The sequence below is a fragment of the Pristiophorus japonicus genome, chromosome 2 (assembly GCF_044704955.1).
Source record: "Pristiophorus japonicus isolate sPriJap1 chromosome 2, sPriJap1.hap1, whole genome shotgun sequence".
NCBI classification, from domain to species: Eukaryota; Metazoa; Chordata; class Chondrichthyes; family Pristiophoridae; genus Pristiophorus; species Pristiophorus japonicus.
In genome coordinates this window covers 369,241,497-369,385,122 of record NC_091978.1, presented here as the reverse complement: position 1 = coordinate 369,385,122, position 143,626 = coordinate 369,241,497, and the positions used below count along the sequence as shown (strand labels likewise).

Sequence of the window (143,626 nt, the reverse complement as noted above, 5' to 3'; positions counted from 1 at the left end):
AAACTTTATTCGCACCCAAAGTAACCCGCGCTTATATACCAGTGACCGCGCACGCGCGCGTACAGCCCGATGACCTCCGACAGTGGCGGCCCCTGGTGTCTGGTGACCCCAAGCATAAATACATAACAATGTGGAAACATAAAAAGAAATACTTGCATTTCATATAGCACATTCATCATCATCACAGGCAATCCCTCGCAGTCGAGGATGACTTGCTTCCACTCTAAAAGTGAGTTCTCAGGTGACTGAACAGATCAATAAGGGAATTACTGTCTCTGTCACAGGTGGGACAGACAGTGGGGAGTCTGGTTTGCCGCACGCTCCTTCCGCTGCCTGCGCTTGATTTCTGCATGCTCTTGGCGACGAGACTCGAGGTGCTCAGCGCCCTCCCGGATGCTCTTCCTCCACTTAGGGCGGTCTTTGGGCCAGGGACTCCCAGGTATCGGTGGGGATATTGCATTTTATCAGGGAGGCTTTGAGGGTGTCCTTGTAACGTTTCCTCTGCCCACCTGGGGCTCGCTTGCCGTGTAGGAGTTCCGAATAGATTACAACACTTTACACATTGCAACAGTGACGATACTCCAAAAGTACTTAATTGGCTGTAAAGCGCTTTGGGACATCTAGTGGTCATGAAAGGTGCTATATAAATGCAAGTCTTTCTTTTTTTTAATAGCACCTTTCACGACCACCGGACATCTCAAAGCACCTTACAGCCAATGAAGTACGTTTGGAGTGTAGTCACTGTTGTAATGTGGGAAACACGGCAGCCAATTTGCGCACAGCAAGCTCCCACAAACAGCAATGTGATAAACTGTTTTTAGTGATGTTCATTGAGGGATAAATATTGGCTAGGACACCAGGAATAACTCCCCTGCTCTTCTTCCAAATAGTGTCCACGGGACCTTTAACGTCCATCCGAGAAGCAAGTTGAAGGCCTCTGTTTAACGTCTCATCCGAAAGACAGCACCTCCGACAGTGCAGCGCTCCCTCAGCACTGCCCCTCCGACAGTTCAGCACTCCCTTAGTGCTGCCCCTCCGACAGTGCAGCGCTCCCTCAGTACTGCCCCTCCGACAGTGCAGCGCTCCCTCAGTACTACCCCTCCGACAGTGCAGCGCTCCCTCAGTACTACCCCTCCGACAGTGCAGCGCTCCCTCAGTACTGCCCCTCCGACAGTGCAGCGCTCCCTCAGTACTACCCCTCCGACAGTTCAGCACTCCCTTAGTGCTGCCCCTCCGACAGTGCAGCGCTCCCTCAGTACTACCCCTCCGACAGTGCAGCGCTCCCTCAGTACTGCCCCTCCGACAGTGCAGCGCTCCCTCAGTACTGCCCCTCCGACAGTGCAGCGCTCCCTCAGTACTGCCCCTCCGACAGTGCAGCACTCCCTCAGTACTGCCCCTCCGACAGTGCAGCGCTCCCTCAGTACTGCCCCGCTGATGGTGCAGCGCTCCCTCAGCACTGGAGTGTCAGTCTGGATTTTTGTGCTCAAGTCCCTGGAGTGGGACTTGAACCCACAACCTTCTGACTCAAAGGCAAGGGTGCTACCCACTGAGCCACAGCTGACACCTCCCATGCAACATTCCAGCTGGGCTGGTGGGGGTGGAGGGGGTGGTGGGGTGGGAGGAGGAGGAGGAGCAGTTGTTGGAGTTAAAACCAGGGCCGTTGTTTCTTGGTGGAGTGGTATTGGGCAGGGACTAAGGAAAGTACTGGAGTACAGTAAATGATGGCCGCAAGCAGCAGACAAGATGGGCTCAAAGTGGGCGGCCTAACCGATTGCCGGGTTCACCGGGGGAACATCTTCTTGGATTGTTGTGGGGGGGCAGGGCTTTAGCATGATACTTGTCCACCTCATTCTCCGCATCTTACTGCCCCAGATGATCAGTTCTACCACGGAAAATGCAAGTCAAATCATTCGGAAAATATAGCGAGGAGAGGAGGGGAGGGGAGGGGAGAGGAAGGGTAGAACGAGGCAGGGGTATAAGAGAATGTTAAAAACAGTATCAGAAATACAAACATGGTGAATTGAGAGTAATTTGTCAAAGGAGATTAAGCAACAACTCAACAGCTTGCATTTATATAGCGCCTATACCGTAGTGAAACCTCCGAAGGTGCTTCACAGGAGTGTTAGGAGATAAAAAAATTTGACACCGAGCCGCATAAGTAGAAATTAGCGCAGGTGACCAAACACTTGGTCAAAGAGGTGGATTTTAAGGAGCACAGACATCTCGGGGGCTTGTAGGGCTGGAGGAGATTACAGATATAGGGAGGGGGGAGGCCATAGAGGGATTTCTAAACAAGGAGGAGAGTTTTTAAATCGAGGCGTTGCTTAATCTCAAAGCGCTTTACAGCCAATTAATTACATTTTGAAGTCTAGTCACTGTTGTAATGTGGGAAACGGGCAGCCAACTTGCGCACAGCAAGCTCCCACAGACAGCCATGTGATAATTATTGTGTTCCTAACACAGATGAGACTGCACACAGGGAGGTTAAAGTAACAGTGACCTCAGTCTTTAATAAGCCACTCCAGAGTGAGGAACAGACCTTAGGAGCCGGCTTATATACAGTGCTCCCAAGGGATGCTGGGATCCCTTGGGACTTCAGGGGATGAGCTCCCTGGTGGGGAACATGGGAGTGCATGCTTTACAGATACACAACATCACTCCTCACCCAAAGTCAAAGTGAAAACTATTTACAAGGTGAGGCGGTCGGGAGCCTTTCTTTCCCTGGTGGACCGCCTCGGTACAAATATCTGTTCTGGTGTGTTGGCTGTGCCCTCGCTGGGCTGGCGAGTTGTTGGCCCTGCAGGGCTGCAGGGTGAGCCTGGCCTTGCTGGGCTGTTGGGAGTGATAGGTTCGATTTCCTGGTCCGGCGTGGTGTCGTTGATCCTTTGGGTGCGTGTTGTGGGCTTGAAAAAGGTGGTGTCTGCTGTGGGTTGTTCAGGGCAGTCTGTGAACCGCAGCCTCGTTTGGTCCAGGTGCTTTCTGCAAATTTGTCCATTGTCTAGTTTGACTACAAACACCCTACTCCCTTCTTTAGCTATCACTGTGCCCACGAGCCACTTGGGACCATGTCCATAGTTTAGCACATACACAGGGTCATTCAGATCAATTTCCCGTGACCATTGTTTACATTTTGTTGCTGCTGCCTGCTCTCTACCTGATCATGCAGGTTGGGGTGAACCAGCGAGAGTCTGGTTTTAAGTGTCCTTTTCATGAGTAGCTCAGCCGGGGGCACCCCTGTGAGCAAGTGGGGTCTCGTGCGGTAGCTGAGCAGTACTCGGGACAGGCGGGTTTGGAGTGAGCCTTCTGTGACTCGTTTAAGGCTCTGTTTGATGGTTTGTACTGCCCGCTCTGCCTGCCCATTGGAGGCTGGTTTAAACGGGGCCGAGGTGACATGTTTGATCCCATTGCGGGTCATGACTTCTTTAAATTCAGCACTGGTGAAACATGGCCCGTTGTCACTGACCAGTATGTCAGGCAGGCCATGGGTGGCAAACATGGCCCTCAGGCTTTCAATAGTGGCGATTCTTCCCGACATTATTTCACATTCAATCCATTTTGAAAAAGCATCCACCACCACCAGTAACATTTTACTGAGAAACGGGCCCGCATAGTCAACATGGATCCTCGACCATGGTCTGGAGGGCCAGGACCACAAACTTAGTGGTGCCTCTCTGGGCGCATTGCTCAACTGAGCACATACGCTGCATTGCCGTACACCGGACTCCAAGTCAGAGTCGATACCAGGCCACTAATGTGGGATCTGGCTATCGCTTTCATCATTACTATATCCGGGTGTGTGCTGTAGAGATCCGAGATGAACGTCTCCCTGCCCTTTTTGGGTAGCACTACGCGGTTGCCCCACAACAGGCAGTCTGCCTGAATGGACAGCTCGTCCTTTCGCCACTGGAACAGCTTGATTGGCTCTTGCATTTCAACGGGGATACTGGTCCTGCTCCCATGCAGTACACAGTTTTTTACTAGGGACAGCAGAGGATCTTGGCTGGTCCAAGTCCTAATCTGGCGGGCTGTGACAGGTGATTCATCATTTTCAAACGCTTCCATGACCATCAACAAGTCTGCGGGCTGCGCCACCATCAACAAGTTTGCAGGCTGTGCCATTTCCACCCCCGTGGTGGGCAATGGTAGCCGACTGAGAGCATCCGCACAGTTCTCGGTGCCTGGCCTGTTGCAGATGGTATAGTTATATGCTGATAGCGCGAGTGCCCACCTTTGTATGCGGGCTGAGGTATTAGTATTTATCCCCTTGTTTTCAGCAAACAGGGATGTGAGGGGCTTGTGATCGGTTTCCAGCTCAAATTTGAGGCCAAACAGGTACTGATGCATTTTCTTTACCCTGAACACACACGCTAATGCCTCTTTCTCAATCATGCTGTAGGCCCTCTCGGCCTTAGACAAGCTCCTGGAAGCATAGGCGTCAGGTTGCAACTTCCCCACAACGTTAGCTTGTTGTAATACACACCCGGCTCCGTACGACGACGTGTCACATGCTAGCACAAGTCTTTTACACGGGTTATACAATACAAGCAGCTTGTTGAAGCATGAAATGTTTCTGGCTTTCTCAAAAGCAATTACTTGTTTTTTCCCCATACCCAGTTCTCATCTTTGCGCAATAACATATGTAGGGCCTCTAAAAGGGTGCTTAACCCTGGTAGGAAGTTACAAAATAGTTGAGGAGTCCCAGGAACGACCGCAGTTCCGTGACGTTCTGTGGCCTGGGCATGTTCCTGATAGCCTCTGTCTTGGCATCTGTGGGCCGAATGCCATCCGCCGCGATCTTTCTCCCCAACAACTCCACTTCTGTTGCCATGAAGACGCATTTCGACCTCTTCAGCCGCAGCCCTACGCGATCCAGTCGCTGGAGGACCTCCTCCAGGTTTTGTAGGTGCTCGGCAGTGTCCCGACCCGTGACCAATATGTCGTCCTGAAAGATCACCGTGTGTGGTACCGACTTGAGTAGGCTCTCCATGTTTCTCTGGAAGATCGCTGCAGCCGACCGAATTCCAAACGGGCATCTGTTGTAGATGAACAGTCCCTTGTGCATGTTGATGCAGGTGAGACCCTTCGAAGACTCCTCCAGCTCCTGTGTCATGTAGGCTGAAGTCAGGTCGAGCTTGGTGAAAGTCTTGCCTCCTGCCAGCGTCGCAAATAGGTCGTCTGCCTTAGGTAGCGGGTATTGATCCTGTAGCGAGAAACGATTAATAGTTACTTTGTAATCGCAGCAAATCCTGACCGTGCCATCACTTTTGAGTACTGGAACAATCGGGCTGGCCCACTCGCTGAATTCCACTGGGGAGATGATACCCTCGCGTTGCAGCCTGTCCAGCTCGATTTCCACTCTCTCCCTCATCATGTGAGGTACCGCTCGCGCCTTGTAGTGAATGGGTCGTGCCTCTGGGACCAAGTGGATCCGCACCTTCGCCCTGGAAAAGTTTCCAATGCCTGGCTCAAAAAGGGAAGGAAATTTGTTAAGAACCTGGGTACATGAGGCCTCATCGACATGTGATAGCGCTCGGATGTCATCCCAGTTCCAGCTGATTTTTCCCAGCCAGCTCCTCCCAAGCAGTGTGGGGCCATCGCCCGGGACAATCCAGAGTGGCAGTTCGTGCACCGTGCCCTCGTAGGTGACCTTGACCATGGCGCTGCCCAGGACAGTGATAAGCTCTTTGGTGTACGTTCTCAGTTTCGTGTGGATGGGGCTCAGGGCTGGTCTGAATGCTTTGTTGCACCACAGTCTCTCAAACATCTTATTACTCATGGTGGATTGGCTAGCGCCAGTGTCCAGTTCAATTTTACGTTTAGCATTATAGGTGGACATTTCGTTGAAAGTGTGTGCACCCCGTGTACTTCAGCATCTGCCTCCTCTCTCTGAGGCTCGAAATTGCTTTGATCCACCTCTGCCATGTGGTGGTTAGCAGGTTTTGCAGAGCTTGCAGCTCGTTTGAAAGCTCGTTGGAGGTGCCCCATTGTTCCACAGCTCTTGCAAACATACCCTTTGAAGCGGCATAAATAGGCTGAATGGAAGCCTCCACAACGCCAACAAGGTGTGAATTGCCTTGCATTCATCCTTTGTTGGGGACTCTGAGTCATCTGGGTCACCTGAGGCCTGCTGGCAGTTGCAGACTCGTGGGGTCTGCCCTGTACATTTCTGCTCGCAAACATAGTTCCAGTTAATTTATGAACATTGCTAGCACTTGTGTGCTGAGAGATTTGTTTGGTGTTATCACTAGTGGACATAAACGCCTGTGCTATCACAATGGCCTTACTGAGGGTCGGTGTCTCTACAGTCAAAAGTTTTCGTAGGATGGTCTCGTGGCCAATGCCCAGTACAAAAAAGTCTCTGAGCATCTGCTCCAGGTAGCCATCAAACTCACATTGTCCTGCAAGTCGCCTTAGCTCGGCGACGTAGCTCGCCACTTCCTGACCTTCAGATCGCTGGCACATGTAGAACCGATACCTCGCCATCAGCACGCTCTCCCTCGGGTTAAGATGCTCCCGAACCAGTGTACACAGCTCCTCATGCGACTTATCTGTGGGTTTCACCGGGGCCAGAAGATTCTTCATGAGGCTGTAGGTCGGTGCCCTGCAGACCATGAGGAGGACCGCTCTCCTTTTTGCAGCGCTTCCTTCTCCATCCAGCTCGTTGGCTACAAAGTACTGGTCTAGCCGTTCGGCATAGGCTTCCCAGTCCTCACCCTCCGAGAACTTCTCCAGGATGCCGACAGTTTGCTGCATCTTTGCGTTGGATTCGTATTCTCGTCGCCAGTTATTGTGTTCCTAACACAGATGAGACTGCACACAGGGAGGTTAAAGTAACAGTGACCTCAGTCTTTAATAAGACACTCCAGAGTGAGGAACAGGCCTTAGGGGCTGGCTTATATACAGTGCTCCCAAGGGATGCTGGGATCCCTTGGGACTTCAGGGGATGAGCTCCCTGGTGGCGGAACATGGGAGTGCATGCTTTACAGATACACAACAATAATGACCAGCTAATCTGTTTTTGTTTTGTTGATTGAGGGATAAATATTGGCCCCAGGACACCGGGCATAAATCCCCTGCTCTTCTTTGAAAGAGTGCCTGCAGGATCTTTAATGTCCACCCGAGAGGGAAGACAGGGGCCACGGTTTAACGTCTCATCCGAAAGACGGCACCTCTGACAGTGTAGCGCTCCCTCAGCCTGGATTTACGTGCTCAAGTCCCTGGAGTGGGACTGGAACCCACAACCTTCTGACTCAGAGTCAAGTGTGCGACCCGCTGAGTCACAGCTGACACCTCCCATGCACAATTCCAGTTGGGCTGTTCTGCCTGCGGGAAAAGATTTCAAATATCAGTGTGACTAGAAAGGCATCAAGAGACACTCACCCGAGTGAGAGTTGCACTGCACTGCCTGTGGAAAGAACTTTAACCAGTTACACAGTCTGAAAAAACATTGCACCATTCACAGCGCGGAGAAACTGTAAACGTGTTGTGTGCGTGGGCGAGGCTTCAATTGATCGTCTAACCATGGAGAGTCACAAGGATACCCACACCACGGAGAAACCGTGGGAATGTGGTGACTGTGGGAAGGGATTTAGTTCCCCGTCCATGCTGGAAATTCATCGACGCAGTCACACTGGGGAGAGGCCGTTCACATGCTCTGCGTGTGGGAAGCGATTCACTTGTTCATCCAACCTGCTGACACACAAGCGAGTTCACACTGGGGAGAGGCCGTTCACCTGCTCTGAGTGTGAGAAACGATTCACTCAATCATCCCAACTGCTGAGACACCAGCGAGTTCACACTGGGGAGAGACCGTTCACCTGCTCAGAGTGTGGGAAGGGATTCACTCGGTCATCCCACCTGCTGAGACACCAGTGAGTTCACAAGTGACTTCAGGGTTTGGAATCTGCTGTTATTGCTGCTGTTAATCACATCCCGACCAAACCATGTTCATTATGACCGTTGGGGTTTGTTTCTGCTGATGTTAATAACCCTATAACTGGGCTGGTGTTTAATATTGTAAATATATTGCTGATTGTGTTCCATTTAAGAAATGCTGTGTGTTATCTTTCCCCTTAATTTAGCGACTCTCAACAGAAATTCAGTTTGCAATAAAATTATGAACTTTTACTTTAATCCTAAATTGATCTTTGGTACAAAATCTACAAAAGTGTGTGAAAGTTTCCACTGAATAAAATCTCCAGCTGGACTTGTGAGGGGGGAGGGGAAGGTGCAGTTGTTGGCGTTAAAATTGGGGCCATTGTTTCTTGGGGGAGTGCTATTGGAAAGGCCCTAAAGCATTTCACAGGAGGATTATGAGACAAAAAATTTGCCACTGAACCACATAAGTAGAAATTAGCGCAGGTGATCAAAAGCTTGGTCAAAGAGAGAGGTTTTAAGGAGCGTCTTAAAGGAGGAAAGAGAGGCGGAGAGGTTTAGGGAGGGAGTTCCAGAGCTTGGGGCCCAGGCAGCTGAAGGCACGGCCACCGATGGTTGAGCAATTATAATCAGGGATGCTCAAGAGGGCAGAATTAGAGGAGCGCGTTGGGGGGGGGGGGGGGGGGTTGTGGGACTGGAGGAGATTACAGAGACAGGGAGGAGTGAGGGCCATGGAGGGATTTGTAAACAAGAATGAGAATTTTGAAATCAGTACCAATAAAAAATGCAAATGAGTGAATTCTTTCCTGAACTTGTTTACCCTGAAGGAAAATATTGACTCCACTGTCCAATTATTGTGGAACAGCAGGTATCGTAGATTCACCCTTCTGGAACGAGGAAGGAGGAGGTGCTTGATGAGGGTTGTAGCCCAGGGCCTCACTCTTCACTTTGCCATCCTCGTCTGCTGTCCGGACACGCAATGACGCACCATCTTGCCGTCCGGAGGAGGCGGGAGGCCCCCCATTATTTATTGGGGACTTGGCCTGGAGGGTGGTGCATGGTGCAGTCCCGTGCAATAGGTTTTTAAGTCATTTCACGGACTCCCAGGCCGCCTGTAATTTCTGCGGTCTGGAGGAGTCCCTGTTCCACGTGTATGTCAAATGTGCGAGGTTGCAGCCCCTCTTCCATTATTTGAAGGGGCTGCTCCTCGATTTCTGGTTGCACTTCAGTCCCACACTCCTGATCTTTGCAGAGAGGAGCGGGCAGGTCAGAAGGCCTCCTCGTAGGACTGCTCCTGGGCATGGCCAAGGGGGCCATTAATTGGTCCAGGCAGCGGGCGGTCAAGGGGGTCGTACAGCCCGACTGCCTGCCTCTCTTCCTTTACATCCGAGCCAGGGTATCCCTGGAGATGGAGCACGCGGTGTCCACCGGTACGCTCGCGGCCTTTCGTGAGAGGTGGGCACCGGAGGGACTGGAGTGCATCATCACCCCCAGGAACCAAATTTTAATTTGATCCATTTAATGTTTAAAGTTTAATTTGTTAATCTGTCGGTTTTAGTGCCCCTTGATTTATGTTTCAACCAAAAATAGTTGTAGCCCAGAGCCAGACAGCATAGAGTTTGGGCATACAACTCTGGTTGGACTTATTCCTGGAGGTTCATCACATGACCTCCATTCGCCCCGCCCCCGCACTCCCGCCATAGGTCTCCCGACAGGTCCATCCTCGCGGAGCCCCGTCTCCCCACGACCGATTGGACGATGAACAGACTCTTCATTCCCCGATTGGATGATTCTTCACTCTCAGTCAAGCAGTCCTTCCTTCCCCCAGCTCCAATATTTTTTAATAACTAGTAAATAAAAATTTTCAAATAAATTTAAAACAAAAAACAATTTTTTTTTATTGCACTGATGATTTTTCTCCCGGGTTCTTGCTTGCGGCAGTGGCCAGGAGATTAGTCTTTGATTCCTGGAGACACCGGGGTAATCCTGGAGTGGTTGGACAAAAAAGCGATAAGAGCATCCCTAGAGTGCTGAAGGAGACTAGAGAGGACACCTGTAGGGTATTCAGAAGGTTGTGGGTTCAAGTCCCACTCCAGGAACTTGAGCACATAAAAAATCTAGGCTGACACTCCAGTGCAGTGCTGAGGGAGTGCTGCACTGTCAGAGGCGTCATCTTTTTTCAGATGAGATGTTAAACACGAGGCCCTGTCTTCTCTCTCAGGTGGATGCAAAAGATCCCACGGCACTATTTCGAAGAAGAACAGGGGAGTTATCCCCGGTGTCCTGGCAAATATTTATCCCTCACTCAACATCACTAAAACAGGTTGGCAAATTGTAACTAGTGTTGTGCCACAGGGATCAGCGCTGGGGCCTCAACTATTTACAATCTATATGAATGATTTGGATGAAGGGACCAAGAGTAATGTAGCCAAATTTGCTGATGATGCAAAGATAGGTGGGAAAGCAAGTTGTGAGGAGGACGCAAAGAATCTGCAAAGGGAAATAGATAGGTTAAGTGAGTGGGCAAACATTTGACAGATGGAGTATAATGTGAGAAAAAATAGAAAAGCAAATTATAATTTAAATGGAGAAAAATTGTAAAGTGCTGCAGTACAGAGGGACCTGGGGGTCCTTGTGCATGAAACACAAAAAGTTAGTATGCAGATACAGCAAGAAATCAGGAAGGCAAATGGAATGTTGGCCTTTATTACAAGGGGGATAGAGTATAAAAGCAGAGAAGTCCTGCTACAAATGTACAGGGTATTGGTGAGGCCACACCTGGAGTACTGTGTACAGTTTTGGTCTCCGTATTTAAGGAATATATTGGCTGTAAAGCGCTTTGATATGTCCGGTGGTCTTGCAAGGCGCTATATAAATGCAAGACTTGCATTGGAGGCTGTTCAGAGAAGAATCACTAGGTTGATTCCGGAGGTGAGGGAGTTGTCTTATGAAGAAAGGTTAAGTAGGTTGGGCCTATACTCATTGGAGTTTAGAAGAATGAGAGGTGATCTTATTGAAATGTATAAGATTATGAGGGGGCTCGACAAGGTGGATGCAGAGAGGATGTTTCCACTGATAGGGGAGACTAGAACTAGAGGGCATAATCTTAGAATAAGGGGTCGCCATTTAAAACGGAAATGATGAGGAATTTCTTCTCTCAGAGGTTCGTGAATCTTTGGAATTCTCTGCCCCAGAGAGCTGTGGAAGCTGAGTCATTGAATATATTTAAGATGGAGATAGTCAGATTTTTGAAAGACAAAAGTGTCAAGGGTTGTGGGGAGCGGGCAGGGAAGTGGAGCTGAGTCCATGATCAGATCAGCCATGATTTTATTAAATGGCGGAGCAGGCTCCAGGGACCAAATGGCCTACTCCTGTTTCTATTTCTTATGTTCTTATTACAACAGTGACTACACTTCAAAAGTACTTCATTGGCTGTAAAGCACTTTGATACGTCCGGTGGTTGAGAAAGGCACTATAGAAATGCAAGTCTTGCTTTCTTTTATTGGCTGCAGTAATGAAAGACTCAGTTGGTAATGGAAAGGCATTGCAGAATTGGAAGCAAGCAAAAGCTATGCCTTGAGTAAAAAGGGACCAAATCTGACCCCAATAACGATGGCCCAGGGTCAAGACCAGGCAAAATAATGGAGACTCTGTTAAGGAGAAAGTTGAAAGACTAGCTGTACAGTCATGACTAAATATGTAACAGTAGGCATTGATTTAAATGGGGTAGGTCGTGTTTGGCAAACTTCCTCAACTTCTTTGAGGAAGTTGCAAATAAAATCTCCACAATAATAGTTTATCTGGACTTGCTGAAGATGCATAAGACCATAAGATATAGGAGCAGGACCATTTGGTACAATAACTTGTATTTATATGGTGCCTTTAAAGTAGCAAATCGTCCCAAGACGCTTCACAGGAGCGATTATCAAACAAAATTTGACACCGAGCCACATAAAGAGATATTGGAGCAAATGACCAAAAGCTTGGTCAAAGTTTTAAGCAGCGCCTTAAAGGAGGAGAGAGAGAGAGAGAGAGAGAGAGAGACGGAGAGGTTTAGGGAGGGAATCCCAGAGGGGCCATTTAACCCCTTGAGCCTGCTCCAACATTCAATAAGATCATGGCTGATCTGATCATGGACTCAGCTCCACTTCCCCACCCACTGCCCATAACCCTTTATTCCCTTATTGTTCAAAAATCTGTCTATCTCTGCCTTAAATATATTTAATGACCCAGCCTTCACAGCTCTCTGGGGCAGAGAATTCCACAGATTTACAACCCTCTGAGAGAAGAAATTCCTCCTCATCTCAGTTTTAAATGGGCGGCCCCTTATTCTGAGACTATGTCCCCTCGTTTTAGTTTCCCCTATGAGTGGAAATATCCTCTCTGCATACATCTTGTCAAACCCTCTCATTATCTTATGTTTTTGATAAGATTACCTCTCATTCTTCTGAACTCCAATGAGTATAGACCCAACCTACTCAACTTATCTTCATAAGTCAACCCCCTCATCTCCGGAATCAACCTTCTGTGAACAGCTTCCAATGCAAGAATATCCTTCTGTAAATATGACATAACGAATGAGACATGCAGCCCGTGTCCTAACTCGCACCAAGTCCCGCTCACCCATCGCCCCCTGTGCTCACTGCTCTGTGTCCTAACTCGCACCGAGTCCCGCTCACCCATCACTCCCTGTGCTCACTGACCCCGTGTCCTAACTCGCACCGAGCCCCCCCCCCAACACCCCCTGTGCTCGCTGACCTACATTGGATCCCGGATAAACAACACCTCCATTTTAAAATTCCCATCCTTGTTTTCAAATCCCTCAATGACCTCGCCCCTCCCTATCTCTGTAATCTCCTCCAGCCTCTCTGCGCTCCTCCAATTCTGGCCTGCCACGCATCCCCGATTTTAATCGCTCCACCATCGGTGACCGTGCCCTCAGCTGCCGAGGCCCCAAGCTCTGGAATTCCCTCCCTAAACCTCTCTGCCTCGCTCCCTCTCGCTCCTCCTTTAAGGCGCTCCTTAAAGCTTTGACCAAGCTTTTGGTCATTTGCCCAAATATCTCCTCATGTGGCTCGGTGTCTAAGTTTGTTTAATAATCGCTCCTGTGAAGCGTCTTGGGACAATTTATTACTTTAAAGGCGCTATATGAATGTAAGTTGTGGTTGTTGAAATAAAACTAAAATCTGTAGGAATCCAGATAAAATCTGGGACCAGGAAACAGAGATTCATGAGAGACACAGTGCCAGGCTGAGAAGAGACGTTGAATGGCATGTGTTAAAGAGCAGGGCTTGCTTGGACTCAGTCTACATAAACACCCGGGGGCAAGTTAAAAGTGCATTAGTCCATTTCTGTATATGGCTTCTCTTCCTGCCCCCACATCGTTACCTAGGTGTCCTCCAAGAATCTATGCTTGGCCCACTCCTATTTCTCATCTACATGTTGCCCCTTGGCGACATCATCCAAAAACACAGCGTCAGTTTCCACATGTATGCTGATGTCACCCAGCTCCACACCACTTCTCTAGACTCCCTCCTCTGTCTCTCAATTGTCAGACTGCTTGTTCAACATCCAGTTATGGATGAGCAGAAATATTCTCCAATTTGAATATTGGGAAGACCGAAGCCATTGTTTTCGGTCCCTGCCACAAACTCCGTTCCCCAGCCACCGACTCCATCCCTCTCCCCAACTTCTGTCTGAGACTGAACCACACTGTTCGCAAATTTGGTGTCATATTTGACCCTGAAATGAGCTTTCGACCACATATCCGCAGTATAACTAATTCCGCCTATTTCCATCTCCGTAACATCGCCCGTCTCCGCCCCTGCCTCAGCTCATCTGCTGCTGAAGCCCTCATCCGTGCCTTTGTTACCTCTAGACTTGACTATTCCAACGCACTCCTGGTTGGCCTCCCACATTCTACCCTACATAAACTAGAGGTGATCCAAAACTCTGCTGCCCGTGTCCTAACTCACACCAGGTCCCACTTACCCATCACCCCCTGTGCTCGCTGATCTACATTAGCTTCCGGTTAAGCAACACCTCCATTTCAAAATTCTCATCCTTGTTTTCAAATCCCTCCATGGCCTCGCCCCTCCCTATCTCTGTAATCTCCTCCAGCCCCGCAACCCTCCGAGATGTCTGCGCTCCTCTAATTCTGCCCTCTTGAGCATCCCTGATTATAATCGCTCCACCATCGGTGGCCGTGCCTTCTGTTGCCTGGGCCCCAAGCTCTGGAACTCCCTCCTTAAACCTCTCCGCCTCTCTAGCTCTCTCTCCTCCTTTAAGACGCTCCTTAAAACTGACCTCTTTGACCAAGCTTTTTGGTCACCTGCCTTGATTTCTCCTTATGCGACTCGGTGTCAATTTTTTTGTCTTATAACACTCTTGTGAAGCGCCTTGGGAAGTTTCACTACGTTAAAGGCGCTGTATAAATACAAGTTGTTGTTGTTGTTGAGTTACTTATAATTTGTTCTTTTAAACTCTGAATGGCAATGATTTCAATATTCAACGTTTTCTGAGTAACTGCTCCTGTGAGGAGGAGAAAAGTTTTGTTTTTTTAGAAAATTAGCAGCCAAGCCAATGTGTGACAGCCTTTTTATATAATAAATAAAATTACTAAATTTCTAGAAAACGTATTTTATTCGCAGCTGTAAGGGAGATACATGTAATTTGCCTGGGATTATTCGTGTACGGGAAGTGAGCATCGCTGGCAAGGCCAGCATTTATTTCCCATCCCTAATTGTTCTTCTCGACCCGCTACAGTCCATGTGGTGATACTTCTTTGTAGTGGTTTGATACAACTGATTGTCTCGCTGGGCCATTTCAGAGGGCAGTTTAAGAGTCAACCACATTGCTGTGGGTCTGAAGTCACATAGAAACATAGAAACTAGGTGCAGGAGTAGGCCATTCGGCCCTTTGAGCCTGCACCACCATTCAATGAGTTCATGGCTGATCATTCACCTCAGTACCCCATTCCTGCTTTCTCTCCATACCCCTTGATCCCTTTAGCCGTAAGGGCCATATCTAACTCCCTTTTGAATATATCTAACAAACTGGCATCAACAATTCTCTGCGGTAGAGAATTCCACAGGTTAACCACTCTCTGAGTGAAGAAGTTTCTCCTCATCTCAGTTCCAAATGGCTTACCCCATATCGCCCAGACCGGGTAAGGGCGGCAGATTTCCTTCCCTAAAGGACATTCGTGAAGTCGATGGGTTTTTACAACAATCTGGTAGTTTCATGGCCATCATTACTGATACTAACTTTTTTTAAATTTCAGATTTATTTAATTAACTGAATTTGACTTTTCCCAAGCTTGCCAGCAGAGATTTCTTCCAATCTGGCATTTTATCCAGTGCAGGGAATCTGTGGCATCTGTGAGCAGCTAAAGCAGCAAGGAGGCTCTTCAACCGATCAGATTGAAGAATCTTCACTGAGACATGCAGACTACAAAGCAGGAAGTAATAAACAGGAAATCATTGTTCAGGAAGCAAAACAAAGATTGGGACAATCAGATGGGATTAAGGGAAAGCAAGCAAAGGGAAATTCTGCAACATTAATTTTCTTCTGTTTTCACAAAGGCTATCGAGGAGGAGTGTGATATTCTGGATGAAATAAATGTAGTGAGAGAAGAAATATTAAGGGTTTAGTAGCTTTGAAAGTAGATAAGTCCCCAGGCCTGGATGGAATGCATCCCAGGCTGTTGAGCGAAGTAAAAGAGGAAATAGCAGAGGCCTTGACCATCATTTTCCAGTCCTCTTTGGATCTGGGCATGTTGTAGAAGGATTGGAAGACTGCTAGTGTAGTGCCCTTATTTAAAAGGGAGAAAGGGATAGGCCGAGTAATTACAGGCCTGTCAGCCTAACCTCAGTGGTGGGAAAATTATTGGAAAAAATCCAGAAAGACAGGATAAATCTACATTTGGAAAGGCAAGGATTAATTAGGGACAGTCAGCATGGATTTGTTAAGGGAAGATCGTGCTTGACTAACCTGATTGAATTTTTTGAGGAGGTAACCAAGAGTGTTGATGAGGGTAATGCATACGATGTAGTATATATGGACTTTAGCAAAGCTTTTGATAAGGTCCCATATGGTAGGTTGGTCATGAAGGATAAAGCCCATGGGATCCAAGACAAACTGGCAAGTTGGATCCAAAATTGGCTTGGAGGTAGGAAGCAAAGGGTAATGATTGATGGATGTTTTTGTGACTGGAAGGATGTTTCCAGTGGGATTCCGCAGTGCTCAGTATTGGCTCCCTTGCTTTTTGTGGTATATATCAATGATTTAGATTTGAATATAGGGAGTATGATTAAGAAGTTAGCAGACGACACTAAAATTGGCTGTGTGGTTGATAATGAAGAGGAAAGACCTGACCAGTAGATTGATACCCTCCTGCAGCCCATGGAATTTAAATTCAGAGAAGTGTGAGGTGATGCACTTTGAGAGGGCTAATAAAAAAAGGGTGTACAGCATAAGTGGTAGGCCACTTATAGTGGCTATCAAGGGAAATCAGGGAGAGTATTAAAGCCAAGGAAGTGGCATACAAATTGGCCAGAAATAGCAGCGAACCTGGGGACTAGGAGAAATTTAGAACTCAGCAGAGGAGGACAAAGGGTTTGATTAGGGCAGGGAAAATGGAGTATGAGAAGAAGCTTGCAGGGAACATTAAGACGGATTGCAAAAGTTTCTATAGATATGTAAAGAGAAAAAGGTTAGTAAAGACAAATGTAGGTCCCCTGCAGTCAGAATCAGGGGAAGTCATAACGGGGAACAAAGAAATGGCGGACCAATTGAACAAGTACTTTGGTTCGGTATTCACGAAGGAGGACACGAACAACCTTCCGGTTATAAAAGGGGTCGGGGGGTCTAGTAAGGAGGAGGAACTGAGGGAAATCCTTATTAGCCGGGAAATTGTGTTGGGGAAATTGATGGGATTGAAGGCCGATAAATCCCCAGGGCCTGATGGACTGCATCCCAGAGTACTTAAGGAGGTGGCCTTGGAAATAGTGGATGCGTTGACAGTCATTTTCCAACATTCCATTGACTCTGGATCAGTTCCTATGGAGTGGAGGGTAGCCAATGTAACCCCACTTTTTAAAAAAGGAGGGAGAGAGAAAACAGGGAATTATAGACCGGTCAGCCTGACATCGGTAGTGGGTAAAATGATGGAATCAATTATTAAGGATGTCATAGCAGTGCATTTGGAAAGAGGTGACATGATAGGTCCAAGTCAGCATGGATTTGTGAAAGGGAAATCATGCTTGACAAATCTTCTGGAATTTTTTGAGGATGTTTCCAGTAGAGTGGATAAGGGAGAACCAGTTGATGTGGTATATTTGGACTTTCAGAAGGCGTTCGACAAGGTCCCACACAAGAGATTGATGTGCAAAGTTAGAGCACATGGGATTGGGGGTAGTGTACTGACATGGATTGAGAACTGGTTGTCAGACAGGAAGCAAAGAGTAGGAGTAAATGGGTACTTTTCAGAATGGCAGGCAGTGACTAGTGGGGTACCGCAAGGTTCTGTGCTGGGGCCCCAGCTGTTTACACTGTACATTAATGATTTAGATGAGGGGATTAAATGTAGTATCTCCAAATTTGCGGATGACACTAAGTTGGGTGGCAGTGTGAGCTGCGAGGAGGATGCTGTGAGGCTGCAGAGCGACTTGGATAGGTTAAGTGAGTGGGCAAATGCATGGCAGATGAAGTATAATGTGGATAAATGTGAGGTTATCCACTTTGGTGGTAAAAACAGAGAGACAGACTATTATCTGAATGGTGACAGATTAGGAAAAGGGGAGGTGCAAAGAGACCTGGGTGTCATGGTACATCAGTCATTGAAGGTTGGCATGCAGGTGCAGCAGGCGGTTAAGAAAGCAAATGGCATGTTGGCCTTCATAGCAAGGGGATTTGAGTACAGGGGCAGGGAGGTGTTGCTACAGTTGTACAGGGCATTGGTGAGTATTGTGTACAGTTTTGGTCTCCTAACCTGAGGAAGGACATTCTTGCTATTGAGGGAGTGCAGCGAAGGTTCACCAGACTGATTCCCGGGATGGCGGGACTGACCTATCAAGAAAGACTGGATCAACTGGGCTTGTATTCACTGGAGTTCAGAAGAATGAGAGGGGACCTCATAGAAACATTTAAAATTCTGACGGGGTTAGACAGGTTAGATGCAGGAAGAATGTTCCCAATGTTGGTGAAGTCCAGAACCAGAGGTCACAGTCTAAGGATAAGGGGTAAGCCATTTAGGACCGAGATGCGGAGGAACTTCTTCACCCAGAGAGTGGTGAACCTGTGGAATTCTCTACCACAGAAAGTTGTTGAGGCCAATTCACTAAATATATTCAAAAAGGAGTTAGATGAGGTCCTTACTACTAGGGGGATCAAGGGGTATGGCGAGAAAGCAGGAATGGGGTACTGAAGTTGAATGTTCAGCCATGAACTCATTGAATGGCGGTGCAGGCTAGAAGGGCCAAATGGCCTACTCCTGCACCTATTTTCTATGTTTCTATGTAACAAAGGGACCTTGGAGTGCTTGTCAACAGATCCCTGAAAGTAGCAGGCCAGGTGGATAAGGTGGTTAAGAAGGCTTACGGAATACTTGCCTTTATTGGCCGGGGCATAGAATATAAGAGCAGGGAGGTTATGCTTAAATTGTATAATACTTTGGTTCGGCCACAGCTGGAGTACTGCGTGCAGTTCTGGTCACCGTATTATAGGAAGGACATGATTGCACTAGTGAGGGTGCAGAGGAGATTTACTAGGATGCTGTCTGGAATGGAGAATCTTAGTTATGAGGACAGATTGGATAGGCTGGTTTTGATCTCATTGGAACAGAGGAGGTTGAGAGGACACCTCATTGAGATGCACAAAATATTGAGGGGCCTGGACATAGTGGATAGTAAGGGCCTATTTCCATTGGTGGAAGGATCTATTACGAGGGGGCATAGTTTTAAGGTGGTTTAGAGGGGATTTGAGGGGGGGCTTCTTTACGCAGAGGGTTGTGGGGATCTGGAACTCGCTGCCTGGAAGAGTGGTGGATGCAGAAACCCTCACAACTTTTAAGAGATGGTTGGATGGGCACTTGAAGTGCAGTAACCTGCAGGGTTGCAGACCTAGAGCTAGTAATTGGGATTAGACTGGATGGCCTTTTGTTGGACTGCGCAGATATAATGGTAAGTACTGCAGGTAATCGAATATGGTCAGGGTGATCTCCTGGACTAGTTTCGATCACCTGGATGGGTCGGAGAGAAATTTTCTCAGATTTTTTCTCCCAAAATTGGCCTGGGTTTTTAATCTGGTTTTTGCCTCTCCCAGGAGATCACATGGCTCCGGTTGGGGTGGAGTGTAGAATGTTTCAGTATAAGGGTTGTCGCAGTTGTGTGGGGCGGACTGGTTGGGCTGGGTGCTGTTTGCCTTTCCGTCATTGTTCATAGGTTTATATGTAACCTTTAGGGCTGCTGACCGAGGGTCGTGCGGCTCTTTGTCGGCCGGCGCAGGACACGATGGGCCGAAGTGGCCTCCTTCTGCGCTGTAAATTTCTATGTTTCTGACGTAATGAGACACCACACTTGCAAAATTAATTTTTCAGGGCCAGAGAGATTGTTCAGCAATAGTTATCACTTATTACGCTGTTGAAATCACAATTGCTCCTGAATGCATTAGCCCTAACACTTGCAGCCATTTTCAGTGCGGGACAAGTGGGTAATTACCCTAAGTTCACGCTATTACAGTGATTTTGGGGCCGAGCCTGTTGCTGAGGGCTGCAACTGTGCCCTCTGTGGAGGCGCTGGTTATCTCTGACAGCAACTTTGGCATTTCCGTATATAACTGTGCATGTGCGGACGCCAGAAGTTGCTGTCAGATTAACCCCTAATTACATCAGGTGCTGATGATCTCGCCAAATTTATTTAAGCTAAATCCAACCCATTATATAACTATTTCCGACTTGGGGAGATTTCTATTCCTTAAATATACCGGGGGCCAAGTTGATGGTACAGAATTTAATTTTCAAATATAATTTGCAACTTTGAAATTGTATTTCTTAGTTATTGAATTACTTCTGATTTGTAACGATTTAATTATTTAAACTGAGGGTCTTGACAGCTGAAGGCACGGGCAACAATGGTAGAGCGATTAAAGTTGTGGATGCTCAAGAGGCCCGAATCGGAGGAGCGCAGATACCTCGGAGGGTTGTAGGGATGGAGGAGATTAAAGAGATAGTGAGAGGGCAAAGCCAGTGAGCGACTTGAAAACACAATGAGAATTTTGAAATCGATGCGTTGCTTAACCAGGATCCAATGTAGGTCAGCGAGCTCAGGGGGTGATGGGTGAGTGGGACTGGGTGCGAGTTAGGACACGGGGCAGTGAGCACAGGGGGTGATGGGTGAGCGGGACTCGGTGCGAGTTAGGACACGGGACACAGGGGGTGATGGGTGAGTGGGACTCGGTGCGAGTTAGGACACGGGCAACGAGCACAGGGGGTGATGGGTGAGCGGGAGTCAGTGCGAATTAGGACACGGGGCAGCGAGCACAGGGGGTGATGGGTGAGCGGGACTCGGTGCGAGTTAGGACACGGGCAGCCGAGTTTTGGGTGAGCTCAAGCCGGCCAGGACTGTGTTGGAATAGTCAAGTCTAGAGGTAACAAAGGCATGGGTGAGGGTTTCAGCAGCAGTTGACCAGGAGCTAATTGCCATTATGGTGCCAGGTTAAAAGCTCATCATCATCATCATAGGCAGTTCCTCGGAATCGAGGAAGACTTGCTTCCACTCTTAAAATGAATTCTCAGGTGGCTGAACAGTCCAATATGGGAATTACAGTCTCTGTCACAGGTGAGACAGATAGTCGTTGAGGGAAGGGGTGGGTAATCTGGTTTGCCACACGGTCCTTCCGCTGCCAGCGCTTGATTTCTGCATGCGCTCGATGACGAGACTCGAGGTGCTCAGCGCCCTCCCGGATGCACTTCCTCCACTTAGGGCGGTCTTTGGCCAGGGACTCCCAGGTGTCGGTGGGAATGTTGCTTTTTATCAGGGAGGCTTTGAGGGTGTCCTTGTAAAGTTTCCTCTGCCCACCTGGGGATCGTTTGCCGTGAGGGAGATCCGAGTAGAGCGCTTGCTTTGAGAGTCTTGTGTCTGGCATGCGAACAATGTGGCTTGCCTAGCGGAGCTGATTGAGTGTGGTCTGTGCTTCAATGCTGGGGTTGTTGGCCTGGTCGAGGACGCTAACGTTGGTGCGTCTGTCCTCCCAGGGGATTTGTAGGATCTTGCGGAGACATCGTTGGTGGTATTTCTCCAGCGATTTAGGTTAAAAGCTACGATCATAATGACAGTAGACGATACTACCCTTGACTCCTGAACTCTGAACTCTTGGTGGCGGTTAAGTGACCCGTTCAGCTCCAGGAAGTGTCAATGGCTTCGGGTGAATGAGCAACTGGAAGAGGCTAATCGGACCCTCGATGGAAGAATTGCTGTCATAAGTCGGGTGGGCTAATTCTTGAGTAAGCGAACATTGTCATCAACCTCCAAACCATGATGTAACTGCAGTACAGAACAAGGCAATGAAAGAGACTGATTTAAGATAATTAACAAAAGAACCAGAGAGGTGATGAGGAGAATTTTTTCCAATAATTTTCAAAATGGAATTGGATGAATGCTTGACGAGGAAACATTTGCCGGGCTATGGGGAAAGAGCAGGAGCGGGTGGGACTAATTGGATCGCTCTGTCAAAGAGCCGACACAGGCCCGATGGGCCGAATGGCTCATTCTGTGCTGTAAGACTATGTAGTTCAATGATAAGAGCGATCGTGGACAATCCAAAGCAGAGCCCTGGGGTTCAAGCCTTAGAGAGATGGGGAGGCCAATCACAGGAGCTCCCACCATAGTCGACCGATGATACGATCATAGGAACAGGAGGGGGCCATCCAGCCCCTTGCCCCTGTTCCACATTCAATTAGATGGTGGTTGATCTGTATCTTAGCTCCATCTACCCACCTTGGCTCCCTCGCCCTGAATACCCTTACCCAACACAAATCCATCAGTCTCAGGTGAAATGTTCAATTGACTCCCCCCGGCATCAACAGCTTTATGGGGGAGAGTTCCAGATTCCCACCATCCTGTGTGTGAAGAAGTGTTTCCTGACATCACTGCTGAAGATGATCAATTGCCATTAACTGCACGTTGAACTTAAGAAAATCAGACTTTTTAATTTATTTTATTTGATAAATACAATACAAATTAAGTAAAAATTTACCAATACTGAGAATGAGTTTATAACTAACTTCAAATAGGCATGGTTGATGTCTTTAAAAATAGCCCGTGTTTTTAAAATCTTATCCAATGCACCCACAAAATAAAGGAAATATAAGCACTGGGTGTTGATGTGCCTGAAAATACACAGTTCATATTCCGTCATTCTATCCAAAGCACAATATAATTTATAAACAACGCTCAAGAAGCTCGACACCATCCAGGACAAAGCAGCCACTTGATCAGCCCCCCATCCCCCACCTTCAACATTCACTCCCTCCACCACCTTCAACACTCACTCCCTCCACCACCGGCGCACCGTGGCTGCAGTGTGCACCATCTACAAGATGCACTGCAGCAACTCGCCAAGGCTTCTTCAGCAGCACCTCCCAAACCCACGACCTCTACCACCTAGAAGGACAAGGGCAGCAGGCGCATGGGAACATCACCACCTCCACGTTCCCCTCCCAGTCTCACACTATCCTGACTTGGAAATATATCGGCCGTTCCTTCATTGTCGCTGGGTCACAATCCTGGAACTCCCTCCCTATCAGTCTCAGGTGGGAGCACCTTCACCACACGGACTGCAGTGGTTCAAGAAGGCGACTCACCACCACCTTCTCAAGGGGCAATTAGGGATGGGTAAAAAATGCCGGCCTTGCCAGCGACGCCCACAGCAACTCATTTTAAAAAACTCACGCCCACTAGAATTCACTGCAGAAATAAAACACACACATAAATGTGTCTTAAATACGGAGCATTGCGGCATCACATGAGTTGTTGCAGCTTCAGATCTTATGCTATTATCATCTTTATCATCATCAGCTTAAATGCTGGCCAACCATTAGTACCACATCACAAATATGAATATATTGGTGGCCAGTTGACTAAAAGAGGTGCTAGGAAGAGGTTTAGCAGCTCTGTGCAAACACAGATAGATATACATTAATGATTTGGACAAAGGAATTGAATGTAATATCTCCAAGTTTCCAGATGACACTAAGCTGGGTGGCAGTGTGAGCTGTGAGGAGGATGCTAAGAAGCTGCAAGGTGACTTGGACAGGTTAGGTGAGTGAGAAAATGCATGGCAGATACAGTATAATGTGGATAAATGTGAGTTTATCCACTTTGGTGGCAAAAACAGGAAGGCAGAATATTATCTGAATGGTGACAGATTAGGAAAAGGGGAGGTGCAACGAGACCTGGGTGTCATGGTACATCAGTCATTGAAAGTTGGCATGCAGATACAGCAGGCGGTGAAGAAGGCAAATGGTATGTTGGCCTTCATAGCTAGGGGATTTGAGTATAGGAGCAGGGAGGTCTTACTGCAGTTGTACAGGGCCTTAGTGAGGCCTCACCTGGAATATTGTGTTCAGTTTTGGTCTCCTAATCTGAGGAAGGACATTCTTGCTATTGAGGGAGTGCAGCGAAGGTTCACTAGACTGATTCCCAGGATGGCAGGACTGACATATGAAGAAAGACTGATCGACTAGGCTTATATTCACTGGAATTTAGAAGAATGCGAGGGGATCTCATAGAAACATATAAGTTTCTGACGGGATTGGACAGGTTAGATGCAGGAAGAATGTCCCCGATGTTGGGGAAGTCCAGAACCAGGGGACATAGTCTTAGGATAAGAGGTAAGCCATTTAGGACCGAGATGAAGAGAAACTTCTTCACTCAGAGGATTGTGAACCTGTGGAATTCTCTACCACAGAAAGTTGAGGCCAGTTCGTTAGATATATTCAAAAGGGAGTTAGATGTGGCCCTTATGGATAAAGGGATCAAGGGGTATGGAGAGAAAGCAGGAATGGGGTACTGAAGTTGAATGATCAGCCATGATCATATTGAATGGTGGTGCAGGCTCAAAGGGCCAAATGGCCCTTTTCTATGTTTCTATATTTCTATGTGTCCCCTGTATATTAATTACCAATAAGGACAATGTTACATAAGAACATAAGAAATAGGAGCAGGAGTCGGCCATTTGCCCCTCGAGCCTGCTCCGCCATTCAATAAGATCATCTCCACTTCCCCGCCCGCTCCCCATAACCCTTGACTCCCTTATCGTTCAGAAATCTGTCTATCTCCACCTTAAATATATTCAATGACCCAGCCTCCACAGCTCTCCGGGTGAGAGAATTCCAAAGATTCACCACCGTCTGAGAGAAAAATTCCTCCGGTTTTAAATGGGTGACTCCTCATTCTGAAACATTGCCCCCCTAGTTCTAGACCCCCCCACGAGGGGGAACACGCTCTCAGCATCTACAGCTACACGTCGGACGATGGAGATAGAGTAAAGGAGCGGCTCCTGAATTGCGCCATTAGGCAATGCCGAAGCCTTTGCAGCATCCGATTGCCCGAAGGAACCTCTCTCTCAGAATCTCGCCGCTGCTGTACTGGGGCAGGTCCAGGGTCCAGCTACAAGTGTGGGCCACTGGGAAGTAGAGGTCGGGATCCTCCCACATCTCACGACGGATGGTGATGCTGAGGCTCCCCATGCCCCCGACCGGAACCCGCTCACATCCTGTCAGGAAGGCTAGTGACCATAAACAGGCAGAGGTTAGCACTCCAATAATGGGAGAGTCACACGCAATTGTCCAAAATACTGTGTGACCCGCAAACATAGAATTATACGGCACAGAAACAGGCCATTCGGCCCAACTGCTCCATGCCGGTGTTTATGCTCCACACCAGCCTCCTCCCATCATAGAACATAAGAAATAGGAGCAGGAGTAGGCATACTGCCCCTCGAGCCTGCTCCGCCATTCAATACGATCATGGCTGATCCGATCATGGACTCAACTCCACTTCCCAGCTTGTTCCCCATAACCCCCGACTCCCCTATAGTTCAAGAATCTGTCTATCTCCGCCTTAAATATACTCAATGACCAGGTTCAGTCGGATTCAGTTGAATTTATAATGGGAACAAAGAAATGGCATACCAACTGAACAAATACTTTGGTTCGGTCTTCACGAAGACAGTGCGTCCAGTGAGAAGGGGGAACTGAAAGATATCCTTATTAGGCGGGAAATTTTGTTAGGGAAATTGATGGGATTGATTGCCAATAAATCCCCGGGGCCTGATAGTCTGCATCCCAGAGTACTTAAGGAAGTGGCTCTCGAAATAGTGGATGCATTGGTGATCATTTTCCAACAGTCTATCAACTCTGGATCAGTTCCTATGGACTGGAGGGTAGCTTATGTAACACCACTTTTTAAAAAAGGAGGGAGAGAGAAAAGGGGTAATTATAGACCAGTTAGCCTGACATCAGTAGTGGGGAAAATGTTGGAATCAATCATTAAGGATGAAATAGCAGCGCATTTGGATAGCAGTGACAGGATCGGACCAAGTCAGCATGGATTTATGAAAGGGAAATCATGCTTGACGAATCTTCTGGAATTTTTTGAGGATGTAACTAGCAGAGTGGACAAGGGTCAACCAGTGGATGTGGTGTATTTGGACTTTCAAAAGGCTTTTGACAAGGTCCCGCACAAGAGATTGGTGTGCAAAATCAAAGTGCATGGTACTGGAGGTAATGTACTGGCGTGGATCGAGAACTGGTTGGCAGACAAGCAGAGAGTCGGGATAAACGGGTCCTTTTAAGAATGGCAGGCAGTGACTAGTGGAGTGCCGCAGGGCTCAGTGCTAGGACCCCAGCTCTTTACAATATACATTAACGATTTAGATGAAGGAACTGAGTGTAATATCTCCAAGTTTGCGGATGACACTAAACTGGGTGGCGGTGTGAGCTGTGAGGAGGACGCTAAGAGGCTGCAGGGTGACTTGGACAGGTTAGGTGAGTGGGCAAATGCATGGCAGATGCAGTATAATGTGGATAATGTGAGGTTATTCACTTTGGGGGCAAAAACACGAAGGCAGAATATTATCTAAATGGCGGCAGATTAGGAAAAGGGGAGGTGCAACGAGACCTGGGTGTCATGGTTCATCAGTCATTGAAAGTTGGCATGCAGGTACAGCAGGCGGTGAAGAAGGCAAATGGTATGTTGGCCTTCATAGCTAGGGGATTTGAGTACAGGAGCAGGGAGGTCTTACTGCAGTTGTACAGGGCCTTAGTGAGGCCTCACCTGGAATATTGTGTTCAGTTTTGGTCTCCTAATCTGAGGAAGGACGTTCTTGCTATTGAGGGAATGCAGCGAAGGTTCACCAGACTAATTTCCGGGATGGCTGGACTGACATATGAGGAGAGACTGGATCGACAGGGCCTGTATTCACTGGAATTTAGAAGGATGAGAGGGGATTTCATAGAAACATATAAAATTCTGACGTGACTGGACAGGTTAGATGCAGGAAGAATGTTCCTGATGTTGGGGAAGTCCAGAACCAGGAGACATAATCTAAGGATAAGGGGTAAGCTATTTAGGACTGAGATGAGGAGAAACTTCTTCACTCGGAGAGTTGTAAACCTGTGGAATTCCCTACCGCAGAGAGTTGAGGCCAGTTCATTGGATATATTCAAGAGGGAGTTAGATATGGCCCTTACGGCTAAAGGGATCAAGGGGTATGGAGAGAGGCCTTTGATGGGAAGTCACCACAAGAGATGGCGAGGTCGGAGGGCTGGCCAAATGTGTAGGTCATGTGAGAGGGCCGAGATTACGTGAGGATGAGTGGAACGGGAACTCAGGAACAGAAAGGAGTTTAGTTACTGATTGAACTCACTGAGGACGAGGAGTTACGGTGCAGGGATGGGAGAAGGGAAACGATCTTGGTGAGGGAGGCAGTGAGGGCGGAGATGCTGTGAGAGGTGGGGAGGGATGGTCGATGCTCACAGTAGGGGTTGAAAGTTGCATTTATATAGCCCCTTTCACCACCTCAGGATGTCCCAAAGCACTTCACAACCGACGAAGTACTTTATGAAGTGCAGTCATTGTTGTAATGTGGGAAACGCAGCGGCCACATTTGCGCACAGCAAGCTCCCACAAACAGAAATGTGATAATGACCAGATGTTGGTGCAGGGATCAATTACCCATCAGGTAAATACCTTCACAGCACTGCCTGTGGGTCAGGAGGATCAGGAGTATTACCTCCAGGCCCAGCAAGCTTACCCTGTAACCCCCTCCCCCCCCGCCCTCAACCCGTGATCTGAACGGCCCCCTCCTAATGTATTACCACTCCCCCATTTTCTACCCCCCCCCCCCACTGACGCCCTCTCAAGGTCTAACCTGCCCACTCAATCACCTACCTCCTCAATCACCTACCCCCTCCCTCACTGACACCTCCCTCACTGACCCCCTCCCTCACTGACCCCCTCCTTCACCGACCTCTCCCTCACCGACCCCCTCCCTCACTGACCCCTCCCTCACAGACCTTCTTCCTCACAGACCTTCTCCCTCACCGACCCCTCCTTCACTGACCCTTCCCTCACTGACCCCCTCCCTCACTGACCCCTCCCTCACCGACCCCTTCCCTCACTGACCTCCTCCCTCACCGACCCCTCCCTCACTGACCCCTTCCCTCACAGACCTTCTCCCTCACCGACCCCTCCTTCACTGACCCTTCCCTCACTGACCCCCTCCCTCACTGACCCCTCCCTCACTGACCCCTTCCCTCACTGACCCCTCCCTCACTGACCCTTCCCTCACTGACCCCCTCCCTCACTGACCCCTCCCTCACTGACCCCTTCCCTCACTGACCTCCTCCCTCACCGACCCCTCCCTCACTGACCCCTCCCAAAGCTATAATGCCCGACTACAACCTGCAATCTGGCTGGCTACTAAAATCAATGACGGCAGTTCCTGTGAGAAACTTTCCCGGCCGCTAAACCTCCCCCACCCCGCCCCCAACCCCCCTCCCCCGCCCTAGCCCCCCCGACCTCCCCCACCCCCCCCCCCCCCGCCCTGCCCCCCCCCCGCCTGCTCCCCACTCCCACCCCCCCCCGCCCTACCCCCCCCCGACCTCCCCCACCCCCTCCCCCCCCCGGGGCCTGTGTAACTCGGTGTCACAGCCTGACCACTCACCAAGAAAATGCTTCTTCTCGTCCTCGGTCAGCTCGTGGAACATCTCCCAGAAAGTGACGATGTTTTGGTCAGCCTTGGTGTACCCTTGGTACTTTGTGTGCTGTCAGAGAGTGCGGACAAGAGCAGGCATTAATGGAAGGGTCGCTCTACACAAAACACATTTTCATAAAATTGTTTCTAAAGCACCGTTATTTAGCACTGAAAGCACTGAAAGAAAATGTGTCTGGAGGTTTCTTTTTTATTCATACATGGGATGTGGGCGTCGCTGGCAAGGCCGGCATTTATTGCCCATCCCTAACTGCCCCTTGAGAAGGTGGTGGTGAGCCACCTTCTTGAACCGCTGCAGTCCGTGTGGTGAAGGTGCTCCCACAGTGCTGTTAGGGAGGGAGTTCCAGGATTGTGACCCAGCGACGATGAAGGAACGGCCGATATATTTCCAAGTCAGGATGGTGTGTGACTGGGAGGGGAACGTGGAGGTGGTGGTGTTCCCATGCGCCTGCTGCCCTTGTCCTTCTAGGGGGTAGAGGTCACAGGTTTGGGAGGTGCTGCCGAAGAGACCTAGATGAATTTTACACCGTATGAGGTGTCAATAACCTTTAACGTAGGGAAGCATCCCCAGGTGTTTTACAGGAGCATTGTTAGACTAAAATCTGACACCAAGCCATATAAGGAATATTAGGGCAGGTGACCAAAAGCTGGTCAGAGAGGTAGGTTTTAAGCATTGCATTAGAGGAGAGAGAGGCGGAGAGCTTTAGGGAGAAAGATCAGGCCCTTAGCAGCTGAAGGCATGGCCGCCAATGGCGGAGCGATGAAAATTGCGGGTTGCGCACGACACCAGTATTGGTGGACCGCAGAGATCTCAGAGAGCTCTCCCATTGTTAAAGGCGGTTTCCAGCGAGTTAAAATCGAGCCCGTTGTTGCTTGTTGCGCCAATCAACAACAACAACTTGTATTTATATAGCGCCTTTAACATAGTAAAACATCCCAAGGCGCTTCACAGGAGTATTATGAGATAAAAATTTGACACGGAGACGCAAAAGTAGAAATTATGGCAGGTAACCAAAAGCTTGGTCAAAGAGGCAGGTTTTGGGGAGCGTCTTGAAGGAGGAAAGAGAGGTAGAGAGACGGAGAGGTTTAGGGAGGGAGTTCCAGAGCTTGGGGCCCAGGCAGCTGAAGGTCATGGCCACCGATGGTTGAATAATTATAATCAGGGATGCTCAAGAGGGCAGAATTAGAGGAGCGCAGAGATCTCGGAGGGTTGTGGGGCTGGAGGAGATTACAGAGATAGGGAGGGGCGAGGCCATGGAGGGATTTGAAAATAAGGATGAGAATTTTGAAATTGAAGGGTTAATTAACCGGAAGTCAATGTAGGTCAGTGAGCACAGGGGGTGATAGGTGAACGGGACTTGGTGCGAGTTAGAACACGGGGCAGTGAGCAGAGGGGGTGATGGGTGAGTGGGACTTGGTGCCAGTTAGAACACGGGGCAGCGAGCAGAGGGGGTGATGGGTGAGTGGGACTTGGTGCCAGTTAGGCCACGGGGCAGCCGAGTTTTGGATCACCTCTAGTTTACGTAGGGTGGAAGATGGGAGGCCAGCCAGGAGTGCGTTGAAATAGTCAAGTCTGGAGGTAACAAAGGCATGGATGAGGGTTTCAGCAGCGGATGAGCTGAGGCAGGGGCGGAGACGGGCGATGTTACGGAGGAGGAAATAGGCGGTGTTAGTTATGCCGCGGAGATCGCACCGACGTGAGGCGGCCGGTGACCGGAGCGACAGCGGCTTACTTCCTCCAGCAGCTGCCAGTCGTATTTGGTGTTTCCGTGGATGGCGGCCATCAGCTCGACGGGCAGGAACACATCGACTACTGGCAACGGGACAGCCCAGCGAAATCCTTCCGAAAAGGCCTTGAAATGTTTCTGCACCGAGGTGTTAAACACGTAGTCCACGTAGGCATCGACAAACTGCCGTCTGCAACAGAGAAACGCAAACAGGGCGTTGAGTAGAGTGGACATTGTCATGGGAACCCATCGATAGGTTGTGTGGGGGTGGTCCAAACACTAGGGGCATCAATATAAGATCGTCACTGTAAAGTCCTGTCCCCTCAGTACAGATTCACACGAGGCATGTAGTGAAGTCAAGGTCACTCTGGACCTGCACCTTTATTTCACAGCTCCGGAATGCTGCACTTGCCTGAGACCTGTCCTTATATACCTGTCTCTTGCAAGTGCACCCCTGGTGGTAAGGTATGCTGCATGTATCTTATATTATTATATATAACTGTATCCTAACATGCTATACATGACTGTAATAAGATATGACCTGTAACCACCAGCATACCTTACCACCAGGGGTGCACTTGCAAGAGACAGGTATATAAGGACAGGTCTCAGGCAAGTGCAGCATTCCAGAGCTGTGAAATAAAGGTTCAGGTCCAGAGTGACCTTGACTTCACTACATGCCTCGTGTGAATCTGTACTGAGGGGACAGGACTTTACAGTGGCGACGGGTTACGGGATTACAGAATCCACAGAATGGCGAACAATGGATCAGATGAAAAGTACAATGCGGGAGACAATTGGGAATATTTTATAGAAAGGCTCCAGCAAAGCTTTGTAACCAAAGACTGGTTAGGCGACGATAAGGCAGACAAGAGAAGAGCCCATCTCTTGACCAGCTGTGGCTTGAAAACATACGCTTTAATGAAGGATCTGTTGGCACCCGAGAAACCAGCAAGCAAGTCGTTTGAAGAATTGAGCACACTGGTAAGAGACCACCTGAAGCCAGCGAGCAGCCTACACATGGCCAGACACAGGTTCTACAACTACAGACGCTGTGTGGGCCAGAGCATACCCAACTTCATGGCGGAACTTCGGAGGTTGGCTAGTTTATGTGAGTTCTCCGATGAACTGAGGAGAGAAATGCTGAGAGACTTTCTCATTGAAGGAATAGGCCACGCAGGCGTATTCCGAAAGCTCATAGAGACCAAGAACCTGACCTTAGAGGCAGCAGCACTGGTTGCATAGACATTCTTGGTAGGGGAAGAAGAAACGAGGTTGATTTACAATGCAGGTATGACAACTAACTAAATATCGGAACAAGAAGTTCACAGCACTAAACAAGCTGCTACCCCCACGCACAGACAAAACCGGGAGAACAGTCTCTCAACAGCAGGCAGAAGCCATCAAGGGCCACAGGAACGGCCGTTCACACCTCATCAACCCACAATGCGAGCAATCAACTACAAACTGAGAGAAGCTCAAGAGAGATCAGCCAGACGCAGCTCATTCTTTGGGAACACTTTGAACAATGGAACCGGTCTGTGCTGGAGATGTGGGGGTGGGCACTCATCAAGGGGATGTCGATTTCAGCAGGCTGTTTGCAGAAATTGTGAATATACAGGGCATTTGGCCCACATGTGCAAAAAAATGGCAACTCGGCTGGTATACGAATCGGATGGGTCGGAAAACGGACCAGAAGATGGTGGGGTCAGTACCCAGGACACTGATGTACAGCGGGTCAACACAATCAATGGCCGCTGCTCCTACAACAGGACGCCTCCTATAATGATGAGGGTCCTACTCAAAGGGATATCTGTCAACATGGAGCTGGATACGGGAGCGAGTCAATCTCTCATGGGCGCTCAACAATTTGAACAACTGTGGCCGCATAAAAGAAACAGACCAAAACTCACAAGGGTCGACACCAAACTAAGGACCTATACCAAAGAAATCGTACCAGTCCTCGACAATGCCATGCTCTCTGTCACACACAAAGGGACAGTGAACCGACTTCCCCTGTGGATTGTCCCCGGAGACCCCCCAGCACTGCTGGGGAGAAGCTGGCTGGCAAAACTAAACTGGAAATGGGATGATGTCCATGACATGTCATTAGAGGAATGGACCTCCTGCTCAACAGTTATAAAGCGATTTGAACATCTCTTTCAGCCAGGTGTGGGCACTTCCAAAGGGGCTAAAGTCAAAATCTACATCACACAGGATGCTAGACCGGTCCATCACAAGGCCAGAGTTGTACCCTATGTGATGAGGGAAAAGATTGAACACGAACTAGACAGGCTTCTACGGGAAGGCATTATATCACCTGTGGAATTTAGCGACTGGGCAAGTCCCATTGGATCCGTACGAATCTGTGGGGACTACAAATCTACCATAAACAGAGTCTCCCTCCAGGACCAGTACCCGCTGCCCAGAGCAGAGGACTTATTTGCCACATTGGCTGGAGGTAAACTTTTCTCAAAATTAGACCTCACATCTGTGTATATGATGCAAGAATTGACCGAGGAATCCAAGCTACTCACCACCATCAACACACATCGAGGCCTTTTCATGTACAATCGATGCCCATTCGGCATCAGGTCGGCAGCTGCCATATTCCAGCGCAACATGGAGAGTCTGCTCAAGTCCATCTTGGGGACGGTTGTATTTCAAGATGACATACTTATCACGGGCAGGGACACCGACTCCCATCTCCGTAATTTGGAGGAAGTACTAAAGCGGTTGGATCGCGTAGGCCTACGAGTCAAGAAATCCAAGTTCCTGTTTCTCGCACCGAGGTTGAATTTTTGGGCAGAAGGATTGCCGCTGATGGAATCCGCCCAACAGAGTCCAAAACAGAAGCAATTCGCCTGGCACCCAGGCCCCGGAATGTCTCAGAACTGCGCGCCTTTCTCGGGCTCCTCAATTACTTTGGGAACTTTATGCAGAACTTAAGCACGCTGCTGGAGCCTCTCCATGTGCTACTCAGGAAGGGGTGCGATTGGTTTTGGGGGGACGCCCAGGAACGCGCCTTCAATAAGGCACGCAACCTTCTGTGTTCCAACAGTGTTTTGACTTTCTTTGACCAAGGCAAAAAGCTAGTTCTCACATGCGATGCGTCAGCGTATGGGGTTGGGTGCGTTTTGCAACATGTCAATAGTGCGGGCAAATTACAACCCATAGCTTATGCCTCCAGGTCACTTTCGCGGGCGGAGCGTGGGTACGGAATGGTAGAGAAGGAGGCGCTCGCGTGCGTGTACGGTGTCAAAAAGATGCACCAATACCTTTTCGGGGCCAAGTTCGCGTTAGAAACTGACCACAAGCCCCTCACGTCCCTCCTATCCGAGAGCAAGGCAATAAACGCCAATGCCTCGGCGCGAATTCAACGGTGGGCACTCATGCTGGCGTCCTACGACTATACCATAAGGCACAGACCAGGCACAGACAACTGTGCCGACGCGCTCAGCAGGCTACCCCTGGCGACCATGGAAGGGTCTGATGCACAGGACTGTGAGATAGTCATGGCAATCAATGCCTTTGAGTCCACAGGTTCGCCCATGACGGCTCGCTAAATCAGAGCCTGGACGGCCAGCGACCCCACGTTATCCTTAGTAAAAGATGTGTCCTAACCAGTGACTGGGCAGAGGCTCGCAATGCCTGCCCTGAGGAATTAAAACCCTTTCACAGGCACATGCATGAGCTGTCACTACAAGCAGACTACCTGATGTGGGGCAGCCGAGTAGTCATGCCTCTGCGAGGCAGAGAGGCATTTGTCTGGGAGCTCCACCGCGAGCACCCGGGGATTGTTCTCATGAAGGCCATAGCCAGATCCCACGTCTGGTGGCCTGATATTGATGCGGCCTTGGAGCTCTGTGACCGTAGGTGTACCATTTGTGCCCAACTCAGCTATGCCCCCAGGGAGGCTCCACTGAGCCCCTGGCCCTGGCCTACCAAACCGTGGTCGCGGGTGCACGTAGACTATGCGGGCCCATTCATGTGCAAAATGTTCCTTGTAGTTGTAGATGCATTTTCAAAGTGGATCGAATGCACCATTTTAAACTCCAGCACAACCTCCACCACTGTGGAGAGCCTCGCAACCATGTTTGCAACGCACGGAATTCCTGACATATTGGTCAGTGACAATGGTCCGTGCTTCACCAGCGCAGAATTCCAAGACTTTATAATTGACCACGGCATAAATCACGTCAAGACGGCACTGTTCAAGCCGGCCTCCAACGGCCAGGCGGAGAGAGCAGTGCAAATCATTAAACAAGGCATGCTTAAAATCCAAGGTCCCACACTGCAGGGTCGCCTGTCGCGACTGCTGCTGGCATACAGATCTCGTCCGCACTCATTGACTGGGATCCCCCCCGCGCAACTGTTGATGAAAAGGACTTTAAAAACAAGGCTCTCATTAATCCTCCCAGACATGCACGAAATCGTTGAGGCAAAGCGCCGTAAGCTGACTGAGTACCATGACAGAAATTCGAGGGGAAGATGGAATGAGATAGGGGACAAAGTGTTTGTACTAAACTATGGCAGGGGTCCCAAATGGCTTGCAGGGACAGTAACGGGCAAGGAAGGAAACAGGCTATTGGTAGTACAAATGGACAATGGCCAAACCTGCTGGAGGCATGTAGGCCAAGTCAAAAGCAGATTTACCAACAACACTGCGGAACCAGAGGCAGACTACAATGTGAAACTCGCACCACACCTGGTGGACAGACAGAGGGAACAACCTGAGGAAAGGGCAATCCCAAAATAAATCCAATGGGGAATTCAGGAGAAACCTCTTCACCCAGAGAGAGTGTGGAACTCGCTGCCACAGGGAGGGGTTGAGGCGAATAGTATCGATGCATTTAAGGGGAAGCTGGATAAACACATGGGGGAGAAAGGAATAGAAGGATGTGGTGATGGGGTGAGATGGAGAGGGGTGGGAGGGGGCTAGTGTGGAGCATAAACCCCGGCACGGAGCGGTTGGGCATAAACCCCGGCACGGAACGGTTGGGCCCAATGGTCTGTTTCTGTGCTGTAGACGATGTGACTCGATGTAAAATGTCAGGCCCAGAAACAAGCCTGAGAACAACAAAAAACAGGTGTAATGTACGCACCTGTGAGTATGCTCACAGGATTGTAGAGCTGTTGCGTTGTGAGTGGCTTAGCCAGTCACATGATGTTCATACGACTCAATAAAACCCCAGCCAGTTGGGTTCGGGGGATCCACGATGGGGCAGGTGGTTGTGAACCTGGTGGGTGAACTGGTAATGTGTAGTGTGATTGTTAAACCTTTGTTAATGAACCAACTAGTTCTTAATAGCAATGTGTTGCGACGAATGCTTAAGCAAAGGACCCATGAAGCAAATACATTACACCAGGTAAGTTTAATGGCCGCATGTAGTGGCAGGGCACGTGCCAGCCAGAATGGAGATGATTGGGTAATTGCCCCATCAATCATTACTGTCAGTGACTGGGATTGATTCTTACACACGTTGGGCTGGAAATAGCGGTGGGAGGCTTTCCGCGGGCCAACGCCTCCGAGCAGCAGAGAACTCCGCACCTACCTGGTGCCTCTGGACCTTCAGGCTCTTGCGCTCCTGGGCCTGCGGGCATGTGCCTGCGTAAAGGCTCACGTATCCCGGGGATGCAGGCAGGTCTCGAGCGTCCCTGGGATCACATGGGCCGGCCCAACCAATCACGTGACTGGCTAAGCCACTCACACTTCAACAGCTCTACAACTATTTTGGTATAAAGACAGCACCTCCAACAGCGCAGCACTCCCTCAACACAGCACTGGAGTGTCAGCCTAGATTTTGGTTCCAAGTCTCGGGTGTGGGAGTGTACATTGCACCTGTTCTACATCGATTCCCATTATGCTGGTGGGAATCCATTTACGTATGTAATCCCGAAGAGCATAATAGGAATCCTCCCAAAAATATACTTACACTGTACTTAAATAAAAATAAATCCTCACATCTTGAAAATGAATGAAAATACCATTTAATTAAACATGTAGAAAAAAATTTACATTTTTAAACGGGGCAAAAATAACCGCAACTGATTTTAAATGTAAGGGAATGTTTAAATCATTAAAAAATATATATTAAAACATTTATTTAAACCCTTACGCAGTAATAAAAGAAGGCCCTATGCCTGCGGGGTTGGTGGGTATTCGCTGGGCAGTAGTTGGGTAAATCTCTCCGCTCTACGCCAGCGAATGGCAAGCAGGAACTTGACAGATCGCAAGTTCCGGATTTTCGCGCATGCGCATCGCACGCGGAAAGCCGGAACTGGCGGGAAAAATCCGGGCCATTACTTTGCAGTGTGTAACTATGCACCACTCACTGCACGTTGTGGAGAAATAATCCTGCTATTATCGGGAGGCTTTGCTCCAGTTTGGTTCATGAGCTCTGTTTGCTGTAGTTCGTAGAGGCTCCGTTTAAATAGATTCTGTTGCTGTTTGCTGAGTAAATAGCCTCTTTGGGACATCCTGAGGTTCAGAAAGGCGCTATATAAATGCGCCTTTATATAGCGCAGCTGTCTAGAGGTCCCGCGCACATCTCTCAACAGGTTTTCAATGGAAAAACCGCGCATGAACAGAAGACCATAAGAATTAGGACCAGGAGCAGGCCACACGGCCCCTCGAGCCTGCTCCACCATTTAATAAGATCATGGTTAATCTTCCACCTCAACTCCACTTTCCCGCCGATTCCCATATACCTTGATTTCCCCTAGAGTCGAAAAATCTGTCGATCTCTGCCTTGAATATACTCAACGACTGAGCATCCACAGCCCTCTAGGGTAGAGAATTCCAAAGATTCACCACCCTCTGAGTGAAGAAATTTCTCCTCATCTCGGTCCTAAATGGCCGACCCCTTATTCTGAGACTGTGACCCCCCTGGTTCTAGACTCCCCAGCCCGGGGGAAACATCCTCCCTGCATCTACCCTGTCAATCCCCCTCAGAATCTGGTATGTTTCAATGAGATTACCTCTCATTCTTCTAAACTCCAGTGAATAAAGGCCCAATCTACTCAATCTCTCCTCATAGGACAACTCTCTCATCCCCAGGGATCAATCTAGTGAACCTTTGTTGCACCGTCTCTAAGGCAAGTAGATCCTTCCTTAGCTTAGGAGACCAAAACTGTGCGTGGTACTCCAGGTGTGGTCTCACCAAGGCCCTGTACAATTTCAGCAAGACTTCCTTACTCTTGTACTCCAACCCTCGAGCAATAAAGGCCCACATGCCGTTTGCCTTCCTAATTGCTTGCTGTACCTGCATGCTAACTCTCTGTGTTTCCTGTACTGAGACACCCCAAACCTCTGTGAACACCAACACGCGCGGAGATCTGAATAGGCCGCAAAGCCCCATAAAGGGGCCATGCACCCGGAATACAATTGGAGGGAACGTTGAATGCAAGTAAAGGGAGGAGTTACCGGTTATGTTTTTGTACAGGAATGTTTTTACCATTCGGAATAAGTTCGTGTTCAACTATTGATCCGTCGTCCATTTCCCTCCCGACCTGAAAGAGACCATCCAAAGGAAGCAAATGAAAAGTCGGAAATAGAATTTATTCTGTTGTGGGCAAGAGGGAGACAAGTCGAGAATCGACAGTGAGCGATTCATTCATTCGCACATTTAATAGGTTTGCATCATAATTCTCGAGCTCCCATTGTAGCAGAGGCATTGATTCATTGGGCTTAATGTGTGACTCTGTGCGAGCGTGTTAGGTGGGTGATGTTGAGTGAGCTGCCCTTTATACATCTCTGTCAATCTGTTGGGAATGTAAATGGAGAGAGAGGTCTAAGGGGCAGCTGAATCGGTATCACCCATCTTACACTATTGCCCAAAGACAAAATTATCCCCATTTACGTGAAACTCTCTTGTCAGACTGGAGGAGAGAGGAATTTGATGGAAATGCATTAAATGTTATAATCCCTCACCCCCAGCCAGGAGACACTTTCACAGGGAGCGTGGGTCTGAGACTGGGCTACAACATTGTGGTCCTGATTGACCAAACCCAAACTCCCTTTGAGCTTGGCTCCCCACTAAGAAATAAAGGGGGGAAAATTGGGCCGCGCCTCAGTTGGGGCAGTAACCAAGGTGGGGCTGTAATTTTAGCGCCTTGAGAAAGTTTACGCCCTCCGCCCAGAAATTCATCAGAATCAGTCAAAGAATTGACAGGGGCGATAAATCAGCTGTTGCAAACCAGAGCTGTGGGACTGATGACGAAAGTTTGGTCGGTACATTTTGCGGGCCCATTGCGCATGCACGGAACTCCGAATCAGATCCCGGGAAAAGTTGAGTCTTAAAAGTGCGGCATAGTAATGCACCCATTAAAGTTTTCAAAATCACTCGTTTCCAACCCGCACTGTTATATCTGCCTGCCGCTGCAAACTGGGAGGCTCACGTACGGTGCTGTGTGTAAACGTTGCACTGACTGTGACCTCCGAGGCTCACGTACCGCACTGTGTGTATACGTTGCACTGACTGTGACCTCCGAGGCTCACGCACCGCACTGTGTGTAAACGTTGCACTGACTGTGACCTCCGAGGCTCACGCACCGCACTGTGTGTAAACGTTGCACTGACTGTGACCACCGAGGGAAGCACTTCCTCATCCCTTTAATTAGCCGACTCTGCAAGCCTGGACCGACTGTTTCTCCAGACGTTGTTCTTGGCAGGCGCTCAATGAGGCACCGCACCGAATTTACCGACCGGGGCGCGAGCACGGGCGCGAGCACGGGCGTGACACCAGGTCTGACGTCAGGCTCAGAGCGATCGTCAGCAGCCGGGCGCTACGGGTTTGTGCCCCCGGTGAGCCTCGAATGAATTTTTGGTCGGAGCGATAAACACTGCGCTCCCGGTCGGTAACCTCTCACACTCCCATTAATACCCCCTCTGGCCGCTAACTGAGGCGTTAATCCAGCCCTATCTGTTCTCGGGATGTGGGTCCCATTTATTGGCCATCCCCAGCAACTGAGCGGCTCACTGGGCCTCTTCAGATGTTGCTAAGTATCAACCATATTGTAGGAGTCACGTGTAGGACTAACGGATAGGAGTGGCTGATTGCCTTGAAGGACATTAACAACCGACAAGAAAAATCATACGGCCGCTAAAATTGGTGTTTCCAAAAAAAATTATTTTAACGCTTTTGTTTCTTCGTTATAAAAATATTTGCATAAAAATATTTGCATGGGAATAAAAGGCGGTTTGACCGGGTGGGGCGGGAGGCAGGAGATCAGGTGATGAAAGTGCCAGGAATAGTCTGGCAAACCCCTGGCCCCCGGCAAGGGATGTGGGAGGAACTTCGGACTGGGTTCCCGACCACTGTACAGTTACTTCCTGCTGGGAATTGCATGTTGTAATGTATGCACCTGTGAGGCATGCAGTTGTGAGCCTAGTGGATGAATCGGCACCTGGGAGTCCCTGGCCAAAGACCGCCCTAAGTGGAGGAAGTGCATCCGGGAGGGCGCTGAGCACCTCGAGTCTCGTCGCCGAGAGCATGCAGAAACCAAGCGCAGGCAGCGGAAGGAGCGTGCGGCAAACCAGACTCCCCACCCACCCTTTCCTTCAACCACTGTCTGTCCCACCTGTGACAGTCTGTGGCTCTCGTATTGGACTGTTCAGTCACCTGAGAACTCACTTTTAGAGTGGAAGCAAGTCTTCCTCGATTTCGAGGGACTGCCTATGATGATGATGATAGATGAACTGGTAATGTGTAGTGTTATGCTTATAATAAAGGATGAAACTGAGTACTGTGTACAATGAGCAAGTGTGACCTTAGCTCCTTTAATGAGACTCCAGAGTGCAAGTACCTCGTGGGTGGCCTGCTTATATACCGTGCTCCCAAGGGATGCTGGGATCCCTTAGGACTCCAACAGGTAGGCCCTCTGGTAGTAGTGCAATACAGATTACAAGGGGTTAAATACATAACATATCGTGTGATTGTTAATAAACAAACTCATTCTTAATAGCAATGTGTTGCTATGAATTCTTAAGCAAAGAACCCATGAAGCAAGTACATTACACATATCTCCGGAATGATTGGGCAATCTAGGTCAAGCAGGTGCGTCTAAAAATTAGAGCCAGACCTTTCAGGAGTGAAATTAGGAAACACTTCTACACACAGAGGGTGGGAGAGGTTTGGAACTCTCTTCCGCAAATGGCAATTAATGCTGGGTCAATTGTTAATTTTAAATCAGAGATTGATAGATTTTTGTTAACCAAAGGTATTAAGGGATATGGGCCAAAGGCGGGTAGATGGAGTTAGGTCACAGATCAGCCATGATCTCATTGAATGGCGGAACAGGCTCGAGGGGCTGAATGGCCTCCTCCTGTTCCTATATTTCCACATGTAGAAGTACAGGACAACGCCCAGCTGTCAGATCCACAACAGTCGAACCCATATCATGCCAGTGAAGATCAGCTCGAGTTTGTGCGCCTGTACCTCAGCAGGATTAATAATCCCAGAGAGGGGAGGAGACAAATCAGAGAGAGAGGAAAAGAGCAAGAGCGACCTACTGTGAAATCCTGGCAGAATACGTCTTCGATATCATCATTCTCATAATTGAGAAGCTCCTGGAGATTTCTGCAGGCAAAGAGAGAAGCAAGTTAATGAACATCGGCTGACTAACGATTGTCAAAGAAAGCAAGTACGTTTATATGTGACTGAAGCACTGTGCCACAGATGGCTAGCAAACGATTTCTTTAATCGGAGAGGTGGGTCTCTGCCTAGTTTGCTACAAGACCTGATCTACGTTGCAAACAGGAGCCATTTACATTTCTCTGTCGGCTCAGTGCCTAAATCACTTCTGTTTTGCTTGCTTCCTACAATAGGGACGGGCAAAACTTCACACAACAGTGTTGCCTGCCGTTTGTGTTTTCAATTCAACAACAACTTGCATTTATATAGCGCCTTTAACGTAGTAAAACATCCCGAGGCGCTTCACAGGAGCGATTGTCAAACAAAGTTTGACACCGAGCCACATATGGAAAAATTAGGGCAGGTGACCAAAAGCTTGGTCAGAGAGGTAGGTTTTAAGGAGTGTCTTAAAGGAGGAGAGAAAGGTAGAGATTTGGAGAGGTTTAGGGAGGGAGTTCCAGAGCTTGGGGCCCAGGTAACAGAAGGCACGGCCACCAACGGTTGAGCGATTATAATCAGGAATGCTCAGGAGGGCAGAATTAGAGGAGCGCAGACATCTCGGGGGGTTGTGGGGCTGCAGGAGATTACAGAGATAGGGAGGGGTGAGGGCCATGGAGGGATTTGTAAACAAAGATGAGAATTTTGAAATCGAAGCGTTGGTTAAACGGGATCCAATGTTGGTCAGTGAGCACAGGGGTGATGGGTGAGTGGGACTGGGTGTGAGTTAGTACACGGGGCAGTGAGCACAGGGGGTGATGGGTGAGCGGGACTCGGTGTGAGTTAGGACACGGGGCAGTGAGCACAGGGGGTGATGGGTGAGTAGGACTCGGTGTGAGTTAGGACACGGGGCAGTGAGCACAGGGGGTGATGGGTGAGTGGGACTGGTTGCGAGTTAGGACACGGGGCAGTGAGCACAGGGGGTGATGGGTGAGTGGGACTCGGTGCGAGTTAGGACACGGGGTCAGTGAGCACAAGGGGTGATGGGTGAGTGGGACTGGGTGTGAGTTAGGACACGGGGTCAGTGAGCACAGGGGGTGATGGGTGAGCGGGACTCGGTGTGAGTTAGGACACGGGGCAGTGAGCACAGGGGGTGATGGGTGAGTGGGACTGGGTGTGAGTTAGGACACGGGGTCAGTGAGCACAGGGGGTGATGGGTAAGTGGGACTGGGTGCGAGCTAGGACACGGGGCAGTGAGCACAGGGGGTGATGGGTGAGTGGGACTGGGTGCGAGCTAGGACACGGGGCAGTGAGCACAGGGGGTGATGGGTGAGTGGGACTCGGTGCGAGTTAGGACACGGGGCAGCGAGCACAGGGGGTGATGGGTGAGCGGGACTGGGTGCGAGTTGGGACATGGGGCAGTGAGCACAGGGGGTGATGGGTGAGCGGGACTCGGTGTAAGTTAGGACACGGGGCAGTGAGCACAGGAGGTGATGGGTGAGCGGGACTCGGTGCGAGTTAGGACACGGGGCAGTGAGCACAGGGGGTGATGGGTGAGTGGGACTGGGTGCGAGTTAGGACACGGGGCAGTGAGCACAGGGGGTGATGGGTGAGCGGGACTCGGTGTGAGTTAGGACACGGGGCAGTGAGCACAGGGGGTGATGGGTGAGCGGGACTCGGTGTGAGTTAGGACACGGGGCAGTGAGCACAGGGGGTGATGGGTGAGCGGGACTGGGTGCGAGTTAGGACACGGGGCAGTGAGCACGGGGGTGATGGGTGAGCGGGACTCGGTGCGAGTCAGGACACAAGGCAGTGAGCACAGGGGGTGATGGGTGAGCGGGACTGGGTGCGAGTTAGGACACGGGGCAGTGAGCAGAGGGGGTGATGGGTGAGCGGGACTCGGTGCGAGTTAGGACATGGGCAGTGAGCACAGGGGGTGATGGGTGAGCGGGACTCGGTGCGAGTTAGGACACGGGGCAGTGAGCACAGGGGGCGATGGGTGAGTGGGACACGGTGCGAGTCAGGACACGGGACAGTGAGCACAGGGGGTGATGGGTGAGCGGGACTGGGTGCGAGTTAGGACACAGGGCAGTGAGCACAGGGGGTGATGGGTGAGCGGGACTCGGTGCGAGTCAGGACACGGGGCAGTGAGCACAGGGGGTGATGGGTGAGCGGGACTGGGTGCGAGTTAGGACACGGGGCAGTGAGCACAGGGGGTGATGGGTGAGCGGGACTCGGTGCGAGTTAGGACATGGGCAGTGAGCACAGGGGGTGATGTGAGCGGGACTCGGTGCAAGTTAGGACATGGGCAGTGAGCACAGGGGGTGATGGGTGAGCGGGACTCGGTGCGAGTTAGGACACGGGGCAGTGAGCACAGGGGGTGATGGGTGAGCGGGACACGGTGCGAGTTAGGACACGGGGCAGTGAGCACAGGGGGTGATGGGTGAGCGGGACTCGGTGCGAGTTAGGACATGGGCAGTGAGCACAGGGGGTGATGGGTGAGCGGGACTCGGTGCGAGTTAGGACGTGGGCAGTGAGCACAGGGGGTGATGGGTGAGCGGGACTCGGTGCGAGTTAGGACATGGGCAGTGAGCACAGGGGGTGATGGGTGAGCGGGACTCGGTGCGAGTTAGGCCACGGGGCAGTGAGCACAAGGGATGATGGGTGAGCGGGACTCGGTGCGAGTTAGGACATGGGCAGTGAGCACAGGGGGTGATGGGTGAGCGGGACTCGGTGCGAGTTAGGACATGGGCAGTGAGCACAGGGGGTGATGGGTGAGCGGGACTCGGTGCGAGTTAGGACATGGGCAGTGAGCACAGGGGGTGATGGGTGAGCGGGACTCGGTGCGAGTTAGGACACGGGGCAGTGAGCACAGGGGGTGATGGGTGAGCAGGACTCGGTGCGAGTTAGGACACGGGGCAGTGAGCACAGAGGGTGATGGGTGAGTGGGACTTGGTGCGAGTTAGGACACTGGCTGCTGAGTTTTGGATCACCTCTAGTTTACATAGGGTGGAAGATGGGAGGCCAGCCAGGAGAGCGTTGGAATAGTCACATCTAAAGGTAACAAAGGCATGGATGAGGGTTTCAGCAGCGGATGAGCTGAGGCAGGGGTAGGGTCGGGCGATGTTATGGAGGTGGAAATACACAGTCTTCGTGCTCTGTGGTCGGAAGCACATCTCGGGGGTAAATATGACACCAAGGTTGCGAACAGTCTACGCTGCTATTCTCGGCAACATCCTGTCAAACAGTTAGGGGACAAGCCCAAATACTTGAAGGGAAATATTTCCGAGCTTTGGGGACTCATTGGATAGCTCTGCTAAAGAGCTGACACAGGGACGATGGGCCGTACGGCCTCCGTCTGTGCTCCTTCATCAGGAATAGGAGCAGGAGTCGGCCATTTGACCACTCGAGCCTGCTCCACCATTCAATAAAATTGTGGCTGATCTGATCTTGGCCTCAGCTCCACTTTCCTGCCTGTCCAATGAGTACCGGCCCAACCTGCTCAACCTTTCCTCATCATCTCAGGAATCAACTTAGTGAACCTTCTCTGAACTGCCTCCAGTGCAAGTATATCCTTCCTTAAATACAGAGACCAAAACTGTACGCAGTACTCCAGCTGTGGTCTCACCAATACCCTGTACAGTTGTAGCAGGACTTCTCTGTTTTATACTCCATCCCCCTTTGCAATAAAGGCCAAGATTCCATTTGCCTTCCTGATCACTTGCTGTACCTGCATACTAACTGTTTGTGTTTCATGCACAAGGACCCCCAGGTCCCGCTGTACCGCAGTATTCTGCTCTCTCTCTCTCAAGTTTCCACGTGGTGGCTCTCAACCGGCCTTTGACAGAAGTGAATAACAGAAGTTTGACTCACTGCCCTACTGTCGGTGAGAGTTCCTTCAGGTCATCCAGGGTTGGCCGGACACGCAGCAGCTTTTTGTACAGGGCCAATGGGAAGTGGAAGTCTGCCACGAGGCCATGGTATAGAGCGAGCCAACAGAGAATCCCCACCAGGCGGAATAGGTCATCGATTTCTGGCTCCTGTGTAGGGAAAACCAACACCATAATTGCTGCTATGCAAAGTCTTAACGCAACTTGATACAACTGAATTACATGGGGACAGGAGAAGGCCATTCAGCCCCTCGAGCCTGTTCCGTCATTCAATGGGATCGTGGCTGATCTGTATCTTAACTCCATCCGCTCGCCTCAGCTCCATCTCCTTTTACCCTTGGCAAGCAAAAAGCTCTCAGTCTCAGATTTAAATGATTCATTGAGCTAACCCCTACTGCTTTGTGTGGGAGAGAGTTCTACACTTCTCCCACCCTGTGTGTGAAGTGTTTCCCAGCTTTGCTCCTCAATGGCCTGGCTCTGATGTTAAGGTGATGTCCTCTTGTTCTAGACTCTCTCCACCAGCGGACAAGGCCTATATCCGTCTACCCTACCAATGCCTTTCAGGATCCAAAAAACCCCAATCAAATCAGCCCTTAACCTTGTATATTCCAGGGAATAGGAGTTTAAGTAAACTTGGTGCTATTGAATAACCCAGAAACAGACCTTGCCAGTGTTCATGTTCCACACGAGCTTCCTCCCACGCTATTTACTTCATCTCACCCGGTCACCATATCCTTCGATTCCTTTCTCCGTCATGTTCGTATCTAGCTTCCCCTTAAATGCATCGATGCTGTTCGTCTCAATCACTCCCTGTGGTCGTAAGTTCCACATTCTCACCACTCATGATGTTGAGTCTCATTATTACAAGTTAAAGGGCGTTAACATCAGAAAAGAAAAGAAAGAGTTGCATTTATATAGTGCCTTTCACGACCAACGGATGTCTCAAAGCATTTTACAGCCAATGAAGTACTTTTGGAGTGTAGTCAGTGTTGTAATGTGGGAAACACGGCAGTTAATTTGCGTAGAGCTAGCTCCCACAAACAGCAATGTGATAATGACCCAGATAATTTGTTTTTTTTTGTTGATTGAGGGATAAATATTGGGCCCAATGACACCGGGGATAACTCCCCTGCTCTTCTTCAAAATAGTGTCATGGGATCTTTTACATCCACCTGAGAGAGCAGACAGGGTCTTGATTTAGCGTCTCAGCTGAAAGACAGCATCTCCGACAGTGCGGCGCTCCCTCAGTACTGCACCAGGACTGTCAGCCTAGATTTTTGTGCTCAAGTACCTGGAGTGGGGTTTGAACCCACAACCTTGTGACTCAGAGGCAACATTGCTACCCACTGAGCCACGGCTGACAGTACTGCAGTAAGTGCACCGCTGTGAATATTAACTCTGCAACTTAAAGGCTTTACACGAACAAAACTTATGACTTCGTGACTCAGGTGTCAGCACTCCCGTCTCCGAGTCCGAAGGTCGTGGGTTCATGGTCCCACTCCAGAGACTTGAGCACAAACATCAGGCCGACACTTCAGTGCAGCACTGAGGGAGTGCTGCAGTGTCGGAGGTGCCAAGAGTCTAAGATTCACGTACCCATTCGGGAAACCAAACAAGCCTGGATTCTTCATATAGCTTGAATGCCTTTGGTAGCGTACACAGTTCCTTGGTAATGATAGAGAAGAATTCCTGTGACACACTGCCTTCATCAATACCTGATTCACCCACAAACTTCACCTGAAATAATGGAAACAAAGAGACCAGAATTAGAAATCTGTACTTTTATTTCCTCTGATTTGTACCCTCCGATTTTCCCTCTTCTTAACCCTCTACAACAACAACTTGCATTTATATAGCACCTTTAATGTGGTAAAACATCCCAAGATACTTCACGGGAGCGATTATCAAACAAAATTTGTGACATTGAGCCTTATAAGGAGATATTAGGCCAGGTGACCAAAAGCTTTGTCAAAGAGATAGGTTTTAAGGAGCATATTAAAGGAGGAGAGAGAAGTAGAGGTGAAAAGGTTTCGGGAGGGAGTTCCAGAACTTGGGGCCCAGGCAGCTGAAGGCATGGCCACCAATGGTTGAGCGATTATAATCAGGGATTCTCAAGAGGCCATAATTGGAAGAGGGCTGAAAATATGGAGGGTTGTGAGGCTGGAGGAGGTTTCAGAGATAGGGAGGGGCGAGGGGCCATGGCGAGGTTTGAAAACAAGGATGAGAATTTTAAAATCATGGTGTTGCTGGACCGGGAGTCACTGTAGTTCAGTGAGCACAGGGGGTGATGGGTGAGCGGGACTCGATGAGAGTTAGGACACGGGGCAGTGAGCACAGGGGTTGATGGGTGAGCGGGACTCGATGAGAGTTAGGACACGGGATCAGTGAGCACAGGGGGTGATGGGTGAGCGGGACTCGATGAGAGTTAGGACACGGGGCAGTGAGCACAGGGGGTGATGGGTGAGCGGGACTCGATGAGAGTTAGGACACGGGTAGTGAGCACAGGGGGTGATGGGTGAACGGGACTCGATGAGAGTTAGGACACGGGGCAGCGAGCACAGGGGGTGATGGGTGAACGGGACTTGGTGCGAGTTAGGACACGGGGCAGTGAGCACAGGGGGTGATGGGTGAGTGGGACTTGTTGCGAGTTAGGACACGGGGCAGCAAGCACAGGGGGTGATGGGTGAGCCGAACTCAGTGCGAGTTAGGACACGGGGCAGCGAGCACAGGGGGTGATGGGTGAGCCGAACTCAGTGCGAGTTAGGACACGGGACAGTGAGCATTGGGGGTGATGGGTGAGCGGGACTCGGTGTGAGTTAGGACACGGGGCAGCGAGCACAGAGGGTGATGGGTGAGCGGGACTCGATGAGAGTTAGGACACGGGGCAGCGAGCACAGGGGGTGATGGGTGATGGGTGATTGGAATGTCAACTGGAGGAAATATATTAAAGTGAGGCAGGAGAATGTTCACCAATGTCAATGCGTTTGACACATTGTGTACTTTACAAAGTCGGAACTTTTAATCCAACAAGATTCTACATAATAAAAACAGAAAATACTGTAAAACACTCAGCAGGTCAGGCAGCATCTACGGAGCAAGAAACAGAGATAATGTTTCTGGTCGATGGCCTTTCATCGGAACTGGTAGAAGTTAAACAGTTTATAACCAAGAACTGAGTCAAGGACAAGTGTCGGGTGGGTGGGGGTGGGGAGAACAAAGGAGAAAGGTCTGTGTTCGGGTGGGTGCAATGAAATCTTTTGCGTCCAGCTGAGAGAGCAGATGGGGCTAACATCGGTTTAATGTCTCATCCGAAAGACAGCACCTCCTCCAGTACGGCGCTCCCCCAGCGCTGCCCGTCCGACAGTGCAGCGCTCCCTCAGTACTACCCCTCTCACAGTGCGGCACTCCCTCAATACTGCCCCTCCGACAGTGCAGCACTCCCTCAGTACTGACCCTCCGACAGTGCAGCACTCCCTCAGTACTGATCCTCCGACAGTGCGGCGCTCCCTCAGTACTGACCCTCCGACAGTGCGGCACTCCCTCAGTACTGGCCCTCCGACAGTGCGGTGCTCCCTCAGCATTGCCCCTCCGACAGTGCAGCACTCCCTCAGCATTGCCTCTCTGACAGTGCAGCACTCCCTCAGTACTGCCCCTCCGACAGTGCAGCGCTCCCTCAGTACTGCCCCTCCAACAGTACGGCGCTCCCTCAGTACTGACCCTCCGACAGTACTGCGCTCCCTCAGTACTGCCCCTCCAACAGTACGGCGCTCCCTCAGTACTGCCCCTCCAAAAGTACGGCACTCCCTCAGTACTGACCCTCCGACAGTGCGGCACTCCCTCAGTACTGCCCCTCCGACAGTGCAGCAGTCCCTCAGTACTGCCCCTCCAACAGTGCAGCGCTCCCTCAGCACTGTCCCTCCGACAGTACAGCACTCCCTCAGCACTGCACCGGGAGTGTCAACCTAGATTTTTGTGCTCAAGTCTCTGGAGTGGGACTTGAACCCACGACCTTCTGACTCAAGAGGCGAGAACTGTAACGTGTACAGTTTTGGTCTCCTTTTAAGAAGGATATACTTGCATTGGAAACAGTTCAGAGAAGGTTCACTCGGTTGATTCCTGAGATGAAGGAATTGTCTTATGAGGAAAGGTTGAGCAGGTTGGGCCTATACTCATTGGAGTTTAGAAGAATGAGAGGTGATCTTATTGAAACGTATAAGATTCTGAGAGGTCTTGATAGGGTAGATGCAGAGAGGATGTTTCCCCTCGAGGGAGAATCTAGAACTAGCGGGCATAGTTTCAGAATAAGGGGTCGCCCATTTAAAATGGAGATGAGGAGGAATTTCTTCTCTCGGAGGGTCGTGAATCTGTGGCATTCTCTGCCCCAGAGAGCTGTGGAGGCTGGGTCATTGAATATATTTAAGGTGGAGATAGACAGATTTCTGAATAATAGGGAGTGAAGGGTTAGGGGGAGTGGGCAGGGAAGTGGAGCTGAGTCCATGATCAGATCGTCCATGATCTTATTGAATGGCGGAGCAGGCCCGAGGAGCCGAATGGCCGACTCCTGCTCCTATTTCTTCTGTTGTTATGTTCTTATGGGAGTGCTACCCAAAGAGCCATAGCTGACACTATAGCAACTCAGTTCTGGTATCATCCTTCTGAATCTTTTTTGCACCTTCATCAGCGCCTCTATATCCTTTTTATAATGTGTTGATCAAAAATGTGTACACTACTCCAAGTATGATTGAACCATGTTAGCAGTAAAAAGCCAGGGAGCATTTTTACTTTAAGGCAACAAGATCTATTTCTGAATAGAGGAGGGATGAAGATCAATAGATGGGGTGAGATCAATTAAAAAGACATTGGCTTGCCGAGCCAAATCCTCTCGTTCTTATGCTCCTATATTGAGCAAAACGGAGAGGAGAGATGGAGAGAGGGAATGAAGCAAAGAAACTATTTGTGTTTTGGCACTTCCTCAGGACATCCCAAAGAACTACTTATGAAGTATAGTCACTGTTGGAAAACCAAGAAGCTAATGTACACACAGCAAGATCCCACAAACAGCAATGGCAATGCCCATTGTTTTAAACTGGTAAACTTTTACCTGAAGTAAACCACGGAGTCTCTTACAACTGCAGCATCTTAATTGTGCCAAGGTGTTTGGAAGGATATCTCTTCGGTTGATAAGTAGAAAGCATCGGGGATAATTGAACATAGGGAAACAAAAAATGCCGTGAAACAAGATTGAGTAAAGATTAAAATCACACACGTTATAAACCTCATAATCCTCATCATCAGAATCTTCATCATCAGAATCTTCATCATCAGAATCTTCATAATCAGCATCCACATAACAATCATAATCATCGTCGTCGTAGTCTTCCCAATAGTCATCAAAGATCCCAACAGAAACATCAGTGTTCCCAGTAGAAGCTTCAATTATGTCAGTAGAAGCTTCAATGTTCCCAGTAGAGGCATCAATGATACCAGTAGAAGCATCAATGATACCAGTAGAGGCATCAGTGTTTCCAGTAGAGGCATCAGTGTTCCCAGTAGAGACATCAATGTTCCCAGTAGACGTTTCAATGTTCCCAAGAGAGACATTAATGTTCCCAGTAGATACATCAATGTTCCCAGTAGAAGTTTCAATGTTCCCATAAGAGGCATCAATGATCCCAGTAGAGACAGCAATGTTCCCAGTAGAAGTTTCAATGTTCCCAATAGAGACACTAATGTTCTCAGTAGAAGTTTCAATGTTCCCAATAGAGACACTAATGTTCTCAGTAGAGGCATCAGTGTTCCCAGTAGAGGCATCAATGTTCCCAGTAGAGACATCAATGTTCCCAGTAGAGACATTAGCGTTTCCAATAGAGACATCAATGTTCCCAATAGAGACATCAATGTTCCCAGTAGAGGCATCAATGTTCCCAGTAGAAACATCAATGATCCCAGTAGAGGCATCAATATTCCCAGTAGGGACATCAATGTTCCCAGTAGAAGTTTCAATGTTCCCAGTAGAGACATCAATGTTCCCAGTAGAGACATCAATGTTCCCAGTAGAAATATCAGTGTTCCCAGTAGAAATATCAGTGTTCCCAGTAGAAACATCAATGATCCTGTTATTGCCAAAATTCATTCTTTCATCAAAGATTATTCCTTGCTGAAAGAAATAATGTAATGTTAGGAATATGATTTGTAAAACCATCTAACTAAAGGACTATCAATATAATAATAACTTTTATTTATATAACGCCTTTAACGTAGTAAAATGTCTTAATTCGCTTCACAGCAATCTTACAATACGTTAAATATTGACAAGAGAGGGAAGGAGAGAAAAATTGGGAGAAGGAAGTGTAAAATTGTCAGGCAAAATGCGCATGCAGATAGACATAGGTGAAAAAACTAATTAAAAAAATTCAAATTACATTATAAATAATACAATAAGGAGGAATATACAATAAACCAGAACTATATAATAATACTTACTCGTATTCTTAAGTGGGAGACTCGCTGGAAAATCTTAATTTTGTTTTCCATATTAAAGATGCAACTGTAACGAATCAATTTGAACATTGCTATCTGTGAAAAAAGCATCAAATTAACGATTCTTAATTTCTTAATCTTAGTTTAACTGCCATTAACATTATTATCTTATACCTTCCCTGAACACAGACCAGTGCAATCATAACTGATGGGATAAGTACCACGAATGATGGATATCCATTGTTGGGCTAACACCTTCCTTATCCTTTCAACAGATTCAAAAAGGAAAGAGAATTCACTTCATTTGTTCTTGTTTCATAATATTCTTCTTTAAACTTCTTAAGGAATAATACACATTTAGCCCTAAATATCTGAAACCATCTGTGTGGGGAACTTGTAGGGAAAATCCGTGTGACTGGCTTATCCAAGCCTATTCACGTTACCTGGTCTTGAAGGTAAGAAAAAGTTCCAACTGAGTGAAACGTTGTGTCTCTTTTTATGGTCTAGTTTCTACACTTCAAAAAGTGCTTAATTGGCTGTAAAGCGTTTTAAATGGCCGGTGGTCATGAAAGGCGCTATATAAATGCAAGTCTTTCTTTCTTTAAAAGCAGGCACAGAAAAAGGTCTATATCAAAAAGTCCAAAACAGCAGTAGGTTCCTGTAACTATAGGGCATAACATCAAGATTTGTACAACAACAAAAAAATTTATTTATAAAGCGCCTTTAACGTAGTCAAATGTCCCAAGGTGCTTCACAGCAGTGTTATAAGACAAAGCAGATAAATTTGACACTGAGCCACATAAGCAGAAATTAAGGCAGATGACCATAGAAACATAGAAACATAGAAACTAGGTGCAGGAGCAGGCCATTCGGCCCTTTGAGCATGCACCACCATTCACTATGATCATGGCTGATCATGCAACATCAGCAACCCCATTCCTGCTTTCTCTCCATACCCACTGATCCCCTTAGCCGTAAGGGCCACATCGAACTCCCTCTTGAATATATTTAACAAACTAGCCTGAACAACTTTCTGTGGTAGAGAATTCCACAGGTTCACAACTCTCTGAGTGAAGAAGTTTCTCCTCATCTCGGTCCTAAATGGCTTACCCCTTATCCTTAGACTGTGACCCCTGGTTCTGGACTTCCCCAACATCGGGAACATTCTTCCTGCATCTAACCTGTCCAGTACCGGCAGAATTTTATATGTTTCTATGAGATCCCCTCTCATTCTTCCAGATTCCAGTGAATATAAGCCTAGTCGATCCAGTTTTTCTCCATATGTCAGTCCTGCCATCCCGGGATACAGTCTGGTGAACCTTCACTGCACTCCCTCAATAGCAAGAATATCCTTCCTCAGATTAGGAGATCAAAACTGTGCACAATATTCCAGGTGAGGCCTCACTAAGGCCCTGTACAACTGCAGTAAGACCTCTCTGCTCCTGTACTCAAATCCTCTCGCTATGAAGACCAACATGCCATTTGCCTTCTTCACCGCCTGCTGTTCTTGCATGCCCACTTTCAATGACTGATGTATCATGACACCCAGGTCTCGTTGCACCTCCCCTTTTCCTAATCTGTCACCAAAAGATTGATTAAAGAGATAGGTCTTAAGGAATGTCTTAAAGGAGGAAAGAGAGGTAGAGAGGTGGGATCTTAATTTGTAAGGAAGACACGGCTGAACTTGAACTTGGTGGCTGCTCAGGCGAGCCAGTATAAATCATACACGGTGGGATCCTGGTGTCTCCAGACCGGGTAACTCATTTCTAAACTTCTCTGCCTCTCTTGCTCCTCCTTCCAGTCCCAGCACCCTCCGAAATCTCTGCCCTCCTCTAATTCTGGCCTCTAGAGCATCCCCGATTATTATCGCTCCATCATTGGCGGTCGTGCCTTCAGCTGCCTGGGCCCCAAGCTCTGGAACTCCCTCCCTAAACCTCTCCACCTCTCTCTCCTCCTTTAAGATGCTCCTTAAAACCTCCCTCTTTGACCAAGCTTTTGGTCACCTGCCCTAATTTCCCCTTATGTGGCTCGCTGTCACATTTTGTTTGATAACTCTCCCTAGGTCGTTTTTCGACATTAAAGGCGCTATTTAAATGCAACTGGTCCTTGCAGTCATAAAGGTGGGATCCAAATAAAATACTTGATCACGAATTTTCGGAACTTACACAGGAAATGGACGTGCCCCCAAAGACCTCTGCTGGAGAAATGTAGAAAGTGTTCTCCTGGATTTTAAGACTTGAGGTTGAATTAATCTGTGGACAGAATCAATTGAAACATAATTTGCTGCAATACTTTATGTTATTCATTAACATTTTAAATAACAATGGCAGAGTTTGGTACCGGCTTATCTACAGACAGCCTTGGAAAGAATGTACCGAGGATTTATATCCCAGCATTCACATCCATTCCACCAGGTGGATTTCATCCTCTTTAGCCAGAGTTGCGCAAACTATTCTGTAAACTTCCAGCGCTAAATAAATAAGCAATTTTTATTTTCAATATATGCTGCGACATTATTGTGAAGAATATCAGGGTTGGTATCTCGGGCCACCATTTATCCCTCAGACAAATGCTGGAGTCCATGATTAAAGAAGCAGTAGCAGGACATTTGGAAAAGCATAATTCGGTCAGGCAGAGTCAGCATGGAAGTCATGGAAGGGGAAGTCATGTTTGACAAATTTGCTGGAGTTCTTTGAGGATGTAACGAACAGGGTGGATAAAGGGGAACCAGTGGATGTGGTGTATTTGGATTTCCAGAAGGCATTTGACACGGTGCCACATAAAAGGTTACTGCACAAGATAAAAGTTCATGGGGTTGGGGTAATATTAGCATGGATAGAGGATTGGCTAACTAACAGAAAACAGAGAGTCAGGATAATTCTCTGGTTGGCAACCAGTAATTAGTGGGGTGCCGCAGGGATCAGTGCTGGGACCCCAACTATTTACAATCTATATAAACGACTTGGAAGAAGGGACCGAGTGTAACGTAGCCAAGTTTGCTGACGATACAAAGGTGGGAGGAAAAGCAATGAGTGAGGAGGACACAAAAAATCTGCAAAAGGACATAGACAGGCTAAGTGAGTGGGCAAAAATTTGGCAGATGGAGTATAATATTGGAAAGTGTGAGGTCATGCACTTTGGCAGAAAAAAATCAAAGAGCAAGTTATTATTTAAATGGAGAAAGATTGCAAAGTGACGCAGTACAGCGGGACCTGGGGGTACTTGTGCATGAATCACAAAAGGATAGTATGCAGGTACAGCAAGTGATCAGGAAGGTCAATGGTATCTTGGCTTTTATTGCAAAGGGGATGGTGTACAAAAGCAGGGAAGTCTTGCTACAGCTATATAAGGTATTGGTGAGGCCACACCTGGAATACTGCGTGCAGTTTTGGTTTTCATATTTACGAAAGGCTATACTTGCTTTGGAGGCAGTTCATAGAAGGTTCACTAGATTGATTCTGGGGATGAGGGAGTTGACTTATGAGGAAAGGTTGAGCAGATTGGACCTCTACTCATTGGAATTCAGAAGAATGAGAGGTGATCTTATCGAAACGTATAAGATTATGAAGGGGCTTGACAAGGTGGATGCGAGAGGATGTTTCCACTGATAGGGGAGACTAGAATTAGAGGCCATGATCTTAGAATAAGGGGTTGCCCATTTAAAACTGAGATGAGGAGAAATTTCTTCTCTCAGAGGGTTGTAACTCTGTGGAATTCGCTGCCTCAGAGAGCTGTGAAGCTGGGACATTGAATAAATTTAAGACAGAAATAGACAGTTTCTTAAACGATAAGGGGATAAGGGGTTATGGGGAGCGGGCGGGGAAGTGGAGCTGAGTTCATGATCAGATCAGCCATGATCTTATTAAATGATGGAGTAGGCTTGAGGGGCCGTATGGCCTACTCCTGTTCCTATTTCTTATGTTCTTATGTTCTTATGACTGATACCTGCTCCTTTATTTTATTGCTGTTTGTGGGAGCATGCTGTGCACAAATTGGCTGCCGCGTTTCCCACATTAAAACAGTGGCTGCACTTCAAAAGGTCTTTCATCAGCCGTGAAATGCTTTGGGGCGTTTGGTGGTTGTGAAAGGCGCAAATCCCTTATCTTGAGACTGTGACCCCTGGTTCTAGACTCCCCAGCTCGGGGGAAACATCCTTCCAGCATCTACCCTGTCAAGCCCTGTAAGAATGTTGTATGTTTCAATGAGATCACCTCTCATTCTTTTAAACTCCAGAGAATATCGGCCTAGTCTACTCAATCTCTCCTCATAGGACAATCAGGAATCAGGCCTTGCACTCCCTCTATGGCAAGTATATCCTTCCTTAGGTAAGGAGGCCAAAACTGTACACAATACTCCAGGTGTGGTCTCTGACAAAAGCCCTCTATAATTGCAGTAAGACATCTTTGCTCTTACATTCCAGTTGGCTGTGAGCAATATATATTCCTGTGCATATCTGCACCATGAAAACATTTATATTAAATTAACTGAGTGGTACAGTGCCTCGCCACTCACACCCTCGCCGCTTAGCCCAGGTGCTAATGAACTGAAAGCACTTCGTAAGTCTGATGAAAATTCCAAACTGTCTCATCTAGCAGATTTGTGAATGGGACACATAGATCATTCCAGGTAGTTAAGAACACAATGACAGAAGAATTAGGAGCAGGAGTTGGCCATTCGGCCCCTCGAGCCTGCTCCGCCATTCAATGAGATCATGGCTGATCTTCGACCTCAACTCCATTTCTCCGCCCGATCCCCATATCCCTCGATTCCTCGAGAGTCCAAAAATCTATCGATCTCCGTCTTGAATATACTCAATGACTGAGTCTCCAAACAGAATCCCAAAGATTCACCACCCTCTGAGTGAAGAAATTTCCTTCTCATCTCAGTCCTAAATGGTCGACCCCTTATTCTGAGACTGTGACCCCTGGTTCTAGACTCTCCAGCCCGGGGGAAACATCCTCTCAGTCTCTACACTGTCAAGCCCTCTCAGAATCACTGAGATCACTTCTCATTCTTCTAAACTCCAGAGAGAATAGGTCCATTCTAGACAGAGTATCCTAATCTCAGATCAGTCATCGTCATAGGCAGTCCCTCAGAATCGAGGAAGACTTGCTTCCACTTTTAAAATGAGTTCTCAGGTAACTGTACAGTCCAATACCAGAACCACAGTCTCTGTCACAGGTGGGACAGACAGTGGTTGAAGGAAAGGTGGGTCTGGTTTGCCGCATTCTTTCCGCTGCCTGCGCTTGGTTTCTGCATGCTCTCGGTGGCGAGACTCAAGGTGCTCAGCGCCCTCCTGGATGCACTTCCTCCACTTAGGGCGATCTTTGGCCAGGGACTCCCAGGTGTCAGTGGGGATTTTGCACTTTATCAGGGAGGCTTTGAGGGTGTCCCTGTAACGTTTCCTCTGCCCACCTTTGGCTCGTTTGCCATGAAGGAGTTCCGAATAGAGCACTTGCTTTGGGAGTCTCGTGTCTGGCATGCGGACAATGTGGCCCGCCCAGCAGAGCTGATCGAGTGTGGTCAGTGTTTCAATGCTGGAGATGTTGACCTGGTCGAGGACGCTGATGTTGGTGCGCCTGTCCTCCCACAGGATTTGTAGGATCTTCTGGAGACATTTGCTGAGGCATATGAAAGCATGGGCCTTACACTAAACATCCGTAAGACAAAGGTCCTCCACCAGCCTGTCCTCGCCGCACAGCACTGCCCGCCAGTCATCAAGATCCATGGCAAGGACCTGGACAATGTGGACCACTTCCCATACCTCGGGGGCCTCTTATCAACAACAGCAGACATTGACGACGAGATTCAACACCGTCTCCAGTGCGCCAGTGCAGCCTTTGGCCGCCTGAGGAAAAGAGTGTTTGAAGACCAGGCCCTCAAATCTGCCACCAAGCTCATGGTCTACAGGGCTGTAGTAATATCCGCCCTCCTGTATGGCTCAGAAACATGGACCATGTACAGTAGACACCTCAAATCGCTGGAGAAATACCACCAACGATGTCTCCGCAAGATGCTACAAATCAGATCAGTATATACAAATGCAAAAGCAAAATACTGTGGATGTTGGAATCTGAAATAAAAACAGAAAATTCTGGAAATCTCAGAGGGTCAGGCAGTATCTCAGTGGGTCACTATAAGCCCACTGACTCCCACAGCTCCCTGGACTACACCTCCTCCCATCCCGCTTCCTGTAAGGACTCCATTCCATTCTCCCAGTTTCTCCATCTCTGTCGCATCTGCTCTGAGGACCCCACTTTTCACACTAGTGCCTCTGATATGTCTTCCTTTTTCCTCAACCGAGGATTCCCCTCCGCCGTGGTTAACATGGCCCTCGACCGTGTCCGATCTATTTCCCGCACCTCTGCTCTCACCCCTTCCCCTCCCTCTCTGAACCACGACAGGGTTCCCCTTGTCCTCAGCTTTCACCCCACCAGCCTCCACGTTCAACGGATCATTCTCCGCCATTTCCGCCACCTCCAGCGTGACCCCCACCACCAATCACATCGTCCCCTCCCCTCCCCTCTCAGCGTTCCGAAGGGACCGCTCCCTCCGTGACCCCCTGGTCCATTCCGCAGTCACCCCCAGCACCCCCTCCTCTTCCCACGGCACCTTCCTGTGCAAGTGCAGGAGATGCAACACCTGCCCTTTTACCTCCTCCCTTCCCACTGTCCAGGTGAAACAGCACTTTACTTGTACTTCTCTCAATGTAGTATACTGTATTCGCTGATCACGATGTGGTCTCCTCTACATTGCGAAGACCAAGCGGAGATTGGGTGACCGCTTTGTGGAATACCACCGTTCAGTCCGTAAGCGTGACCCCGGTCGCCTGTCACTTTAATTCCCCACTCCATTCCCACTCTGACCTCTCCGTCCTCGGTCTCCTACACTGTTCCAATGAAGCTCAACGCAAGCTCGAGGAACAGCACCTCATCTTTCGTTTAGACACTTTACAACCTTCTGGACTCAACATCGAGTTCAATAATTTCAGACCACAACCTCTGCCCATATCTTGCTCCCTTTCCTCTTTTTTTTAAAAACTTCACCCCCTCCCCCACCCTCCACCCCACCCACACCTCCTCCCCGATCTTATGTAAAAACAAATCTTTGTCTCCAATGGCAAATTCTGCCATTCACACCCTATCCAGATTAACCTTTTTCTAACTCCTGCCATTACCATTTCAATTCGGCCCATCATTCCTTTTGTCTCTCTAATCTCTCCTGTCTTCCACCCTATCCCAGACCTTCCCTTTTGTTCTTTCTTCCCCCTCCCCCTTTCAGTGCTCCTTAAGAATCTGCTTATTTCGAACACTCTCCAGTTCTGACGACGGGTCATCGACCCGAAACATTAACTCTGTTTCTCTCTCCACAGATGCTGCCTGACCCGCTGAGTATTTCCAGCATTTTCCCTTTTTGTTGTAGTATATATATATATATATATATATATTTGCTTGTTTTACAGAACACAGATGAGGAAGACTATTCTCAGCACATCCAACCTGTACCCAGCTCCCCTCCCTCACAGCCTCCAACTCCCGACACGTTTCATGTGTTAACCATTCTTCGTGTGAAGACCCTCCCAACATTGGACTTAAATTTGCCCATCAACCTGGCGTTCTACTTTCTATTTTTATGCTTCTTTGTTGTGAAGGAGGGAAGGTGCAATGATCGTGGTGTAAGGGTCTATTGGATTCCTTTACTTCAGTAAGTGTTAAGTCACGACGGGAGATCACACAAATGGGGGTTGTATTCTTTGGAGTTTGGAATATTAAGGGGTGATCTGATCGAAGTTTTCAGGATATTAAGGGGAACTGACAGGGTAGATAGAGAGAGACTATTCCCGCTGGTTGGGGAGTCTGGGACTAGGGGCAGAGTCTAAACATTAGAGCCAGACCTTTCAGGAGTGAAATTAGGAAACATTTCTACACACAGAGGGTGGGAGAGGTTTGGAACTCTGTGTGTAGAAGTGTTCCAAACGGCAATTGATGCTGGGTCAATTGTTAATTTTAAACCTGAGATTGATAGCTTTCTGTTAACCGAAGGTATTGAGGGATATGGGCCAACGGCGGGTATATGGAGTTAGGTCACAGATCAGTCGTGACTATCCCCATTCTCCAGCCAGGGGGAAACAGCCTCTCAGCATCCAATCAGTCCAATAGTTTTATATTCTAGACAGATGCAGACCAGGTTAGGGCTCTTACCTCAGTCACACTTACCTTGTAAAGTCTTTGCAAGACATTTAAACAATTGCACAGTTTGTCGGGAAATTCCTTTGTCTCCCTGGAGCTCTCCTGCAGAAGCCGGTAAGACACACTTTTATACAGCATCACAAGTTTCGTGAAGAAAAACTCATTGAGGTGACTCCACCAGGATTCTGGTTAGTAGTTGAGGGAGGAGCAAAAAACATTAAAATAAGATTCATTTTGATTCACCAGGATCTGAAGAATTAAACACATCACTGAAGCAGAAAGTTGCAATATTTATTGCTGGGGATTCTGAATTTATTTATTTTTTTGGTTGAATTTTGAGCTTATCGAGGTAATGTCAATGTTGGAGAATGGGATTCTGGACCTGGTTTTGTAGCCAGTTTCAGTATCAAACTCTGCAGGACGGAGACATTTAGGGGAATGATAGTGAAGGTTGCTGACGAGACCAAATTGGGGAGTGTGGTGGGGTAGGGAGGAGTGTGGTGGGGTAGGGAGGAGTGTGGTGGGGTAGGGAGGAGTGTGGTGGGGTAGGGAGGAGTGTGGTGGGGTAGGGAGGAGTGTGGCGGGGTAGGGAGGAGTGTGGCGGGGTAGGGAGGAGTGTGGTGGGGTAGGGAGGAGTGTGGTGGGGTAGGGAGGAGTGTGGTGGGGTAGGGAGGAGTGTGGTGGGGTAGGGAGGAGTGTGGTGGGGTAGGGAGGAGTGTGGCGGGGTAGGGAGGAGTGTGGTGGGGTAGGGAGGAGTGTGGCGGGGTAGGGAGGAGTGTGGTGGGGTAGGGAGGAGTGTGGTGGGGTAGGGAGGAGTGTGGTGGGGTAGGTAGGAGTGTGGTGGGGTAGGGAGGAGTGTGGTGGGGTAGGGAGGAGTGTGGCGGGGTAGGGAGGAGTGTGGCGGGGTAAGAGGGAGCATGGTGGGGAGGGATGAGGGGGTCGCGGGTGGGAAAGGGTGGGGGGCGCGGTGGGGAGGTGTGAGGGGGCGCGGGTGGGAAGGGGTGGGGTGGGGTGGGGGGAGCGCGGAGCGTGGTGGGGTGGGAGGGAAGCGGGTGGGGAGGGGTGGGGTGGGGTGGGGGGAGCGCGGAGCGTGGTGGGGTGGGAGGGAAGCGGGTGGGGAGGGGTGGGGTGGGGTGGGGGGAGCGCGGAGCGTGGTGGGGTGGGGGGGAAGCGGGTGGGGAGGGGTGAGGGGGGAGTGGGTGGGAAGGGGTGGGGGGGGAAGCGGGTGGGGAGGGGTGAGGGGGGAAGCGGGTGGGGAGGGGTGAGGGGGGAAGCGGGTGGGGAGGGGTGGGGTGGGGTGGGGGGAGCGCGGAGCGTGGTGGGGTGGGAGGGAAGCGGGTGGGGAGGGGTGAGGGGGGAGCGGGTGGGGAGGGGTGGGGTGGGGTGGGGGGAGCGCGGAGCGTGGTGGGGTGAGGTGAGGGGGACGCGGGTGGGGAGGGGTGGGGTGGGGGGAAGCTGAGAAAAATTGATAAAGACTACAGGAGGATGTCGCAGGATGGGCGGATGTAGAAAATGTGAGGGGTAATTTTCACTTTCTGGCAGAATGTATCATCCGTACAAAAGCAAAATATTGCGGATGCGGGAAATCTGAAATATAAACAGAAAATGCTGGAAATACTCAGCAGGTCGGGCAGCGTCTGTGGAGAGAGAAACAGAGTTAGTGTTTCAGGTCGATGACAGTCAGAACTGGAAAATGTTAGCGATGTATCGCCCACCCACGTGAAGTCTGAAGTTTGGCCGAAGAGAACAGGAAAATTCCTGGCTCTACTTTGAAACAAATGCCCTGGGATCTTTTGCACCTCCGACAACGCAGTTCTCCTTCAGTGCTGCACTGAGCTGTGAGCCCAGACCGGGGAGAGGCTGGAACCCACAACCACCTGGCTCAGAGGCAAGAGCGCTAGCCACTGACACAACCCAACACTCTTCTCCAAAAGGAAAATGTCAAAGGGCAGAGTGGAAAGGGCAACGGAATGGGACCAAGCGGGCAGTTCTCTCAGAGAGCCGGCACAGGTTCGATGGGCCGAATGGCCGTCTTCTCTGCTGTAGTAATCCACACCAACAACAACCTTGGTTCCTGGAGCACTCCTCACATACAGGGAGATAGCTCAACGTGCTTCACAGCGAGGGGAAAAACAGTCGACATCGACTAGCACAGAGAAAAATAGTGTAACATTGGGGATAGTCCAAAGACACACTTAACAGTTTATAAGCAGGTATTGTGGCAAGGAAAGGCCGGGGGAAAGGTGGAGTTGCGGGAGGAGGAAGGGGGGGAGAGGGGGGAGGGTGCTGGTGGTGGGGGGGGGGAGGAGGAAGTGGGGGGGGAGGGGGAGCGTGGAAGGAGGAAGTGGGGGGAGGGGGAAGGATGGTGGGGTGGGGGGGGGGTTAGTGTGATGATATAGGGGGAGCGTGATGGGATGGAGGGGAGAGGGAAGAACAAGAGTGAAGGTCTGTGATAGGGTGGGAGGCAGGAGAGATTAAATGACAAAAGGGATGGTGGTTTGAGGCAAAGGGATCGGGAAGAAATGTAAATGGCTCGGAACCTGATTATAAACGATTAAATCTCTTCATTTCTTCCAGTTTTGATGAAAGGTCAGTGACCTGATTAACTCAGTCTCTCTCTCTCCGCAGATGCTGCCTGACCTGTTGAGTGTTTCCAGCATTCTCTGTTACTACATCAGATTTCCAGCTCCCGCGGTATTTTGCCTGTGTTACAATATGGGGATTGGTTGTGGGGCGTGTGTAGATCGGGGATCATTGCTCGAGCTCTTACCAAGGATCTCCAGCTGGCTTTCCTCAAGCGACACAATCGCTGTACTCAGAAGGCTTGTAAGTTTCACCACGGTGGTCTGCTCCATGAGGACATCGATGAGCTCTGGCAGGACAAGGTAGACTCGAAGAGCTTCCACACCAGCCGTGGATTTAGATAATGAAGGGATCAACTTATTCTCTACTGCATTAGTTACCTATTGAAAAAAAACATTGGTGTGTAACTAATATATAATCAACAACATCTTGCATTTATATAGCGCCTTTAACATAGTAAAACATCCCACGGTGCTTCACAGGAGTGATTATCAGACACAATTTGACACCGAGCCACATGAGGAGATACTGGGACAGGTGACCAAAAGCTTGGTCAAAGAGGGAGGTTTTTGAGGAGTGTCATAAAGGAAGAGAGAGAGGCGGAGAGGTTTAGGGAGCGAGTTCCAGAGCTTGGGGCCCAGGCAGCTGAAGTCACGGCCACCAGTGGAGCGATTAAAATCGGGGATGCTCAAGAGGCCAGAATTGGAGGAGTGCAGAGATCTCGAAGGATTTGTAAGTCTGGAGGAGGTTAATCCAATAATAAATTGCTGCAGGTACAGAATTTCTTTCAGGATTCCGACATTTTGAATTTGTGGGTTTTCAGGTCAGAACCCTTATTATATGGGGAATCTAATCCCCCAGCAGTGCAGTAAAACTGGGAAAGTTACATTGAGTCTCCCCAGTGTTCTCTCACACAGTTAGTTCTTAATTTTAACTGGGCTGTCTGGAGAACGGGAAAGCAGAGGGAAGCCATTTCTCAGGGGGAAGGAAAGGGGGAGGAACTGTCAACCTGCACTGTTCTCGCAGAACTCCAAATAGCTGGTTCAAGACTGGCATTGGCAGTGGCCTGAACTCACTGAGGGCTGAACATGCTGAGGCCTGAACTCACTGAGGCCTGAGGCCTGAACATACTGAGGCCTGAACTCACTGAGGCCTGAGGCCTGAACACACTGAGGCCTGAACACACTGAGGCCTGAGGCCTGAACTCACTGAGGCCTGAACACACTGAGGCCTGAACACACTGAGGCCTGAGGCCTGAACATACTGAGGCCTGAACTCACTGAGGCCTGAGGCCTGAACACACTGAGGCCTGAGGCCTGAACTCACTGAGGCCTGAACACACTGAGGCCTGAACACTCTGAGGCCTGAGGCCTGAACTCACTGAGGCCTGAACACACTGAGGCCTGAACTCACTGAGGCCTGAGGCCTGAACTCACTGAGGCCTGAACACACTGAGGCCTGAACACACTGAGGCCTGAACTCACTGAGGCCTGAGGCCTGAACACACTGAGGCCTGAATACACTGAGGTATGAACATTGAGCCTGCTCACACTATTTCCCCCACTCTCTTGAGGTTATTTCAAATTGCCACCTGCTGTTTGAATCAAACTAGATTTAAGCCACTGAAATTGACCATTTGGTGCAATAATTCTGTTTGTGTGGTTTAATGTCCTGTGAACAAACAGAAATATGGTGGGGGGAGGGGAATTGTGTGTCTTTGTGAATGGACAATTGTCAGAGAGGTATATCCGAGTTCACAATGTGTTCAGCAACAGGAGCCTCTCCAACACCCACAAGGCACAAGTCAGGAGTGTGATGGAACACTCTCCACTTGCCTGGATGAGTGCAGCTCCAACAACACTCAAGAAGCTCGACACCATCCAGGACAAAGCAGCCGCTTGATCGGCTCCCCATCCACCACCTTCAACATTCACTCCCTCCACCACCGGCGCCCCCTGGCTGCAGTGTGTACCATCCACATCATTTTTGAACACCTCTATTAAATGTCCTCTTAACCCACTCTGCCCTAAGCGCACAAAGAATTATGATTTCTCATTTCTGACATCAGTTCTTCAGGCTGGGGCTCTTGTACAGTACGGCAATAAAACTCACCTCACTAGTTGATAATAAGAAAACATATAAGGGGTCCTAAACCATGCAGAAGGAGGCCATTCAGCCCATCATGCCTGTGGCGGCCCGTTGAAAGAGCGATCCGATTAGTCGCACTGCCCCCCTGCTCTTTCCCCATAGCCCTGGACAATATTTATCCCTCAAACAACATAGCAAAAAAACAGATTATCTAGTCAGTATCATATTGCTGTGTGTGGGTGCTTGCTGTGTGCTAATTGGCTGCTGCGTTTCCCATATTACAACAGTGTCTACACCACAAAAGTACTTAATTGGCTGTAAAGTGCTTTGAGACGTCCGGTGGTGGTGTAAGGCACAATATAAATACAAGTCTTTCTTTCCTAGCCCGGCAAACTGTTCCCTTTCAGGCATATAATCGGGAATCTGACTGGTGTAATCGCTAACGTTACCTCTTGTAAAAGTGTGAGATTTTTCCCCAGTTTCTCAAACCACAGGGTCACTGCTGACATATCCACTCCAGGGTCTACGCTGCTCGTTTTGAAATGGTTTCCCTCGCTGTTCCAAAAACAATAGTAAAACAAGTGTTAACGTTACACAGCGGGTGATATGTTAAGTCCCCATGTGCAGAGAGAGGTACCTGACCCCACCCCCAGAAACTCACTCTCCGCTGACCGCCAGAATTCACGTGAAGGACACTCACAACGACTAAGGTGTGAGCCGCAGCTCGGTGAGTATCGCTCTCTCTCTCATCTCGGAGTCCAGAAGGTCGTGGGTTCAAGTCCCACTCCAGAGACTGGAGCACAAAATCCAGACCGACACTCCCAAACCGATACTGAGCGAGTGTCGCTCTGTTGGAGGTGCCGTCTTTCATTTGAGACGTTAAATCGAGGCCCCGTCTGCTCTCTCAGGTGGAGATAAAAGATCCCACGGCTACTATTTCGCAGAAGAGCAGGGGAGTTATCCCCGGTGTCCTGGGGCCAATATTTCTCCTTCAATCAACATCACAAAAAAATCAGATTGTCTGGTCATTATCACATTGCTGTTTTTGGGAGCTTGCTGTGCGCAAACTGGCTGCTGCGTTTCCCACGTTACAACAGTGACCATACTTTGAAAGTACTTCATTGGCTGTAAAGCACTTTGGGACATGATGATGTCACCAATCTGGGGTCAGACGGAGGTCAGGCGCCCTTGCAGTGCGGGAGACACACTGTCACACTGCTGCTCTGTGGACCCAATCTGCTCGGGGAAAACGGGCAGGGCAAAGGACAATTTCCCCACCAGCCTCCCGAGGGACACACATTGTCCTGACTCAACTTCATCTCAAACAGGACCTTACAGCCGGCCAGGACAGCAGGTTTTATTTCTAATCCTCTGGATTGGATTTGAGCCCAACTCCAAAAACACTGGGGTAAATGTAATGATTTTATGCTGTTAATAAAGAAGGTAAGGAACAGGGCAAGCCACTCAGCCCTTCGAGCCTGTTCCACCTCAATCAGACCAAGGCTGATCTGTATCTTAACTCCATCTACCCACCTTAGTTCTGTAACCCTTAATACCCTTACCCAACAGAAGTCTATCAATCTCTGTTCTGAAATTTTCAAGTGACACCCCCCCCCACCCAAGCCTCAACAGCTTTTTGTGGGGGAGAGTTCCAGATTCCTAGCACTGTTGAGATATTGTTAGTGTTTTCTACCGTAAAGACTGATACAAAATATTTGTTCAGAGTTTCTGCCATCTCTATGTTCCTCATTCCTAGTTCCCGGTCTCGTCCTCTGAGGGACCAACATTTGCTTTGGCCATTCTTTTCCTTTTTATATACCTGTAGGAACTTTGCTATCTGTTTTTATATTTTGCGCTAGTTTACTGTCATAGTCTATCTTCCCTTTCTTAATCATTTTTTTAGTCATTCTTTGCTGGCTTTTAAAAGCTTCCCAATCTTCTGTCCTCCCACTAGTTTTGGCCACTTTGTACGCCCGTCCTTTATTTCTTTAGTTAGCCACAGATGGCTATCTTTTCTTTTACACCCTTTCCTTCTCACTGGAATATAATTTTCTTGAGAGTTGTGAAATATCTCCTTAAATGTACACCACTGTTTTAACCCTTTGAGACCCGGGTATCAGTCTGGTGAATCTGTCCTCACCAAGATCAATATAATCCTCCTCGAGGTTAGGGTTAGGGTTAGGGTTGGAACTGGACACAGTATTCCAGGCTTGAACAGAGCTCAGCTTGGAGAATCTACACCAATGTTTAGCCCTATCAGCGACCCTTGCTCTTTGATCCTTGTAATGTATTTGCTTCATGGGGTCTTTGCTTAAGAATTTATAGCAACACGTTGCTATTAAGAACTAGTTGGTTTATTAGCAAAGATTTAACAATCACACGACACATTACCAGTTCATCCACCAAACTGCATACCTCATCATGGATGACCTAGACCCAAATGGCTGGGGTTTTATTGAGTCTTGTGAGTATCACATGACTGGCTAAGCCACTCACAATGCAACAGCTGCACAACATTACAACCCTGACTCCACTTTGTGAGCGTGAAATTACAGAATGTCTCTGATTGTTCTCACCCTCCGAACCACGAGTCTCCCGCTCCCCACTCACCCTGCCTAACATCAGTCCCACCCACGCCCCACCCTGCCCATCAGTTCCCCCCCACCCTGCCCATCAGTCCCCCTCCCCCACCCTGCTCAACAGTACCCCCCCCACCCTGCCCATCAGTACCCCACCGCACCCTGTCCATCAGTCCCCCACCCTGCCCATCAGTCCCCCCTCATCCTGCTCATCAGTTCCCCCCCACCCTGCCCATCAGTTCCCCCCCATCCTGCTCATCAGTTCCCCCCTCCACCCTGCCCATCAGTCCCCCCCCATCCTGCCCATCAGTTCCCCCCCCCACCCCGCCCATCAGTTCCCCCCCCACCCTGCCCATCAGTACCCCCCCACTCTGCCCATCAGTTCCCCCCCCCACCCCGCCCATCAGTTCCCCCCCCACCCTGCCCATCAGTACCCCCCCACTCTGTCCATCAGTCCTCCCCCCCCCCACCCTGACCAGCAGTCCCCCCCCCACCCTGCGCATCAGACCCCCCCACCCTGCCCATCAGTCCCCCCCCACTCTGTCCATCAGTCCCCCCTCCCACTCTGTCCATCAGTCCCCCCCCCACCCTGCCCATCAGACCCCCCCACCCTGCCCATCAGTCCCCCCCCACTCTGTCCATCAGTCCCCCCTCCCACTCTGTCCATCAGTCCCCCCCCCACCCTGCCCATCAGACCCCCCCACCCTGCCCATCAGTCCCCCCCCACCCTGCCCATCAGTTCCCCCCCCACCCTGCCCATCAGTTCCCCCCCCACCCTGCCCATCAGTTCCTCCCCCACCCTGCCCATCAGTCCCACCCACGGGTGCCACTTGCCTCATTTCCAGGAAGCTTCCATTCAGAGAAGCAGCAGATGAGAAAATCTGATCGATTTCCCTGCAGGAAATGAAACATAATTTTAAACAACATTGGGAGAGTGTACCACGGATTACTCTTTTTATTAAACAGGGCAATCTTAAAATATGAAATTAAAAAGACTAGAATTTAGTTTTCCCAATGTTCTACCTTCATTTCCAACCCCAGCAACCTCCGAGATCTCTGCCCTCCTCTAATTCTGCCCTCTTGAGCATCCCCCGATTTCCATCACTCTACCATCGGCGGCCGTGCGGTCTGCTGCCTGGGCCCCAAGCTCTGGAACTCCCTCCCTAAACCTCTCCGCCTCTCTCTCCTCCTTTAAGATGCTCCTTAAAACCTACCTCTGTGACCCACCTGCCCCTAATATCTCCTTCTGTGGCTCAGCGTTAAATTCTGTCTGATAACGCACCTGTGAAGCACCTTGGGACGTTTTCCTACATTAAAGGCGCTATATAAATGCAAGTGGTTGTTGTTCCTGATCTCTAACAGCGATCCCAGGTGGATGGTGCAGGCGTTGGGAATGATTCCAGCTTCTCCCAATGTGTAGCAGGAAAGCTACTCAAAAAATTCCAGAGCTCATCCCGGATTTTGCCAATTTCTCCACCACATTCCTGGGACACAGGATCCTTCCCCTCTTTGCCAGATTTCCCCTCCCCCTCTGATATTCTGCAGTTGCCGCTTACACCTCCTCTCGGCCCATCTTTGTCCCATTACCACCCTCTTCCGTCATTGAATTGCTCCTGCTCTCCACTCTATCGCAGGCCTTCCCTCCCACCCTTTCCCCTGGCTCAGCACTTGCTTCAACTCCGTTAAATCTCTAAACATCGGCCAGTTCTGAAGAAATGCCAACAAGCTGAAAGGTGAAGTTTCTCTCGCCACAGATCCTGCCCGATCTGCTGAATGTTTTACAGTACTTTGCTGTGTTTTTTGTTATTAATTCACGGCATGTGGGCGTCTCTGGCAAGGCCGGCATTTATTGCCCATCCCTAATTGCCCCTTGAGAAGGTGGTGGTGAGCCGCCTTCTTGAACTGCTGCAGTCCGTGTGGTGAAGGTGCTCCCACAGTGCTGTTAGGGAGGGAGTTCCATTTTTGACCCAAACTGAGCATTGGTTATTGGTGAGCAAGTGCAGCTTGATAGCACTGTCGACGACACCTTCCATCACTTTGCTGATGATTGAGAGTAGACTGATGGGGTGGTAATTGGCCGGATTGGATTTGTCCCGCTGTTTGTGGACAGGACATACCTGGGCAGTTTTCCACATTGTCGGGTAGATGCCAGTGTTGTAGCTGTACTGGAACAGCTTGGCTAGAGGCACGGCTAGTTCTGGAGCACACGTCTTTAGCACGACAGCTGGGATGTTGTTGGGGCCCATAGCCTTTGTTGTAGCCAGTGTGGTCAGCCACTTCTTGATATCATGTGGAGTGAATCGAATTGGCTGAAGACTGACTTCTGTGATGGTGGGGCACTCAGTAGAATTTTCTGTTGTGACATTTGTCTAATTCTCATTCAAAACGATGAAAATCGAAGCTGACATTGTTAAGAGAAAAAGTTAGAGACACTTACTGTTTTATGTTCTCCCTCAGCTCCTCGTGGCCTGTTGCATCCCATTTGTTCAAGAGCCAATCTTCAGCAATGGCAATTCTCTTCATCGCAGTGAATGCAGATTGACCTTCGGGAGAAACTGGAGCCTACAATTAAACAAACAGCACCAGGAACAGTGAGGTTAGCGATAGAGTGTGAACTGAACACAAATGATTACACTGTCAATTTCTGGTGACATTTGAAGGCTGTTTGAGTTCAAAGGCCAACAGTGTGACATTTTATTCACCTCGGTTCGGTGGGATGGTGCAGTTTGTGTGTTGTACCAATAAATCGTTCCATTGAATGTTAACCTGTGGGTTTATAATTGAGGGCGAACGTTTTGAATCTAGGCAAGGCATACGATAAATTGCAAGCACCCAGCTCAATGATTTGGGGTACTGAGGTGAAAGATCAGCCATGATCATATTTGTAAAGTCCTGTCCCTGCAGTACAAATTCACACAAGGCACATACTGAAGTCAAGGTCACTCAGGACCTGCACCCTTATTACACAGCTCTCGAATGCCACACTTGCCTGAGACCTGTCCTTATATACCTGTCTGGGACAGGTAGCCAGTGTCGCCTGCAAGTGCATCCCTGGCGGTAAGGTAAGCTTGTGGTTACAGGTCATCTCTGGTTACAGTCATGTATAGCATGGTAAGATACAGTTATATACAATAGTGTGAGATACATGACAATATTGAATGGTGGTGCAGGCTCGAAGGGCCGAATGGCCTACTCCTGCCCCTAATTTCTATGTTTCTATGTTTTGTCCATCTATTCATTTTAATGGATTAAAATGATCAATAATAATAATCATGGGGGACATTCAGATGATTTACCCAGGATTACACAGGATCTACGGCCCAGAAACAGGCCATTCGGCCCAACCAGTCCATGCCGGCGTTTATGCTCCACTCGAGCCTCCTCCCGTCTTTCCTCATCTAAATCTATCAGCGTAACCCTCTATTCCCTTCTCCCTCATGTGCTTGTCTAGCCTCCCCTTAAATGCATCGATACTATTCTCCTCAACCCCTCCCTGTGGCAGCGAGTTCCACATTCTCACCGCTCTCTGGGTAAAGAAGTTTCTCCTGAATTCCCCATTGGATTCATTGGTAACTATCTTATATTGATGGCCTCGATTTATGCTCTTCCCCAGAAGTGGAAACATTCTCTCTGTATCCACTCTATCAAAACCTTTCATCATTTTAAAGACCTCTATTAGGTCACCCCTCAGCCTTCTTTTTTCAAGAGCTTTCGATATCTATACCCTCGTATTTCTGGTATCATCCTTGTAAATCTTCTCTGCACCCTCTCCAGTACCTCTATATCCTTTTTATAATATGGTGACCAGAACTGTACGCTGTACTCTAAGTGTGGCCTAACCAAGATTCGATACAGGCTTCTGGTTAAGCAACACTTCGATTTCAAAATTCTCATCCTTATTTTCAAATCCCTCCATGGCCCTCGCCCCTCCCTATCTCTGAAATATCCTCCAGTCCCACAACGCGCCTCCCCCCTCCCCCCCAAGATGTCTGCACTCCTCTAATTCTGCTCTCTTGAGAATCCCTGATTATAATCGCTCCACCATCGGTGGCTGTGCCTTCTGTTACCTGGGCCCCAAGCTCTGGAACTCCCTCCCTAAACCTCTCCGCCTCTCTACCTCTCTATCCTCCTTCAAGATGCTCCTTAAAACCTACCTCTTTGACCAAGCTTTTGGTCACCTGCGCTAATTTCTACTTATGCGGCTCGGTGTCAAAGTTTTATTGCATAATACTCCAGTGAAGCGCCTTGGGGCGTTTCACTACGTTACAGGCGCTATATAAACACACGTTGTTGTTATTGTTCAGCATAACCTCCCTACGTTTCAGTTGTATACATCTAGAAATAAATCTGAGTGCTTGGTTTGCTTTTTTATGGCCTTGCTAACTCGTGTTGCAACCTTTAGCGATCTGTGTATATGCGGACAGGCCCTTGTGGGGAGCATGCTGGGAGCGTGCATATTGATCAAGTTTACCCATTGGGGTTCAGTGACATTCCCTGAGAATGGTGAGCCGGGATTACCTGCTCCAGTCTCTGCAATGGGGCTCGGAGCTAACAGCTGCTTTGGGTTTGACTATAATCGGGGGCTGCACTCCATCTGAACCTGGCAACGGAAAGGCAAGGGGGGGGGGTGGAAAGCTCAATACTCAGGGGGTGGGAAGCTGTTCCAGAACGGTGCTGAGAAACTGGGCACAGATAGCACACAGAACACGTGCAGAGGGAAATAAAACAGGTATTAAAACATGCAACATTTCTCACCGTGTCAGCAATGCACAATGCAAAGCCCTGGTTGGCCCCTGCAAAGATTCTTCTGACAGCTGGCTGGATTGGACAATCTGTGAAGAACAAAAAAGAAAGTGGGGTATTAAGGAAGCAGCAGCAGGACATTTAGAAAATCATAATTCAAGCAAGCAGAGTCAGCATGGTTTTATGAAAGAGAAATCATGTTTAGCAAATTTGCTGGAGTTCTTTGAGGATGTAACGAGTAGAGTGGATAAAGGGGAACCAATGGATGTGGTGTATTTGGATTTCCAGAAGGCTTTCGATAAGGTGCCTCATTAGAGTTTAATGCATAAGGTAAGATCTCACAGGGTTAGGGGTAATATATTAGTATGGATAGAGGATTGGCTAACTAACAGAAAACAGAGAGTTGGGATAAATGGGTCATTTTCAGGTTGGTGAACTGTAAGTAGTGGGGTGCCACAGGGATCAGTGCTGGGCCTGAATCATACAAAATTCTTACAGGGCTTGACAGGGTAGATGCAGGGAGGGTGTTTCCCCCGGGCTGGAGAGTCTAGAAACAGGGGTCACAGTCTCAGGATAAGTGCTCGGCCATTTAGTCCTGAGATGAGGAGAAACTTCTTCACTCAGAGGGTGGTGAATCTTTGGAATTCTCTGCCCCAGAGGGTTGTGAAGGCTCAGTCCTCGAGTATATTCAAGACAGAGATCGATAGATTAAGAGAATGAAGGGATATGGAGATCAGGCAGGAAGGTGGAGTTGAGGTTGAAGATCAGCCATGATCTTATTGAATGGTGGAGCAGGCTCGAGGGGCCGAATGGCCGACTCCTGCTCCTAATTCTTATGTTCTTATATTGGACTGACGGTGCCACTGAGGCTGATGGTTGACATGAAGCCAGCGCTTGTACTATTGAGGCCCAGAGTCCTGGCCAACGCTTGCGATTACTGCAAAGCTCGCAGTCTCTAGTCCTCGTTACCTTGTGTGTTGGGGTGTGCGTCAGTCACCATCACCGATGTTACCCGCTCCATGCCCGCCTTTGCCCGTGGGCTCGGGGGCACCCGGCCCTGTGTGAGTTGGCTCCGCCGATGGTACTTGCCGCTCGGTGCGGTTGGGCACTGAGCCCTGGTTGCCTGGGCAACCGGCTGCTTGGTGAACTTTGGCGTCACTCCCCGTGCGCCACTGATCCTCATCCTCTTTGCCGCATCGCCGGTCGGCGGGAATGCGTCTTGCGCGGCAATCGTCCGCTTGTGAGAGTTGGCCTTGGCGGCTGCTGCTCTCGTCACTCTCCGCCTTCTCTCTGGCACGGTGGGCTCGGAGTCACCGCGGCTCATTGCTGCTAAAACGGACACAGCCCGGTTAGATGTGGCAAAGAGGAAGGTCATCGGTGGGGGAGGGACAGAGTGATACAGTCCCAGTATCGAAAGACAAGCACTTGCATTTATATAGCGCCTTTTACCACCTCTGGACGCTCTACAACTAAGCAAGCATGTGTGTTTTTTAAAGAGTAGTCACTGTTGTAATGTTGGAAACGGGGCAGCCAATCTGCGCACAGCAAGCTCCCACAGACAGCGCTGTGATAATGATCGGATAATCTGTTTTAGTGATGTTGATTGAGGGATAAATATTAGCCCCAGGACACCGGGGATAACACCCCTGCTCTGCTTCAAAATAGTGCCACGAGATCTTTTCCGTCACCTGAGAGAGGAGACGGGGCCTCGGTTTAACGTCTCATTTGAAAGACGGCATCTCCGACAGTGCGGCACTCCCTCAGTACTGCCCCTCCGACAGTGCGGCACTCCCTCAGTACTGCCCCTCCGACAGTGCGGCACTCCCTCAGTACTGCCCCTCCGACAGTGCGGCACTCCCTCAGTACTGCCCCTCCGACAGTGCGGCACTCCCTCAGTACTGCCCCTCCGACAGTGCGGCGCTCCCTCAGTACTGCCCCTCCGACAGTGCGGCGCTCCCTCAGTACTGCACCGGGAGTGTCAGCCTGGAGTTTTGTGCTCAAGTCCCTGGAGTGGGACTTGAACCTACAACCTTCTGACTCAGAGACGAGAGTGCTGCCCACTGAGGCACGGTTCACTATTGAGCGAGTTAACAACAACAAAAAAGTGCATTTCTATATGTCTTTAATGTAGTAAAACGTCCCAAGCTAGGAGTGAAGACACCGAGACGCATAAGGAGTTATTAGGACAAGCGACCAAAACACTTTAAAGAACAATGTTAAAGGAGGAGAGAGAGGCGGAGAGGTTTAGGGAGGGAATTGCAGAGCTTGGGGCCTCGGTAGATGAAGGCACGGCCGCTGATGGTGGAGCGAAGAACGTCGAGGATGAGGAAGAGGCCAGAAATAGAGGAGGGCAGAGATCTCGGGGGGTTGTGGGGCTGGAGGAGGTTACAGAGATAGGGAGGGGCATGGCCATGGAGGGAGTTGAAAATAAGTATGAGCCAATCTAGGTCAGTGAGCATAGGGGGTGATGGGTGAGCGGGACTCGGTGTGAGTTAGGACACGGGGCAGCGAGCACAGGGGGTGATGGGTGAGCGGGACTTGGTGCGAGTTAGGACACGGGGCAGCGAGCACAGGGGGTGATGGGTGAGCGGGACTCGGTGCGAGTTAGGACACGGGGCAGTGAGCATAGGGGGTGATGGGAGAGCGGGACTCGACGCGAGTTAGGACACGGGGCAGTGAGCACAGGGGGTGATGGGTGAGCGGGACTCGGTGCGAGTTAGGACACAGGGCAGTGAGCGCGACTCGGTGCGAGTTAGGACACGGGGCAGTGAGCACAGGGGGTGATGGGTGAGCGGGACTGGGTGTGAGTTAGGACACGGGACAGTGAGCACAGGGGGTGATGGGTGAGCGGGACTGGGTGTGAGTTAGGACACGGGACAGTGAGCACAGGGGGTGATGGGTGAGCGGGACTCGATGTGAGTTAGGACACGGGACAGTGAGCACAGGGGGTGATGGGTGAGTGGGACTCGCTGCGAGTTAGGACACGGGGCAGTGAGCACAGGGGGTGATGGGTGAGCGGGACTCGGTGCGAGTTAGGACACGGGGCAGTGAGCACAGGGGGTGATGGGTGAGCGGGACTCGGTGCGAGTTAGGACACGAGCACCTTGGGTCGTTCTAGAAAGGCGTTATATAAATGCAAGTTGTTGTTCACACATTGGGATTTGCCGCAAACCTGCGACCAGGAGGGATGTTCGCCGCTGTGTTTTGGGAGCACCACTATCCAATGGAATAGTCAATCCCACAACAGTTGCGGGGACTCAGTCAACATTCAGCAATATTTGATGTTACAATGTAAGGTTTGAACAGGAAAGGTTCCTCTCTCACCAGGAGCAAGTCGCACACGATCAGGTACGTCCATTGAGAAGGTGACAGGTCGCGGTACGGACTGATGACTGGTTCGTCCATTTCCCAACTGCCCTTCCACTCCACGACCAAAGGAGTAGATTTTTCCAGATGACGCAACGAGTACCAGTGTGTGATAGCTGCAAATATAATATGCCACGTAAAACTCACAATAAAACTCATCGCAGTTCGGCTCGTGTGGATTGATAAACAGTGCGGACCGAGTAACCATTGATTGGTTTATATCCCGGCGCACCGTGGCTGCAGTGTGCACCATCTACAGGATGCACTGCAGCAACTCGCCAAGGCTTCTTCGGCAGCACCTCCCAAACCCGCGACCTCTACCCCCTAGAAGGACAAGGGCAGCAGGCGCATGGGAACACCACCACCTCCACGTTCCCCTCCCAGTCACACACCATCCTGACTTGGAAATATATCGGCCGTTCCTTCATCGTCGCTGGGTCACAATCCTGGAACTCCCTCCCTAACAGCACTGTGGGAGCACCTTCACCACACGGACTGCAGCGGTTCAAGAAGGCGGCTCACCACCACCTTCTCAAGGGGCAATTAGGGATGGGCAATAAATGCCGGCCTTGCCAGCGATGCACACAGCCCAGGAACGAATAAGTTAAAAAATTCTATTGGTTCTCCACAATGTTTAAAGGTCCTTCGAGACCAAGATGCAGCAGCTGTACATGAGTCAGTGATAGTGTGTAGAGACGCCAGAAATGTGGAGTTAATGCGTTGTTTCATTGCCTTACTTTTAAGGACAGATGGAGACTTTAAACCTCGGTCAGTGTGGTTAGTTTCATTGCTTGCTGCTTTGATATAACCAGATGTAATCCAAATAAACGAATTGCACTCTCTCTAATCCTCAGTCACATAAGCGCACTGATTATAATTGCTAGTGCGACATTGGTGCAAATAACAGGGTTTCCCGTGTACTCCCCGAGGTCTCTGCGCTGCTCTAATTCTGGCCTCTGGAGCATCCCCCGATTTCCATTGCCCCACCATCGGCGGCCGTGCCTTCAGCTGTCTGGGCCCCAAGCTCTAGAACTCCCTCCCTAAACCTCTCCATCTCTCTCTCCTCCTTGAAGGTGCTCCTTAACCTCCCTCTCCAACCCAACTTTTGGTCACCTGTCCCTAATATCTCCTTATGTGGCTTGGTGTTTAATTGTGTTTGATAATCGCTCCTGCGAAGCGCCTTGAGTCGTTTTAGTACATTAAAGGCGCTATATAAATGCAAGTTGTTGTTGAATCACCGTGCAAGCTCGCGCCATTTAAAACGTCAGTGGAGTTATGCCCACAGCCACTTCCGCCCGTGTCTGCCGCCATCTTTTACTCTGGTTCAAAAATCATTTGGGCCGAAGCAGGCCCCGCCCACAGAACTGGCCCCGCACACAGACCTGGCCCCGCCTACAAAACTGACCTCGCCCACAGAACGGACCACGCCCACAGAGCTGGCCCTGCCCCCCCAGGTTAATATAGCGGGACGGCGAGTTTCCTCCGATTGTGTCGGTTTGCGAAGGGTCACCAGATCGCGCTGGGTTTTTTATTTCGCCGCACAGGCACCCACTGCTCTTAAACTCTCCGCATGAATAAACTCAAACAATTGGATCAATGCTTTAAAGGCAATGCTCTAAAGGCATGGTGGTAAAAAGTTTGCAAAGAGAGAGAGAGAGACAACGGTATCTTTAAATCAATTTACAGACGGCTCAGATAACTTGTGCATTAATAGCTTCAAATTAATTTAAACGGTCGGATCAATGCTGTTAAAACTATTAAGGTGGGGGATATGGCGGTGAGAGGTTTGTTCCTTTTGATCATCAGTCTCGCTCCGAAGGAAACATTCAGTGGTTTTGTGCAGGACCTTTCCCCAGAGACCTGAGGCCGATGTTCCCTGTGAGTGCGCTGTGTTCTGGGCAACAGGTTTCTCTCAGTGTGTGGTCCATTTAAAGTTATGGGACCGTGCAGGTTACTGCAGGGACGGTGCAGATTACTGCAGGGACGGTGCAGATTACTGCGGGGACTGTGGAGATTACTGCAGGGACGGTGCAGATTACTGCGAGAACGGTGCAGATTACTGCAGGGACTGTGGAGATTACTGCGAGGACTGTGGAGATTACTGCAGGGACGGTGCAGATTACTGCAGGGACGGTGCAGGTTACTGTGGGGACGGTGGAGATTACTGCAGGGACGGTGCAGATTACTGCAGGGACGATGCAGATTACTGCGGGGACGGTGGAGATTACTGCGGGGACGGTGCTGATTACTGCAGGGACGGTGCAGATTACTGCAGGGACGGTGCAGATTACTGCGGGGACTGTGGAGATTACTGCAGGGATTGTGGAGATTACTGCGGGGACGGTGCAGATTACTGCGAGGACTGTGGAGATTACTGCAGGGACGGTGCAGATTACTGCGGGGACGGTGCAGAGATTACTGCAGGGACGGTGCAGATTACTGCGAGGACTGTGGAGATTACTGCAGGGACGGTGGAGATTACTGCGAGGACTGTGGAGATTACTGCAGGGACGGTGCAGATTACTGCGGGGACTGTGGAGATTACTGCGGGGACGTAGCAGATTACTGCAGGGACGGTGCAGATTACTGCGGGGACGGTGGAGATTACTGCGGGGACGGTGGAGATTACTGCGGGGACGGTGCAGATTACTGCAGGGACTGTGCAGATTACTGCAGGGACGGTGGAGATTACTGCAGGGACGGTGCAGATTACTGCAGGGACGGTGGAGATTACTGCAGGGACGGTGCAGATTACTGCAGGTTGGTGCAGATTACTGCGGGGACGGTGCAGATTACTGCGGGGACGGTGGAGATTACTGCGGGGACGGTGCAGATTACTGCTGGGACGGTGCAGATTACTGCAGGGACGGTGCAGATTACTGCAGGGACGGTGCAGATTACTGCAAGGACTGTGCAGATTACTGCAGGGACTGTGCAGATTACTGCAGGGACGGTGCAGATTACTGCGGGGACGGTGCAGATTACTGCGGGGACGGTGCAGATTATTGCAGGGACGGTGCAGATTACTGCGGGGACGGTGCAGATTACTGCGGGGACGGTGGAGATTACTGCGGGGACGGTGCAGATTACTGCTGGGACGGTGCAGATTACTGCAGGGACGGTGCAGATTACTGCAGGGACGGTGCAGATTACTGCAGGGACTGTGGAGATTACTGCAGGGACGGTGCAGATTACTGCAGGGACTGTGCAGATTACTGCAGGGACGGTGCAGATTACTGCGGGGACGGTGCAGATTACTGCGGGGACGGTGCAGATTACTGCAAGGACTGTGCAGATTACTGCAGGGACGGTGCAGATTACTGCACGGATGGTGCAGATTACTGCAAGGACGGTGCAGATTACTGCAGGGACGGTGCAGATTACTGCAGGGACGGTGCAGATTACTGCAGGGACGGTGCAGATTACTGCAGGGACTATGGCGATTATTGCAGGGACTGTGGAGATTACTGTGGGGACGGTGAAGATTACTGCAGGGACGGTGCAGATTACTGCAGGGATTGTGGAGATTACTGCAGGGATTGTGGAGATTACTGCGAGGACTGTGCAGATTACTGCAGGGACGGTGCAGATTACTGCAGGGACGGTGCAGATTACTGCGGGGATGGTGGAGATTACTGCGGGGACTGTGGAGATTACTGCAGGGACTGTGGAGATTACTGCGGGGACGGTGCAGATTACTGCAGGGACGGTGGAGATTACTGCAGGGACGGTGCAGATTACTGCAGGGACGGTGCAGATTACTGCAGGGACTGTGGAGATTACTGTGGGGACGGTGAAGATTACTGCAGGGACGGTGCAGATTACTGCAGGGATTGTGGAGATTACTGCAGGGATTGTGGAGATTACTGCGAGGACTGTGCAGATTACTGCAGGGACGGTGCAGATTACTGCAGGGACGGTGCAGATTACTGCGGGGATGGTGGAGATTACTGCGGGGACTGTGGAGATTACTGCAGGGACTGTGGAGATTACTGCGGGGACGGTGCAGATTACTGCGAGGACTGTGGAGATTACTGCAGGGACTGTGGAGATTACTGCAAGACGGTGCAGATTACTGCGGGGACGGTGCAGAGATTACTGCGGGGACGGTGCAGATTACTGCGGGGACGGTGGAGATTACTGCGGGGACGGTGGAGATTACTGCGGGGACGGTGCAGATTACTGCGAGGACTGTGGAGATTACTGCAGGGACGGTGCAGATTACTGCAGGGACGGTGCAGATTACTGCGGGGATGGTGGAGATTACTGCGGGGACTGTGGAGATTACTGCAGGGACTGTGGAGATTACTGCGGGGACGGTGCAGATTACTGCAGGGACGGTGGAGATTACTGCAGGGACGGTGCAGATTACTGCAGGGACGGTGCAGATTACTGCAGGGACTATGGCGATTACTGCAGGGACTGTGGAGATTACTGTGGGGACGGTGAAGATTACTGCAGGGACGGTGCAGATTACTGCAGGGATTGTGGAGATTACTGCAGGGATTGTGGAGATTACTGCGAGGACTGTGCAGATTACTGCAGGGACGGTGCAGATTACTGCAGGGACGGTGCAGATTACTGCGGGGATGGTGGAGATTACTGCGGGGACTGTGGAGATTACTGCAGGGACTGTGGAGATTACTGCGGGGACGGTGCAGATTACTGCGAGGACTGTGGAGATTACTGCAGGGACTGTGGAGATTACTGCAAGACGGTGCAGATTACTGCGGGGACGGTGCAGAGATTACTGCGGGGACGGTGCAGATTACTGCGGGGACGGTGGAGATTACTGCGGGGACGGTGGAGATTACTGCGGGGACGGTGCAGATTACTGCGAGGACTGTGGAGATTACTGCAGGGACGGTGCAGATTACTGCAGGGACTGTGCAGATTACTGCAGGGACGGTGCAGATTACTGCAGGGACGGTGCAGATTACTGCAGGGACGGTGCAGATTACTGCGGGGACGGTGCAGATTACTGCAGGGACGGTGCAGATTACTGCAGGGACTGTGCAGATTACTGCAGGGACGGTGCAGATTACTGCAGGGACGGTGCAGATTACTGCGGGGACGGTGGAGATTACTGCGGGGACGGTGCAGATTACTGCAGGGACTGTGCAGATTACTGCAGGGATGGTGCAGATTACTGCAGGGACGGTGGAGATTACTGCAGGGACGGTGCAGATTACTGCAGGGACGGTGGAGATTACTGCAGGGACGGTGGAGATTACTGCAGGGACGGTGCAGATTACTGCGGGGACGGTGCAGATTACTGCAGGGACGGTGCAGATTACTGCAGGGACGGTGCAGATTACTGCGGGGACGGTGGAGATTACTGCGGGGACGGTGGAGATTACTGCGAGGACTGTGCAGATTACTGCGGGGACTGTGGAGATTACTGCAGGGACTGTGGAGATTACTGCGGGGACGGTGCAGATTACTGCAGGGACTGTGGAGATTACTGCAGGGACGGTGCAGATTACTGCAGGGACGGTGCAGATTACTGCGGGGACGGTGGAGATTACTGCAGGGACGGTGCAGATTACTGCGAGGATGGTGCAGATTATTGCAGGGACGGTGCAGATTACTGCGGGGACTGTGGAGATTACTGCGGGGACGGTGCAGATTACTGCGCGGGTGCACATGCGTGCAGGTGAGAGGGACCATTGCTGGAGACCCGACTTATTCTGTCCTCAGTCACCAATCGATCGTTAGGTTTACGTTGCCCCGTTGCATGGGTTGATGGGAAGGTTTACATTGGGTATTGTACAAATGGGTTTGGGCGGAGACTTGAAACGTCACTTCAAGTCGGAAATGCAGCGTTTTGGCCGCAATCTCCCGATTCTGTGACCCTAAGGGTAACAGCCCCCAATGAAGCTTTCCCCCTTGCACCCCAGAACCCTCTGCCAGTTTAACCCCTTGTCGATACCTTTCTGTCGGTGCTGCATTAGCTTACCTCCCACACGCTATCTGAGTGACTTTACTTCCAACAAACTCCTCGACCAGCTGAGGTTTCAGCTCATCCGTCGTTGTGTTGTGTCCAAGTTGTCCATAACGCCCGGCTCCGAAGGTGAAAACAAGCCCATCCTACAGGAGACACACAGCAACAACGTGCATTTATATAGCGCCTTTAACGTAGTGAAACGTCCCAAGGCGCTTCACAGGAGCGATTGTCAGACACAATTTGACACCGTAATGTATTTGCTTCACGGGTTCTTGGCTTAAGAATTCATAGCAACACATTGCTATTAAGAACCAGTTGGTTTATTAGCAAAGGTTTAACAATCACACTACACATTACCGGTTCATACAACCGGGCTCACAACCACCTGCCTCATCGTGGATTCCCCGAACCCAACTGGCCGGGGTTTTATTGAGTCTCGCTAACATCATATGATTGGCTAAGCCACTCACAACTCAACAGCTCTACAACTGTTTTAGCTGAATCATAAATCAAATGCCCCCTTTTGGCAAGGTCACTAGAAAACTAGAACCCACAAATTAACATTTTTAACTTTAACGAAACATTAAATCAAATTAAAATTTGGTTGCCGGGGTGATGACGCACTCCAGTCCCTCCGGCGCCCACCTCTCGCGGAAGGACGCGAGCGTACCGGTGGACACCGCGTGCTCTATCTCCAGGGACACCCTGGCTCGGATGTAACCGCGGAAGAGAGGCAGGCGGTCGGGCTGAACGACCCCCTCGACCACACGCTGCCTGTATCGGCTGATGGCACCCTTGGCCGTGCCCAGGAGCAGCCCTACGAGGAGGCCCTCGGACCTACCCGCTCCCCTCCGCACAGGGTGCCCAAAGATCAGGAGTGTGGGATTGAAGTGCAACCAGAAATTGAGGAGCAGCCCCTTCAAATATTGGAAGAGGGGCTGCAACCTTACACACTGTACATAGACGTGGGACACGGACTCCTCCAGACCGCAGAAATTACAGACGCCTGGGAGTCCGTGAACCTACTTAAAAACCGATTGCACGGGACTGCTCCCAATAAATAGAGGGAGAACTCCCGCGTAGAGTGCACTCCATTGGGGACCCCCGCCTCCTCAACAGCTAAACAAACCTGTGAGCATGCTCAGAGGGTGCATACGGTAGAGACCCTGAGCTACATAAAGCTTGGTCAAACGGGTAGGTTTGAAGGAGTGGCTTAAAGGAGGAGTGAGAGGTGGAAGGTTTAGGGAGGGAATTCAAGATCGAAGCATAACAAAGCCACTGCTCCGACAATAAATCTGTCGTTCACTGGGGTTGAGGTGCGGTTGATGGATCACCGGGGTTGTTCTTAGAGCAGAGAAGGTGAAGGGGAGAGTTAATAGAAATGTTCAAAACCATGCGGCGTTTTCATAGAGCACATCGGGGGAAATAATTTCCTCTGGCAGGAGGGCCGGTAACCAGAGGTCACGGGTGTAAGGTCATTGGTAAAAGAACCAGAGGTGACATGAGGAAACAAAATGTATGCAGCGAGTTGCTGTGATCGGGAACGCGCTGCCTGAAAGGGCGGTGGGAGCAGATTCAATAGTAACTTTCAAACGGGAATTTGGATAAACACTTTGCCGGGCTGTGGGGAAAGAGCGGGGGGGAGTGGGACTGATTGGTTCGCTCTGTCACAGAGCCGGCACAGGCTCGATGGGCCCAATGGGATCCTCCTGTGCCGTTTCATTCTAGGGTTCGATGATTTGTGGACATCAAACTTCCCCAGTGGAGAATGTGGTGCTGCATTCAGGGCAGTTTGCTCTCTGCTCTGTGAGGTAGTTATTATGTCCATAATGTACTTATGAATGACTCTACGAGGCAATGTGTTGTACTCAAACTGTAGTGACCTTGGTCCTTTATTCATAACTCCAGAGTGAGGCACAAGCACGGTGGGGCAGCCTTTTATACTGGGCCCTGCCACCAGAGCTGGAAACCCCGGTCTCCACCAGTTGCACCCTCTAGTGGTGCCAGCATAGTATATACAACAGTGCAAACTTATTGATAGTACATCAGTTAACAAGTCTCCATCTTATGCAACTATACAGTGACTACACATAGAGTATATTTATAGTCTGCATATATAACAGTACTGAGCAGATCAAGTGACCTTCACACGGCACGACCCCTCATTCCAGCCAATCACCTGCCCTCCGAGTTGCTGCAAGGGCCAGTGTACATTTACAATCCCGTTAGTCAAATCGCTAATTGCACAATGTTTTTACACGCATATTTCTGGAGCTGGAGTTCTGAAAGGGGCTGTTTATAGCTCTGTCGCATTGTTGGTACTTACATCCTAAATCACAGTGTCGCCATCTCTTCAAGTGAATGAGAGCGTTGATTTAAACTTGATAGATATCCCCCTGAGGGTCTTTGTTGGGCACTGAAGCACCTCACAAGGAGAGAGCATGAACACTTCAGGCCCTGGGGTGGGAACAGTCTTGTTTGATGGATTATAAATGCCAAACTTGAAAGGTTCTCAGTGGGCAGCACCCTCGCCTCTGAGTCAGAAGGTTGTGGGTTCAAGTCCCACTCCAGGGCCTTGAGCACAAAATCCAGGCTGACACTCCCAGTGCGAAAAGGACTTCGTTGGCTGACTTTGGGACATCCTGAGGTCGTGAAAGGCACTAAATAAATGCAAATCTTACTTTTAACAAAATATATATGGACATAACAATTATGAGCAGGAGCAGGCTATACAGCCCCTCGAGCTTGCTCCGCCATTCAATAAGGTCATGGCTGATCTTCAAATCCTACAAATCCCCTGGGAGGACAGACGCACCAACATTAGCGTCCTCGACCAGGCCAACATCCCCAGCATTGAAGCACTGACCACACTCGATCAGCTCCGCTGGGCGGGGCCACATTGTCCACATGCCAGGCACGAGGCTCCCAAAGCAAGCGCTCTACTCGGAGCTCCTTCACGGCAAACGAGCCGAAGGTGGGCAGAGGAAACGTTACAAGGACCACCCTCAAAGCCTCCCTGATAAAGTGCAACGCCCCCACCGACACCTGGGAGTCCCTGGCCAAAGGCCCTCCTAAGTGGAGGAAGTGCATCCGGGAGGGCGCTGAGCACCTCGAGTCTCATCGCCGAGAGCATGCAGAAACCAAGTGCAGGCAGCGGAAGGAGCGTGCGGCAAACCTGTCCCACCCTCCCTTTCCCTCAACCACTGTCTGTCCCACCTGTGACGGGGACTGTGGCTCTCGTATTGGACTGTTCAGCCACCTAAGGACTCATTTTAAGAGTGGCAGCAAGACTTCCTCGATTCTGAGGGACTGCCTGTGATGATGATGATGGCTGATCCTCTCCATTCCGCACCCGATCCCCAGATCCCTTAACTCCCCTGGAGTCTAAAAATATATCGACCTCAGCCTTGAATATACTCAATGACTGAGCCTCCACAGCAACCTGGGGGAGAGAATTCCAGAGATTCACCACCCTCCCAGCGTGCTTCCCGATCAATTGTATATTGTGAGAGCGAACCTTAGTCAGGGTGGCTGTGTGTTGTCCTCCACAGGAAATGTAGACCATCTTCTTACCGTCCAATAGCTTTACTTCAGTGGGATGGTAGCGATCTGTGGTGACCAATGAGAAATAGCCCGTTATTGCTGCGTTCGCCACAGAGAGCTTCGCAGCTGGAACCTCGCACAGTGACGGAAGGGACAGCGCACGATGGTCGCGGAATTCAGTGCCGCCCCACGTGGGGATGGTAAGAGCGGCGAGGCGGGGGTCCCTGCGCCGGGCCCCGAAGAGCCCCCCCCTCCGCCACCGATATTGGGTGGGGTCCCGCCCACCCCACCGAGAGCAAGTCCGGTGGAAAATATCGCGACTCGATTCCTGTCGCGAGCGGGGCGCTAAGCCGCGCGAAGTTCGCCGTGTGACACGGCGGGACGCGGAGACAGAGCCCCTCCCCTTCCGTTAAAGGGGAGGGGCCGACCTGCCGACTCCGCGGGCGGGAAACAGGGGGCCATCGCTGGGCCAGCAGGGAGCGGGGTCGCCCGCGGCAGCAAGGTGGCGGCACGGACCCCTGCGATCGACCAACCAGAAGGCTGCCGGTGAGTCGGCCATTTTTTGCCCCGGCCGCGCCTTCCCCTTTAATTATCGCCTGGCGAGAGGCCCATAGCCCGGAGCGCGCCCCGTGAATCTGTCGCTGCCGTCGCCCCGCGCAGCTTCAGGGGAGCGCTCACCGAAAACGTGTCGCCGCGCACGCTGACGGTCTCGTCTACCGGTTACCGCCGCCGGTAAACTCCCGCGGGATTTGGTGGGAGTCGGTCGCGGCTCTGCGGCCGGGAGAAAAGTCGGTTGTGACCCTTTAGCGACCCCTGCTGTGTGAAGAAATTCCTCCTCATCTCAGACCCAAATCTCCGACCTCCTTATCCTGAGACTGTGGCCCCTGGTTCTAGATACTCCAGACCGGGGGAAACACCCTCTCAGCATCTACCCTGTCAATCCCCCTCAGAATCTTATATGTCTCAATGAGATCACCTCTCATTCTTCTAAACCCCAGACAGTACAGGCCCAATCTGCTCAACCTCTCCTCATAGGACAACCCTCTCACCCCAGGGATCTGTCCAGTCTGGAGACCAGTTCTCCTGTGCGGAGATTCGCCAGACAGGGACACAGGTTGCAGAATAAGCCCCTCAGTGTCGTGGCCCCTGTCTGTGACCTGCCATCGAGCACTACCCAACTTTGAAAGCAGAGCCTCACAAGATGAGAGCGTAATTATTTTTCACGGAGCGCAGCTGAACTTTTGGCTCTGCGACTGTTCACAAAACGGCGTGTTTAAAATAGGCAAATAAACCGAGAGCGCAGGAGAACGTCGACCTCTCAACAACTAAGCTGGTGGGCTCAGTGTTTCTGAGTGTTTTGTTTTGAACACCAATTAAATCTGAAAGCCCAATCTCACTGGTAATTCTCAGAGCACCAGCTGCAGTTCTGGATTGTACCACTGGAGGGAGACCTGCTGTCGGTGTCGGCAGTAAAGTGACTGAACCAGAGCAACAACAACAGCAACAACATTTATATAGCGCCTTTAATGTTGTAAACCATCCCAAGGCGCTTCAGAGCAGTGTTATCAGACAAAATTTGACACCAAGCCACATAAGGAGATATTAGGGCAGGTGACTAAAAGCATGGCCAAAGAGTTTTAAGGAGCGCCTCAAAGGAGGAAAGAGAATTTGAGAGCAATGTTCCCTCTGGATCACCGGCTCACCGACTATTAACAGAAAACCCGCGCAGCGCGGAATTTTGAATGGGTAGCACAGCCCGTTAAAGGGGCCGCGGGACCCCAAAACATTAAAGGGAACATAGGTAGAGAGGCGGAGAGGTTTAGGGAGGGAGTTCCAGAGCTTGGGGCCAAGGCAACAGAAGGCACGGCCACCAATGGTGGAGTGATTATAATCAGAGATGCTCAAGATGCCAGAATTAGAGGCGCGCAGACATCTCGGGGGGTGGTGGGGCTGGAGGAGATTACAGAGATAGGGAGGGGCGAGAGCCATGGAGGGATTTGTAAACAAGGATGAGAATTTTGAAATCGAGGCGTTGGTTAACCGGGAGCCAATGTAGGTCAGCGAGCACAGGGGGTGATGGGTGAGCGGGACTCGGTGCGAGTTAGGACACGGGGCAGTGAGCACAGGGGGTGATGGGTGAGCGGGACTCGGTGCGAGTTAGGACACGGGGCAGCGAGCACAGGGGGTGATGGGTGAGCGGGACTCGGTGCGAGTTAGGACACGGGGCAGCGAGCACAGGGGGTGATGGGTGAGCGGGACTCGGTGCGAGTTAGGACACGGGGCAGCGAGCACAGGGGGTGATGGGTGAGCGGGACTCGGTGCGAGTTAGGACACGGGTCAGCGAGCACAGGGGGTGATGGGTGAGCGGGACTCGGTGCGAGTTAGGACACGGGGCAGTGAGCACAGGGGGTGATAGGTGAGCGGGACTCGGTGCGAGTTAGGACACGGGGCAGTGAGCACAGGGGGTGATGGGTGAGCGGGACTCGGTGCGAGTTAGGACACGGGGCAGTGAGCACAGAGGGTGATGGGTGAGCGGGACTCGGTGCGAGTTAGGACACGGGGCAGTGAGCACAGGGGGTGATGGGTGAGCGGGACTTGGTGCGAGTTAGGACACGGGGCAGTGAGCACAGTGGGTGATGGGTGAGCGGGACTTGGTACGAGTTAGGACACGGGGCAGTGAGCACAGGGGGTGATGGGTGAGCTGGACTGGGTGCGAGTTAGGACACGGGGCAGTGAGCACAGGGGGTGATGGGTGAGCGGGACTTGGTGTGAGTTAGGACACGGGGCAGTGAGCACAGGGGGTGATGGGTGAGCGGGACTTGGTTGCGAGTTAGGACACGGGGGCAGCCAAATTTACGATGAGCTGATGTTCACAGCAAGGTGACACTGTGACCTGGGCTGGAGAGAGAGAAAACTGGAAAGAAAAGGGTGTGAAAATAAAGGAAGAGAGTTCCATTTCTTCTTACTCTCCATGTCGTTGAGCCCCAGCTGTCCGTGATCGTTGCTGCCCCACGCGAACACTGCCCCAGAGACAGAGAGCGCGAAGCTATGCGATCCGCCCGCTGCAATCTGAGCCAGGGGGACCCCAGCCAGTGATGTCACACCCCGGGGTGTGGGCACGGAGCGCCCAGCCTTACCAACCCCCAGCTGGCCGCGACTGTTCTGTCCCCAGGCAAACACTTGGCCATCTGGAAGTAAAGAGAAAAGTTTGTTAAAGTCACTCAGCGTGTAACTCGGTTTGACTACCTAACTCTCGCAGTACAATTTAGAGATTGTCGGCATGTAGCAGGTTTGGCTCAGTGGGCAGCACTCTTGTCTCTGGGTCAGAAGGTTGTGGGTTCAAGTTCCACTCCAAGGACATAACCCAGGCTGATAGTCCCAGTGTAGTACTGAGGGGGCGCCACACTGTCAGAGGGGCAGTACTGAGGGAGTGCTGCACTTTCGGAGGGGCAGTACTGAGGGAGCGCCGCACTGTCGGAGGGGCAGTACTGAGGGAGCGCCGCACTTTCGGAGGGGCAGTGCTGAGGGAGCGCCGCACTTTCGGAGGGGCAGTACTGAGGGAGCGCCGCACTGTCGGAGGGGCAGTACTGAGGGAGCGCCGCAATGTCGGAGGGGCAGTACTGAGGGAGCGCCGCACTGTCGGAGGGGCAGTATGGAGGGAGTGCTGCACTGTCGGAGGGGCAGTGCTGAGGGAGCGCCGCACTTTCGGAGGGGCAGTATTGAGGGAGCGCCGCACTGTCGGAGGGGCAGTCTTTTGGATGAGACATTCATCCGAGGCACCGTCTGCTCTCTCAGGTGGACGTAAAAGATCCCACGGCACCATTTCGAAGAAGAGCGAGAGCGTTCTCCCCGGTGTCCTGTCCAATATTTACCCCTCAACAAACATCACTGATAAATCAGATTATCTGGTCATTATCACATTGCGTGGGAGCTTGCTGTGTGCACATTGGCTGCTGCGTTTCCCACATTACAACAGTGACTACACTCCAAAGGTACTGAATTGGCTGTAAGGCACTTTGGGACAACCGGTGGTCGTGAAAGGTGCTATATAAATGCATTCTCAACAACAACAACTTGCATTTATGTCGCGGCTAAAATGTCCCAAGGCGCTTCACAGGAGCAATTATCAGCCACAAATTTGGCACCAAGCCACATGAGGAGATATTAGGACAGGTGACCAAAAGCTTGGTCAAAGAGGTAGGTTTTAAGGAGGGTCTTAAAGGAGGAGAGAGAGAGATGGAGATGTTTAGCAGGAAATTTCAGAACTTCAAGCCCAGGCAGCTGAAGGCACGGCCACCGATGGTGGAGCGATGGAATTCAGGGAAGTGCACTATGCCAGAATTGGAGGAGCGTAGAGATCTCGGGGGGTTGTAGGGCTAGAGGAGATTACGGAGATAGGGAAGGGCGAGGCCACTTATCAACCCAAGCCTGGAGGCTGTCCAGGACTTGCTGTATGTGGGCTCAGGCTGCTTCATTATCTGAGAAGTTGCGAATGGCACTGAACACTGTGCAGTCATCAGCGAGTATCTCCACTTCTGACCTTATGCTGGAGGAAAGGTCACTGATGAAGCAGTTGGTGGATGGTTGGGCCTAGGAACTCCCAGGGCCGAGATGTTTGACCAGCAACAACCACAACCATCTTCATTTGTGCTCGGTATGGCTCCGGCCAGTGCAGAATCCTCCCCCTGATTCCCATTGACTTCAGTTTTACTATGGAACTCGGTCAAATGCTGCCTTGATGTCAAGGGTAGTCACTCTCATTTCACCTCTGGAATTCAGCTATTTTGTCCATTTTTGGCCCAAGGCTGTAATGAGGTCTGGAGCCGAGTGGTCCAGGCGGACCCCAAACTGGCCATTGACCTGTCTAAATGTACTTCTTCAATTATTTCCATTTTTTATTACCCTCCGCTCCAAATAAATATTGGCCCAGGACACCAGAGAGAACTCCCTACTCGGCTTCGAAATAGTGCCATATTTGACATCCACCTGAGAAAGCAAACGGGGCCTCGGTTTAACGTCTCATCTGATAGACAACACCTCCAACAGTGCAGCGCTCCCTCAGTACTGCCCCTCCGACAGTGCAGCGCTCTCTCAGTACTGCCCCTCCGACAGTGCGGCGCTCCCTCAGTACTGCCCCTCCGACAGTGCGGCCCTCCCTCAGTACTGCCCCTCTGACAGTGCGGCACTCCATCAGTACTGTCCCTCCGACAATGCAGTACTCCCTCAGTACTGCCCTTCCGACAGTGCAGCTTCCCTCAGTACTGCCCCTCCGACAGTGCGGCACTCCCTCAGTACTGCCCCTCTGACTGTGCAACACTCCCTCAGTACTGCCCCTCTGACTGTGCAACACTCCCTCAGTACTGCCCCTCCGACAGTGCGGCACTCCCTCAGTACTGCCCCTCTGACTGTGCAACACTCCCTCAGTACTGCCCCTCCAATAGTGCAGCGCTCCCTCAGTACTACCCATCCGACAGTGCAGCGCTCCCTCAGTACTTCCCATCCGACAGTGCAGCGCTCCCTCAGTACTGCCCCTCCGACAGTGCGGCGCTCCCTCAGTACTGCCCCTCTGACTGTGCAACACTCCCTCAGTACTGCCCCTCCGACAGTGCGGCGCTCCCTCAGTACTGCCCCTCCGACAGTGCGGCGCTCCCTCAGTACTGCCCCTCCGACAATGCAGCACTCCCTCAGTACTGACCCTCCGACAGTGTGGCGCTCCCTCAGTACTGCCCCTCCGACAGTGCAGCGCTTCCTCAGTACTGCCCCACCGACAATGCAGCACTCCCTCAGTACAGACCCTCCGACAGTGCGGCGCTCCCTCAGTACTGCCCCTCCGACAGTGCAGCGCTCCCTCAGTACTGCCCCTCTGACTGTGCAACACTCCCTCAGTACTGCCACTCCGACAATGCAGCGCTCCCTCAGTACTGCCCCTCCGACAGTGCAACACTCCCTCAGTACTGCCCCTCCGACAATGCAGCACTCCCTCAGTACTGACCCTCCGACAGTGCGGCGCTCCCTCAGTACTGCCCCTCCGACAGTGCGGCGCTCCCTCAGTACTGCCCCTCCGACAGTGCGGCGCTCCCTCAGTACTGCCCCTCCGACAGTGCGGCGCTCCCTCAGTACTGCCTCTCCGACAGTGCGGCGCTCCCTCAGTACTGCCTCTCCGACAGTGCGGCACTCCCTCAGTACTGCCCCTCCGACAATGCAGCACTCCCTCAGTACTGACCCTCCGACAGTGTGGCGCTCCCTCAGTACTGCCCCTCCGACAGTGCAGCGCTTCCTCAGTACTGCCCCACCGACAATGCAGCACTCCCTCAGTACAGACCCTCCGACAGTGCGGCGCTCCCTCAGTACTGCCCCTCCGACAGTGCAGCGCTCCCTCAGTACTGCCCCTCTGACTGTGCAACACTCCCTCAGTACTGCCACTCCGACAGTGCAGCGCTCCCTCAGTACTGCCCCTCCGACAGTGCAACACTCCCTCAGTACTGCCCCTCCGACAATGCAGCACTCCCTCAGTACTGACCCTCCGACAGTGCGGCGCTCCCTCAGTACTGCCCCTCCGACAGTGCGGCGCTCCCTCAGTACTGCCCCTCCGACAGTGCGGCGCTCCCTCAGTACTGCCCCTCCGACAGTGCGGCGCTCCCTCAGTACTGCCCCTCCGACAGTGCGGCGCTCCCTCAGTACTGCCCCTCCGACAGTGCGGCGCTCCCTCAGTACTGCCCCTCCGACAGTGCGGCGCTCCCTCAGTACTGCCCCTCCGACAGTGCGGCGCTCCCTCAGTACTGCCCCTCCGACAGTGCGGCTCTCCCTCAGTACTGCCCCTCCGACAGTGCGGCGCTCCCTCAGTACTGCCCCTCCGACAGTGCGGCTCTCCCTCAGTACTGCCCCTCCGACAGTGCAGCGCTCCCTCAGTACTGCCCCTCCGACAGTGCAGCGCTCCCTCTGTACGATCTAACAGGAATGGCTCAGATTCAGTTGGGAACCCTGTATAATTTTTCTTCTCTATATCAATGGAGACAGTTGTAATGCCCGATTGATGCACTGACTGGGATCAGCACAGACCAGAGATCAGGTATGGCTGGTACCTGGTCTCTGGTGCTCAGTACCATTCTGCCGACCCATCAGGAGAGCCAGCCTCCCTTCCTGCTCCCATTTATTTTCTTCTTGATTTGCTTACCTTTGCACAGAGCCAGAGAGTGATTGTTCCCACACGCAACTTGAATGACACATATTTCTGCAAAGTCCCTCAGCAACCTATGTAAACAAATAAATCCTTGAATCAACAATTAAAACAAGGTCTGCATTTCAGATACCTGCAGAGTATCAATAAGTATAACCCGTGTCCTGACTTGTCCCGCTCGCCCAGCACCCCCTGTGCTCGCTGACCTACATTGTCCTGGTCCTGCAACGCCTCGATTTCAAAATTACATCCTTGTGTTCAAATCCCACCATGACCTCGTCCCCTCCCTATCTCTGTAACTTCCTCCAGCCCTACAACATCTCCCTGCCCCTACAATTCTCTGGCCTCCTGAGCATCCCCCATTTTAATCGCTCAACCATTGGCGGACGTGTCTTCAGCTGCTGAAGCCCTGAAAATTGGAATTCTCTCCCTAAACCTCGCCACCTCGCTCCCTTCTTTTAAAAGTAAGCCTTTCATAACCAGCGGGCGTCTCGAAGCGCTTTACAGCCAATGAAGTACTTTTGGAGTGTAGTCACTGTTGTAATGTGGGAAACGCGGCAGCCAATTTGCGCACAGCAAGCTCCCACAAACAGCAATGTGATAATGACCCAGATAATCTGTTTTTGTTATGTTGATTGAGGGATAAATATTGGCCCCAGGACACCGGGGATAACTTCCCCTGCTCTTGTTTGAAATAGTGTCATGGGATCTTTTACGTCCACCTGAGAGGGCAGACAGGGCCTCAGTTTCTCACTCATAGTGAGGCCCCGAAAGACGGCACTTCCCACAGTGCGGCACTCCCTCAGTACTGCCCCTCCGACAGTGCAGCGCTCCCTCAGTACTGCCCCTCCGACAGTGCAGCACTCCCTCAGTACTGCCCCTCCGACAGTGCGGCGCTCCCTCAGTGCTGCCCTCCGACAGTGCTGGGCTCCCTCAGTACTGCCCCTCCGACAGTGCAGCACTCCCTCAGTACTGCCCCTGTGACAGTGCTGGGCTCCCTCAGCACTGCATTGGACTGTCAGCCTAGATTTATGTGCTCAAGTCCCTGGAGTGGGACTTGAACCAACAACCTCTGACTCCGAGGCAAGAGTGCTGCCCACTGAGCCACAGCTTTAAGACGCTCCTTAAAACCTACCTCTTTGATCAAGCTTTTGGTCACCTGCCCTAATAGCTCCTTATGTGGCTCAGTGTCAAATATGGTTTGATAATTGCTCCTGTGAAGCACTGTGGGGCAGTTTACTACATTTTACAGGCACCAGTCATTGGGGAGAAGGACAAACTGGTATAGGGGCACCAAACATGGCCCCGGAAATAGCAAGCAACCTGCAAGGGTGAATATCTAATGTCTGCCCACGACAGACATCCCTTATTGTGGTTAGACGTTAGGGATCGACGGGGCCCGGGGGCATAAAGAAACTCTGGGCTGGGGCGATCAATGTGTATAACAGGCCCTGAATGAGCTTCCTGTGGGTGGTGTGTCCAAGGGCCATACCGTGAAACTCTGGCTAAGATGGTTCTTTCAGTTCTGTTAATGAGAGATGGGTGAATATTCCCCCAAAGCTTTTTTGGAAGAGCATTTGAAGAACATGTAAGAGTAGGCCTTTGAGCAACACGAGCCTGTTCCGTCATTCAATGAAATCGTGGCTGATCTGTGACCAACTCCATCTACCCACCTTTGGCCCATATCCCTCAATACCTTTGGTTAATAAAAAGCTATCAACCTCAGATTTAAAATTAACAATTGACCCAGCACCAATTGCCGTTTGTGGAAGAGAGTTCCAAACCTCTCCCACCCTCTGTGTGTAGAAGTGTTTCCTAACTTCACTCCTTAAAGGTCTGGCTCTAATGTTTAGACTCTGTCCCCTAGTCCCAGACTCCCCAACCAGCGGGAATAGTCTCTCTCTATCGACCCTCTCTGTTCCCCTTAATATCCTGAAAACTTCGATCAGATCACCCCTTAACCTTCTAAATCCCAGGGAATACAACCCCAATTTGTGTAATCTTCCCTCGTAACTTAACCCTTGAAGTCCGGGTATCACTCTGGTACACCTACGCTGCACTCCCTCCAAAGCCAATATACCCTCCCTAAGGTGTGGGCCCAGAACTGCTCACAGTGCTCCAGGTGTGGGCCCAGAACTGCTCACAGTGCTCCAGGTGTGGGGCCCAGAACTGCTCACAGTGCTCCAGGTGTGGGCCCAGAACTGCTCACAGTGCTCCAGGTGTGGGGCCCAGAACTGCTCACAGTGCTCCAGGTGTGGGGCCCAGAACTGCTCACAGTGCTCCAGGTGTGGGGCCCAGAACTGCTCACAGTGCTCCAGGTGTGGGCCCAGAACTGCTCACAGTGCTCCAGGTGTGGGCCCAGAACTGCTCACAGTGCTCCAGGTGTGGGCCCAGAACTGCTCACAGTGCTCCAGATGTGGGCCCAGAACTGCTCACAGTGCTCCAGGTGTGGGCCCAGAACTGCTCACAGTGCTCCAGGTGTGGGCTAACCAGGGTTTGTACAGCTGCAGCATAACTTCTACCCCCTTGTATTCTAGTCCTCTGGATATAAAGGCCAGCACTCCATTAGCCTTTTTGATTATTTTCTCTACCTGTTCATGATATTTTAACGATCTCTGTACCTGGACCTTTACGTCTCTTTTGACCTCTGCTGTTCCTAGCTTTTCACCATTTAGAAAGCACACTGATCTAAACTTTTTAGTTCCGAAGTGGATGACCTCACACTTACCTACTTTGAAATCTTCGATCCTTCAATGAAAATTAAATCCTATTTAATTTCTATTGCTAATAAGCAATATTACTGGAACTACTAAACACAAGTAGTGAAGCACCCATCCCTGAATATAATAAAATCCGGAATGAGCAAAGGGCCATTCAGCCCATCAAGCCCATTCCATCCAGAGACCGTGGCTGATGATTCGATTGTGGCCTTCCCTCCTGAACCACAACTTGACTCCTCTCCTTCAGGGCACAAAGAACCAAGTAATGATTTTAAAAAGTTCATTCTGTGGGTGTCGCTTGGCAAGGTCAGCATTTATTGCCCATCCCTAATTGGCCCAGAGAAGGTGGTGGTGAGTCACCATTTCAGAGAGCAATTGAGGAACTACCACATATGCTGGAGTCACACATAGGCCAGACCAGATAAGGACTTCCTTCATTAAAGGTCATTAGTGAACCATCTTTTAGTGAACCAGATGGGTTTACACAGCAATCCAGTAGTTTCATGGTCACCAGTAGCTTTTTATTCCAGGTTTATTTAATTAACTTGAATTTAAATTCCCCAGCTGCCGTGGTGGGATTTGAACTCATGTCTCTGAATCATTCATCCAGGGTCTGGATTACTGGCCCAGTCACATAACCAATGTGCTACTGTAACACGAACAGTTCATCACTTAATGTCACCGGCGGCTAAAATGATTCTTACTGTGGCTCCGCTGTGTTGAATAGCTTTGTGTTCGCTCCACGTTTCTTGTTATGAAATTCAGTGAGAAACACATTTCCGGCTTCAGAAACGAAGAGTATGTGTGAGGTTCCGCTGTCCACGGCGTGAATCTTGTGCTCCTGCAGTCCATTAACCAGCTCTGTGCACAAAGGAAAGCACGAATTGTAAGAACCGAAAGACATCGAAACCAACAGAACGCGGATTAACGCTGGGCTCAGACCGGTGTGCAAGGAATGGGCTCATTAGACTTCGAAGGCTCTTTATATCGTAGTTAGGATTAACTTTTAGCTTCTGCCTGTTAAGTGAGACTCTTTTAAAAGACTGAAAGTTTAATCATAAGACAGGCTTGCTTTATTTTTTTATTAATATAGGATTCAGTGAAGGGTAATGTTTGGACAGTAATCTAATTAATAAAGGACATTGGGAGAAATTCAGGAGAGTCACGTTTGGGTGCTAGCTTTTAAAAGTTGTGAAAATTAGAACCAGGCGTTAATGATTTTCAACTTTTATAATATTCGGAGTTTGCACTCCAGGAAGGAAGTGGGGAACGAAATCAATCGTTGCACTTCCTCCCTGGATGCCGCGGGGGGGCTCGGTGTACAGAGCTGTTCCATGGGCCGTGCAGCACTGCCGGAATCCGGCCCCGATCAGCCCCACGCACTCCCGCGATATCCTGCCCCAATCAGCCCCACGCACTTCCGCGATATCCTGCCCCGATCCGGCCCCAATCAACCCCATGCACTCCCGCGATATCCTGCCCCAATCAGCCCCACGCACTCCCGCGATATCCGGCCCCAATCAGCCCCACGCACTCCCGCGATATCCGGCCCCAATCAGCCCCACGCACTCCCGCGATATCCGGCCCCAATCAGCCCCACGCACTCCCGCGATATCCTGCCCCAATCAGCCCCACGCACTCCCGCGATATCCTGCCCCAATCAGCCCCACGCACTCCCGCGATATCCTGCCCCGATCCGGTCCCGATCAGACCCCATGCACTCCCACGCTCCGGCCTGATCAGCCGGGCCGATCGATTGCGGCCGAAGAGGAATCGAAAAATTGGAAAAAGACCGTCGCAGGAATGTCCGTGCTTACCTGGGCCACCTGGCCTTTACCTCTCGCCCCCCCCCCCCCCCGAAGCGCCCCGGCCTCCCGACCAACGCCTCCAGCAGCTGCCAAGGTGTCCGCCCAGCGATGCTGCAGGGAGCGGAACCCAAGTTCGGGCGCGGGGCGTTACCGGGGCGATGTCACGATCAACGGACCGAAGGAGATCGGGGCGCGGCGTCCCACTGCCACCGCTGACGTTAGCGGGAGTCACTCACCTCACCGCGTCCCGTTAGCGCCCACCCCGGAGGCCATGACGGGAGATGCTAAGGAGGCCAATTTCTCAGCCATTCCAGTCATTAGTTGATAACGGGTTCTACAGGAGATGACATAAATCGCCCTTTCCTGAAGCAGGAGATCGGTGTGGGAGAAGAACAGACACAGAACAGACAGGCCTTGGATAAGCACCTGCCTGGGAAAGATCAGGACAGGTGCATTGTCTGAGGCAGGTACCGTGATGTGTCTAATTCAGACCAGCCCCCACCCACCCATCTACTACAGCCGCTTCTCCATCCATTAATCAAACAACAAGGGTTGGGTGCCTATGCTGGCTCTCCAAGAGCTGCCCAATCAGCCCCACTCGCCCCTGCCCTTTCCCCACAGCCCGACAAATGTTTCCTTTTCCAGTATTTATGCTATTCCCATTTTGAAAGTTACTATTGAATCTGCTCCCACCGTTCTTTCAGGCAGCGCGTTCCCGATCACAACATCTCGCTGCGTAAAAACATTGTCCCCATCTCCTCCTCTTGTTCTGTTGCCAATTGCCTTAAATCCGTGTCCTCTGCTTACCGACCCTCCTGCCCCTGGAAACTGTTTCTCCCGATGTACTCTGTCAAAGACCATTCATGATTTTGAAGAACTCTATTAAATCTCCTCTTCCCCTCCTCTGCTCCAAGGAGAACAATCCCAGCAGTCTCTCCTCATCCCTGCTACCATTCTTGCTGTTATTTATTTTGAGCATTTTCTAAATGCTTTTTTTTGGGGGGGAGGCAACGTTAAGATAATGGAAACAGCATCAGATATATAAAACACTGGTTTGGCCCCAACTGGAGTATTGTGTCCCATTCTTTGGGCACCACACTTTAGGAAGGATGTGAAGACCTTAGAGAGGGTGCAGGAAAGATTTACAAGAATGATTCCAGGGATGAGGGAGTTTGGTTACGTGGATAGGCTGGAGAAGCTGGGGTTGTTCTCAGAGCAGAGAAGATTGAGAGGAGATTTAATAGAGGCGATCAAAATTATGAATGGTTTTTGATACAGTACGTAAGGGTGGATCGAGAGAAACTGTTCCCATTGGCAGAAGGGTCGAGATCCAGAGGGCATGGATTTAAGGTGATTGGCAGAAGAACCAAAGGCGATGAAAGAAAAGCCCTTTTATAGGCAGCGAGTGGTTAGGATCTGGAATGCACGGCCTGAGAGGGTGGTGGAGGCAGATTTAGTGTTATCTTTCAAAAGGGAAGTGGATAAGTACCTGAAGGGAAAAATAATTTCAGGGCTACGGGGAAAGGGCGGGGGAGTGGGATTGGCTGAGAGTCGGCATGGGCTCGATGGGCCGAATGGCCTCCTTCCGTGCTGTAACCGTTCTGTGATTCTATGTAGTTGGAGAGAACATTTTAATTTCTGAACACACAGGGGCTGAAATTTCCCCCCTCTTTAAGGTCCATTACCGCCTGTAAGAGTGGGTGACGGGGCGGTAAAGCCTATCCGAGCGGGGGCAGACGGATGGGTCCACCCATCTGGAATTGCCCCCAGGCCGGGGTGACGACGACAGGAACGTGTTTCTGCCGCACCCATGTTCCCGCCCCCTGGGGGCACACACCGACCCCGTACCGCCCAGTGCCGACCTGTTACCGCCCCGCGAGCCGCCGCTCGGTGCCCCCGGGAGCTTTTCCTGGCGGGAAGCTCCAGTGTCTGGGCGGCGATCGGCCCGACAATGGCGGCCACAGGTTTGACCGGGCCCGCTAAACAGGCAGCACCCCCCCCCCCCACACACACCCCCCACACAACCCCCACCTCTGGTCGCCCAGTGGGTGTCACTAAAGTTCACTCACGAACTGGGCCTTTGCCAACGACCTTGTTGTGGGTTTCTCTGGGCAGGACACAGGCACTAAACAGGAAGTGAAGGAGATTCAGCAGCTGACTGCAAATTCCCGCCCAATATCTCCATCCCTCCAATGAGCCGCTGATTGTGGAAATGGTGCTTTTGTCGTCTCAGATGTTTCCTTCTGCAGAACTTGTTATCAATGAATTAAAGCACGGGAGTGTCTTTTACTGAGCTTTATTGTCTAAACTGACCATTGCTTTAATTTTTGGGAGGGGCAGCAGTAAATGGGAGATAGGGGAGGGGCTCCAGTAAATGGGGGGATAGGGGAGGGGCACCTGTAAATGGATAGGGGAGGGGCTTCAGTAAATGGGGGATAGGGGAGGGGCTCCAGTAAATGGGAGGGGGATAGGGGAGAGGCTCCAGTAAATAGGGATAAGGGAGGGGCTTCAGTAAATGGGGGATAGGGGAGGGGCTCCAGTAAATGGGAGATAGGGGAGGGGCTCCAGTAAATGGGAGATAGGGGAGGGGCTCCAGTAAATGGGGGATAGGGGAGGGGCTCCAGTAAATGGGGGATAGGGGAGGGGCTCCAGTAAATGGGGGATAGGGGAGGGGCACTTGTAAATGGGGGATAGGGGAGGGGCACCTGTAAATGGGGGATAGGGGAGGGGCTCCAGTAAATGGGGGGATAGGGGAGGGGCTCCAGTAAATGGGGGATAGGGGAGGGGCTCCAGTAAATGGGAGATGGGGAGGGGCTCCAGTAAATGGGAGGGGGAAAGGGGAGGGGCTCCAGTAAATGGGAGATAGGGGAGGGGCTCCAGTAAATGGGAGGGAGATAGGGGAGGGGCTCCAGTAAATGGTGGATAGGGGAGGGGCTCCAGTAAATGGGAGGGGGATAGTGGAGGGGCTCCAGTAAATGGGGGATAGGGGAGGGGCTCCAGTAAATGGGAGATAGGGGAGGGGCTCCAGTAAATGGGAGGGAGATAGGGGAGGGGCTCCAGTAAATGGGAGAGAGATAGGAGAGGGGCTCCAATAAATGGGAGATAGGGTAGGGGCTCCAGTAAATGGGAAATAGGGGAGGGGCTCCAGTAAATGGGAGGGAGATAGGGGAGGGGCTCCAGTAAATGGGAGATAGGGGAGGGGCTCCAGTAAATGGGAGATAGGGGAGGGGCTCAAGTAAATGGGGGATAGGGGAGGGGCTCCAGTAAATGGGAGATAGGGGAGGGGCTCCAGTAAATGGGGGATAGGGGAGGGGCTCCAGTAAATGGGGGATAGGGGAGGGGCTCCAGTAAATGGGGGATAGGGGAGGGGCACTTGTAAATGGGGGATAGGGGAGGGGCACCTGTAAATGGGGGATAGGGGAGGGGCTCCAGTAAATGGGGGGATAGGGGAGGGGCTCCAGTAAATGGGGGATAGGGGAGGGGCTCCAGTAAATGGGAGATGGGGAGGGGCTCCAGTAAATGGGAGGGGGATAGGGGAGGGGCTCCAGTAAATGGGGGATAGGGGAGGGGCTCCAGTAAATGGGAGATAGGGGAGGGGCTCCAGTAAATGGGAGGGAGATAGGGGAGGGGCTCCAGTAAATGGTGGATAGGGGAGGGGCTCCAGTAAATGGGAGGGGGATAGTGGAGGGGCTCCAGTAAATGGGGGATAGGGGAGGGGCTCCAGTAAATGGGAGATAGGGGAGGGGCTCCAGTAAATGGGAGGGAGATAGGGGAGGGGCTCCAGTAAATGGGAGAGAGATAGGAGAGGGGCTCCAATAAATGGGAGATAGGGGAGGGGCTCCAGTAAATGGGAAATAGGGGAGGGGCTCCAGTAAATGGGAGGGAGATAGGGGAGGGGCTCCAGTAAATGGGGGATAGGGGAGGGGCTCCAGTAAATGGGAGATAGGGGAGGGGCTCCAGTAAATGGGGGATAGGGGAGGGGCTCCAGTAAATGGGAGATAGGGGAGGGGCTCCAGTAAATGGGGGATAGGGAAGGGGCTCCAGTAAATGGGAGATAGGGAAGGGGCTCCAGTAAATGGGGCCAACTTGCAATGATGTTTGTGAGTGAAAGAAGGTCAGAATGTTTTCATGGGTTAAAAACAGAAATAAGGAGCTTCCTCTGAAGGCTAAGTTGGTCGATGCTGGGCCATGCAGACTAGGAAGGTTGGAGGTACAATTCCTGGTCTACGCTGATCGCGAGTCAGGATAGCAGTAATTGCGCTGAGGCTCCCTCCGCACCTCGTCCTGTAGCTGGGTAATTGGACAATTGTAGCCACGGCTACGTTTGGTAACCAACATTAGTGTCCTCGACCAGGCCAACATCCCCAGCATTGAAGCACTGACCACACTTGATCAGCTCCGCTGGGCGGGCCACATTGTCTGCATGCCTGACACGAGACTCCCAAAGCAAGCGCTCTACTCGGAACTCCTTCACGGCAAACGAGCCCCAGGTGGGCAGAGCAAACGTTACAAGGACACCCTCAAAGCCTCCCTGATAAAATGCAAAATCCCCACTGACACCTGGGAGTCCCTGGCCAAAGACCACCCTAAGTGGAGGAAGAGCATCCGGGAGGGCGCTGAGCACCTCGAGTCTCATCGCCGAGAGCATGCAGAAACCAAGCGCAGGCAGCGGAAGGAGCGTGCGGCAAACCTGTCCCACCCCTCCCCTTTCCCACAATGACTATCTGTCCCACCTGTGGCAGGGGACTGTAATTCCCTTATTGGACTACAGCCACCTAAGGACCCATTCTAAGAGCGGAAGCAAGTTTTCCTCGATTCCGAGGGACTGCCTATGATGGTAACCAACCACCAAAACGTGAGCGGCTGGAGAGAGAGCAGAAAAGTTGCAGCAGAGCCTGTGCATGGAGAGCAGCGAGCGGGAGCCGGGAGCCGGGAGGGCCCCGGGGCACAGGCTCAGTATTCTATAGACAGATACACAGGCTGCAAAACAGGGAGAGAGGACTTGAGGGGAGGTTAGGAGGAATATGTGTGTGTCAGGCCCATGCAGCAGAACCTGGTCTCCAATCGAAGCAAGTCATCCCCGACTCTGGGGGTCTGCCTCAGAAGAAGACGACTAAAGTGGCTTCAGAGCTCGCAGCGCCCCCCCCCCTCCTTTAACTGAAGGCGATGATACCGCCCGCCTTCCGCCCCGCTCCCAACACACGTTCGCTCCTCACTGCCCCAAACACCGCCCCGACAGTTAAACAAATAAGAGCCCAATTTCCTGCTATTCTTCGCCCCGTGGATTGGGGCGGTGAATAATCATTTAATTCCAATCGTGCGCCCAGTTTGGGCAATTTCAGCCCCAAGATAATTTAAGATGCAAAAATATAAAAGTTGTGCCGGCTGCCGCTGATTTTGCGTGTCTGCACAAACGATGAGTCAGAAATCATCCGTATATTCGAGGAACACTGCTGTCCCCCTTGAATTCAGAGCGATGTGACCCTCTGCCTCACTCCAAACACACAGCGTTCTGTTCAGCGACACAACACATCACGTCGCAGAATTAAAAGTGAAAGTAAATTTAAAAGGCAGAGAGGAAATCAAAACTGAAGATTGTTGAAGCGAGATTCTCTGCAGGGAAACACCTGGGAATAAATTCTCGGCTGCGCTCCTGACTGGGAAGTGCTGGGAATTCAATGGCTGGGTTTTGTTTTTAACCTTTAGTTGTTTGGACGGGAACAGAGTGCAGGCCCATGTAATGTCCTCGTCCCTCATGCAAGAAAAACAATCATTTATTTTGCTGCGATTTACATCTGTTGCGTTTTGGTAAACAAATAAAACAAATTTTTTTTGTCACTTTTAAATGCAAAAGAATCGCTCTCGCATTAATAAATGGTTGCTACGTAAAAAACATTAGAAAGACTTGCATTTATATAGCGCCTTTCACAACATCGGAATGCCCCAAAGCGCTTTACAGCCAAAGTACTTTTTGGGAGTGTAGTCACTGTTGTAATGTGGGAAACGCAGCAGCTATTTTGCGCACAGCAAGCTCCCACTAACAGCAATGTGATAATGACCAGATAATCTGTTTATCAGTAATGTTGAATGAGGGATTAATATTGGCCCCAGGACACCGGGGATAACTCCCCTGCTCTTCTTCGAAATAGTGCCATGGGATCTTTTACATCCACCTGAGAGAGCAGACGGCTCCGCGGTTTAATGTCCCATCCGAAAGACGGTACCTCCGACAGTGCGGTGCTCCCTCAGTGCTGTCCCTCCTACAGTGCGGCGCCCCCTCAGTACTGCCCCTCCAACAATGCGGCGCTCCCTCAGAATTGCCCCTCCGACAGTGCGGCGCTCCCTCAGTACTGCCCCTCTGACAGTGCAGCACTCCCTCAGTACTGCCCCTCCGACAGTGTGGCGCTCCCTCAGTACTGCCCCTCTGACAGTGCGGCGCTCCATCAGTACTGCCCCTCCGACAGTGCGGCACTCCTTCAGTACTGCCCCTCCGACAGTGTGGCGCTCCCTCAGTACTGCCCCTCAGACAGTGAAGCATTCCCTCAGTACAACCCCTCGGACAGTGCAGCACTCCCTCAGTACTGCCTCTCCGACAGTGCGGCACTCCCTCAGTACTACCCCTCCGACAGTGTGGCGCTCCTTCAGTACTGCCCCTCCATAAGTGCAGCGCTCCCTCAGTACTGCCCCTCCGACAGTGCGGAGTTCCCTCAGTACTGCCCCTCAGACAGTGCGGCACTCCCTCAGTACTGCCCCTCCGACAGTGTGGTGCTCCCTCAGTACTGCCCCTCAGACAGTGCAGCACTCCCTCAGTACTGCCCCTCCGACAGTGTGGTGCTCCCTCAGTACTGCCCCTCAGACAGTGCAGCGCTCCCTCAGTACTGCCCCTCCGACAGTGCAGCACTCCCTCAGTACTGCCCCTCCGACAGTGTGGTGCTCCCTCAGTACTGCCCCTCAGACAGTGCAGCGCTCCCTCAGTACTGCCCCTCCGACAGTGCAGCGCTCCCTCAGTACTGCCCCTCCGACAGTGCGGAGCTCCCTCAGTACTGCCCCTCCGACAGTACAGCGCTCCCTCAGTACTGCCCCTCCGACAGTGCGGAGCTCCCTCAGTACTGCCCCTCAGACAGTGCGGCACTCCCTCAGTACTGCCCCTCCGACAGTGTGGTGCTCCCTCAGTACTGCCCCTCAGACAGTGCAGCGCTCCCTCAGTACCGCCCCTCCGACAGTGTGGTGCTCCCTCAGTACTGCCCTTCAGACAGTGCAGCGCTCCCTCAGTACTGCACTGGGACGGTCAGCCTAGATTTTTGTGCTCAAGTCCCTGGAGTGGGACTTGAACCCACAACCTTCTGACTCAGAGGCGAGAGTGCTGCCCACTGAGCCACGGCTGATGCTCAAGAAGAAGATGGGGCAAAATTGTCTGGCGGCTCGTTTTGAGTCTAGCGACACGCTCCGGAGACCAATTGGGGGCCGCCACATGGCCACCAGGGACGCCCTCCCCCGAGCCGACTGCCCGGCACCCATAACGGAGCGCGGGGCTGCAGGATGACGGCCCGGTCGAAGCGAGGGACCCCATTGTCTGCCTCCCCTTTAAGGGAGCCAAGACCTGCGAAGCTGGCGGTGACATTGGCCGGTGCCATCCTTGCTGCCTGCGGGGCAACATCCCCCGCGGGGCGTATCGGGGACCGGTGCACACGGTGATGACATCAGCACCGTGCGTGCGCCAGCCCGGGGCACAAATAGCGGGGCGCAGCGCTAACGGCAAAACTCCCCCCGGAAACCATTGCGGCAATTTCCCCGGAGGCGCTATCGACTTCTTCCCCCGGGCGATAAACTTGTTGCGCCCCATTAGCACCCCCCGGTGGCACTGTAAAATAGGGCAATTTCACCGCCAGAATTTCTTATTTTAATAAATTTAAAGCCAAGTAACATGGAATCCCAAGAGAGACATCTTGTCCATTATTACTGATTTGCGCACCTTTCTGTAAAATAATAAACTTGCGATTCTTTACATGGATTTGAATATTTTACTAACTGCGTATATACGGCCATGGGGAGAGAACTGGGGACGGGAATTGGTTCACAGAGTTCTCCAGCCTAAAGGGCCAGCACAGGCCCGATGGGCTGAAAGGCCTCCTTCTGTGCCGTAAACTTACATAGTGCTACATCTATGAATTCATTTATGAGAGGTTCTCACAATCCCTGTTTATATTTGGATATCTTATGAACTTTCTGGAGTTCCGATGTCTAAATGAATTCATTCATTAACGAGGCCGTGCCCCATTCGCTGATAGGATGCGTATATTTTATTACGTTTCTCAATTGTCAACATATAAATTAGTTCATTCGTGAGATACTTTCTAAATCCCGATGGGATTCTGATATTTTCATTAACTTTTGAGATTTCCAATACATAAATAAATAACTTCAATCACTAATTAATTGAATTACGGAGGAAGTCCCTGATAGGATTCAGATATATTTTTATTTACTTATTTTGTGGAATCGCTGTAACTTAATAGAAGAAAGAGTTTGTATTCATAGATTCAGAGAATCACAGAATAGAGCAGCACGGTCAAAGGCCATTCGGCCCATCGAGTCTGCCCCGGCTCTTTCGAAGAGCGATCCCGTCAGTCCCACTCCACCCCGCTCTTTCCCCATACCCCGGCAATTGTTTCTCCCTCAGGTATTTATTCCATTCCCTTTCGAAGGTTACTAATGAATCTGTATCCAACCAGGTGGGCACAGGAAACGTTTCAAGGACACCCTCAACGCCTCCTTGATAAGGTGTAACATTCCCACCGACACCTGGGAATCCCTGGCCTAAGACCGCCCAGTGGAGGGGAAGCATCCGGGAAGGCACCGAACACCTCGAGTCTCGCTCCCAGGATCACGCAGAAGCCAAGCGCAAACAGCGGAAGGAACGCACGACAACCCAAACACCCCACCCACCGATCCCTCCAACTACCGTCTGCCCCACCTGTGACACAGAATGTGGGTCCCGCATTGGACTCATCACTCACCTGAGAACTCAGCTTAGTGTGGAAGCAAGTCATCCTCGACTCCGAGGGACAGCCTACGAAGAGGACAAAGATAACACCTCCCACACCCACAGACCGTCCCAAAGCGTTTCCCAGACGATGAATGCAGGAATAACTAAAAGCCGCGCTGGTAATTCCCGGCAGCACCGGGACAGTTTTCTCACTCACCTGGCTGCCCTCTCCACCTCTGCTCGTTGACCAGAGTGTAAACTCTGCCGTCGCTCAGCACAAACACACTGAATCGAGCTCGGCAACATATGTACTCAATCTCCTCATTCTCGAAGACTGCACCCGAATAGGTGGCCTGTGAAAGTATCCTGTCCTTGCTGCTCTTGGAGCCCAGCAACCTGCAGCTCAACTCCCCCCAACGAAACATGCTGCTCCCTGCAGCACTGACTTAGTGTTGTGTGAGCAGGGCTGCAATCCTTCAGTTTCATTTCCTGCTAAACATGTACAGTGACAGACAGCAAGTCATGTGCTTTACTTGTTGCTGGATGGTGCAACTGAACAAGTAAATACAAATACTGAAACAACAGTGTGACGGATGGAAGGAGGTGATGCCCAGTTTCCCCACACGCACTGATGAAATAAATCACCAGACAATGTTTCAGGTGTTGGCTGAGGGATAAATATTGAGCACGGCACAGGGGAGAACTCCCCTGCTCTTCTTCGAAATAGTGCTGTGGGATATTTCGTGTCCATCCGAGAGAGCAGACAGGGCCCGAGATTTAAAACAAACGCAGCACCTCCGACAGTGCGGCACTCCCTCAGTACTGCCCCTCCGACAGTGCGGCACTCCCTCAGTACTGCCCCTCCGACAGTGCGGCACTCCCTCAGTACTGCCCCTCCGACAGTGCGGCACTCCCTCAGTACTGCTCCTCCGACAGTGCTGCACTCCCTCAGTACTGCCCCTCCGACGGTGCGGCACTCCCTCAGTACTGCCCCTCCAACAGTGCAGCACTCCCTCAGTACTGCCCCTCCAACAGTGCTGCACTCCCTCAGTACTGCCCCTCCAACAGTGCTGCACTCCCTCAGTACTGCCCCTCCGACAGTGCGGCACTCCCTCAGTACTGCCCCTCCAACAGTGCGGCGCTCCCTCAGTACTGCCCCTCCGACAGTGGGGTGCTCCCTCCGTACTGCCCCTCCGACAGTGGGGTGCTCCCTCCGTACTGCCCCTCCGACAGTGCGGTGCTCCTTCAGTACTGCCCCTCCGACAATGCTGCACTCCCTCAGTACTGCCCCTCCGACTGTGCGGTGCTCCTTCAGTACTGCCCCTCCGACAGTGCGGAGCTCCCTCAGTACTGCCCCTCCAACAGTGCGGAGCTCCCTCAGTACTGCCCCTCCGACAGTGCGATGCTCCTTCAGTACTGCCCCTCCGGCAGTGCGGAGCTCCCTCAGTACTGCCCCTCCGACAGTGCTGCACTCCTTCAGTACTGCCCCTCCGACAGTGCGGAGCTCCCTCAGTACTGCCCCTCCGACTGTGCGGCGCTTCTTCAGTACTGCCTCTCTGACAGTGCGGAGCTCCCTCAGTACTGCCCCTCCGACAGTGCGGTGCTCCTTCAGTACTGCCCCTCCGACAGTGCGGAGCTCCCTCAGTACTGCCCCTCCGACTGTGCGGCGCTTCTTCAGTACTGCCCCTCCGACAGTGCGGAGCTCCCTCAGTACTGCCCCTCCGACTGTGCGGCGCTTCTTCAGTACTGCCTCTCTGACAGTGCGGAGCTCCCTCAGTACTGCCCCTCCGACAGTGCGGCGCTCCCTCAGTACTGCCCCTCCGACCGTGCGGCACTCCCTCAGTACTGCCCCTCCGACAGTGCGGCGCTCCCTCAGTACCGCCCCTCCGACAGTGCGGCGCTCCCTCAGCACTGCCCCTCCGACAGTGCGGCGCTCCCTCAGTACTGCCCCTCCGACAGTGCGGCGCTCGCTCAGTACTGCCCCTCCGACAGTACGATGCTCCCTCACTAATAAAGGATTAGGAGGGGTGGGGAGAGGGGTTAGATTGGGCAGTCGCCTGTGGCCTAAGCCTAGAGTGGGGCCCATACAGGGTGGGGTTAAGGGTAAGGATAAACAGTATTGACATAAGTGACGTAGCTACAGAATGGAGCGAAGCCGCGAGGACTCAGCGCATGTTATTCTCCACTTGATGTAAACAGGCTCGAGACGCCCTTTTTCTCGAGATGCATTCTACACACAAATCGGGGGCGAGGAAAGGGAAGAGCACTAGCTACGCGAGGAGAGAAAGAGACGAGAAGTAGCTAAACGGCTTAAACCAGGTCATTTTTTCCAACTAAAAACCCAAGATCATGGAGATGAAGGCCAAGATGATGCTGTGCGTCACCCTCAACAATGAAACCACCAGTGGCCCCGGACCCACAGTTGGAGCTCCAAGTCCACAAATTGAAGAAGATGAAAACCAACTGGTGCATACTGAGCTGAAAGAAAAAACAACTTACGCGTGACATCGGGCTGTGGGGAGACAATGGGCCCAAGTTTCCACATGATTCGCGCCTGATTTTTAGGAGCAACTGGTGGAGAACGGACTATTTTAGAAATCGCAATTCTCCACATTTTTTTTTCTGCAGTTCTAGTCAGGTAGAACAGTTCTACTTTAGAACAGAATTTTTTCTTTAAAAGGGGGCGTGTCCGGCCACTGACGCCTGATTTGAAAGTTTCCACAGTGAAAATGTACTCCAAACTAAAGTAGAATGGAGCCAGTGAAGATTTTTGTAGAACTGAAAAAACCTGTTCTACACATTAAAAAATCAGGCGCAGGTTACAAATTAGGCGTCCAGAACGAGGTGGGGGGGAAGGGAACTCATTAAATTCGACAATAAATCCTTATTTATACTTATACAAATATTATACAAATAAATCCAACCTGAATAAACATTTATAAGCCAAGAAAATGTTAAATAAACCATTTTCCTACCTGTGTGAAAGTGCTTCAGCCAGGGAGAATTCTGCAGCCGTTCGTGCCGCTGAGCGAGAGGGGGGGGGGAGAGAGAGAGAGGGGAGGGAGAGAGGGGATGGGGGAGCGAGTGTCGGGTCGGGTCGGCGGGGGGGGTGGGGGAAGCAGGAGCTGGCCGTGGGAGGAGCCTTATTCACGCAGCCCCAGTGAGGCCATTGGGCCAGGGCTAGGGGCTGCGTGCTTCGGGCCCCTCCCACACAGTTCGGCGCCTGGAGCTACTGCACTTGCGTGCCCACTGTAGCGCGCATGTGCAGAGGTCCCGGCACTGTTTTCAGCTCCGGGACCTGGCTCCGCCCCCCCCACAGCTCGTGCCGGCTGCGCCGAGGGCCAGAGGACCTGTAAGTAGGTGGAGAATACCGAGGATTTTTTTAGGCGCCGTTTTAGGCGCGAAAAACGGGCGCCCAGCTCGGAGGGGCGCCCGTTTTTTTTCTTGTGGAAACTTGGGCCCAATATCTCAGAAGACATGCAAAGCCATTGGATTGCAAAAGGTAGCGAGGACTGCCGAAACTGTGATAAAAACTTCCAGAACTCCGGCGTGATTCATGCCAAGGAAGGATGTCACCAATACTGCTCAAAGTCCTTCTTCACACGTGTGCACCCGCTGACAGGAGAACGCGTTGGAGTGAACATGGCCCTGTCATTCACCATCAAATGGTAGAGTATACTGCTTTGCTTGCAAGGTCACAGTACGAACAAGTAGCCACTTTACTCATGGGTTTAATGACTGGAAGCATGGAGATGAGAGGATTTCATTGAAGATAAATGGCAGTACCGGGGCAAGGTGTTAGAGCGGGCTGTCTGTGTGATAACCTTTCTCTGTGAACGAGGTCTTTCATTGCAAGGCACAGGCAAAATCGTTGGGTCTCCAAGTAAGGCTAATTATCTGGGTGTGTTGGAGGTTCTCACAAACTACGACACATTTCTTGCTGAACACATCCAGTGTTTCGCCAACAAAGGCAAGGGGCATACTTCATACTTGTCTTCCACACTTGTGAAGAACTGATTAGTCTGATGGGTGACAAAGTACTTGAGATGATTATCCAGGAATTGAAATCAGCGAAGTTCTATTCAATATCTGTTGATTGAATGCCAATTGTCACACACTCAGATCAGCTGACATTTGTCGTCTGCTATGTTCTACCGACGGGTCCTGAGAAAAGGTTCCTAAAGTTCTTGCCGATACTCGGTCATACTGGACAAGAAAGAGCAGAAATAATACTGGCCTTTCTGGATGAGAACAGGATCGATATACAAAATTATCGCGGACAATCTTATGATAATACTTCAACTATGAGTGGGAAATACATTGGTGTCCAAACTACCATCAAAGAGCAATGCCCATATGCGAAGTTTATACCACACGCAGCACACTCACTCAACCGTGTGGAGAAAAACCAGTGTCGACTGCAGCCCAGTGATCCTCAGATTTTTTGACAACAGATAAATCTGTTGATGATAGTATCAAACTGTAGTGGTGTGCGGTCCTTCTCAAAACTAAAACGCATTAAGGATGAGGTCAGGAACCGAATGGGACAAGATCAATTTAATAATCTTTCAAACATGAGCATCAAGAGCGAAATACTGTGAGGATTGACTTCTCGAAAATCATTGACGAGTTCAGCCGACACAAATCTCAGAAAAGACCAGTGTAATGTTACACTTGGAGTCGCCTCTATGGAGAAAATGTAATGATGGTCTTCCAAAAATTTACTCTCGTTCTAAATTGTTGTCATTGTTGATTTCAAAATGTAAGGATTTAAAAAAATTAAAGAGTGTTTACTGTTTATACAGGGTTTCATCATGGTTTCGGTTTGATTGTTTGGAAATATAATAAAATATTAAATGAGTGAAGTCATTGTATCAATGAGAACATAACCTGAGATGTAGACCTGACCTGACCTCGACCTGAAGCATACTCAGTATACTGTCCTGTGACTTAGCTCACGAATGTAATTTAATGCAGGATGTGAATGGGAGTAGGGGGCCCATGGCCGGGATATTGCCCAGGGCCTGAGGCATCTTTAATCCATCCCTGAGTACTGAGGGAGCGCTGCACTGTCGGAGGGGCAGTACTGAGGGAGCTCTGCACTGTCGGAGGGGCAGTACTGAGGGAGCGCCGCACTGTCGGAGGGGCAGTACTGAGGGAGCGCCGCACTGTCGGAGGGGCAGTACTGAGGGAGCGCCGCACTGTCGGAGGGGCAGTACTGAGGGAGTGCCGCACTGTCGGAGGGGCAGTACTGAGGGAGCGCTGCACTGTCGGAGGGGCAGTACTGAGGGAGTGCTGCACTGGCGGAGGGGCAGTACTGAGGGAGTACTGCACTGTCGGAGAGGCAGTACAGAGGGAGCACCCCACTGTTGGAGGGGCAGTACTGAGGGAGTGCTGCACTGTCGGAGGGGCAGTACTGAGGGAGTGCAGCACTGTCGGAGGTGCAATACTGAGGGAGCGCCGCACTGTCGGAGGGGCAGTACTGAGGGAGCGCCGCACTATTGGAGGAACAGTACTGAGGGAGCGCTGCACTGTTGGAGGGTCAGTGCTGAGAGAGTGCTGCACTGTTGGAGGTATTGTCTTTCGGATGAGACGTTAAACCGAGGCCCCATCTGCTCTCTCAGGTGGACGTTAAAGATCCCATGGCACTATTTTGAAGAAGTGCAGGGGAGTTATCCTGTCGCCAATGTTTATCCCTCAATCAACAGCACAAAAACAGATGATCTGGTCATTATCACATTGCTGTCTGTAGCAGCTTGCTGTGCGCAAATTGGCTGCCGCATTTCCCACAGTACAGAGGGAGCACCGCACTGTTGGAGAGGCAGTATTGAGGGACTGCAGCACTGTCGGAGGGGCAGTACTGAGGGAGTGCCGCACTGTCGGAGGGGCAGTACTGAGGGAGCGCCGCACTGTCGGAGGGACAGTACTGAGGGAGCGCTGCACTGTCGGAGGGGCAGTACGGAGGGAGCACCGCACTGTCGGAGGGGCAGTATTGAGGGACTGCAGCACTGTCGGAGGGGCAGTACTGAGGGAGTGCTGCACTGTCGGAGGGGCAGTACTGAGGGAGTGCTGCACTGTCGGAGAGGCAGTACTGAGGGAGCGCTGCACTGTCGGAGGGGCAGTACTGAGGGAGTGCTGCACTGTCGGAGAGGCAGTACTGAGGGAGCGCTGCACTGTCGGAGGGGCAGTACTGAGGGAGTGCTGCACTGTCGGAGGTGCAGTACTGAGGGAGCGCCGCACTGTCGGAGGGGCAGTACTGAGGGAGTGCCGCACTGTCGGAGGGGCAGTACTGAGGGAGCGCTGCACTGTTGGAGGGGCAGTACTGAGGGAGTGCTGCACTGGCGGAGGGGCAGTACTGAGGGAGCGCCACACTGTCGGAGGTGCAGTACTGAGGGAGCGCCGCACTGTCGGAGGGGCAGTACTGAGGGAGTGCAGCACTGTCGGAGGGGCAGTACTGAGGGAGTACTGCACTGTCGGAGAGGCAGTACAGAGGGAGCACCCCACTGTTGGAGGGGCAGTACTGAGGGAGTGCTGCACTGTCGGAGGGGCAGTACTGAGGGAGTGCAGCACTGTCGGAGGTGCAATACTGAGGGAGCGCCGCACTGTCGGAGGGGCAGTACTGAGGGAGCGCCGCACTATTGGAGGAACAGTACTGAGGGAGCGCTGCACTGTTGGAGGGTCAGTGCTGAGAGAGTGCTGCACTGTTGGAGGTATTGTCTTTCGGATGAGACGTTAAACCGAGGCCCCATCTGCTCTCTCAGGTGGACGTTAAAGATCCCATGGCACTATTTTGAAGAAGTGCAGGGGAGTTATCCTGGGGCCAATGTTTATCCCTCAATCAACAGCACAAAAACAGATGATCTGGTCATTATCACATTGCTGTCTGTAGCAGCTTGCTGTGCGCAAATTGGCTGCCGCATTTCCCACAGTACAGAGGGAGCACCGCACTGTTGGAGAGGCAGTATTGAGGGACTGCAGCACTGTCGGAGGGGCAGTACTGAGGGAGTGCCGCACTGTCGGAGGGGCAGTACTGAGGGAGCGCCGCACTGTCGGAGGGACAGTACTGAGGGAGCGCTGCACTGTCGGAGGGGCAGTACGGAGGGAGCACCGCACTGTCGGAGGGGCAGTATTGAGGGACTGCAGCACTGTCGGAGGGGCAGTACTGAGGGAGTGCTGCACTGTCGGAGGGGCAGTACTGAGGGAGTGCTGCACTGTCGGAGAGGCAGTACTGAGGGAGCGCTGCACTGTCGGAGGGGCAGTACTGAGGGAGTGCTGCACTGTCGGAGAGGCAGTACTGAGGGAGCGCTGCACTGTCGGAGGGGCAGTACGGAGGGAGCACCGCACTGTTGGAGGGGCAGTGCTGAGGGAGCGCCGCACTGCCGGAGGGGCAGTACTGAGGGAGCGCCGCACTGTCGGAGGGGCAGTACTGAGGGAGTGCAGCACTGTCGGAGGGGCAGTACTGAGGGAGTGCTGCACTGTCGGAGGGGCAGTACGGAGGGAGCACCCCACTGTTGGAGGGGTAGTACTGAGGGAGTGCTGCACTGTCGGAGGGGCAGTACTGAGGGAGTGCAGCACTGTCGGAGGGGCAGTACTGAGGGAGCGCCACACTGTCGGAGGGGCAGTACCGAGGGAGTGCCGCACTGTCGGAGGGGCAGTACTGAGGGAGTGCCGCACTGTCGGAGGGGCAGTACCGAGGGAGTGCCGCACTGTCGGAGGGGCAGTACTGAGGGAGCGCCACACTGTCGGAGGGGCAGTACCGAGGGAGTGCCGCACTGTCGGAGGGGCAGTACTGAGGGAGTGCAGCACTGTCGGAGGGGCAGTACTGAGGGAGTGCAGCACTGTTGGAGGGGCAGTACTGAGGGAGTGCCGCACTGTCGGAGGTGACACATTTGTGTTAAATCTAGGGCCCTGTCTGCTCTCTCGGATGGACACGAAATATCCCACAGCACTATTTCGAAGAAGAGCAGGGGGGTTCTCCCCTGTGCCGTGCTCAATATTTATCCCTCAGCCAACACCTGAAACATTGTCTGGTGATTTATTTCATCAGTGCGTGTGGGGAAACTGGGCATCACCTCCTTCCATCCATCACACTGTTGTTTCAGTATTTGTATTTACTTGTTCAGTTGCACCATCCAGCAACAAGTAAAGCACATGACTTGCTGTCTGTCACTGTACATGTTTAGCAGGAAATGAAACTGAAGGATTGCAGCCCTGCTCACACAACACTAAGTCAGTGCTGCAGGGAGCAGCATGTTTCGTTGGGGGGAGTTGAGCTGCAGGTTGCTGGGCTCCAAGAGCAGCAAGGACAGGATACTTTCACAGGCCACCTATTCGGGTGCAGTCTTCGAGAATGAGGAGATTGAGTACATATGTTGCCGAGCTCGATTCAGTGTGTTTGTGCTGAGCGACGGCAGAGTTTACACTCTGGTCAATGAGCAGAGGTGGAGAGGGCAGCCAGGTGAGTGAGAAAACTGTCCCGGTGCTGCCGGGAATTACCAGCGCGGCTTTTAGTTATTCCTGCATTCATCGTCTGGGAAACGCTTTGGGACGGTCTGTGGGTGTGGGAGGTGTTATCTTTGTCCTCTTCGTAGGCTGTCCCTCGGAGTCGAGGATGACTTGCTTCCACACTAAGCTGAGTTCTCAGGTGAGTGATGAGTCCAATGCGGGACCCACAGTCTCTGTCACAGGTGGGGCAGACGGTAGTTGGAGGGATCGGTGGGTGGGGTGTTTGGGTTATCGTGCGTTCCTTCCGCTGTTTGCGCTTGGCTTCCACATGCTCCCGGCGAAGACGCGAGGTGTTCGGTGCCTTCCCGGATGCTTCCCCTCCACTGGGCGGTCTTAGGCCAGGGATTCCCAGGTGTCGGTGGGAATGTTACACTTTATCTGTCGGAGGGGCAGTGCTGAGGGAGCGCCGAACTGTCGGAGGGGCAGTACTGAGGGAGCGCCGCACTGTCGGAGGGGCAGTACTGAGGGAGCGCTGCACTGTCGGAGGGGCAGTATTGAGGGAGTGCTGCACTGTCGGAGGGGCAGTGCTGAGGGAGCGCCGAACTGTCGGAGGGGCAGTACTGAGGGAGCGCTGCACTTTCGGAAGGGCAGTACTGAGGGAGTGCTGCACTGTCGGAGGGGCAGTACTGAGGGAGTGCTGCACTGTCGGAGGGGCAGTACTGAGGGAGCGCTGCACTTTCGGAAGGGCAGTACTGAGGGAGTGCTGCACTGTCGGAGGGGCAGTACTGAGGGAGTGCTGCACTGTCGGAGGGGCAGTACTGAGGGAGTGCTGCACTGACAGACGTACAGTACTGAGGGAACGCTGCACTGTCGGATGGCCAATACTGAGGGAGTTTTACACAGTCAGAGGGACAGAACTGAGGGAGCGCCACATTGTCCAAACAACTAAGGGTTAAATTCCCATTGAATTCCCAGCACTTCCCAGTCAGGAGCGCAACCGAGAATTTATTCCCAGGTATTTCCCTGCAGAGAATCTCGCTTCAACAATCTTCAGTTTCGATTTCCTCTCTGCCTTTTAAATTTACTTTCACTTTTAATTCTGCGACGTGATGTGTTGTGTCGCTGAACAGAACGCTGTGTGTTTGGAGTGAGGCAGAGGGTCACATCGCTCTGAATTCAAGGGGGACAGCAGTCCCTCACAAAGCCGTGTTCCTCGATATACGGATGATTTCTGACTCATCGTTTGTGCAGACACGCAAAATCAGCGGCAGCCGGCACAACTTTTATATTTTTGCATCTTAAATTATCTTGGGGCTGAAATTGCCCAAACTGGGCGCACGATTGGAATTAAATGATTATTCTCCGCCCCACCCCTGTGCTCGCTGACCTGCATTGGATCCCAGAGAGAAATAGACATAAAGGAAATGAAAGAGTCCCAACTTATGATAAAAGCAACTTGGATTTATATAGCGCCTTTAACAAAGCAAAACTTCCCAAGGCGCTTCACAGGAGCGTCTCAAACTAAATGTTGAGCCATAAAAAGGAGATATTAGGGCAGATGGTCAAAGGCTTGGTGAAAAGGAGGAGAGAGAGGCAGAGAGGTTTAGGGAGGGAGTTCCAGAGCTTGGGGCCCAGCCAACAGAAGGCACGGCCACCGATGGTGGAGCGATTATAATCAGAGATGCTCAAGAGGGCAGAATTAGAGGAGCGCTGAAATCTCGGGGGGTTGTGGGGCTGGAGGAGATTACAGAGATAGGGAGGGGGCGAGGGCCATGGAGGGATTTGTAAACAAGGATGTTTGAGGGCTTGTCGATGTAGGTCAGCGAGCACAGGGACTGATTGGTGAGCGGGTCTCGGCGTGAGTTTGGACACGGGCAGCCGAGTTTTGGATGGGCTCACATAGGCACCCTACAGATTCTGTGGGCAAATGAAGGAGCGGTTCAGCACCCAACCCTAGGTGGAGAAGGCGCAGTAGATGGGTGGGTGGAGGCTGGTCTGAATTAGACACATCACGGTACCTGCCTCAGACAATGCACCTGTCCTGATCTTTCCCAGGCAGGTGCTTATCCAAGGACTTCCTAACAAAGGGTGCTTTCTCCTGCCTGTTCTGTGTCTGTTCTTTTCCCACACCAATCTCCAGCTTCAGGAACGGACGGTTATGTCATCTCCTGCGGAACCCGTTATCAGCGAATGACTGGAATGGCCGAGAAATTGGCCTCCTTAGCGCCTCCCGTTATGGCCTTCGGGGGGCACTAACGGGGCGCTAACCGCTGACTGAGCGGGCGTGGCGAGGTGAGCGACTCCCGCTAACTTGGGCGGCGGTAGTGGGACGTCACGCCCCAATCTCCTTCGCCCAGAGATCGTGACACCATCGCCGCGCACATCGCCCCCGGTAACGCCCCCGCCCGAACTTGGGCTCTGCTCCCTGCAGCATCGCCGGGCAGAAACCCCGGCAGCTGCAGGCGGTATTGGTCGGGAGGCCGGGGCGCCAGAGGTAAAGGCCAGGCTGCCCAGCTAAGCACGGAAATTCCAGCGACGGTCTTTTTCCAATTTTTCGATTCCTCTTCGGCTGCGATCGATCGGCCCGGCGCTCTGCCACAGTGCTAGGGGCTGCTCGGGGCCGGATCGCGGGAGTGCGTGGGGCTGCTCGGGGCCGGATCACGGGAGTGCGTGGGGCTGCTCGGGCCGGATATTGGGAGTGCGTGGGGCTGATCGGACCCGGATATTGGGAGTGCGTGGGGCTGCTCGGGGCCGGATCACGGGAGGCGTGGGGCTGCTCGGGGCCGGATATTGGGAGTGCGTGGGGCTGATCGGACCCGGATATTGGGAGTGTGTAGGGCTGATCGGGCCGGATATTGGGAGTGTGTGGGGCTGATCGGGCCGGATCACAGGAGTGCGTGGGGCTGCTTGGGTCCGGATCACGGGAGTGCGTGGGGCTGCTTGGGTCCGGATCACGGGAGTGCATGGGGCTGCTCGGGGCCGGATCACGGGAGTGTGTGGGGCTGATCGGACCCGGATATTGGGAGTGCGTGGGGCTGATCGGGCCGGATCACGGGAGTGTGTGGGGCTGATCGGACCCGGATATTGGGAGTGCGTGGGGCTGATCGGACCCGGATATTGGGAGTGCGTGGGGCTGCTCGGGGCCGGATCACGGGAGTGTGTGGGGCTGATCGGACCCGGATATTGGGAGTGCGTGGGGCTGATCGGACCCGGATATTGGGAGTGCGTGGGGCTGCTCGGGGCCGGATCACGGGAGGCGTGGGGCTGCTCGGGGCCGGATATTGGGAGTGCGTGGGGCTGATTGGACTCGGATATTGGGAGTGTGTAGGGCTGATCGGGCCGGATATTGGGAGTGTGTGGGGCTGATCGGGCCGGATCACGGGAGTGCGTGGGGCTGCTCGGGTCCGGATCACGGGAGTGCGTGGGGCTGCTCGGGGCCGGATCACGGGAGTGTGTGGGGCTGATCGGACCCGGATATTGGGAGTGCGTGGGGCTGATCGGGCCGGATATTGGGAGTGCGTGGGGCTGATCGGGCCGGATTACGGGAGTGCATGGGGCTGATCGGGCCGGATTACGGGAGTGCGTGGGGCTGATCGGGCCGGATATTGGGAGTGCGTGGGGCTGATCGGGCCGGATATTGGGAGTGCGTGGGGCTGATCGGGCCGGATATTGGGAGTGTGTGGGGCTGATCGGGCCGGATATTGGGAGTGCGTGGGGCTGATCGGGCCGGATATTGGGAGTGCGTGGGGCTGATCGGGCCGGATATTGGGAGTGCGTGGGGCTGATCGGGCCGGATTACGGGAGTGTGTGGGGCTGATCGGACCCGGATCACGGGAGTGCGTGGGGCTGATCGGACCCGGATCACGGGAGTGCGTGGGGCTGATCGGGCCGGATCACGGGAGTGCGTGGGGTTGATCGGGCCGGATTACGGGAGTGTGTGGGGCTGATCGGACCCGGATCACGGGAGTGCGTGGGGCTGATCGGACCCGGATCACGGGAGTGCGTGGGGCTGATCGGGCCGGATCACGGGAGTGCGTGGGGCTGATCGGGCCGGATTACGGGAGTGCGTGGGGCTGATCGGGCCGGATCACGGGAGTGCGTGGGGCTGATCGGGCCGGATTACGGGAGTGCGTGGGGCTGATCGGACCCGGATCACGGGAGTGCGTGGGGCTGATCGGACCCGGATATTGGGAGTGCGTGGGGCTGATCGGGCCGGATTACGGGAGTGCGTGGGGCTGATCGGGCCGGATCACGGGAGTGCGTGGGGCTGATCGGGCCGGATATTGGGAGTGCGTGGGGCTGATCGGGCTGGATTACGGGAGTGCGTGGGGCTGATCGGCCGGATCACGGGAGTGCGTGGGGCTGATCGGGCCGGATATTGGGAGTGCGTGGGGCTGATCGGGCCGGATCGGGCCGGATTGCAGCTGCTGTTGGGCACCAGCTCACTGGGCCCAGTGCAGAACCTGCAGCGATGGGCCTGCCCTTTAAGGGAGCGGAGGAGCCTGTGATCCCAGCAGTGCTGCACGGCCCATGGAACAGCTCTGTACACCAAGCCCCGTCCAGCGTTCCAGGGAGGAAGTGCAACGATTGATTTCGTTCCCCACTTCCTTCCTGGAGTGCAAACTATGAATTTTTTAAAAGTTGAAAATCATTAACGCCTGGCGTTAATTTTTACAAGTTTTAAAAGTTAGCACCCAAACGTGATTCTCCCAAATTTCTCCCAATGTCCTTTAATTAGGTTACTGTTCAAACATTGCCCTTCACTGAATTCTATATTAATAAGAAATAAAGCAAGCCTGTCTTATGATTACACTTTCAGTCTTTTAAAAGAGACTCACTTAACAGGCAGAAGTTAAAAGTTAATCCTAACTACGATATAAACGCCGAGAGCATGCAGAAACCAAGCGCAGGCAGCGGAAGGAGCGTGCGGCAAACCAGTCCCACCCTCCCCTTTCCCTCAACCACTGTCTGTCCCACCTGTGACAGGGACTGTGGTTCCCGTATTGGACTGTTCAGTTACCTAAGGACTCATTCTAAGAATGGAAGCAAGTCTTCCTCGATTCCGAGGGACTGCCTATGATGATGATGATGATAAAGAGCCTTCGAAGTCTAATGAGCCCACTCCTTGCACACCGGTCTGAGCCCAGCGTTAATCCGTGTTCTGTTGGTTTCGATGTCTTTCGGTTCTTACAATTCGTGCTTTCCTTTGTGCACAGAGCTGGTTAATGGACTGCAGGAGCACAAGATTCACGCCGTGGACAGCGGAACCTCACACATACTCTTCGTTTCTGAAGCCGGAAATGTGTTTCTTAGTGAATTTCAAAAGAATAAACGTGGAGCGAACACAAAGCTATTCAAAACAGCAGAGCCACAGTAAGAATCACTTTAGCCGTCGGTGACATTAAGTGATGAACTGTTTTTGGTTTTGAACAGGGTACGATAGCGCAGTGGTTATGTTACGGGACCAATAATCCAGAGTCCCAGACTAATGATCTGGAGACGTGAGTTCAAATCTCACCACGGCAGCTGGGGAATTTAAATTCTAATTAAATAAATCTGTCTCAGTAATGGTGAGCATGCAACTGCCGGATTGTTGTAATGCCCTTCAGGGAAGGAAATCTGCCGCCCTTACCCGGCCTGGCCTATATGTGACTCCAGACCCACAGCAATGTGGTTGACTCTTAACTGCCCTCGGGATTGGCAGCTCACCACCACCTTCTCCAGGGGCAATTAGGGATGAGCAATAATCATCATCATAGGCAGTCCCTCGGAATCAAGGAAGACTTGCTTCCACTCTTAACATGAGTTCTTCGGTCCAGGATGGGCAATAAACTGCAGTGATGGTCAGCGCTGGGAAACCGTGGCAGGGCAATTGGGAGATCGGTGGCCTTTTCACCAAAAGTCGGCGGCCTTTCCAGTCTGCAGCCTGGCTGCTGATTTCTGGTGGGAAGAGGCTTTAAGGGAAGGGGCAATTTTTGAACCCCTCGTGTTTAGTAGTTTCAGTAATATTGCCAAATGGTAATTTATTCGCAATTTTCATTCAAGCATCAAAGATTTCAATGTAGGCAAGTGTGAGTCATCCTTGGACCTAAAACGGTGAGATCCGATTAGTCTCCAAATGGTGAAAAGCTGGAACCAGTGGCTGTCCAAAGAGACTTTAAGGGTCCAGGTAGATCGATCATTAAAATATCAGGAACAGGTACTGAAAATAATCAAAAAGGCGAATGGAATTATGTCCAGAGAACTAGAATACTGTAATATATATATAGCTCCACCCAGTGGGCTACTGTGGTAATGCAGCCATTGCTGTTTACCAGAAATAAAGCGGGAACAGGTCACCTGACAGGTTCCTGAAGTTATGGGGGATAGAAGTTATGCTGCAGCTGTACAAAGCCCTGGTTAGCCCACACCTGGAGCACTGTGAGCAGTTCTGGGCCCACACCTGGAGCACTGTGAGCAGTTCTGGGCCCATACCTTAGGGAGGGTATATTGGCCTTGGAGGGAGTGCAGCGTAGGTTTACCAGAATGATACCCGGACTCCAAGGGTTAAGTTACGAGGGGAGATTATACAAACTGAGGTTGAATTCCCTGGGATTTAGAAGGTTAAGGGGTGATCTGATCGAAGTTTTCAGGATATTAAGGGGAACAGAGAGGGTCGATAGAGAGAGACTATTCCCGCTGGTTGGGGAGTCTGGGACTAGGGGATAGAATCTAAACATTAGAGCCAGATCTTTCAGAAGTGAAATTAGGAAACACTTCTACACACAGAGGGTGGGAGAGGTTTGGAACTCTCTTCCACAAATGGCAATTGGTGCTGGGTCAATTGTTAATTTTAAATCTGAGGTTGATAGCTTTTTATTAACCAAAGGTATTGAGGGATATGGGCCAAAGGTGGGTAGATGGAGTTGGTCACAGACCAGCCACGATCTCATTGAATGACGGAACAGGCTCGTGTTGCTCAAAGGCCTACTCTTACATGTTCTTCAAATGCTCTTCCAAAAAAAACTTTGGGAGAATATTCACCCATCTCTCATTAACAGAACTGAAAGAACCATCTTAGCCAGAGTTTCACGGTATGGCCCTTGGGCACACCACCCACAGGAAGCTCATTCAGGGCTTGTTATACACATTGATCGCCCCGGCCCAGAGTTTCTTTGTGCCCCCGGGCCCCATCGATCCCTAACATCTAACCACAATGAGGGATGTCTGTCGTGGGCAGACATTGGATATTCACCCTTGCAGGTTGCTTGCTATTTGCGGGGCCATGTTTGGTGCCCCAATGCAGTTTGTTTTTCTCCCCAATGACTGGTGCCTGTAAAATGTAGTAAACCGCCCCACAGTGCTTCACAGGAGCGATTATCAAACCATATTTGACACCGAGCCACATAATGAGATATTAGGGCAGTTGACCAAAAGCTTGATCAAAGTTTTAAAAAGCTGTGGCTTAGTGGGCAGCACTCTCGCCTCGGAGTCAGAAAGTTGTGGGTTCAAGTCCCACTCCAGGGACTTGAGCGTAAAAATCTAGGCTGACAGTCCAATGCAGTGCTGAGGGAGCGCTGCACTGTCGGAGGGGCAGTACTGAGGGAGCGCTGCACTGTCGGAGGGGCAGTACTGAGGGAGTGCCGCACTGTCGGAGGGGCAATACTGAGGGAGTGCCGCACTGTCGGAGGGGCAGTACTGAGGGAGTGCCGCATTGTCGGAGGGGCAATACTGAGGGAGTGCCGCACTGTCGGAGGGGCAGTACTGAGGGAGTGCCGCACTGTCGGAGGGGCAATACTGAGGGAGTGCCGCACTGTCGGAGGGGCAGTACTGAGGGGGTGCTGCACTGTTGGAGTTGCCGTCTTTGAGGGCCTCACTATGAGTGAGAAACCGAGGTCCCGTCTGCTCTCTCAGATGGATGTAAAAGATCCCATGGCCACTATTTCGAAGAAGAGCAGGGGAGTTATCCCCGGTGTCCTGGGGCCAATATTTATCCCTCAATCAATATAACAAAAGCAGATTATCTGGTCATTCTCACATTGCAGTTTGTGGCCTGCTCTGATGGTCTATAGCAGGCTGGGGGCAGCGCAGACTGCTGGGCTAGGCCGCCATGCTGTTCCTTCCGCCCCCCAGGCCTTCTCCAAAGCTTCTTTATCTCTGACACTTAAAGAAATGAATTTACTGACAAGCAGCAACATGAAGACTGCCCATCCACAGAGAGCGAGCAGGAAGCATTGGTGCCGTATGTTTTCAGACATAAGCCATCTCCTGCATGTGTTCTTCTCAACTCCGGGTCCAAGGAGCCGCCGAGTGGAAGGAGCAGCATGGCAGCCTGGCCGAGCAGGCTGAGCGGCCTCCGGCCTGTGAGCACTATCGGAGCAGCCCGGGGAGCGGAAGGAGCAGTGTGGCGGTGTACCACCCCAGGGAGCAGCACGTGCTGGGGCAGCGAAGAGGGACGTCACCAAGGTCCAGGTCGCTGATTGGAGCGCGGGCAGGTACAGCAGGAGCGGCGAGGTCGGGGCGAAGGAGCGCCGAGAGATTGTGGAGGGACGTGATCGGGGCCCAGGAGAGGCGAGAGTTCGGGGCCCAGGAGAGGCGAGGGCCCAGGGGGCAGCACGGGCCCAGCCCACACTGCGATATGTGAGCGCACTGGGTCCGTGCAGCAGAGCAGGTCTCCAGTCGTCCTGGTTAACCCTTGCCACTGGACCAAGACCTAGCTCTGTCAAGCCCGTGTGGTGGCTGGTGTGCAACGGCCACCCCACGTTAAAAAAATCCACGCACAGGCATCTTCCACCCTTCAGGATGTAGCTCAGGATCTGGACTATTAGGTCCTTCATTGAAATACATGTGTACTCAACCCATTTTGGCATGGAAGCAAGTCATCCTCAATACGTGGGACTGCCTATGATGATGATGGTTCCCATGTTGCTATAATCGATCTTCCCAAACATTTATGTCTGTGTTCTGTACTGGACATGTTACACTTCCATGAGTCTGTTTGAAGGTTAATCCAATAGATGTTTCATTACCCATCAGGCATTGCTGCTTCTCTCTTTTAACCCAATGTAAGCGAGTGTATGAGCATGCTTTACATACATAACCAGTTTTACATAATTGATCAATATTACAATCCCTACCGTGAGACAGAGGAACTCCCGATTCCTCAGAAGCTCCTAATACTGATAAGCCCTTTTAATGTGGACCATTTTACGTGTCAGATCCATTCACTACCTTCAGTATCCCCATTCGTGACCCTCGGTCTGACTCCACGCTAGTGACCGTTTTTTATCCCCTTACAGGAGCCAATGTAGGTCAGCGAGCACAGGGGGTGCTGGGCGAGCGGGACGAGTCAGGACACGGGTTATACTTATTGATACTCTGCAGGTATCTGAAATGCAGACCTTGTTTTAATTATTGATTCAAGGATTTATTTGTTTACATAGGTTGCTGAGGGACTTTGCAGAAATATGTGTCATTCAAGTTGCGTGTGGGAACAATCACTCTCTGGCTCTGTGCAAAGGTAAGCAAATCAAGAAAAAAATAAATGGGAACAGGAAGGGAGGCTGGCTCTCCTGATGGGTCGGCAGAATGGTACTGAGCACCAGAGACCAGGTACCAGCCAGACCTGATCTCTGGTCTGTGCTGATCCCAGTCAGTGCATCAATCGGGCATTACAACTGTCTCCATTGATATAGAGAAGAAAAATTATACAGGGTTCCCAACTGAATCTGAGCCATTCCTGTTAGATCGTACAGAGGGAGCGCTGCACTGTCGGAGGGGCAGTACTGAGGGAGTGCTGCACTGTCGGAGGGGCAGTACTGAGGGAGTGCCGCACTGTCGGAGGGGCAGTACTGAGGGAGCGCCGCACTGTTGGAGGGGCAGTACTGAGAGAGCGCCGCACTGTCGGAGGGGCAGTACTGAGGGAGCGCCGCACTGTCGGAGGGGCAGTACTGAGGGAGTGCTGCACTGTCGGAGGGGCAGTACTGAGGGAGCGCCGCACTGTCGGAGGGGCAGTACTGAGGGAGTGCTGCACTGTCGGAGGGGCAGTACTGAGGGAGCGCCGCACTGTCGGAGGGGCAGTACTGAGGGAGTGCTGCACTGTCGGAGGGGCAGTACTGAGGGAGCGCCGCACTGTCGGAGGGGCAGTACTGAGGGAGCGCCGCACTGTCGGAGGGGCAGTACTGAGGGAGCGCCGCACTGTCGGAGGGGCAGTACTGAGGGAGCGCCGCACTGTCGGAGGGGCAGTACTGAGGGAGAGCTGCACTGTCGGAGGGGCAGTACTGAGGGAGCGCCGCACTGTCGGAGGGGCAGTACTGAGGGAGCGCCGCACTGTCGGAGGGGCAGTACTGAGGGAGCACCGCACCGTCGGAGGGGCAGTACTGAGGGAGCGCCGCACCGTCGGAGGGGCAGTACTGAGGGAGCGCCGCACTGTCGGAGGGACAGTACTGAGGGAGCGCCGCACTGTCGGAGGGGCAGTACTGAGGGAGCGCCGCACTGTCGGAGGGGCAGTACTGAGGGAGAGCTGCACTGTCGGAGGGGCAGTACTGAGGGAGAGCTGCACTGTCGGAGGGGCAGTACTGAAGGGAGCGCTGCACTGTCGGAGGGGCAATACTGAGGGAGCGGCGCACTGTTGTAGGGGCAGTACTGAGGGAGCGCCGCACTGTCGGAGGGGCAACATCAAGAACTGGACAGCATCCAGGCCAGATAAGTGGCCTCTGCTCTCCCTATCTCTGTAATCTCCTCCAGCCCTACAACCCCCCAAGATCTCTGCGCTCCTCCAATTCTGGCCTCTTAAGCATCCCTAATTTCCATCGCTCCACCATTGGCGGCCGTGCCTTCAGCTACCTGGGCCCTCAGCTGTGGAATTCCCTCCCTAAACCTCTCTTCCTTTCCATCTCTGTCTGCTCCTTTAAGGATGTTCCTTAAAACCTACCTCTTTGACCAAGCTGTTGGTCACCTGCCCTAATATCTCCTCATGTGGCTTGGTGTCAAATCTCTAGCTGATAATTGCTCCTGTGAAGCAACTTGGGACGTTTTAGTCACTACATAAATGCAAGTTGTTGTTGTTGAGAGTGTAAACAAGGAGCTTAGGGTGAATGAGAGTTAACAAGAATGGGAGGGAGGTGTTGAGGTAAAGTTTGTATCGTCAGCCTACATGTGGAACATGACGCTGTGTTTCCGCATGATATCACCGGGGCAACATGTAGATGAGAAAAAGAGGGGTCGAGGATAGATCCTTGGGGGACAACGGATGTAAAGATACGGGGCAGGAAGAGCAACTGTTTCAGGCCATTCTCTGGCTACAACTGGATAGGTAAAAACGGAACCAGGCGAGTGCAGTCCCACCTGGCTGGACGACGGAGGAAAGGCGATGGAAGAGGATGTACAGGTCAACGTACAGATAGGTTGTCCCTGCAGCTCAAGGACGTTGCTGGGAGAGGGCTGGGAGTTTTATTACATAGGATTACACGGGACATACGGCACAGAAACAGGCCATTCGGCCCAACCAGTCCATGCCGGCGTTTATGCTCCACTCGAGCCTCCTCCCGTCTTTCCTCATCTAAATCTATCAGCATAACCCTCTATTCCTTTCTCCCCCCCATGTGCTTGTCCAGCCTCCCCTTAAATACATCGATACTATTCGCCTCAACCCTTCCCTGTGGCAGCGAGTTCCACATTCTCACCCCTCTCTGGGTAAAGAAGTCTCTCCTGAATTCCCCATGGGATTTCTGGGTGACTATCTTATATTGATGGCCTCTAGTTATGCTCTTCCCCACCAGTGGAAACATTCTCTCTGTATCCACTCTATCAAAACCTTTCAGAATTTTAAAGACCTCTATTAGGCCACCCCTCAGCCTTCTCTTCTCAAGAGAAAAGTGACCCAGCCTGTTCATCCTTTCCTGATATGTATACCCTCGCATTTCTGGTATCATTTCTGGTGTTGGTGTTGTTAGTTCAGTAACGTTACGTGACATTTTTTGCATTGGCTTCTGTGAGAATGTAGCTGGAGGCAAGCGATAACTCAGATTCCACCAGCTAGTGTCAACCGCACCAAGAAATATGGCCAAAGATCAGGGCTTCAGTCTCCAAATCCTTTTGTTATGCACGGTGAACTGTAAGAATACAGAACACGGAAGACAAGACTGGATTTCTTGCAGTACGCCATCAGGAACGATACAATAATCCAAGAACAATCCCATAAAGTGGCAATAAAGAGAAATTACTGACCTAACTGTGGTTCTGGATGGGGTCACATGAACAGGGGTCTGATTCCTAACGAACAATAAGGTAAACTTTAGGAACAAAATGTTTGCTGTTCCCTCGTGTCTCCCAAATCCAAAGGGTGCCACAGTGTGGCAGGAAATGGTAAACCAAGCTACGGTGTCTCAGTGTCTCAAAGACCATCATGTTGTTTAATCTTTCTGTGACAGGACAGGAATAAGAGGGTCAAGAACTGAAGAATTGAAGAACGCAACAATAACAATAGCAACAACTTGGATTTATATAGCGCCTTTAACGTAGTGAAACGTCCCAAGCTGCTTCACAGGAGGATTATGAGATAAAAAATTTGACACTGAGCCACATAAGTAGAAATTAGGGCAGGTGTCCAAAAGCTTGGTCAAAGAGGTCTTGAAGGAGGAAAGAGAGGTAGAGTGAGGGAGTCCCAGAGCTTGGGGCCCAGGCAACAGAAGGCACGGCCACCGATGGTGGAGCGATTATAATCAGAGATGCTCAGGAGGTCAGAATTAGAGGAGTGCAGGCATTTCGGGGGGTTGTGGGGCTGGAGGAGATTACAGAGATAGGGAGGGGCGAGGCCATGGAGGGATTTGTAAACAAGGATGAGTTTTTTGAAACTGACGTGTTGCTTAACCGGGAACCAATGTAGGTCAGCGAGCACAGGGGGTGATGGGTGAGCGGGACTTGGTGCAAGTTAGGACATTGGCTGCCGAGTTTTGGATCATCTCTAGTTTACATAGGGTAGAATGTGGGAGGCCAGCCAACACAGTCTAATATGGAAATTCAACACTATATGCACAGTATATATGGGGTTAAAGTAATATTCTATACCTGTGTGATTGGAGTACCATTAGTGTGTGTCAGTGCAGCACTCCCTCAGTACTGCCCCTCTGACAGTGCGGCGCTCCCTCAGTACTGCCCCTCTGACAGTGCGGCGCTCCCTCAGTACTGCCCCTCTGACAGTGCGGCGCTCCCTCAGTACTGCCCCTCCGACAGTGCGGCGCTCCCTCAGTACTGCACCTCCGACAGTGCGGCACTCCCTCAGTACTGCCCCTCCGACAGTGCGGCGCTCCCTCAGTACTGCCCCTCCGACAGTGTGGCGCTCCCTCAGTACTGCCCCTCTGACAGTGCGGCGCTCCCTCAGTACTGCACCGTCGACAATGCGGCACTCCCTCAGTACTGCCCCTCCGACAGTGCGGCGCTCGCTCAGTACTACACTGGGACTATCAGCCTGGATTTATGTCCTTGGAGTGGGACTTGAACCCACAACCTTCTGACCCAGAGAGAAGTGTGCTGCCCACTGAGCCAAACCTGCTACATGACGACAATCTCTAAATTGTACTGCGAGAGTTAGGTAGTCAAACCGAGTTACACGCTGATATTTGCTGAGTGACTTTGACAAACTTTTCTCTTTACTTCCAGATGGCCAAGTGTTTGCCTGGGGACAGAACAGTCGCGGCCAGCTGGGGGTTGGTAAGGCTGGGCGCTCCGTGCCCACACCCCGGGGTGTGACATCACTGGCTGGGGTCCCCCTGGCTCAGATTGCAGCGGGTGGATCGCATAGCTTCGCGCTCTCTGTCTCTGGGGCAGTGTTCGCGTGGGGCAGCAACGATCACGGACAGCTGGGGCTCAACGACATGGAGAGTAAGAAGAAATGGAACTCTCTTCCTTTATTTTCACACCCTTTTCTTTCCAGTTTTCTCTCTCTCCAGCCCAGGTCACGGTGTCACCTTGCTGTGAACATCAGCTCATCGTAAACTTGGCTGCCCCCGTGTTCTAACTCACCCATCACCCCCTGTGCTCGCTGCCCCGTGTCCTAACTCGCACCGAGTCCCGCTCACCTATCACCCCCTGTGCTCACTGCCCCGTGTCCTAACTCGCACCGAGTCCCGCTCACCCATCACCCCCTGTGCTCACTGCCCCGTGTCCTAACTCACACCGAGTCCCGCTCACCCATCATCCCCTGTGCTCACTGCCCCGTGTCCTAACTTGCACCGAGTCCCGCTCACCCATCACCCCCTGTGCTCACTGCCCCATGTCCTAACTCGCCCCGAGTCCCGCTCACCCATCACCCCCTGTGCTCGCTGACCTACATTGGCTCCCGTTTAACCAACGCCTCGATTTCAAAATTCTCATCCTTGTTTACAAATCCCTCCATGGCTCTCGCCCCTCCCTATCTCTGTAATCTCCTCCAGCCCCACCACCCCCCGAGATGTCTGCGTGCCTCTAATTCTGGCATCTTGAGCATCCCTGATTATAATCACTCCACCATTGGTGGCCGTGCCTTCTGTTGCCTGGGCCCCAAGCTCTGGAACTCCCTCCCTAAACCTCTCCGCCTCTCTACCTATGTTCCCTTTAATGTTTTGGGGCCCCGCAGCCCCTTTAACAGGCTGTGCCGCCCATTCAAAATTCCGCGCTGCGCGGATTTTCTGTTAATAGTCGGTGAGCCGGTGATCCAGAGGGAACATTGCTCTCAAATTCTCTTTCCTCCTTTGAGGCGCTCCTTAAAACTGACCTCTTTGGTCATGCTTTTGGTCACCTGCCCTAATATCTCCTTATGTGGCTTGGTGTTAAATTTTGTCTGATAACGCTCCTGTGAAGCGCGCTGGTTTTTTTTTTTACAACATTAAAGGCGCTATATAAATGTTATTGCTGTTGTTGTTGCTCTGGTTCAGTCACTTTACTGCCGACACCGACAGCAGGTCTCCCTCCAGTGGTACAATCCAGAACTGCAGCTGGGGCTCTGAGAATTACCAGTGAGATTGGGCTTTCAGATTTAATTGGTGTTCAAAACAAAACACTCAGAAACACTGAGCCCACCAGCTTAGTTGTTGAGAGGTCGACGTTCTCCTGCGCTCTCGGTTTATTTGCCTATTTTAAACACGCTGTTTTGTGAACAGTCGCAGAGCCAAAAGTTCAGCTGCGCTCCGTGAAAAATAATTACGCTCTCATCTTGTGAGGCTCTGCTTTCAAAGTTGGGTAGTGCTCGATGGCAGGTCACAGACAGGGGCCACGACACTGTGGGGCTTATTCTGTAACCTGTGTCCCTGTCTGGCGAATCTCCGCACAGGAGAACTGGTCTCCAGACTGGACAGATCCCTGGGGTGAGAGGGTTGTCCTATGAGGAGAGGTTGAGCAGATTGGGCCTGTACTGTCTGGGGTTTAGAAGAATGAGAGGTGATCTCATTGAGACACATAAGATTCTGAGGGGGATTGACAGGGTAGATGCTGAGAGGTTGTTTCCCCCGGTCTGGAGAGTCTAGAACCAGGGGCCACAGTCTCAGGATAAGGAGGTCGGAGATTTGGGTCTGAGATGAGGAGGAATTTCTTCACACAGCAGGGGTCGCTAAAGGGTCACAACCGACTTTTCTCCCGGCCGCAGAGCCGCGACCGACTCCCACCAAATCCCGCGGGAGTTTACCGGCGGCGGTAACCGGTAGACGAGACCGTCAGCGTGCGCGGCGACACGTTTTCGGTGAGCGCTCCCCTGAAGCTGCGCGGGGCGACGGCAGCGACAGATTCACGGGGCGCGCTCCGGGCTATGGGCCTCTCGCCAGGCGATAATTAAAGGGGAAGGCGCGGCCGGGGCAAAAAATGGCCGACTCACCGGCGGCCTTCTGGTTGGTCGATCGCAGGGGTCCGTGCCGCCACCTTGCTGCCGCGGGCGACCCCGCTCCCTGCTGGCCCAGCGATGGCCCCCTGTTTCCCGCCCGCGGAGCCGGCAGCTCGGCCCCTCCCCTTTAACGGAAGGGGAGGGGCTCTGTCTCCGCCGTGTCAAGCGGCGAACTTTGCGTGGCTTAGCGCCCCGCTCCCGACCCCCCGACAGGATTTGCGGCGTGATATTTTGCACCGGACTTGCTCTCGGGGGAGGGGGGGGGGGGGCGCACGGGACCCTCCAATATCAATGGCAGGCGCGGGGGGGGGGGGCTTTGGGGCCCGGCGCAAGAACCCCCGCCTAGCGGCTCTTACTGTCCCCACCAAATTCCGCGACCATCGTGCGCTGTCCCTTCCGTCGCTGTGCGAGGTTCCAGCTGCGAAGCTCTCTGTGGCGAACGCAGCAATAACGGGCTATTTCTCATTGGTCACCACAGATCGCTACCATCCCACTGAAGTAAAGCTATTGGACGGTAAGAAGATGGTCTACATTTCCTGTGGAGGACAACACACAGCCACCCTGACTAAGGTTTGCTCTCACAATATACAATTGATCGGGAAGCACGCTGGGAGGGTGGTGAATCTCTGGAATTCTCTCCCTGAGGTTGCTGTGGAGGCTCAGTCATTGAAGGCTGAGACCGACAAATTTTTGGGGGATTAAGAGAATGAAGGGATATGGGGATTGGGCAAGGAAGTGGAGTTGAGGTCAGAGATCAGCCATGATCTTATTGAATGGCAGAGCAGGCTCGAGGGGCCGAATGGCCGACTCCTGCTCCTAATTCTTATGTCCATATATATTTTGTTAAAAGTATGATTTGCATTTATTTAGTGCCTTTCACGACCTCAGGACGTCCCAAAGTCAGCCAACGAAGTCCTTTTCGCACTGGGAGTGTCAGCCTGGATTTTGTGCTCAAGCCCCTGGAGTGGGACTTGAACCCACAACCTTCTGACTCAGAGGCGAGAGTGTTACCCATTGAGAACCTTTCAAGTTTGGCATTTATAATCCGTCAAACAAGACTGTTCCCACCCCAGGGCCTGAAGTGTTCGTGCTCTCTCCTTGAGAGATGCTTCAGTGCCCAACAAGGACCCTCAGGGGGATATCTATCAAGTTTAAATCAACGTTCTCATTCACTTGAAGAGATGGCGACACTGTGATTTAGGATGTAACTACCAACAATGCGACAGAGCTATAACCAGGCCCTTTCAGAACTCCAGCTCCAGAAATATGCGTGTAAAAACATTGTGCAATTAGCGATTTGACTAACGGGATTGTGAATGTACACTGGCCCTTGCAGCAAATGGGAGGGAAGGTGATTGGCTGGAATGAGGGGTCATGCCGTGTGAAAGGTCACTTGATCTGTTCAGTACCTCACAGAGCAGAGAGCAAACGGAGAATGTCGTGCCACATTCTCCATTGGGGAAGTTTGGTGTCCACAAATCGTCAAATCCTAGAATGATATGGCACAGGAGGAGGCCATTGGGCCCACCGTGCCTGTGTCGGCCCTGTGACAGAGCGATCCAATCAGTCCCACTCCCCCTGCCCTTTCCCCACAGCCCTACAAATATTAACCGGTCCAGGCAGCGGGTGGTCGAGGGGGTCGTTCAGCCCGACTGCCTGCCTCTCTTCCGTGGTTACATCCGAGCCAGGGTGTCCCTGGAGATGGAGCAAGCGGTGTCCACCGGTACGCTCGCGGCCTTCGGCGAGAGGTGGGCGCCGGAGGGACTGGAGTGCGTCATCACCCCGGCAACCAAATTTTAATTTGATTTAAGTTTCCGTAAAAGTTTATTTGGAAATTTGTGAGTTCTAGTGCCCTAAGCCAAAAGGGGACCACTTGATTTACGTTTCAACTAAAATAGTTGTAGAGCTGTTGAGTTGTGAGTGGCTGAGCCAGTCACGTGATGTTCACAAGACTCAATAAAACCCCAGCCAGTTGGGTTCGGGGGATTCACGATGAGGCAGGTGGTTGTGAGCCCGGTGGATGAACCGGTAATGTGTAGTGTGATTGTTAAACCTTTGCTAATAAACCAACTAGTTCTTAATAGCAATGTGTTGCTATAAATTCTTAAGCCAAGAACCCGTGAAGCAAATACATTACGGTGTCAAATTGTGTCTGACAATCGCTCCTGTGAAGCACCTTGGGACGTTTCACTACGTTAAAGGCGCTATATAAATGCACGTTGTTGCTGTGTGTCTCCTGTAGGATGGGCTTGTTTTCACCTTCGGAGCCGGGCGTTATGGACAACTTGGACACAACACAACGACGGATGAGCTGAAACCTCAGCTGGTCGAGGAGTTTGTTGGAAGTAAAGTCACTCAGATAGCGTGTGGGAGGTAAGCTAATGCAGCACCGACAGAAAGGTACCGACAAGGGGTTAAACTGGCAGAGGGTTCTGGGGTGCAAGGGGGAAAGCTTCATTGGGGGCTGTTACCCTTAGGGTCACAGAATCGGGAGATTGCGGCCAAAACGCTGCATTTCCGACTTGAAGTGACGTTTCGAGTCTCCGCCCAAACCCATTTGCACAATGTCCAACGTAAACCTTCCCATCAACCCATGCAACGGGGCAACGTAAACCTGCCGATCGATTGGTGACTGAGGACAGAATCAGTCGGGTCTCCAGCAATGATCCCTCTCACCTGCACGCATGTGCACCCGCGCAGTAATCTGCACCGTCCCCGCAGTAATCTCCACAGTCCCCGCAGTAATCTGCACCGTCCCTGCAATAATCTGCACCATCCTCGCAGTAATCTGCACCGTCCCTGCAGTAATCTGCACCGTCCCTGCAGTAATCTCCACCGTCCCCGCAGTAATCTGCACCGTCCCTGCAGTAATCTGCACCGTCCCTGCAGTAATCTGCACCGTCCCTGCAATAATCTCCACAGTCCCTGCAGTAATCTCCACTGTCCTCGCAGTAATCTGCACCGTCCCCGCAGTAATCTGCACATCCCTGCAGTAATCTCCACCGTCCCTGCAGTAATCTGCACCGTCCCTGCAGTAATCTGCACCGTCCCAGCGGTAATCTCCACCGTCCCTGCAGTAATCTGCACCGTCCCTGCAGTAATCTGCACAGTCCCTGCAGTAATCTGCACCGTCCCTGCAGTAATCTGCACCGTCCCTGCAGTAATCTGCACCGTCCCTGCAGTAATCTGCACCGTCCCTTCAGTAATCTGCACCGTCCCTTCAGTAATCTCCACAGTCCCTGCAGTAATCTGCACCGTCCCTTCAGTAATCTGCACAGTCCCTTCAGTAATCTGCACCGTCCCTGCAGTAATCTGCACCGTCCCTGCAGTAATCTGCACCGTCCCTGCAATACCGTCCCCGCAGTAATCTGCACCGTCCCTGCAGTAATCTGAACCGTCCCTGCAGTAATCTGCACCGTCCCTGCAGTAATCTCCACCGTCCCCGCAGTAATCTGCACCGTCCCCGCAGTAATCTGCACAGTCCCTGCAGTAATCTGCACAGTCCCCGCAGTAATCTGCACCGTCCCCGCAGTAATCTGCACCGTCCCCGCAGTAATCTGCACCGTCCCCGCAGTAATCTGCACAGTCCCTGCAGTAATCTGCACCGTCCCTGCAGTAATCTGCACAGTCCCTGCAGTAATCTGCACCGTCCCTGCAGTAATCAGCATGGTCCCGCGCAGGACACTCACTGGGAATACAGCACAGGCTGCATCTTTAAAGGGACCACGCACTGAGAGAAACCTGTTGCCCAGAACACAGCGCACTCACAGGGAACATCGGCCTCAGGTCTCTGGGGAAAGGTCCTGCACAAAACCACTGAATGTTTCCTTCGGAGCGAGACTGATGATCAAAAAGAACAAACCTCTCACCGCCATATCCCCCACCTTAATAGTTTTAACAGCATTGATCCGACTGATTTAAATTAATTTTAAGCTATTAATGCACAAGTTATCTGAGCCGTCTGTAAATTGCTTTAAAGATACTGTTGTATCTCTCTGCAAACTTTTTACCACCATGCCTTTAGAGCATTGATCCGATTGTTTGAATTTATTCATGCGGAGAATTTAAGAGCAGTGGGTGCCTGTGCACTGAAATAAAAAACCCAGCGCGATCTGGTGACCCTTCCCAAACCGACACAATCGGAGGAAAGTCGGCATCCCGCTATATCGACCCAGGGGCGGGGTCAGCTCTGTGGGCGTGGTCAGATCTGTGGGCGGGGCCAGATCTGTGGGCGTGGCCTGGTATGTGGGCGTGACCAGTTTTGTGGGCGTGGCCTGGTATGTGGGTGTGACCAGTTTTGTGGGCGTGGCCAGTTGTGGGCGCGGTCAGATCTGTGGACGTGGTCAGATCTGTGGGCGGGGCCAGATCAGTGGTCGTGGCCTGTTCTGTGGGCGTGACCAACTTTGTGGGCGTGGCCAGTTGTGTGGGCGTGGTCAGATCTGTGGGCGTGGCCAGTTCTGTGGCCGTGGTCTGATCTGTGGGCAGGGCCTGTTCTGTGGGCGGGGCCTGTTCTGTGGCTGGGGCCTGCTTCAGCCCAAGTGAATTTTGAACCAGAGTTAAAGATGGTGGCAGACACGGGCGGAAGTGGCTTTGGACGTAACTCCACTTACGCGTTTTAAATGGCGCGAGCTTTTGCGGTGATTCAACAACAACTTGCATTTATATAGCGCCTTTAACATACTAAAACGTCCCAAGGCGCTTCACAGGAGCGATTATCAAACACAATTAAACACCAAGCCACATAAGGAGATATTAAGGACAGGTGACCAAAAGTTGGGTTGGAGAGGGAGGTTAAGGAGCATCTTCAAGGAGGAGAGAGAGGCGGAGAGGTTTAGGGAGGGAGTTCTAGAGCTTGGGGCCCAGACAGCTGAAGGCACGGCCGCCGATGGTGGGGCAATGGAAATCGGGGGATGCTCCAGAGGCCAGAATTAGAGCAGCGCAGAGACCTCGGGGAGTACACGGGAAAGCCTGTTATTTGCACCAATGTCGCACGAGCAATTATAATCAGTGCGCTTATGTGACTGAGGATTAGAGAGAGTGCAATTCGTTTATTTGGATTACATCTGGTTATATCAAAGCAGCAAGCAATGAAACTAACCACACTGACCGAGGTTTAAAGGCTCCATCTGTCCTTAAAGGTAAGACAATGAAACAACGCATTAACTCCATATTTCTGGCGTCTCTACACACTATCGCTGACTCGTGTACAGCTGCTGCATCTTGGTCTCGAAACTTTAAACATTGTGGAGAACCAATAGAATGTTTTCATTTATTCGTTCCTGGGATGTGGGCGTCGCTGGCAAGGCCGGCATTTATTGCCCGTCCCTAATTGACCCTCGAGAAGGTGGTGGTGAGCCGCCTTCTTGAACCGCTGCAGTCCGTGTGGTGAAGGTGCTCCCACAGTGCTGTTAGGGAGGGAGTTCCAGGATTGTGACCCAGCGACGATGAAGGAACGGTGATATATTTCCAAGTCAGGATGGTGTGTGACTGGGAGGGGAACGTGGAGGTGATGGTGTTCCCATGCGCCTGCTGCCCTTGTCCTTCTAGGTGGCAGAGGTCGCGGGTTTGGGAGGTGCTGCCGAAGAAGCCTTGGCGAGTTGCTGCAGTGCATCTTGTAGATGGTACACACTGCAGCCACGGTGCGCCGGGATATAAACCAATCAATGGTTACTCGGTCCGCACTGTTTATCAATCCACACGAGCCGAACTGCGATGAGTTTTATTGTGAGTTTTACGTGGCATATTATATTTGCAGCTATCACACACTGGTACTCGTTGCGACATCTGGAAAAATCTACTCCTTTGGTCGTGGAGTGGAAGGGCAGTTGGGAAATGGACGAACCAGTCATCAGTCCGTACCGCGACCTGTCACCTTCTCAATGGACGTACCTGATCGTGTGCGACTTGCTCCTGGTGAGAGAGGAACCTTTCCTGTTCATACCTTACATTGTAACATCAAATATTGCTGAATGTTGACTGAGTCCCCACAACTGTTGTGGGCTTGACCACCCCATTGGATAGCGGCGTTCCCGAAACATCCCTCTTGGTCGCAGATTTGCGGCAAATGCCAAAGTGTGAACAACAACTTGCATTTATATAGCACCTTTCTAGAATTACCGTTGTGGGATTGGTGGTGCCTGTGTCCCTGCTCGCACCGAATCTCCTTCACCCATCACCCCCTGGGCTCGCTGCCCGTGTCCTAACCCGCACCGAGTCCCGCTCACCCATCACCCCCTGTGCTCACTGCCCCGTGTCCTAACTCGCACCAAGTCCCCTCTCACCCATCACCCCCCTGGGCTCACTGCCCGTGTCCTAACCCGCACCAAGTCCCACTCACCCATCACCCCCTGTGCTCACTGCCCCGTGTCCTAACTCGCGTCGAGTCCCGCTCTCCCATCACCCCCTGTGCTCACTGCCCCGTGTCCTAACTCGCACCGAGTCCCGCTCACCCATCACCCCCTGTGCTCGCTGCCCCGTGTCCTAACTCGCACCGAGTCCCGCTCTCACCCATCACCCCCTGTGCTCACTGCCCCGTGTCCTAACTCGCACCGAGTCCCACTCACCCATCACCCCCTGTGCTCACTGCCCCGTGTCCTAACTCGCACCGAGTCCCGCTCACCCATCACCCCCTGTGCTCACTGACCCGTGTCCTAACTCGCACCGAGTCCCACTCACCCATCACCCCCTGTGCTCACTGCCCCGTGTCCTAACTCGCACCGAGTCCCGCTCACCCATCGCCCCCTGTGCTCGCTGCCCCGTGTCCTAACTCGCACCGAGTCCCACTCACCCATCACCCCCTGTGCTCACTGCCCCGTGTCCTAACTCGCAGCGTGTCCCGCTCACCCATCACCCCCTGTGCTCACTGCCCCGTGTCCTAACTCGCACCGAGTCCCGCTCACCCATCACCCCCTGTGCTCGCTGACCTGCATTGGCTCCTGTTCCGGCAACGCCTCCATTTTAAAACTCTCATCCTTATTTTCAACTCCCTCCATGGCCATGCCCCTCCCTATCTCTGTCACCTCCTCCAGCCCCACAACCCCCCGAGATCTCTGCCCTCCTCTATTTCTGGCCTCTTCCTCATCCTCAACGTTCTTCGCTCCACCATCAGCGGCCGTGCCTTCATCTACCGAGGCCCCAAGCTCTGCAATTCCCTCCCTAAACCTCTCTGCCTCTCTCTCCTCCTTTAACATTGTTCTTTAAAGTGTTTTGGTCGCTTGTCCTAATAACTCCTTATGCGTCTCGGTGTCTTCACTCCTAGCTTGGGACGTTTTACTACATTAAAGACATATAGAAATGCACTTTTTTGTTGTTGTTAACTCGCTCAATGGTGAACCGTGCCTCAGTGGGCAGCACTCTCGTCTCTGAGTCAGAAGGTTGTAGGTTCAAGTCCCACTCCAGGGACTTGAGCACAAAACTCCAGGCTGACACTCCCGGTGCAGTACCGAGGGAGCGCCGCACTGTCGGAGGGGCAGTACTGAGGGAGTGCCGCACTGTCGGAGGGGCAGTACTGAGGGAGCGCCGCACTGTCGGAGGGGCAGTACTGAGGGAGTGCCGCACTGTCGGAGGGGCAGTACTGAGGGAGTGCCGCACTGTCGGAGGGGCAGTACTGAGGGAGTGCCGCACTGTCGGAGGGGCAGTACTGAGGGAGTGCCGCACTGTCGGAGGGGCAGTACTGAGGGAGTGCCGCACTGTCGGAGATGCCGTCTTTCAAATGAGACGTTAAACCGAGGCCCCGTCTCCTCTCTCAGGTGACGGAAAAGATCTCATGGCACTATTTTGAAGCAGAGCAGGGGAGTTATCCCCGGTGTCCTGGGGCTATTATTTATCCCTCAATCAACATCACTAAAACAGATTATCCGATCATTATCACAGTGCTGTCTGTGGGAGCTTGCTGTGCGCAGATTGGCTGCCCCGTTTCCAACGTTACAACAGTGACTACTCTTTAAAAAACACACATGCTTGCTTAGTTGTAGAGCGTCCAGAGGTGGTAAAAGGCGCTATATAAATGCAAGTGCTTGTCTTTCGATACTGGGACTGTATCCACTCTGTCCCTCCCCCACCGATGACCTTCCTCTTTGCCACATCTAACCGGGCTGTGTCCGTTTTAGCAGCAATGAGCCGCGGTGACTCCGAGCCCACCGTGCCAGAGAGAAGGCGGAGAGTGACGAGAGCAGCAGCCGCCAAGGCCAACACTCACAAGCGGACGATTGCCGCGCAAGACGCATTCCCGCCGACCGGCGATGCGGCAAAGAGGATGAGGATCGGCGGCGCACGGGGAGCGACGCCAAAGTTCACCAAGCAGCCGGTTGCCCAGGCAACCAGGGCTCAGTGCCCAACCGCACCGAGCGGCAAGTACCATCGGCGGAGCCAACTCACACAGGGCCGGGTGCCCCCGAGCCCACGGGCAAAGGCGGGCATGGAGCGGGTAACATCGGTGATGGTGACTGACGCACACCCCAACACACAAGGTAACGAGGACTAGAGACTGCGAGCTTTGCAGTAATCGCAAGCGTTGGCCAGGACTCTGGGCCTCAATAGTACAAGCGCTGGCTTCATGTCAACCATCAGCCTCAGTGGCACCGTCAGTCCAATATAAGAACATAAGAATTAGGAGCAGGAGTCGGCCATTCGGCCCCTCGAGCCTGCTCCACCATTCAATAAGACCATGGCTGATCTTCGACCTCAACTCCACTTTCCCGCCCGATCCCCATATCCCATGATTCCCTTAATATCCAAAAATCTATCGATCTCAGCCTTGAATATACTCAAAGACCCAGCCTCCACAGCCCTCTGGGGCAGAGAATTCCAAAGATTCACCACCCTCTGAGTGAAGAAATTCCTCCTCATCTCAGTCCTAAATGGCCGACCCCTTATCCTGAGACTGTGACCCCTGGTTCTAGACTCCCCAGCCCGGGGGGAAACACCCTCCCTGCATCTACCCTGTCAAGCCCTGTAAGAATTTTGTATGTTTCAGGCCAGCACCGATTCCTGTGGCACCCCACTACTTACAGTTCACCAACCTGAAAATGACCCATTTATCCCAACTCTCTGTTTTCATGCCAATCCTCTATCCATGCTAATATATTACCCCTAACCAAATGAGCACTCATCTTATGCAGTAACCTTTTATGTGGCACCTTATCGAATGCCTTCTGGAAATCCAAATACATGACATCGACTGGTTCCCCTTTATCCACCCTACTCATTACATTCTCAAAGAACTCCAGCAAATTTGCTAAACGTGATTTCCCCTTCATAAAACCATGCTGACTCTGCTTGCTTGAATTATGATTTTCTAAATGTCCTGCTGCTGCTTCCTTAATACCCCACTTTCTTTTTTGTTCTTCACAGATTGTCCAATCCAGCCAGCTGTCAGAAGAATCTTTGCAGGGGCCAACCAGGGCTTTGCATTGTGCATTGGTGACACGGTGAGAAATGTTGCATGTTTTAATACCTGTTTTATTTCCCTCTGCACGTGTTCTGTGTGCTATCTGTGCCCGGTTTCTCAGCACCGTTCTGGAACAGCTTCCCACCCCCTGGGTATTGAGCTTTCCACCCCCCCCCCCCTTGCCTTTCCGTTGCCAGGTTCAGATGGAGTGCAGCCCCCGATTATAGTCAAACCCAAAGCAGCTGTTAGCTCTGAGCCCCATTGCAGAGACTGGAGCAGGTAATCCCGGCTCACCATTCTCAGGGAATGTCACTGAACCTCAATGGGTAAACTTGATCAATATGCACGCTCCCAGCATGCTCCCCACAAGGGCCTGTCCACATATACACAGATCGCTAAAGGTTGCAACACGAGTTAGCAAGGCCATAAAAAAGCAAACCAAGCACTCGGGTTTATTTCTAGATGTATACAACTGAAATGTATGAAGGTTACGCTCATCATCATAGGCAGTCCCTCGAATTAGAGGAAGACTTGTTTCCACTCTAAAAGTGAGTTCTTGGGTGACTGAACAGTCCAATACGGGAATTACAGTCTCTATCACAGGTGGGACAGACAGTGGTTGAAGGAAAGGGAGGGTGGGACAGGTTTGCCGCACGCTCCTTCCGCTGCCTGCGCTTGTTTTCTGTAACTCTCAGTGATGAGACTCGAGGTGCTCAGCGCCCTCCTGGATGCACTTCCTCCACTTAGGGCGGTCTTTGGCCAGGACCTCCCAGGTGTCAGTGGGGATGTTGCATTTTATCAGGGAGGCTTTGAGGGTGTCCTTGAAACGTTTCCTCTGCCCACCTGGGGCTCGCTTGCCACGAAGGAGTTCCGAGTAGAGCGCTTGCTTTGGGAGTCTTGTTCAGGCATGCGGACAATGTGGCCCGCTCAGCGGAGCTGGTCGAGTGTGGCCAGTGCTTCAATGCTGGGGATGTTGGCCTGGTCGAGGACACTAACGTTGGTGCATCTGTCCTCCCAGGGGATTTGCAGGATCTTGCGAAGACATCGTTGGTGGTATTTCTCCAACGTCTTGAGGTGTCTACTATACATGGTCCAGTTCTCTGAGCCATACAGGAGAGCGGGCATTACTACAGCCCTGTAGAACATGAGCTTAGTGGCAGATTTACAGCCCAGGTCTTCGAACACTCTTTTCCTCAGGCGGCCGAAGTTATGCTAAATCTGCATCGTACCTCGGTTTGACCACATTTAGGGTCCTACTTACGTCAGCATAAATAAAAAGGATACAGAGGCATTGGAGAGGGTGTAGAGAAGATTTACAAGGATGATACCAGAATGCGAGGGTATACATATCAGGAAAGGATGGGTCTCTTTTCTCTTGAGAAGAGAAGGCTGAGGGGTGACCTAATAGAAGTCTTTAAAATTATGAAAGGTTTTGATAGAGTGGATACAGAGAGAATGTTTCCACTTGTGGGGAAGAGCATAACTAGAGGCCATCAATATAAGATAGTCACCCAGAAATCCAATGGGGAATTCAGAAGAAACTTCTTTACCCAAGAGCGGTGAGAATGTGGAACTCGTTGCCACAGGGAGTGGTTGAGGTGAATAGTATCGATGCATTTAAGGGGAGGCTGGACAAGCACATGGGGGAGAAGGGAATAGAGGGTTATGCTGATAGAGTTAGATGAGGAAAGACGGGAGGAGGCTCGAGTGGAGCATAAACGCCGGCATGGACTGGTTGGGCCGAATGGCCTGTTTCTGTGCCGTATGTCCCGTGTAATCTTGTTCATCCTTTCCTGATATGTATACCCTCGCATTTTGGTATCATCCTTGTAAATTTTCTCTACATCTGCCTGTCCCCCACGATTATTATTATTGATAATTTTAATCCATTAAAACGAATAGATGGACAAATCATTGAGCTGGGTGCTTGCAATTTACCGTATGCCTTGCCTAGATTCAAAATGTTCGCCCTCAAATAATAACCCACAGGTTAACATTCAATGGAACGATTCATTGGTACAACACACAAACTGCACCATCCCTCCGAACCGAGGTGAATAAAATGTCACACTGTTGGCCTTTGAACTCAAACAGCCTTCAAATGTCACCAGAAATTGACAGTGTAATCATTTGTGTTCAGTTCACACTCTATCGCTAACCTCACTGTTCCTGGTGCTGTTTGTTTAATTGTAGGCTCCAGTTTCTCCCGAAGGTCAATCTGTATTCACTGCGATGAAGAGAATTGCCATTGCTGAAGATTGGCTCTTGAACAAATGGGATGCAACAGGCCACGGGGAGCTGAGGGAGAACATAAAACAGTAAGTGTCTCTAACTTTTTCTCTTAACAATGTTAGCTTCGATTTTCATCGTTTTGAATGAGAATTAGACAAATAGACAGAAGCCAGTCTTCAGCCAATTTGATTCACTCTACGTGATATCAAGAAGTAGCTGAGCACACTGGCTACAACATCCCGGCTGTCATGTTGAAGACTTGTGCTCCAGAACTAGCCGTGCCTCTAGCCAAGATGTTCCAGTACAGCTACAACACTGGAATCTACCCGACAATGTAGAAAACTGCCCAGGTATGTCCTGTCCACAAACAGCGGGACAAATCCAATCCGGCCAATTACCACCCCATCAGTCTACTCTCAATCATCAGCAAAGTGATGGAAGGTGTCGTCGACAGTGCTATCAAGCTGCACTTGCTCATCAATAACCAATGCTCAGTTTGGGTCAAAAATGGAACTCCCTCCCTAACAGCACTGTGGGAGCACCTTCACCACACGGACTGCAGCGATTCAAGAAGGCGGCTCACCACCACCTTCTCAAGGGGCAATTAGGGATGGGCAATAAATGCCGGCCTTGCCAGAGACGCCCACATGCCGTGAATTAATTACAAAAAACACAGCAAAGTACTGTAAAACATTCAGCAGATCGGGCAGGATCTGTGGCGAGAGAAACTTCACCTTTCAGCTTGTTGGCATTTCTTCAGAACTGGCCGATGTTTAGAGATTTAACGGAGTTGAAGCAAGTGCTGAGCCAGGGGAAAGGGTGGGAGGGAAGGCCTGCGATAGAGTGGAGAGCAGGAGCAATTCAATGACGGAAGAGGGTGGTAATGGGACAAAGGTGGGCCGAGAGGAGGTGTAAGCGGCAACTGCAGAATATCAGAGGGGGAGGGGAAATCTGGCAAAGAGGAGAAGGATCCTGTGTCCCAGGAATGTGGTGGAGAAATTGGCAAAATCCGGGATGGGCTCTGGAATTTTTTGAGTAGCTTTCCTGCTACACATTGGGAGAAGCTGGAATCATTCCCAACGCCTGCACCATCCACCTGGGATTGCTGTTAGAGATCAGGAACAACAACCACTTGCATTTATATAGCGCCTTTAATGTAGGAAAACGTCCCAAGGTGCTTCACAGGTGCGTTATCAGACAGAATTTAACGCTGAGCCACAGAAGGAGATATTAGGGGCAGGTGGGTCACAGAGGTAGGTTTTAAGGAGCATCTTAAAGGAGGAGAGCGAGGCGGAGAGGTTTAGGGAGGGAGTTCCAGAGCTTGGGGCCCAGGCAGCAGACCGCACGGCCACCGATGGTAGAGTGATGGAAATCGGGGGATGCTCAAGAGGGCAGAATTAGAGGAGGGCAGAGATCTCGGAGGTTGCTGGGGTTGGAAATGAAGGTAGAACATTGGGAAAACAAAATTCTAGTCTTTTTAATTTCATATTTTAAGATTGCCCTGTTTAATGAAAAGAGTAATCCGTGGTACACTCTCCCAATGTTGTTTAAAATTATGTTTCATTTCCTGCAGGGAAATCGATCAGATTTTCTCATCTGCTGCTTCTCTGAATGGAAGCTTCCTGGAAACGAGGCAAGTGGCACCCGTGGGTGGGACTGATGGGCAGGGTGGGGGAGGAATTGATGGGCAGGGTGGGGGGGGAACTGATGGGCAGGGTGGGGGGGGGACTGATGGACAGAGTGGGGGGGGGAACTGATGGGCAGGGTGGGGGGGGTCTGATGGGCAGGGTGGGGGGGGACTGATGGGCAGAGTGGGTGGGACTGATGGGCAGGGTGAGGGGGGACTGATGGGCAGGGTGGGGGGGGGACTGATGGGCAGAGTGGGGGGGGGGGGGGACTGATGGACAGAATGGGGGGGGGACTGATGGGCAGGGTGAGGGGAGGGGACTGATGGACAGAGTGGGGGGGGACTAATGGACAGGGTCGGGGGGGGAACGGATGGTAAGGGTGGGGGTGGGGGTACTGATGGGCAGGGTGGGGGGACAGCTGGGACAGATGTTGGGCAGGGTGGGGGGCGGAGAGAGAGAGAGAGACTCGTGGTTCGGAGGGTGAGAACAATCAGAGACATTCTGTGAATTCACGCTCACAAAGTGGAGTCAGGGTTGTAATGTTGTGGAGCTGTTGCATTGTGAGTGGCTTAGCCAGTCATGTGATGTTCACAAGACTCAATAAAATCCCAGCCAATTGGGTTTGGGGGATCCACGATGAGGTATGCAGTTGTGAGCCCGGTGGATAAACTGGTAATGTGTAGTGTGATTGTTAAACTTTTGTTGATAAACCAACTAGTTCTTAATAGCAATGTGTTGCTGTGAATTCTTAAGCAAAGAACCCATGAAGCAAATACATTACAAGGGTCAAAGAGCAAGGGTCGTTGATAGGGCTAAACATTGGTGTCGATTCTCCAAGCTGAGCTCTGTTCAAGCCTGGAATACAGCGTCCAGTTCTGGGTACTGCACATCAAGGTGGATTATATTGAGCGCAGATTCACCAGAATGATACTGGGGTTCAAAGGGTTAAAGGGTTAAACCCCGAGGACAGGTCGCACAGACTGGGCTGTGTTCCCTCGAGTGTAGAAGATTAAGGGGCGATCTAATCGAGGTGTTTACGATGATTAAAGGAGTTGATGGGGTCGATCGAGAGAAACTATTCCCCCTGGTGGGGGGAGTCCAGAACAAGGGGGTGTCACCTTAAAATTAGAGCCAGGCCGTTCAGGGTGATGTCAGGAAGCACTTCTTCACACAAAGGGTGCTGGGAATCTGGAACTCTCTCCCCCAAAACGCTGCTGAGGCTGGGGTCGGGGGGGAGGTGGGGTGGGGGGCAATTGAAAACAGAAATTGATAGACTTCTGTTGGGTAAGGGTATTAAGGGTTACAGAACTAAGGTGGGTAGATGGAGTTAAGATACAGATCAGCCTTGGTCTGATTGAGGTGGAACAGGCTCGACGGGCTGAATGGCTCGCCCTGTTCCTTACCTTCTTTATTCACAGCATAAAATCATTACATTTACCCCAGTGTTTTTGGAGTTGGGCTCAAATCCAATCCAGAGGATTAGAAATAAAACCTGCTGTCCTGGCCGGCTGTAAGGTCCTGTTTGAGATGAAGTTGAGTCAGGACAATGTGTGTCCCT

General features: G+C 51.6%; 2 protein-coding genes across 2 annotated transcripts in view; one reads left to right on the top strand and one right to left on the bottom strand.

Annotated features, from left to right (window-relative positions):
• Nucleotides 1-24,445: 24,445 nt before the first annotated feature.
• LOC139231935 (probable E3 ubiquitin-protein ligase HERC3) lies at nucleotides 24,446-104,971 on the bottom strand. Its single transcript, XM_070862542.1, has 20 exons — nucleotides 104,764-104,971; nucleotides 94,457-94,613; nucleotides 91,030-91,106; nucleotides 86,822-87,043; nucleotides 83,830-83,921; nucleotides 80,325-80,455; nucleotides 74,324-74,481; nucleotides 72,143-72,328; nucleotides 70,775-70,856; nucleotides 64,127-64,232; nucleotides 61,777-61,969; nucleotides 59,034-59,191; nucleotides 52,983-53,069; nucleotides 45,934-46,074; nucleotides 44,321-44,487; nucleotides 40,390-40,456; nucleotides 37,303-37,388; nucleotides 29,883-30,066; nucleotides 28,102-28,201; nucleotides 24,446-24,660 (listed from the first exon to the last, which is right to left on the bottom strand). Exons 1-20 carry the CDS (start codon nucleotides 104,969-104,971, stop codon nucleotides 24,446-24,448), a joined length of 2,817 nt encoding a protein of 938 aa, XP_070718643.1.
• A 7,810-nt stretch (nucleotides 104,972-112,781) lies between these two features.
• LOC139231919 (probable E3 ubiquitin-protein ligase HERC4) overlaps nucleotides 112,782-143,626 on the top strand; it is an 86,237-nt gene continuing 55,392 nt past the window's right edge. Inside the window, exons 1-11 of the mRNA XM_070862541.1 lie at nucleotides 112,782-113,004; nucleotides 118,208-118,364; nucleotides 122,414-122,490; nucleotides 126,630-126,851; nucleotides 129,299-129,390; nucleotides 131,063-131,193; nucleotides 134,576-134,733; nucleotides 136,929-137,288; nucleotides 138,172-138,248; nucleotides 140,402-140,526; nucleotides 142,014-142,073. Of these exons, the coding sequence (XP_070718642.1) occupies nucleotides 112,797-113,004; nucleotides 118,208-118,364; nucleotides 122,414-122,490; nucleotides 126,630-126,851; nucleotides 129,299-129,390; nucleotides 131,063-131,193; nucleotides 134,576-134,733; nucleotides 136,929-137,288; nucleotides 138,172-138,248; nucleotides 140,402-140,526; nucleotides 142,014-142,073 (1,667 nt within the window). The 5' untranslated portion in view covers nucleotides 112,782-112,796. The remainder of the gene's footprint in view (nucleotides 113,005-118,207; nucleotides 118,365-122,413; nucleotides 122,491-126,629; nucleotides 126,852-129,298; nucleotides 129,391-131,062; nucleotides 131,194-134,575; nucleotides 134,734-136,928; nucleotides 137,289-138,171; nucleotides 138,249-140,401; nucleotides 140,527-142,013; nucleotides 142,074-143,626) is intronic.

What these genes read in the sequence shown, in the direction of transcription:
- LOC139231935 (XM_070862542.1), bottom strand. Translation starts at nt 104,971, where the DNA reads ATGTTTCGTTGGGGGGAGTTGAGCTGCAGGTTGCTGGGCTCCAAGAGC. An exon ending in TCGTGTGCGACTTGCTCCTG is followed by an intron (nt 72,329 to 74,323) that starts GTGAGAGAGGAA and finishes TGTCCGTTTTAG; the next exon opens with CAGCAATGAGCCGCGGTGAC. An exon ending in CCTGTACAAAAACATAACCG is followed by an intron (nt 30,067 to 37,302) that starts GTAACTCCTCCC and finishes TCTCTGTTGCAG; the next exon opens with ACGGCAGTTTGTCGATGCCT.